The 144,179-nt window shown below is 42.0% G+C and overlaps 1 protein-coding gene across 2 annotated transcripts; it reads right to left on the reverse strand.

The window, feature by feature from the left end:
• Positions 1–44,702: 44,702 nt before the first annotated feature.
• On the reverse strand, positions 44,703–111,014 carry EIN2 (NRAMP metal ion transporter family protein). Of its 2 annotated transcripts, XM_087674065.1 has the most exons (7): positions 110,073–111,014; positions 86,649–86,735; positions 86,307–86,417; positions 73,133–73,345; positions 69,516–69,701; positions 65,303–68,362; positions 44,703–45,853 (listed from the first exon to the last, which is right to left on the reverse strand). In XM_087674065.1, the coding sequence occupies exons 1-7, from the start codon at positions 110,280–110,282 to the stop codon at positions 45,350–45,352; spliced, it is 4,371 nt and encodes a 1,456-aa protein (XP_087530191.1). In that variant the 5' UTR covers positions 110,283–111,014; the 3' UTR covers positions 44,703–45,349. The 2 variants fall into 2 exon arrangements, with proteins under 2 accessions (XP_087530191.1, XP_087530192.1); XM_087674066.1 differs by lacking the exon at positions 110,073–111,014 and having other exon boundaries at positions 73,133–73,329.
• Between the last annotated feature and the right edge of the window lie 33,165 nt (positions 111,015–144,179).

Below are 144,179 nucleotides of genomic sequence, written 5' to 3' on the forward strand. Positions count from 1 at the left end.
CGGTGTTGGGCCACGTCAATAAAAGAGGAAAAGGCACACCATTAAAATATGGACGTGGCCACAAATCTGTGTAAAAGAGTGCCAGGCTTGCTCCTGTGCAAAGTGTATGCATTAGTGGGAATAGGGTTAAATTAGAATGGTGGGAAATGGGAAAGAGGGCCTAGGCTATGGCTGGCCATATAAAAGAGGAAAAGGGGATGACCGCCCGGAAGGGATTTAGGGTTTTGTATATAAAGTTGAAAAATGAATGAGAAGCTGATTCTTTGGTGTGTGGCAAAAGGAGTCCTCTTCTTCCTCTCTTCTTCTCTCCTTCTTGCTTGTGTGTGCTCTTGAGAGAGGAGGGAGTGTGAGAGTGTGAGGGAGTGAGTGTGTGTGAGGGTGAGGGATCAAGAGGGTGAAGCTCTTCACCATCTCCTCTCCTCTTCTTCTCTTTTCTTCCCTTCTCTTCTCTTGCGCACACGGCTATGGAGGATGGAGCTTGGAGATGGAGGAGGCTTGAGGATGCTTGCGCTAGCATCTAGGATCGTGGAGCTACCGAAGTGCAAGAGAGAGGAGGGTGCTCGATCGAGCATCAAGGTAAGCTCACTACACTCGTAGGATCGACGGCGCGTCAGCTAGGTGAGAGATAGCCATTAGAGCTCACTTGAAACACTTGAAACAATAAGCAGTCCATGGGTCTTGGCGGTTGAGTGAAAGCTCCCACATTTTGGTTCCGTTGTGCCGGGACCAACGGATTCAAGCTTGAGCACTTGCGCACCTCATATCGAGCATCGAAGTAGGGTATTCATCCTCGAAACGGAGCTTGAGATAGGTAGGAAGTTGGGTGCTTTTAATCTTCGGAACAAGTAAGTATTTTGGATATTTTGGTTGTTTGATGATTGGAAAGCATGGAGAATCTATTCCAGTTTTTTGCCTTCGATTTTTGTTGCATTTAGCGTAGGTTAGAGCTAGGAGATTGAACCGGAAAAGGGTAGGGTTCACTGTTTCAAAACAGGGTAAAAATAGGGAAAAAGTCATGCAAATGCGCAAAATGCTCACTAGTGAGGACTAAGATCGACAAGAGAGGGATCAGGGGTGTCAACGCCACAGCTGGGAGGGCATATAAGAACCGGGAGGCCAAAAGAGAACTCATTTGTGCCATTTCAGAGTGAGAGAAAGAGAGAGAGAGCTAGGAAGCCCCAGGCCGTGTGATTCGATCGCAGCACCGACGCACTCACCGACCCATTCAAGTATATGAATCCCTCCCTCAAACCCCCTAGATGGTATCTGGAGGTTTGTGCTTGTAATGGTTGAGTAAATCATAAGACTCGGGCAAGATCGGCATCGCACGGTTTCCATCGTGCCGTTTTCGGCCCGTCCAAGCTATTGCTTCTGGGCCGAGGCCCAGGATCGAGCTTTGGCACCTTGCCATTCGGCCACTCAGTTGGAACCCTAGTTGGCACTTGGACTGTCCGAGTCAACCCATCTGAGAGACCCTCCTCGGACCGTCCGAGCCAGAACTTTTTGACCATGTGGCACATTCGGCCTTGTGCCATTCGGCCCCCGTCCGAGCGACCCGTCCGAATTTCAAAATCGGAACTTGGCCACACCCGGGATTCGACCCTCGGCCAACTGCGGCTCGACCTGTCCGAATTACCCTGTCTGAATCTGTCAAACCGGCCATTTGGCCCGTCCGATAAAAATTGTCTGAGCCAGATTTGGAGATTCGGCCCTTGATCCCATGCCATTCGGCCCGTCCGAGTGACCCACTCGGACCCTGCAATTTGGACCACTTGGTCCGAATGCAGCTTTTTGTCAAAGTTGTCAGAAATTTGACCCGACCGGCAAATGCGCATTAGCGCAACTTGTCGAAACCCTTCGGGCGTTCAGAACTTGATTCTGGCACCCCGGATAAGAGAAATTGTAGTACACAGCCGCTTAGTGGTGGGCAGTAGATAGTTGAGGGATCCACGGACTAGAACGCAAGCCGCTGAACCACAAAGACCTGATCGATCAGAAGTGAACAAGAAAACAAACAAGGAACCCTAAACCCTAACTAAACAGCCGAAAAATGGACCTACAAGCCTATCAGGCCAGAAACGAGCGAGAGTGAGTGGGGCGCCGAGGAATTGCTTGCTACACTCACATTGAATTTTGCACTTGAAGTACACTTAAGGAAACTGAAAGCCTGATTGGGCACAAGTGCACAAGGAACAAGACACTCACCGAGTGGCGGTAAATTAAGAATTGTATTCAGTAATGAAGGGAACTCACTCAGATAAATCGCTCAAGGAACCCACCAATAGGAGAGGACCCAGGACGTAGACAGACACGCAAAGCGTAGAACAGAACCAAGCGATGAGCGCCAACAACAAAGACCTATCACGACTAGTTAACTTGATCGACAGCGCAGCAAGGCGCAAGAATTCGACCATGACGAAGGAAGGCTCAGACCATCGGTTTACCGAGGAGCTCGATGTAAGCGCATTCCCAGATGCTATACAGCAGATGGTGAGCAGTTACGATGTGCATGCCCAGTACGAGCACCGTGGCAGGACGGCAGATGCAATCATTGCAGACCTAGAGGAGGAGAGAAGGCTAGCCCGCAGGGCATTGCAAGGCATAGTCGAGTATAATAGGGATCAACAAGCTAGGAGCCTAAGGCAAAGCATGGAGCTACACGAGGTGCAGCGAGTGCTAAACTTGGCTGGCCAGAACCGAACGGACCAGGAAAGAGCACTAGAGGGAGACCTGACACTAAGCGAGCTCCTCATGAAACGGCTGCTTGATAACACCGCAGTAGAGCAGAGTGCCACTGCACTAGCGACGTCGCTGCTTGTAGGGTTAGGGGCAAACTAGGGCTCAAAGAGCCAGGTCAAAATACCGATAGGGGTTATGAATGGCATAATCGTAAAAAGAATGACATTAAGAATTGTGCATACAAGTATTAAGTAAGTTTTGCATAGAATTGCTCTTTGATCCCAAGGGGAAGAGAGAATATGCGATGTAATTGTTATCGCGTCTATTCTTGTATTGTTTGAGAAAAATACAATTGGTTTTGTTAGTTGATTAAACAACTTCCTAAATACTTTTCATTCAATTGAAATGTTGGATTGTGGTTTGGATGATTATTGCAAGTGCTTGTAATTTATGGTAAATTCATGGTAGGGGTTTGTGATGACAAGTTGTCATGGGAATGAAGGAATGCTTTTTGAAAGATGATATTAGGACTGAATGCCTTGTTTCTCCTTGATTCTTAAAGGATTTAATTAAGGAAAGGTTCGTTGCATGGGTGGATCACCTCCATGATCGCACCGCGAATAAACCCGAGAAGGGCACTCCTCGATTCACGGGCCAAAGGTTGAGTGATGAAAAGGTCAACCATGGAAATGGTTTTTCACTCCTAGGTCACTTGTGGGTCAGGTGGAGCTTTGGACACCCCTTACTAAGTCTGGATGGAGTTGAGGATGTGCATGGCCCCAACATCTATGGTATTGGAAGATCCTATTCTAGATAAAGGATGGAAATTATGGTGCCATGTAAGGATTGGGTACTTTTGTAGGGTAGAAGGGACATATAATTTCTCTTGTATAGGTAGAAGACAAAGATTAACTCGAAGATAAGTTAAGGAACTTGTTTGTCAAAAGGACTGGTTGCTCTGTTTTCATGTCAGTGCTATAAGTTATGTGAATGAACCCTGTTCCTTAAAAGGCTTAATTAAGGAAGTTGATTTTAAATGTCACACATAAATGTGATATAGCCTAATTAGATAACTAAAGAATGCATATTAAGGAAAACGGGTGGGCGAGACCCCGACAAGTCCGTCCTACAGTAGGTTGGTCCCAGAGAACTAGGAGACTTCTCACAAGGTTTTACCGACGTCCTGACCCTTAGGTATTGTTAGGTTAGAACCCTGAGTCATGCCATTTTACAGGACCGGAATGGGACTATGCCCTATAGGTAGGGAGGTTGAGCAGTGCATCTCTCTCATTTCCCATTCTCTTTGAATCAAGTGCCACATGGGTCTACTTCGGCTTGGGTATCTCTGCATAAAGTAGAATATCTAGGACCTAATGCTAGAATGCTGTCAGGAGACCTTGACCACTAGCGACCCAAGTTTCAAGTCGATCTTAGTGGGTTCGGCTGCAAACGTTTCGTTGCGAGGTGGACTCAAGAAACCCTAGACAACAAACTCCGTAACATTCCATGGGAGTTCCAAGCAGCGTCGCTTAGATTTGTCTCTTGATGGACTGCTAAAAACATGCCTGGACAACCGATAGGCGGGCACGTTACAATATCTAAGCAACGTCGCCCGGCACTCCCATGGAATGTTACGGGGTTTGTCACCTAGGGTTTCTTGAGTCCACCTTGCAATGGAATGTTTGCAATCGAACCCACAAGGATCGACCTGAAATTTGGGTCCCTACTGGTCAAGGTCTCTTGACAGAATTCTAGCATCGGGTCTTGGGCATCCTACTTTACGTAGAGATACCCAAGCTGAAGCTCACCCATGCCGCACTTGGTTCAAAGAGAATGGGAAATGAGAGGGATGCGCCGCTCAACCTGTCTACCTGTAGGGTATAGTCCCATTCCAGTCCCCTAAAATGGCATGGATCGGGATTCTAACCTAGCAATTTCTAAAGGTCGGATGTTGGTAAAACCTTGTGAGAAGCTTCCTAGTTCTTTGGGACCACCTTGGCCTAGGACGGACCCATCGAGGGTTCCGTCCACCCACTTTCCTCGATAGGCGTTCTTTAGTTTTTTAATTAGGTCCTATCACATTTATGTGTGACATTTAAAATCAACTTCCTTAATTAAGCCTTTTAGGAAACAGGGTTCGTTTACGTAATTTATGGCACAGACACAAATATAGAGCAAGGAATCCTTTTGATAAACAAGTTCCTTAACTTATCTTCAAGTTAATCTTTGTCTCCTGCCCATACAGGAGAAATTATATATCCCTTCTGCCCTACAGAAGTAACTGGTTCAAATCACATGGCACCATAATTTCCATCCTTTATCAAGAATAGGATCTTCTAATGCCACAGACATTGGGACCAGAGAGGTTTTCAACTCCATTCTAGACTTGGCAAGGGGTGTCTAGAGCTCCACTTGACCCGCAAGTTGTCTAGGAGCGAAACATCATTCATGTGGTTGGCCTTTTCACCACTCGACCTTCGGCCCATGAATCGAGGAGTGCCATTCTCGGGTTAATTCGCGATGCAATCTTGGAGATGATCCACCCGTGCAAAATATCCTTCCTTAGTTAATCCAGTTAAGAATCAAGCATAGTCAATGCAGTCAGCCCTAATATCATCTTCCAAGAAAACATTCCTTTATCCTCATGGAAATTTGTCATCGCAGACCCTCGCCATGTATTTACCATCAATCACACGCATTTGGAATAATCATTCAAGTGACAATTCAACAATGATCTAAATGTAAAAGCATTTAGGATGTTGTTTGATCAACCAACAAAAACCAATTGTATTTTTCCAAACAATGCAAGAATAGATGCGATATCATTTCCATTGCATATTTGCTCTCCCCCTTGGGATCAAAGAGTGATACTATGCAAAATTTTACTTAACACTCCCTTCCTTTGGCTAAGGTATATGTTAAGGGTTCAAACACTGTACACAACATAAGTTCTATAGATCACTTACATTGATCAATAACCCAACCTTCTTTCTGACAAGTATAAAAGTATCGGTTTTCTCTTTGACTTAGGGTTTTCCCAATCCTTGGGCTCTCCACTTGCCTTTAAGGCTTGGAGTTGTTGTTTGCATCTAGCCTAATCCTAAATTGGACTGAATAATTAATATATGGATCTCAAGGCATCTTAGTTTTGATCCTTATGGTCATTGCTTGTACTAACTATGCACATCATCAAGATTCCAATCTATTAAATATGAGCTATCAGTTCATGCTATTAATAAGAGCTTAGGCAAAGACCTAGAGTTTTTGGGATGAATTTCCTTTAGGCTAGATTACTTGCATGCAATCCGTAAAGCGTGCAAACTACAACATACCTTCAGTGTGGTGAAAAACATATCTATTATTTACAAGAAGAGGGAGTTGACAATACATTGGAATTTTATATGCTATTTATGCTACGTACGAATTTGTTGCATAACATCTAGATGCAATTATATTTTCTTGATACCCGCCGCACTTTGCAAACTCCATCATCCAAATATGGGAGATGACATCTATCCTTTTCAATGACCTATTCTAGTGCGACATAGTACTGCTCTGATGTGTCTCATGCGAAAATTGAAGCAAGCAACTACAACTTAGAAATGTACTATTTATATTCGATATTGTAGTTGTATCGATAGTGATATTCTCACCTGAGGCTTCGTTACTAGTTGTGGGATTGCCATCCGCATGCGACATTCTTCGCTTGGGGGCTATCATCCGCAAGTGGATTCGAGAGATAAAGAAGGAGGAATGAATTTGAGATGGGAGAGCGTAAGAGAAGATGGCTTAGTCAAAGATTGAGATAGGGGGAATTGAGCTAACTCTCTCCCTTGCAGCCTCTCAGTGTAACTCATCTCTCTCTCTTTCTCTCTTGGAGCCTCTCGAGGTCTCCTTGTGCTTCCTTGTGCCTCCCTAACTGCTCTCCATGCTTCTTAGTTATAGTGAATTAGAGAAGAGGGGTTGTGGCTGAGAAGAAGAGCTCTCTCTTTGTGGAGGGGATCTTGGAAAAATCAGTGATCTGATGCTCAAATCATAAATCTAATGGTTCCATTGGTTCGGCAAGGGGGGTAAAACACCAAGACACTTGATTAGAAATCTTTTAGATCACTTCTTCTTTTTCTCCCTATTCGAAGTGCTGTTTACTGCTTGTAAACTGCGATCGCAGTGTGCACGATTTCGTCAATCCTTCTTTTTTTGTATTAAATCTCCAAACTAGCTTAAAAAATCACTTGTTTTTTTTTTCATGACATCCAATTTTAGAAATTTTCATATCTTTTTAGGATATTTACAATAAGTAATATCTAAAATATGCTAGTTTTGCCTAAAAATATAATATTTTTGGACCATCCATACTATACACATTAATAGTAGTGATTAATATGGCTCATAACTCTTGTTCACGTTGTAACTTCTGTGATGAAGGGTGGCTATGGTCCTTGTCAATCTGAGAAAAATATCAAATTATGACTCTTTTTAAAATATATATATATTATTAATTAAATAAAAATGGTTAGTTATTAATGTTAGTTAGTTTTTACTTTTGTTAGTCTTTAGTTAGTAACCTTACTAACTTATTAATTGACTAACTAACTTTCGAATTAACCAACTCATTTTTAATTGCGTGGAAATATTACATTCTGCTTATGCTGTGTCATGTAATTTCTACATGTATGTCATTGCACATGTATAGTATAAGGTGTTATACTTTGTGTGAAGACAAGAAGGTATATAATTCAAGATCATATCCATTTATGCAATAAAAAAATCAATACATGTAATATTACAAGCATATCACTTCTTTGTAATAGGAGATGAGAATGTATTACTTCATTGCTTGCAAGAAGAAATCATGCAAGGCCTTCTATCTTTTGTGATTCTCTTGCTAAATGGGGAGATCCTAGACTCCATTACTCCTTCGTTTTCTTATTAAACATACTTGGTGATGGTATTTTTTATCATGCCATCATGTAATTCTTAACCTTGACTAACTAGAAGACATTACCACTAGTGCATCTCGCCCCCAAAAAAACAACATTTAGGTTCACTTTTTAAAAGGTAAGGCTCAAATGAAAGCAAACAAGCGGAAGCAAGAGCTGTGGTGGAGGGAGCAAGAACTATGCACACCAACCTCCTAAGGAAGGCATATCATTCCACTGGGAGATTTTTAGTGAGCAGATATGCAAGATTCGTACTTGTGTGTATCTTGAGAAGCTTAATGGACTTGTCCTCTACGACCTCACGAATGAAGTGATAGCACACTTCAATGTAGTTTGTCTTCACATGGAAGACCAAATTATGAACCAATTGAATGGTGCTCATTGAATCCAAATGTAGTGTAGGAGTCATATGCATACCAAGATTTGCAACCAAATTGCTTAACCATAGGCCTCCTTACAAGCCTCAATGGTGGCTGCAATGTACTCTCCTCGATAGTGTTAGAATATTGGAGTTGCAGCATAAAATAGCATATACAAGAGGGAGAAGAGAGCTCACAAAGGATAAGAAGAAGATCTTGCTTGTTCATTTGCTCAAGATGTACAAATGGTACAATCTCTGTTTTGTACTAAGAGTGATCCTTAGAGCTCTTTATATAGCTATTGGAAGGTAGGGTTAGGGTTTTCCATGTCCTCTGATCCATTCATACCTCACCTTCCCTCATGCTCCCTTGCTTACATAATATTCACATGCTATACTTCTAGCATCCCCCCCCCCCCCCCCCCCCCCCCCCAACCCAATGCCAAGTTAGCATTGGAGTACATAGTGTGGAAATGTTTCCCTCCTCAATTGATAAGTGGGATGCCTTTATAAAGTAGGCTACAAGAATATTTATGGAAAGATGTTACAATATATACTAAAAAAGGTGGTCATTAGGTGCTTTGGAGATATAGTTGGCCTCCAATTCTTTTGGTGCTTTAGGGGAGTTAGGACATTTATAGCTGATATGTCATGCTTTCTTACATTTGCTGCACTTCATCTTGTTGGAATATTTTTTCTACTAGTTGCTTACATTATGCCCCTTTTTATTGCAAAAGGAACATTTGGTCGAAACAATATGGACTAAGAGTTGATCACGAGTTGTTGAGGTAGATGCTTGGCTAGTGTTGCCTTCCTTTTAATTTCTTTTCTCCTCATCTAGACAATACTAAATGACACTTTGAAGTGTAGAATTTGGTACATTTGTTAGAGTAGTTACAAGAGTTAGGAAGACTTTCCTTTGAACTTTTAGAAGGATTGCAATGGCCTCTTCTTCAGTAGCACTGTTGAAGCTTGGACAAAACCTAGTGGGCCATCAATCCCTTCATATGGGAAATGAACTTTCCCAAGTCTTCTCCGTACTTATATTCCAAGCTCGAAAACTCTATTTTGAGGAAGATTTTGGAGTTCTTTCCTCTTGCACCATACAATTTCTTGAGCTCATCCCACTTCTCCTTTGCAGTTGCAAGTTGATCAATGTGGTGGATTAAGGATTCATCCAAGTGCAACATTATTATGACTTGGGCTCTTTCATCATCTCCTATATCTATAGGGTTGGATGGGTCAATGACCTTCGTCCCTTAGATAAAGGGCCAATATATCCTCTCCATTATTTTATATTTCACTAATACCTGCCATGGGTGAAACTCTCTCCCATAAAACTTGCAGATTCAAAGTTTTACTTCAACATAGGCCATGATAGGAAGGTCTTACCAATTGCACAGGGCATTGCCAGTGTCTAATCCTTTACCAATGTTGCTTGTCAAGTGTAGCCATATAATGTGCCACAACTCTCACTACAAATGCTATGTCATGCCGAGTGGCTATCATGGCATACATGAAACTACCCATTGTGGGTGCATATGGAACCTTGGCCATCTCAGCCCTCTCATTATTGGACTATAGACAATTAGTTTGATTAACCTTCACATGGGAAGATAAAGGATAGCAAATAATCTTATAATCCTACACATGGAATAACTTAAGTACTCTATGGATGTACTACTTTTGGAACAAGTAGAGAAGTCTCTTAGAGCGATTACACATAACGCAATACCAAGTATGTGTGAGGCCTCTCCCATGCCCTTTATCTCAAAGATATTCTTGAATTGAGACTTTAGAGCATCTAGCACAACATGATCACTCCTAGCTATAAGCACATCATCAACATTAATCACCAAAAGTATAAGGCTACCATCACTATCCTTCTTTGTGTATAAACACACATCCATTTGTGAATACATGAAAGCATCAAATTTATGGTACCACTTCGTAGGTGCTTGCTTAAGTCCATAAAGACTTTCCTTCAATTTTCATACTAGGTTTTTGCTAACTTTCTCTACAAAGCCCTTAGGTTGCTACATATAAAACTCATCATGCAAGTCCCCATGTAAGAAGGCTATCTTAATATCCATCATATAAAAGTCCAAATCCAATTGAGCAGCAAAGGCTAAAACTAAGCGTAGAGTAGTCACCTTGTCCACAAGAGAAAAGAGTTCACCAAATTCAACACCATGCTCTAGCTAAAACTCTTTGTAGCCAATCGAGCCTTATATGTTGGCTTAAGGTGACCAAGGGTACTATTCAACTTGTACACCCACTTGCATAGCAATGCATGCTTCCCATCAAGCAAGGAAGCCAAGTCCCATGTACAATTCTTCTATAGCAAATCATACTGAGACTGGATAGCCCTCTCCCAAGAATGATAATCACCTCTGTGTATAGCGTCCTCACAGGTAAGTGGCTAAGTAGTCTCTCACAATGTTATAATCCATAGCGGGCTCGTAGCAATCAAGAGGATATGAAGCTCTAATAAAACATCTCTAAACTAGCTATGAAGCTATTCTCTCTATCTAACAGCTAGACAATGGCTGGATCATGGACCACTACATCATCAACAAATGCAATAGAATATCTCATTAGAATGGATGTATTATAACGAGAGACTCCTCTTCAAAGAGATGTTGAGAAACATGGATTTTGAACACAATTTAGCTATGGAGGCTTGAACTCATAAGCAAGAGACATGAAGACCGATGACTAGACATAGACTTTCACTTAAGTGAATTAGGTTCCAAGATAGATTAGCTTGGGCTCATAAACACAATCTTGAGTGGACAGGAACCCTTAAGCAAACACAATATTGATTGAACTCTAAGTAAAAAGTACAATAGCATTGCATTGACAGGTGAACCAAGTACATGCTTTTATAGCTTTTCAGCTTCTCCACTCTCCTCAATTTGCATATGGGATACAACTCTCCTCATCTTGCAACATACATCATTTGACCTATTTTCCAATGCCCCCCTCAAATGATGAATTCTACACTTGTTGCCTTTTGCCCCCCCTACATGATGACATGGCTCGGGAGACTAGCTCATGGGCAGTCTAGTTAAGTCAAGCTTGAAATTTTACGTTTTTGGCAAGGGTTTTTTCTCAATACAAATCCACCAAGGGAAAGAAAACATCCACTATGGGAAAAACATGATCCACTATGGGAAAGATATAATGAAAATTTCTTTAGAATAATCTCTCAGAGTTTTTGATGGTGGCGGAAGCATCTTCGTCTGATGGTGATCATCTTGCACCTGTTGTGCTCTCTTCTTGTGGAAACATTCACTGGCTACATGGCCAGTCTTGCCACAGTAATGACAAAAAATTCGGTCCTTATTGTTGTTGGTGGTGAATCCTTGACTACGCCCTTTTGCTGCATAAGTACCCTTGGTGTACAATAGGTTATCCCTTGAGCTAGTTTCTTTTACATCCTTGCTTTTAAATTTACTTTCTCCATCAAGCAGTGAGTGCGCAATGTCTTTCAGTGAGATACTGGGAACACTACTTAGGGTTGAAACAAGGTTCTCATATGGTTCATGATTAACACTAGCAAGTAGCACCGTTATTGCGTCATCCTCATCAATGTTCTTTTTAAGAGTTGCTAGTTGAGTTTTAAGGCTCTTGAACTTATTGATGTGTATAGTCATAGAAAAACTGTCTTTAACATCCAACTTGTAAAACTACATGAGTAATTTTACCTTTGAGTTCTTTGCTTGTGTACCAAAGATCCTGTCAAGTTCTTCCCATGACTTCTTTGCATCTTGGATGCCAGAGGTGTGGTGTAATACATCATCTGATAGACCCCAGGCAATAATACCTAGAGCTTTGTTGTTCATCGTCTTCCATGCCTTTGTTTTAGGTTGGTCTTCTACAACATCTTTTTTCTTGTCATTTGCATCATCTTCCTCAAAGAGATCCCAGAGGTATTTTCTATGAGATAGTACATGGTTTTCTCCTTCTAGGCATGAAAGCCTTCACCGTTAAACTTTGCTGTTTGCTCCAGTTGAGTCATCTTAAAAGGAGGTCTTACTACGAGAACACTCGAGTAGTGTCTATCCTTTTACAAAGAAGTTGAGACTTATGAATGGATTTGATCAATAGGGCTTTAAATCATTACGTGTTGAGAATGAATTTTTGAGCAGCTAAGGTAAAATAAGTGAATAGCTTGTTCATGAGTGAGCTAAATACACAAGTGCCAACAGACACTGATTGAGTATCAAGAGAGACTATTGATGTTGAATCTCTTTGTTGAGCTAGATGTTTCTCAATTATCTCCTCCCCTTACTAATTTGGAGTACTGTTGACTGAGCTAGAACTCAGATTAGAGTGGTAGCAACTTGAATTAGTTGGAGGAAGTGAGAGATTGAAGTGTAAGATGAGCTTGAACTTCACAAACTATGGCTGCCTTGTATTACAGTTTATGTACCTTGATTGTTATTTTGTATGTAGCAGCACATACACGCAATCAACTGATGAAAGATTTGATGGAGAGAAGGCTCATATAACAGACTTTAAAATCCCTAAGGTGGCAGGACTAATTTCGACAAGATCTTTGCTGATGATGCGTATGACCACGACAGGCGCAACCTGAGACAACGAGGTACAATTTTCTCAATGCCCACCATCAAAGTGACCAATGTTAGGGATTTTTATGACAGGAGGCTGCATCTTGAGGACCTTGAGATATGCCTAGAAGAGACCTTGAAGAGATAATGCTTACTTTGAGAGTTTCAAGAGCTCAAAAATGACAAGATCTAACTAGCTATGGTAAGACCAATAGGTAGGAAGTGTAGATGAAGTGAGAGATAAGCTCATACACTTGTCGTTAGTTGAAGCTAATCTGTGAGAAGTTGGAGGAGTAGGGAGAAGAGCTAAACTAAGCTCACTATGGCTCTGATACCATGTTGAGAAACATGGATCTTGAACATAGTTTAGTTTTGGAGGCTTAAACTCATAAGCAAGAGACATGAAGACTCATGACTAGCCACACACTTTCACTCAAGTGAATTAGGTTCCAAGATAGATTAGCTTGGACATAAACACAATCTTGAGTTGACAGGAACACAAACTCTAATTAAAAAGCACAATAGCATTGCGTTAAAAGGTGAACGAAGTACATGCTTTTATAGCTTTTCAGCTTCTCCACTCTCCTCACTTTGCTTATGGGATACAACTCTCCTCATCCTGCAACATACATCATTTGACCTATTTTCCAACACTCCCCCTCAAATGATGAATTCCTACACTTGTTAGCTTTTGCCCCCCTACATGATGACATGGCCCAGGAGACTAGCTCATGGGCAGCCTAGTCAAGTCAAGCTTGAAATTTTACATTTTTGGCAAGGGTTTTAAAAAAAAAATCCACTAAGGAAAAGAAAACATCCACTATGGGAAAAACATGATCCACTATGGGAAAGATACAATGGAAATTTCTTTAGAATAATCTCTCAGAGTTTTTGATGGTGGCGGAAGCATCTTCTTCTTCTTCTCCTTCATTCATAAACTAACCTTGATGGTGATCGTCTTGCACCCGTTGTGCTATCTTCTTGTGGAAACATTCACTGGCTACATGGCTAGTCTTGCCACAGTAATGACAAAAAATTCGGTCCTTGTTGTTGTTGGTGATGAATCCTCGACTACATCGTTTTGCTGCATAAGTACCCTTGGTGTACAAGAGGTTATCCCTTGATCTGGTTTCTTGTTGAATGCTTGTTGTTTTTGAGGTCTGAATGGTTGATTTTTGATGGATTTTGAGCGATCTTTAGTTGTTTTGGAAGTGTTTTGAGAGTGTTTTGGATGATATTGATTATGTTTTGGAAGCTCATGATGATTCTTAGTAGAAATGTGAGGCTCTATGATGTTTTGATAGGTTCTGTTGAGGTTTTGATTGGTTCTGATACCTTCTGTTTAGCTTCTGTTTTGTTCTGATTTTCTTTTGTATGAAGTAGGGATTGATAATTGAGCCTCTGTTCCTGCTTTGTTTTCGTTTTGTAAATCCTCTGTAGATCTTTTGTATGTGTTTTGTGATATGAGGGTGTACTTTGGAAAAGTTTTTTAACTTTTGGGAAGGATGAATCTAAGTTCAAAAGAGCTAAAACAAATGGAAGAAGCAGTTGTTGAAGACTGAAGAGAAGACTGAAGTGAAGTGACAGTAGTGAGCTATGAAGAGACATAGCAACCCAATGGGACCAGATCAACTCATGCTCGATCTACACAGATGAACGCTCAAAGGGCAACAAAAAATGCGACCACTTCCGATCACCCTAGGGACCTAACACTGTAATCCACCAAGAGTAGCCAGCCCACTGGACTAGCCGCTACTACTTCCAATCAGGGATCATAGAGGTCACAGCCCTTGGCTGTGACAATGCCCCTTGCGAAATGTGTCCTTAGTAGTTTACTTATGGAGGAGGTGTCGTAACCAACTTCATTAACAACTCCAACACTTCCAAAGCGCCTAAAGCCTAGGCTAGAGGAGTTAAACACATGGGAATTGGCGGAAGAGCTAGACTCTTCCAAAAAGAAGACAGTCGCCCCTCACAACCTGGCGAGGCTAGTCAGCAAGCCATGGCTACGACCCATGTGGAAACCCTAGAGACAGGAAATGCGAAGGTCCAACCAAGCACAACAACGGTTGACCTAGTCCAGGGCCTTGAGATGTTGAGAGATGCACCTTCACTAACCAAGAAAAAGAGGAGAAAACAACAAAAACAACAACAATTGCAGGTGGTTGTGGACCCCAAGAACATCGAGACAAAGAGCGCTGGAGAGTTGATGAATAAAGCATCGACTCCACCCACCAATGGACCCACTGACGCCTCCCCTAATAGCGGTGAAACCTCAGGCACATCTGTGTGCTCTTAAGAATCAAACCAGTCGTCACCATCAATGGCTGCTTGCAACACTCAATCCACCGACAATAGAACTTGCATTGACCAGTCGAGAGTGGATATAACACTGTCACAATAGGGTGACAAATTCATACCAGTCGCATCCAAGGAGAACCATGACGCAATAATGAAGCCTCAAGAGAAACATGGAAACCCCAAGCGCATAAGCAATCTTAGCGTTGACCAATCTTGCTCATCTAGGCCTGAGCCCCCAGCTATGCTAAAGCCTAGGCAAACTCCTAGAACCTTGCATGAGATAGCAACTGAGCAAGCCCTCATTGAACATAGAAGTGTCACAGAATGCTTAACTGAGTTGGATGCCAAGCCCCCAATGTACGCTCAAGCACCAGATGCTCAAGGGCAGAAAAGGCGGCCCAGATAGGGAAGAGTTCAATGAATTATTTAAATGCATTTTGGAAACGGTGGCGGCCCAGAACTACACCATTCATGTCCCGGCCGACATATGCCCTGCTCGACCTCAGAGAGTCTCGCTTCAGCACCACCCCAATCGCCTAACCAATCGGACTCGCCCCGCCTAGTACAAATTGACTAAACCCCTATGATGTACAAGTAGCTTGACAAGTTATCAGGACACAACTTTTTGTCTTTGGATAGGTAAAAGGGCAACTCCCCGCTTGTACAACTTCTTCTGCCTATCGCTAATGTATCCCACATCTTTGACAAGCAATCGTATGGGCATTGCAATTAACATCGTAGCATTTTGAAAAGTCATGTCTTAACATAACAACATCTGTTGAATTAGTTTACAAAATCAAGCATGTGCGCTCACGACATGACAAGTGCTCTCACGACATGACAAGTGGATGCAGGGTAACACAGGTCTTCGTGCAAACGTGTTCAATGCCTAGGTCACCGAAAAACCACGACCGTGCACGAACCGCAACAAAGCCACCCTGCTGAACGTGAACAATCACCCTTGCGAGTGCCCACATCACACGAACCAATGCATAGTCATGGGCTACACTCTCTTCTTGGGCCAAGCTCTACACTCACGACGGGTGTCACTGCAATCGTACTGATATCGCAACAACGGCTCCCCTAACAACGAGGCTAGGGCAAAATCATCACGGTCATATCCATTTCCTGAGCCTCCGAGGCTTGACATGTCCCGACCCATTGAACAGCTCATAGCCTCCACACATTGCAATGGTAGTACTACGGCAAAAAAAAAAAACCAAAAAAACTCACGATCACAGCACCACACCTAGGGGTCCTCAAATTAGGTGCATCTAGTGACCTTGGTCGATTGGCTCCCATCACCCACACTAGTTCAGGGCACATCAAGGGTAGGACAGCCCTAGGGAGCTTGTCTCGCTTGTGGTTAGACTTGTCACCCTGAACCATTCACACAATTCCCTCTCACACTCTGCCTTAAAACCATGGCAATCAATTGACGCATGCACCACACGAATGGCCATGCACAGTACATCGTCCTCATCACATCGGCCCCATGTCTACCACCTAAGGATAGTACACTATCCTTGGGTTCTATCCTTCTATGTCATGCAATCGCAATGCACAGGATGTTGCACCCACCTTCACGTGTATTTCTTTCTGTCATAAACTACTTTGCTTCATCCACATGACGTTCTGAGAAACCAGGCCGCCGTCTTCTACCTATGTAATATCTAAGTATACATGAGCACCCACATAATATCTGCACCAACGTCTATACACAGTTTGGGTCCTCAAGTGCAGGACAATACTCCACGCTTACTTAGAGTTCGACCTGTCTCCCAAACTAATCAAAATATGCCTTGTGCACGCTAAGAAGACTAGCACTACCCCTTAGGGAGAGACCACCTGAGAGGTTTTCCAATTGCAAGTATTAAAGACTCCAAAGAAAGCACCGTCAGCTCTACATCAACACTCCACTCTGACCTCTTGTCCTTTACTTCATCATGCAAACCACCAGAGAATCCTCACGAGCAAAATCCACCATGAGCATCCCACGAAAACCAACCCCCAGGCCAGCTACGAGTGGCCATTCCCAACAAAGAGTAGCCCTATCACCACCTACAACAATCATACCACCTTCCAATTGGAACATCACAGTGCCACCAACGACTTTCTGCCGCACTAGCATCCGAACTCCCCCAAGGTAAGCCACCACAGTCCCTCCCACCCACGTCTTCAGTGCAAGCTCCGCATGCTACCTTCGACGAAGAGTGCCATGGGAATGGCACTCATCTAGGAGGGGGGTAATGTTAACCCCAACACGTAGAAAGCAAAAGGAAATAAAAAAGACGCAGGGCAAAGGCGGAAAAAAGGTAGCCCGACTGAAGAAAGAAGAGGAGAAAAGGCCAATAGCGCAAGGGCAACCTTAAAAGTCCAAGGCAACTACAAAAGGGTAAAGGTGCATTTTAAAATACAAAGGCGCACCCTAAAATCTTGTAAACGAGTGCCAGGAGGTGGAAAATCCAGAAAGCTAAAATAAAAGACAAAGACAAAGGCCAAGGCAAGAGAAATGGAAGGCAAAGGCGCACAAGGAAAAGCGCAAGTGCATCGCGGTTTAATTCAAGGAGTACTGGGCTCTCACCCGTGCAATTTGTAAATATAGATGGGCGGTGGAAAGAAAGCTAGGAAGATAGAAGGACAATGGGAAAAAGGGCCTAGGCTACGGCCAGCCATGTAAAAAAGGGAAAAGGGGATGACCGCCCAAAAGGGATTTAGGGTTTTTTATATAAAGTTGAAAAGTGAATGAGAAGCTCATTCTTGTGTGTGGCAAAAAGTGGCTCTCTTCTTCTTCTTCTTCTTCTTCTTCTTCTTCTTCTTGCTTGCTTGAGATTGTGCTTGAGAGAGGGAGTGTGAGGGAGTGAGTGTGTGAGGGTGAGGGACCTTGGGGTGGAGAAGCTCTCCATCTTCTCCTCTCTTCTTCTCTTCTCTTCTCTTCTTTTCTCTTGCTCGCGGTGATGGAGCTTGGAGCGTGGAGCTTGAGGATGGAGCTTGCTTGAAACTTACACTTGGATTGTGGAGCTACCGGAGTGCGTGGGAGAGGAGGTAACTCAAACGGCATGGAGGTAAGCTCACTACACCCGTAGATATGGATGGCGCGTCGGCTATGTGAGAGGTAGCCATTAGTACTCGGCTTGGAATGCTTGAAACAATAAGCGGTCCGTGGGTCTTGGCAGTTGAGCGAAAGCTCCCACAACACCATTCCCCAATTTATAGAGTTTGTAATAACCTACTTCCTTTTATTATAGAGTTTGCACACATAGGGGGTTTCATTATCATTCAACACAACTCTTATTGGGGATAACGTGATTTCAAGCCATGTATTATGGAAAAGAAAACACCCTCTACTTGGAATCATTGCACTCATACAAAACACATTATTTGTATGGCTACTACTATGTTAAAACTCATATTTTTTGTTACCAATGAATGCCTTATGTATTCCTTCAAAATGAGCTACTAATCTCTGTCGACTCTGCCTTTGTTCACTGCTGGCTCTGGTCACACGCACTCAACCACTTATGATAGCATTGATGGCATTGTTGGGGGTGGTCTTGAACTTGATACTATTGCAACTACATGCTGGCTTTGATCATGGGCACTTAACCATTGATGATGCTCTTAATGGCATTACTAGGGTTGATCACAAACTTCATAATGATGTTGATGAGTGCTGTTGATGAAGCAGGTGACTGACAGGTGCTACTGCAAGCCCCCCCCCCCCCGTTAATCTCCAGCTGGCTGATGGGTGCTGTTGTGAGCCCCTATTGAATGCTCCAAAGTGGAACTTCAAAATGTTGTTGATGCCTTCCCTCCCTGCTTCTTCAAGGTGGCATATTTGATTGTCTTGGGGAATCAATGGAGAGGGATAGGATGTGTATCCATTGCCATTTGTCCAAGAAATAGTGTTCTATATGCCTGTTGCCATGGAAGCCAACATCAATGATTTTTGAGGCAGGCAATCTAGAGTTATCTCTAGTGCTGCTAGCACATTGATGTCATTAGTCACTCACAGTATTGGTTGGCACCAACAGCGGCATGAACAAGGCTATCGTTGGCTTGTGGGGCCGACGGTTGTATACCAGTCATCGACAATGCTAGTCAGACACGACTAAATTCATTGTGTTTGTGAGGAACAATTATTGCAGATTTAGCCACATTCGCACTGGTCGGCACCAATAGCGGCACAAGCAGCTTTGTACTAGTTAGACATTGATTGCACCAACAGTGGCACAAATAGATGTGTACCAATCAGACATCGACTACACCAACAGTGGCACGAAAAACTCTGCACCAGTCAGACATCGATTGCACCAACAACGACACGAATAGATGTGTACCAACCAGACATCGACTGCACCAATAGTGGCACGAAGAGCTGTGTACCAGACAGACATCAATCCATCGACAGTGCCAGTCAGACATCGATTACAGAGTTGATCACAGTGGCCACAGTCAGACCACAATTATTGCAGAGTCATCGGCCACAGTTAGACCTGTGAGGAACAATTATCGTAGAGTAAGCTTGTGATGATTAATTATAACATCAATTTACTGGTACTACCAACATGACAGTGCATGCTAGCACATGTGTTTGTTTGTGCACCTGAACATGTAGATGTCTGCTTTGGAGGGGGTATATAGGACAACAACAATGGCAATGTGCAACAAATACTCAAGGTCTTGATGGTCACCACTCAAGGTGGCAGAGTTGGGGCAGCCACAAAGCGAGAGAGAGAGAGAGAGAGAGAGAGAGAGGAAGGTCTCATGCTGCCTTCTTGCCTCTGATCTGACGCTTGCTTCTCCTTCCTTCTTGGGCACCCAACTGATAGAAGAATATACCATTCAAAGAGAGAGGGAGGGAGGGAGGGAGGGAGAGAGTGTGCATTTACATTTACACATGTTCTTGCAATAATGGACACATGAAGGAACAATAAAGACATTATGGAGCCACTACTCCACTAGTTCACTCCACTCTCCTCAAGGCATCTCATCCACCATGTATGATTAAATTTTGATAGTGTGCTTCATACCGACACTGGGTGGCTGGATCACATGGGTAGTTGAGCATGCATGCGGGTGGTTGGGGCATGCGTGCAAGCAATTGAGTGTGTCAAAAAATGGGTTGAGCCAGGATAGACACATGATGATTCTTTGTGATCATTAATGACTTATACTGCAAAGGTATATGACAAATGGACTAGTCCCCACCACCATGATTAAGATCAAAGTTGATGCATAATACCTTGATTTATCCATAAATAACCTCCATTAAGTCAAATCAATATATGTATGCTTATATCCAGTTATACCTTGAGTCCTATTTAGGCTCTTATGAGAAAGCCTCACAATGTGCACCATATACTACCGACAAAATCTCACACAATTATTTCATGCCACTAACAAAACATTTCTTGCAACTTTAGCCATTTTCAATGGACTATGAATCCATATTTTCATGTAAACTTCATCAATGCACATTTTACAAACTATATGGTTGCTTGAAAGTAGGGTCTAGCATATGATGGGCCTACATGCAAAGTCCCTTTTACCTATGTTGCATATGTAACTAGCCACTAGTAGGGGGCTCATATTGTAAGTCCACCCATATGTGAGTTTCATAATGTCTCATATTGTAAGTCCACCCATAGTTTGAAGAACCTTGTTAATGTTCATTTTGGTTAACTGCTTGAGGCTTAGTCCAAGATGGTGTCACAACCACCACTTACCTCCACATGGTATCATGAAAATGAGATGGTTATCACCAAATAGTTTTGGTCGTCATATTACCACTCCATGTGACTAGATCCACAATGATCTTATCATAGCAACTAGTAAACAAAGAGACAATGATGATGTATATGAAGCTAATTTCATGAGAGCTTTGTGCCATTTGAACCCCTAGTTTTAGTGTGTTATTACATTTTCTAGGATGAAAGGGCCAACGGTAGTACATCTAAGGTCTCTTGATTAATAGCACTAGATAAGAAAGTTTGGACACTGCATAAGGTCATGCATCTAAGGTCTCTTGATTAATAGCACTACGTACGAAATTTTGGTCACAAAGCTTTTGCATAATAGAAAAGCGTGTATATTGTACTTGCTTCAAAACCATTTTAGTGACTTCCACTCTACTTCCATTAGACCATGGATGATGAAATTTGGATGCAATGTGTAAAAACAATAACTTCCTATACATTAACGTAATTGGGCTAGTAAGAGCACATCAACACATCAACATTCTATATGTTTTACACTCTTTGAGGCTATCTTTACTTGTTGGAAGGTATCTTAGTATTGGCCCTCACTAGTGTAACTTATTTTTGTCAATACTAGTCCTGTGATGCTATTAACCCATTATTTAAGATATTCGGCTCTTGTTTGAACAAAGTTACAAACAAAAATAGATGCATGAGAATCATTGGTGTGTAATTGATTAGAATGAGAATTTCTTTCATGTGGCTTCCTCAAAAGAGTTTCCCCCTCGTCTTGAGATATCTCTACTTCTTTGACATGTTTGTTAATACCATGCTCATTAGAAAGTTTTGAAGGGTTACAAAACCCTTGTTTCTGATCCAATAGCTATTTTCAAACTCTTTTTTATTACATTATATGAAATAACTTCTCAATATGTGTGAGTGCGCGCATGCACGCACTAAGCAGTGGATTTTGCCCAGAAAACATGCTTAAAAACAACCAAAATTTTTGAATTTCAAGGGAAAAATAGACTTCCTCGAAGGCGACAGCCGCAGTCACTATGATTTTAAGCGGCAAGTCAAAGACAAGTTCCAAAAGTGCTTGAAAGATCCACTAAGCGATAGTTGGGAAATTTTCATAATCTCCCATGATGTCAGATGAGACTTACGGAATTGCTAGGCAGTGCAGGACCTCGAGATGGATGCCCAAAATTTTTCTGACGCTGATTTGGAGGCCAGACAAGAGACGGGAGTGATCGGAGGGGCCAAGACCCAAAAAAAAGTCAAGTGTAAATGAACTTTAGGCAAAAGGGTGTGACCCTTGGGGGCTCCTCTTGGGGCCCCTCGAAAATTTGATGATTGGGGAGGGGGGCAGCCATTTTTTGCCATGGCATGGAGGGAGAAGATAGTGTTCTCTTGCAAGCAATGGATTTTTGGAGAAGGGGGGCTATGCCACCTAAATACAACCCCATAATCTGATCATACCAGTCGGATGTTGCATTCTTTCACTCCCCATTGCCGCCTCCGACCCGTGCAATGGCTGCCTGGATATGGAGATCAGAAACTAGTCTTTCTCTCTCCTCCCTCTCTCTCCCCTCTATGAGTTGTTCAGGTGCATTACCTTTGAAGGAAGAATCAGGAAGGAGATTGAAGCAAATGATGATGAAGATTAATGGAGATGTTGAAGATTAATGTGCAACATGGAATTGAAAGCAATGGAGGCTCCATCCATTGATCACACAATCATTTAATGCGTCTTGGGTTTCGTAGAAACACGGTATGACTATTTTTAATGAAGGAAATGAAGGTTTTTTTATATTTTATGATGGAAATGGTGTTCTTATGTGATGAAAATTTGTTTGAATGAAGCGATTTGGGTGCTACTTATTGTTGATTTTTTTAATGCATATCATGATATAGGATTCGCTGTATTTTAATTAAGAGGATAGTAGCATGAGCGTTCTCTCGGTGCTATCCTTACATCATCGCAATGAGTTAGTAAATGAGCATTTGAAAGCCTGATTGTGCACAACATGTTTTTGATTGAAATTATATTTGAGCACTTAAGGATCATCCACTTTTGCATGTGCATATCAACCATGGTATTAGAATACAAAGAGCGGGATGTATAGCACCTATTTTTCGTTATGATGACCTACCCTTGAGTGTGTGAGATGGCCTAAGCTGTAGGTTAGTCAATCGTTTTCTTGGGGAATTGTTTGGTAAGGACACATGGTATCTCTTGGAATACATTCAAAATGAAAGAGTGGAGCTTGTATCGTGTGTACTTTATGTTGGAGCAACGCATCTTGGGGCCAATCCTCGAGGTGTAGGAGAGTCGCAGTGGAGCCGTGACAATTAGTCAAGAGGTGCTTCCCTATGTTTGTGCTACAAGGTATTATGCCTATATGTTATGGGATCTCCCTCTGAAGAGAAGAGATGGTAAACGTTGGATTATGACCTAATACAAATGTAGAATTGACATTAGCATTTAGTATAGAGTGAGTCTTAGACGCTACTGGCCGTGAGGCCGTGTGGTGGGGTTGTCTATTGTGTGCACGAGGTCCGGAGTTAAACATGAGTATTTGAAACTCCTTAGTATGGAGTTCTCCATTTTTTTTTGCTAACCCATGGAAGATGGGCAAAGGTGCTCCTAATGTTGGTAAATCTGGTATCCCTGTTGGAATTGCGATGGATTGTGCCATGGCTACAACTAGATTGACAATAGGAGTTTGTGTAGGTAAAAGTACACCCCCACTTGAAGTGGGTTGATTGATTGAAAGAGGGAAAGTATTAAGACTTCCTCTTGCACTCAAAGGGCTGATTATGACACTTAGGTTATTAGAACCACTACCGCTTATGCGTAACGGGCTACTCCTTTGAGAAGAATAATGTCTTAGAATCTCCAACTGCCATCTAGCCCTCTCAGCATGTTTCGCTTTTTGTATTTCGGCTTGATGGTTCTTGTCAAAGGACATAAACCAACTATTTGGTCCCTAGAAACCCTAGATTTGGAGCCACCACTTATCGGCGGCTCCCGATAGACGCACAACTGATGGGATCTAAAATGGGCCCGCACTGGCTATGGCACTAGCCGGTTCTAAGACGAAGGACATCTAATGATGTTCAATATGACATTAAAAGGAAGGGCAACAATATGATATCACAGTTTAGAGGCTCAAACCATAACTAGCATTGACCAATTCGTCACGGCCTTCCGTAAAGAGTTTGCTCCTGAGAGGGGTGGACAGTATTGCTTGCATGTCTTGAATGTAACACGCCAAGAGCCAAATGAGAATGTCCAGGCCTATGCTAAGAGACTAAAGCAAGTTCTTCACAAAATTAATACTTATATCCCCATTCCACCGGCTGCACAGTTGTAATATTTCCTACATGGATTAGATTTCAACATCTAGGTGCAGCTTAGTAGTGTTGCTTTGGCCGACATTGACACTGCAATTACCCAAGCAGAAGCCGAGTCACGATTGCAAGTGGCTTATGCAGCAAGGATCAATTGAAATGGTAATAATTTGGCACTGACCAACAAGAGACAAGGGGACCCCATGTCAAATGCGAATGGAAGAGGGCGTATCATGCCAAGTTTGTCTATGTTACTAGCTCCTTCCAGTATGACTATGCCTATGACTAATCAGATGGGCCCACTAAATGATAGTGGCCAAACAACAAACCTGAATGTTGTCCCAGTAGGTCAGCGACTAATTCCCAATCAAGTGGTTGGGCTGATGGGACGACAGATAGACGATCGTGGTTATGAGTCGAGTGCCTCTAATGTCCTTGGTGAAGTTAAGGACATGATGAAGCACTACACTGATATGATTTCTGAGAAATATAGATAAATAGCTGTGGATGTCAATTTTCTTAAGAAGCAGCAAAATTTGATAGGGAGCCGATGCCCTAAAGAGGGTGCCCCCTCAAGATTCAATTATAAGTGGTGTGGTGACCAACATTTCCCTAGGAATTGTCTGAATGTCAAATGCGATATTTGCAGAAAGTCTCGCCACTTAGCTACTACTTGTTGGAGTAAGATCACTTCCCTCCAACAAGGGAGTAAACTGCCATGTCCAGTTAACCATTGCACACAAGGGAATAATCTCGAGCAAGATGAGGGACAGTGGAGTCAGTCTTATTGAGGCCGTATGTGTCAATGATGCTGAAACTTCTAATCTATGAGCCATAACAAGAGGTCAAAAGACTAGAGAGGGTGATAAAGGAACTGTAAAATCTGTCGAGGGAAACCCTAAGCAAGATACTAGGGAAAAGCAAGTTTTGAATCCTAATATGGAAGGTGGACCTCTAAGGCCTATTGATAGAAAAGTTGATCCCGATGAGAAGGATAAAGGATTGCCAAGAAAGAAGGCAAAAGTTAAAAAAGAGGCACGAAAACCGAGCCAAAGACCAAAGGAGAGACTGGTTTGGAGAGAGAAGAGAACTTTGGCTAACTACCACGACTTTGATTTAGCAAGTTCTCTTTGCAAAGTTAAAATCTCCTACAATTGATTAAATTGTCTCTAGGAGTACGCAAGGAATTCAAGAAAATCCTGCGTATTGGGTATATTGTAGAACCTTTGGGCATAGCACGAGTGAGAGAAGATTTGTTCAATCATGCTGAAAAGCATTGCCCCATGGTTTTAGCATACATGGATGGAATATGAGTGGAGCACGCTATCGTGGACATTGGATCCTCCGTCAATATCATGAGTTCAGACTTAATGACATGCTAGGTTTAGAAATCCAAAAAGACAGCTCCACACTTCTTAGGATGGCTGATGATAGTCTAAGGCAACCAGAAGGTTGAATCACTAAAGTCCATGTTACTATTGCAAGCGTGGAATGCTACTTGGACTTTAGGGTGATAAGGTTTGCAGGACGTCCTAGCTATCGAGTTTTGCTAGGCAAGCCATGGATTTTACTACGAACAAAATGTCAAGTCGATATACCTGCTGGTCGAGTGATTCTAGGTAGAGGTGCCAATCATGTAATAGTGGATGCTTACCCTGAGTCTCCTTAGAGTGAGAGAGCTCCTTTATTTTCTACTGAACTAGAAACAGTAGATGATCCATCTGGCAATGAGACATCATTGAGCGATGGAATGGCTGTTTGAGGAGCTTCAAAAGTTGCAAAAAGTGAGTTTGATCTTTCCTATTCAACATACTAAATGGTGTTCACCAGTTGTGATCAGGAAGAAGAAAATTAATCAAATCCCACTTTGTGTAGACTTTAGAGAGCTGAATAAGAAGACAGTCAATGACTACTATCAGTTGCCCTTTATTGACCAAATTTTGGATCAATTAGTGGGTAGGGAGATATATTCATTCATAGATTGCTTTGCGGGGTATAACCAAACGGTGATTGCTAAGCAAGACAAGCTGAAAATGATTTTTATTACTGTCTTTGGTGAAGATTGATGTGCAGCATGGAATTGAGAACAATGGAGGCTCCGTCCCTTGGACACGTAGTCATTTAATGCGTCTCGGGTTTTGTAGAAATACTGTATGACTATTTTTTATGAAGTAAATGAAGGTTTTTTTATATTTTATGATGGAAATGATGTTCTTATGCGATGAAAAATTGTTTGAGTGCTAGTTGCATCATGTTTAATTGCTGTCTATCAAAAAATTCTAATTTCATAATGATTTGCATGCGCTATTTAAATCCCGCAAAGCCCAAAATGAGGTTTTTAAGGGTAAAATGATAGCTCTGTTGTTTCGGGTGGGCAAAATGTGTTTCTATGGGAGAAAATGGAAAATAAAATTGAATTTTAGTATGAGAAAATTATTAGTATAAGAAAAATAAAAAATAATATTTATTATTGTCAAATAAATTGTAAAAAATAACAAAACATAAGAAAAAAATATAAATATGCTTCATAAAAATAAAAATATATATAATGAGTGTTTGTGAATGTATGGTAGTGGCGGAGTATGAGGTTTAGCCTCAATTTGCCCTATCTTTTGTCAAAGTTCGTGATTTATCACTTTTCGTACATCAAAACATAACAAAATAAACCCCTACACCTATGCAATGGAAGCACTACCTAAAAGTAGGAGGTGGAGTGTTTGAATGATGTGATTTGGGTGTTGTTTATTGCTGATTTTGTTGATGCATATCATGATATAGGGTTCGTTGTATTTTAATTATAAGAGGATAGTAACACGAGTATTGTCTTGGTGCTATCCTTACATCGCTGCAACGAGTTAGTAAATGAGCATTGGAAAGACTAATTGTGCACTACATGTTTTTGATTGAAAATTATGTTTGAACACTTTAGGATCATCCACTTTTGCATGTGCATATCAACCATGGTATCAGAATACAAAGAATTAGATGCATAGCACCTATTTTCCATTATGATGACCTACGCTTGAGTGTGTGAGACGACCTAAGCTATAGGTTAGTCAATCCTTTTCTTGGGGAATTGTTTGGTAAGGACACATGATATCTCCTGGAATACGTTCAAAATGAAAGAGTGGAGCTTGTATCATCTGTATTTTATGTTGAAGTGACGTATCTTGGGGCCAATCCCCGAGGTGTAGGAGAGTCGCAGTAGTGGAGCCGTGGCAGTCAGCCGAGAGGTGCTTCCCTATGTTTATGCTATGAGGTATTATGCCTATATGTTATGGGATCTCCCTCTGAGGAGAAGGGATGATAAACGTTGGACTATGACCTAATACAAATGCAAAATCGACATTAGCATTTAGTATAGAGTGAGTCTTAGACGCTCTTAGCCCCGCGAGACTGTGTGGTGGGGTTGTCTCTTGTATGCATGAGGTCTGGATAGTGCCATAGCCAGTGCTGGCCCATTTTAGGTCCCATCACGCGCGCATGCGCAGGCATGTATGTATGTGTGGACGTACATATGCGTGTAGATGTATATAAATTTACATATATAAAGAAAGTGCATTTATGTATATGTATGAAGAAAGTACATGTTATGTTAAAGATAAAGACAAAACATAAGGTTTTTACAGTAGTTATTATTAGGAAGCTTAACATGTGCCTTATGATAATAGGATAATATCACTTTTGAAGGCATGTGTTACAAAATCATGTCGTTACACTGACTTACATATCTACTTGGTAATTATGTGTCCCTTGCATCTTAAATTGGAGTGTTCTCAAAATTACTCTGTTATACCTCCTAAGAAGAGAAAAGAATGCCATCAACTGTTCATGGTCATACTCCTTTGAGCCTAGTTTCACATACATACATACATGCATGCATGCATGCATATATATATATATATATATAGAGAGAGAGAGAGAGATTGGGAACATTACTTAGTGTTGAAACAAGGTTCTCAAATGGTTCATGATTAACACTGGCAAGTAGCACTGTTATTGCGTCATCCTCATCAATGTTCTTTTTAAGAGTTGCTAGCTGAGTTTTAAGGCTCTTGAACTTATTCATGTGTATAGTCATAGATGAACTGTCTTTTACATCCAACTCATAAAACTGCATGAGTAATTTTACCTTTGAGTTCTTTGCTTGTGTAACAAAGATCCTGTCAAGTTCTTCCCATGCCTTCTTTGCATCCTGAATTCCAAAGATATCGTTTAATACATCATCTGATAGACCCCAGGCAATAATACCTAGAGCTTTGTTGTTCATCTTCTTCCATGCCTTTGCTTTAGGCCAGTCTTTTGCACCATCTTCCTCTTTAGCATCTTCTTTCCTGTCATCTGCATCATCTTCCTCAAAGAGATCCCAGAGGTCTTTCCTCATGAGATGGTACATGGTTTTCTCCTTCCAGGAGTGAAAGCCTTCACCATTAAACTTTGCTATATGCTCTAGTTCAGTCATCTTAGAAGGAGGTCTTACCACGAGAACACTCGGGCAGTGTCTATCATTTTACAAAGAAATTGAGATGACTTACAAATGGATTTGATCAATAGAGATTTAAATCATTACAAGTGCTAAGAATGAGCTTTTGAGCAGCTCAGGTGAAATAAGTGAATAGCTTGCTCATGAGTGAGCTAAATACACAAGTGCCAAGAGACACTAATTAAGTATCAAGGGATACTATTAATGTTGAATCTCTTTGTTGAGCTAGATGTTGCTCAATGATCTCCTCCACTTAGTGATTTGGAGTGATGTGGCCTGATGTTGAGCTTCGATCAGAGTAGCAGCAACTTGAATTAGTTCGAGGAAGTGAGAGACTGAAGCGTAAGATGACCTTGAACTACGTAAGCTATGGTTGCCTTATATTAGGATTTCTGTACCTTGACTATTGTTTTGTCTGTAGCAGCACGTACACGTAGTCAACTGATGAAACATTTGATGGAGAGAAGGCTCATATACCAAACTTTGAAATGCCTAAGGTGGCAGGACTGATTTGGACGAGATCTGTGCTGATGACGCGTACAACCATGACAGGTGCAACCTGAGACAATGAGGTACAATTTCCTCAATGCCGACCATCAGAGTGACCAATGTTAGGGATTTTCATGACATGAGGCTGCACCTTGAGGTCCTTGAGATATGCCCAGAAGAGATCCTGAAGAGATGATGCTTGGATTGAGAGTTTCAAGAGCTCAAAGATTACAGGGTCTGGCTGGCTATTGCAGATCAACATGTAGAAAGTGTAGATGAAGTGGGAGATAAGCTCATACACTTGTCTTGTGCTAGAGCTAATATGTGAGAAGTTGGAGTAGGGAGAAGAGCTAAATTGAGCTCTCCATGGCTCTGATACCATGTTCAGAAACATGGATCTTGAATAGAGTTTAGCTTTGGAGGCTTGAACTCATAAGCAAGAGACATGAAGATTGATGACTAGCCACATACTTTCACTCAAATGAATTAGGTTCCAAGATAGATTAGCTTGGACTCAAAAACACAATCTTGAGTAGACAGGAACATAGACTCTAAGTAAAAAGTACAATGGCATTGCATTGAAAGGTGAACCAAGTACATGATTTTATAGCTTTTTAGCTTCTCCACTCTCCTCACTTTTCTTATGGGATACAACTCTCCTCATCTTGCAGCATACATCATTTGACCTATTTTCCAACACCACCCCTCAAATGATGAATTCCTACACTTGTTGGCTTTTGCCCCCCTACATGATGACATGGCCCAGGAGACTAGCTCATGGGCAGCCTAGTCAAGTCAAGCTTAAAATTTTACATTTTTGGCAAGGGTTTTTTCTCACTACAAATCCACTAAGGGAAAGAAAACATCCACTATGGGAAAAACATGATCCAATACGGGAAAGATACAATGAAAAATTCTTTCGAATAATCTCTCAAAGTTTTTTATGGTGGCGAAAGCAACTTCTTCTTCTTCTCCTTCATTCATAAACTGACCTTGATGGTGATCATCTTGCACCTATTGTGCTCTTTTCTTGTGGAAACATTTACTAGCTACATGGCCAATCTTGCTACAGTAATGACAAATAATTCAGTCCTTGTTGCTGTTGGTGGTGAATCCTCGACTACGTCCTTTTGCTACATAAGTATCCTTGGTGTACAAGAGGTTGTCCCTTGAGCTGGTTTCTTTTACATCATTGCTTTTAAATTTTCTTTATCCATCAAGCAATGAGTGCTCAATGTCTTTCAATGAGAGACTGGGAACATTACTTAGTGTGAAACAAGGTTCTCATATGGTTCATGATTAACACTGGCAAGTAGCATTGTTATTGTGTCATCCTCATCAATGTTCTTTTTAAGAGTTGCTAGCTGAGTTTTAAGACTCTTGAACTTGTTGATGTGTATAGTCATAGACAAACTGACTTTAACATCCAACTCATAAAATTGCATGAGTAATTTTACCTTTGAGTTCTTTGCTTGTGTACCAAAGATCATGTCCAGTCCTTCCCATGCCTTCTTTGCATCCCGAATGCCAGAGATGTGGTGTAATACATCATCTGATAGACCCCAAGCAATAATACCTAGATCTTTGTTGTTCATCTTCTTCCATGCCTTTGTTTTAGGCCAGTCTTTTGCACCATCTTTCTCTTTAGCATCTTCTTTCTTGGCATCTGCATCATCTTCCTCAAAGAGATCCCAGAGGTCTTTCCTCATGAGATGGTACATGGTTTTCTCCTTCCAGGCGTGAAAGCCTTCACCATTAAACTTTGTTATATGCTCCATTTCAATCATCTTAGAAGGAGGTCTTACCACGAGAACACTCAGGCAGTGTCTATCCTTTTACAAAGAAATTGTGACGACTTACAAATGGATTTTGATCAATAGGATTTTAGTGCTGAGAATGAGCTTTTGAGCAGCATAGGTGAAATAAGTGAATAGCTTGTTCATGAGTGAGCTAAATGCACAAGTTCTGAGAGACTGATTGAGTATCAAGAGATACTATTGATGTTGAATCTCTTTGTTGAGCTAGATGTTGCTCAATGATCTCCTCCCCTTACTCATTTGGAGTGTTGCAGACTGAGCTAGAACTCATATCAGAGTGGTAGCAACTTGAATAAGTTGGAGGAAGTGAGAGATTGAAGTGTAAGATGAGCTTGAACTACAGAAGCTACAGCTGCCTTGTATTAGGGTTTCTGTACCACCTCGACTGTTGTTTTGTCTGTAGTAGCACGTACATGCAATCAACTAATGAAAGTTTTGATGGAGAGAAGGTGCATATTCCACACTTTAAAAGCCCTAAGGTGGCAGGATTGATTTCGATGAGATTTGAGCTGATGACGCGTACGACCGTGACAGGCTCAACTTGAGACAACGAGGTACAATTTGCTCAATGTTGACCATCAGAGTGACCAATGTTAGGGATTTTCATGACAGGAGGCTGCACCATGAGGTCCTTGAGATATGCCTTGAGCAGACCTTGAAGAATTGATGCTTAGTTTGAGAGTTTCAAGAGCTCACAGATGACTGGGTTTCGCTTGCTATGGCAGACCAACAGAGTGACCAATGAGGTACAATTTCCTCAATGTTGACCATCAGAGTGACCAATGTTAGGGATTTTCATGACACGAGGCTGCACCCTGAGGTCCTTGAGATATGCCCAGAAGAGACCTTGAAGAGATGATGCTTGGTTTGAGAGTTTCAAGAGCTCAAAGATGATAGGGTCTGGCTGGCTATGGCAGATCAACATGTAGGAAGTGTAGATGAAGTGAGAGATAAGCTCATACACTTATCCTAAGCTAGAGCTGAGCTGTCAGAAGTTGGAGGAGCAGGGATAAGAACTAAACCGAGCTCACTATGGCTTTGATACCATGTTGAGAAACAAGGATCTTGAACTCAGTTTAGCTATGGAGACTTGAACTCATAAGCAAGATACATGAAGACTGATGACTAGGCACAGACTTTCACTCAAGTGAATTAGGTTCCAATATATATTAGCTTGGACTCATAAACACAATCTTGAGTGGATAGGGACACAAACTTTAAGTAGAAAGTACAATAGCATCGCATCGAAAGGTGAACCAAGTACATGCTTTTATAGCTTTTCAGCTTCTCCACTCTCCACACTTTGCTTATGGGATACAATTCTCCTCATCCTACAATATACATCATTTGACCTATTTTCCAACAAGAGAACCCTATGTACCTCAACCACCTGCTCAAAGGCGGCTTATTCGTCTTCCCTTCATGAAACACAACATCATGGTTGCAGATAGCTTTTGAGCCTGTAGATCCCAAAGGTGATAGGTTGTGGATTCCAAAGGTGAAAGCAATTTCTAAGGAAACTTTTGATTTAGCTGGGTCATTTTTTTATGACAGCAAACTTCTTTGATAGTCTATTCAATATTCTATATGATCTGTCCCATGTTATACATCCAGCTTGTTACCGCCGACCAGCTCACCAAGGAGAAGTCCAAAGAAAAGTTGAACTGGGTCAGCATGTTGAACAATAGCCATCTTCACTTGGGGGTGTATGGATACCCACCATTGTTTGAGACCACTCACAAATCCATGTGTCATTGCATTTAGAATGTCAATTCTATTTGTTTGTGATTTTTCAACAATTGTTTGTCCAACGTATGCATACATCATGTATATGAGGAGTTTTATTTCCTCGGGATATTTCCCATCTATGGACCAGATAGGGAATGAACCTACCTTTTTAGGGACACCAATCTTTTTGTAGAAGTTATTGTAAGAGGGTTTTGAGTAGAAAGTAAATGCAGAGGTAGCATTTATCGAAACAGTATTAATATTAGTAGGAGACATTTTTTAACATGTTTTACTTACATGATGAGCATTTAGTTGAGCTCTGAGGATGGAAGTTGGAGAAATTTGTGATCTATATGGATTTATGGGAACAAAGTCTTCATCGATCACACTGTCACCATCTTCGTCTGAAGAAGAAAGTGTATAAGCAGCATTCCTCTGGAAAAAAGCTTGCTCTCTAAAGTACCATGCAGGGAGTTCATTTGGAGGAATGTTTGGAGGGTGGTACTCAATGCTTTCACCCATCATTCTCGAGTCAATCCGTGCTTGGACATGTTGTTGTAGATCATTTTAAGTCTGGTTTTTGGATCAATGCACAAAGGCATTTGATCCAAAACTTGATTAGCTTCTCTGTCTTTTAATGCGACTAAGATCATGATCATCAATCATGTTAAAAGCACCATGATAACCTTTGTCTGACTAGTCTGGGAACATGAATTCAAGATACTCTACTAGTTCTTCAGTAGTATGGCTAGGTTGTAGTGGTTTTTGGAAGAGATTAGAACTGAAAGGGGATTTACCAATTTCATTTGACATCATAGGACAATAAATATGTTGCATTTCTTGTAATAGATCATCAGCATATTCTTCATCTGAAATATCATAGTCTTCGCAATAGAGATCCTTTTCAGGAGGTGTATGAATAGTACTTGAAGTACCTTCTCCTATAGGGATGATCATTTTCTCTTTACCTTTGTTGGTAAGGACTTGATGAACATTCAAAGTGCCTGAAGAGGGAGTGGAAAAATGAGAGCTCCAACCTTTTTGTAACCTTTTGTTGGAGAAATTTTTCCAATCAATAATAGCAGTTGTCACCAGTGAAGAGATTGTACTTGTAGACAGTGTTGAGATATCGAGCTCCACTCATGATATGCCAGGGTGACCGTTGTGTATTTATGTCACCGACTTGTCAGTTGCAGACGCGGTTGGTACACCGCCCATGAATAATAGCTACATGATAGCTATCCTTATCTACTCTAGTTCGTGGCTCAGTTAGTATGCCACCTTAGTTAGTTGAGTTTGGTTTGAGACCCATATAGAGGGTTCTTCTATTTCTTTGTACTTGAGTTCTTTTGGCTTACACAACTAAGAAGAGGAAATTTGTTTTCAACCTCCACCCTTGTGTGTCTTCCCCCATTGTGCAAGCAAGAAAGCTTCAAGCGAGACTCCTTCCTTCTCTCCCACAATCTTGACATGGTATCAGAGCCTTGTTCGTGGTAAGGAGCTCAAGAAAGCAAGCCAAGCTCGTGGTGTTCTGGTAAGAGGAGCAGTGTTGCTTTCATCTTCTGTTTTAGGAGCAGATCTCTGTAGGTAGCACAGCCGGAAAGTGCAGGAGTGCATTGTCTTAGGTTGAGACGCCCTTCGCGGTGAAGCAAGAGGGCAATATATGCTGTGGGCAAGGGCTTTAGCCCTTTGCGACCTTGTTTTTTTTATTTGTGGCCATTTCGGGGCCTGTTTTGGAGGCGGAAGTTTTCTGCACGCACTCAGGAAAAGGCTCAGTTTTATGCTGTGCAGCCACTGTTCTACAGGTCGGTGAATAGTTACTGTAAAAATTGCATTGTATGCTTGTGCGCAGAGACATTGGGAGTTACAGAATCATCCCTGTTGCCTGTTGATGCAAAATCGTCACTAGGAAGTGACTGTGTGGTCAAATACCACTTTCGCCAGTTTTGCAGATTTTCCCTTGTGAGGGTGAAGCTGTGGTTTTTGCAGTGACAGAATTTTTTGCAGTCTTCTATAATGGCATCTGATTCTCTTTCACAGATTGTCACTGAAAAGCTTGACAAGAACAACTTCCAAGCATGGAAGTTTAGAATGACGAATTTCCTTATGGGAAAAGGATATTGGGAATTTGTTGCAGGAAATGAAGAAGAACCAGTTCTTCCTTATGTTCCCAATCAACAGCAAATGCAGGCATTTAAAGCATGGCATGAGAGAGCCAGGAAAGTTATGTATTGGCTGTCTATCAGCATTTCAGACTCTATGATTGTGCATATTCAGGATGCAAGTACGCCAAAGGAGGCATGGGATACTTTGTCAAAAATGTATAGCACAAATACGCAAGCCAGGAAAATGCAGCTCAAGCAAGAGTTGCACAATGTGCAAAGAGAAAATATGAGCATCAACGACTACCACATGAAGGTGAAGAAGATTGCAGATGCACTTGCTTCCATTGGGTCACCAGTGGAAGATGATGATTTAGTTTCTGTGACCTTGAATGGTCTAGGAAAGGATTATGCACAGTTCCGAACATCCATTTCAATTCGTGAAAGATTTCCTGATTTTGAGGAGCTGATTGCTCTTCTAATTTCTGAGGAGCAAAGAAATGGTGGTGCATCTTCTTCAGGAGGAACTTCAAAAGAAGCTGTCTTCTACTCAAATGCTGGAAGAGGTAGAGGCAGAGGTAGAGGAGGCCGATATGGAGGCCGTGGTAGAAATCAGAATATGCAGCAAACTCAAGAAAACCAGTCCTATGGAGGAGGACGTGGTAACTCTAGAGGCAGGGGGAGCCAAAGAGGTCGTGGTGGATGGCAAAGAGGCCAAAATGCAAACAGTAATGTTGAATGCTACTATTGTGGTAAAATGGGTCATATGGCTAAAGACTGCTATAAAAAGCAGAATGACATCATGAATGCAAAACTGCAACAAGGAAATTATGCATCCTCTAGTAGACAGGGTGATGACAGAAATGAGCATATGTTTATGATGCAGCACATGAACAACTCTGTGACAAATGCAGAAGAAAGCAATGATGTATGGTATGTTGACTCAGGTGTATCAAACCACATGACAGGTCATGCAGAATGGATGGAGGATGCAAGGAAAATGAAAAAACCAGGATTTGTGGAGACTGGTGATGATACTGCACATCCTATTGTGCAGATTGGAAAAATTCATTTGTCTATGCAAGATGGGAAAAAGAAATACCTATCCGATGTATTTCATGTCTCGAATATCACCAAGAATCTGGTTTCTGTTGGTCAAATGGTTGAACAGGGCTTGCAGGTCAGATTTAATCCTCATGGATGCTTTGTTGAGGATATGAAAAATAAAGGTCGCTTGATAGCAAAAGGAAAGAAGAAGGGCAGAATGTTTACATTGGATGCAGACATGTCTGAATTGAGTGCAGCAATGTTTGCACATGGAACCGGTGTAGTTGCAGATATTGATATCTGGCATAAACGCATTGGTCATGTTAATGTACAGCGACTTAAATCAATGCAGGCCCAAAATATTGTTGCAGGTTTGCCTAAATTCAAGGTTGCAGAAATGCATAAGGTATGTGAAGCCTGTCAATTTGGAAAACAAGCAAGGAAACTATTTCCTAGACATGTTCAAGAGAGTAAGAAGCCATTGGAATTAATCCACTCTGATGTGTGGACAACTAAAGCTGCATCTCTTGGAGGCTGTCATTATTTTGTCAGTTTTATTGATGACTATAGCAGAAAAGTTTGGGTGTATTTTATGAAAAAGAAAAGTGAAGTTTTTGGGCATTTCAAAACTCTTAAAGCGATGGTTGAAAAAGAAACAGGCCTGCAGATAAAATGCCTAAGGTCAGATGGAGGGGGAGAGTACCTCTCAAATGAGTTTGCAAGGTTCCTGCAGGAGCATGGCATAAAGCAGCAATACTCATGCAGTCATACCCCACAACAAAATGGAATTGCAGAAAGGAAAAACAGGCATATTGGAGAGGTATCTCGTGCCATGCTCAATGAAAAAGGCTTGCCAGATTTTTATTGGGCTGAAGCAGTTGCTACAGCAGTCTACATAATGAACAGGACTCCCACTGCAGCAATACATGGAATGACTCCAGAGGAGAGGTATACTGGTAGGAAACCAGATATTTCTCATTTGAAAATTTTTGGTTGCATTGCCTATGTACATGTGCCAGATGAGTTGAGATCCAAGTTGGATCCAAAAGCTGAGAAGTGCATCTTTATTGGTTACTCTCTGCAGCAAAAAGGGTATAGATGCTATAACCCTTCTACTCGTAAGTTTACAGTGAGCAGAGATGTTGTTTTTGATGAGATGAGTAGCTGGTATAAACCAGTAAATGTGATTGATGATGTAGATGCACAAAATGGTAATGCTGCACAGAATTCACAGCAGCAGTCACAAAATATTAGTGGACCTGGAGCGTCCTCTAGCAGTGGTTCACATTCTTCGCCATGGACAGGCAGATTGAGATCAGGAGAATCTTCTCAAAGTAATGCAGATAGTGGTATGCATGTATCACGAAAAGGAAAAGAGAAGGTTGATCAGCCCATGTTTGATGTGAATGGAGGTCACTCTTATGTGGATGGTGAATCCAGTGGCTCAGAACAGAGCATTGATGATGAGTTGGGTATTCCTTCTATTGTTACACCTGGAGTAAGGAAGACCAGGGATGTTTTGAGAGCACCTGGGAGTGAACCTACTTTGCGCAGGTCTACGAGAGCTAGGTATCCTGTGGATAGGCTGAAATATGATGGATTTACAGCCATTCACTATGCATATATGGTCAAAGTGATGCAGGAACCAGAACCCACTTCTTTTGAGGAAGCCATGGGAAAAGAAAAATGGGAGAAAGCCATGGATGAAGAAATGGATGCCTTGGAAGCTAATGCTACATGGGAATTGGTACCTTTGCCTAAAGGTAAAAATGCAATTGGCTGTAAGTGGGTTTATAAGGTGAAGCACAATGCAGATGGTTCTGTGAACAGATATAAGGCAAGATTAGTAGTCAAGGGGTATGCACAAACATATGGTATTGACTATGAAGAAACTTTCAGTCCGGTTGCAAGGATGGCAACCGTAAGAGCGGTCATTGCTATGGCTGCATCAAAGGGATGGTCTTTACATTAGATGGATGTAAAGAATGCCTTCTTGCATGGTGATTTGCAAGAAGAGGTCTATATGGAGCAGCCACCAGGTTATGTGCATAATGTTCATCCTGAGTTTGTTTGCAGGTTGAAGAAAGCCTTGTATGGCTTGAAGCAAGCACCTAGAGCATGGTCTGACAAGATAGGACAGTATCTTGTCACTATTGGCTTTCAGATTTCCAAGGCAGATTTCTCACTTTATGTGAGAAAAACAGAGAAAGGTATTATGCTACTTGTCATTTATGTTGATGATTTGATTATGACAGGTGACAGTGATGAAGATATCCTTCATGTGAAAATGCTATTGAAGCAGAAGTTTGAGATGAAGGATTTGGGAGAGCTGCGTTATTTCTTGGGCATTGAGGTGATTAGATCACCAAGTGGGATACAACTCTTGCAGAGGCAGTATGGATTGGACATGCTGTCCAAATATGGGATGACAGGCTGTAAGCCTATTTCAGTTCCTTTGGAGCAGAATGTGAAGCTGAGCACAGATGCAGGTGAGCTTCTAGAAGACCCTACTATGTACAGACGCATAGTAGGAAGATTGATTTATATGACTATTACCAGGCCAGATTTGAGCTATGCTGTTGGATTGGTAAGTTAGTTTATGCAGGCTCCAAGGAAACCACATTTGGATGCGGCTAGACGCATACTCAGGTATGTGAAGTCCACATTGCAGTATGGACTATTTTATGAGACTGGGGTTCAGATACAGTTGCATGGATACACTGATGCTGATTGGGCTGGTAGTATTTCTGGTAGACGATCTACCAGTGGATATGTGTTCTCTTTTGGGAGTGCTGCAGTCACTTGGAGCAGCAAGAAACAACCTACAGTTGCCTTGTTGAGCACAGAAGCTGAGTACAGGGGTGCAGCAATGGCTGCATGTGAGGTAGCTTGGTTGCATAAGCTACTTTATGATATGCATCAGTCTACAGATGGACCAGTTGTCATTTATTGTGACAACATGAGTAGTATACACTTGGCAAATAACCCAGTCTATCATGCTAGAACAAAGCACATTGAGATGCATTATCACTATGTGCGAGAGAGGGTTTTACTAGGTCTTATTGATCTAGTTTATGTTAGCACAGAGGATCAGGTAGCTGACATATTCACGAAGGCATTGGGCGCAGAGAAGCTATGCAAGTTCAGAGACCTGCTTGGTGTGCAGGAATTGGGATTGAGCTCGAGGGGGAGTGTTGAGATATCGAGCTCCACTCGTGATACGCCAGGGTGACCGTTGTGTATTTATGTCACCGACTTGTCAGTTGCAGACGCGGTTGGTACACCGCCCATGAATAATAGCTACATGATAGCTATCCTTATCTACTCTAGTTCGTGGCTCAGTTAGTATGCCACCTTAGTTAGTTGAGTTTGGTTTGAGACCCATATAGAGGGTTCTTCTATTTCTTTGTACTTGAGTTCTTTTGGCTTACACAACTAAGAAGAGGAAAACTGTTTTCAGCCTCCACCCTTGTGTGTCTTCCCCCATTGTGCAAGCAAGAAAGCTTCAAGTGAGACTCCTTCCTTCTCTCCCACAATCTTGACAGACAGTATCTGAGGAGAATGTGGTTTAGAGGATTTCACTAGTTGTTGACATGGTGCAAGAATTTGATTAGAAATTTGTTGTAGTGAATCCATCTTTTCAATTAAACCAGTGAGTGCTAAATGTGCCCAATTTGTAGCCTGAAGCTCAACAGTCCACGAAATAGCATCATGGGACCTTAGATAAGGAGCAACTTTGCCATGTATGACCTAATGATGAGTACAAGGTTGTGTGTGGAACTTCAGTACATTGGCCTTCTGTGAAGGGGAAACCTTCAGTTGTTGTGGGTGTAATGGAAGTCACTGGATCAGCAGCAGGGGATTTTGGAGTTTGATGTTGGGGCAGAAATAGTGTCTTACCACGAATATTTTGTATTGTAATGACCTTAGGAGGCAATAGTCCTTTCTTTTTCGAGGAAGATATATCCATTTTCCATTCATGTGGAAGCTCTATCTCAGAACAATTTACACAGTCAAGAAGAAAGCGTTGAGTGCTCTCATTCGATTTCATGATAATGGTCTGACCTTTATCTTTAGAGGAGTTTACTCCTTCTACTACTCTTGGTATTGCTAGAGACATAAATCAAAATACCATCATATATTGAATAGCTAAGTGGGAAAAAGAGGCCTTCATTTGCTAGCCCATGGTTCTAACATGAAGCATTAATAATTTTGCTAAATAGGGGTCATGCATAGCTATCACATAGTTAGGGTGTAATTTGAAGAAAATAGGTCCATTTGATAAGGGAGAGGCTGCAACACCTACAATCATATCATGAAGTTGGAGGTGTTGAGTATCAAGTACAACAGCCATACATGAGGCATTTAATCCTCGAAAAAAAAGAGGGATAATTCCTATGGCTATATATCCTAAGTGAAGATAGGGATAATCCTTTTTATGTTGGTGTTTCTATATTTTGGGAAGAACAAGAGCCAAAAGATTAACATGTTGATCTTGAGAGAGTGTATCACCAACTGTCAGAATGCCTTGGTCTTCTATATACATTGTTGAAGCTTTAAATTTGAACAATTGATTCTCACCATATATATGAGATGCATCTATCTCAAGAAGCATCCATTTGGAACTTGGTTGTGACTCATCCACAATAATTGTCAAGTTGCCCAATGATTTGTAACGCTCTAAAAGTGTCTTAAGAGCAGAGGAAAATACATTTCCAGATTGATGAGAAGAAGCCATTTGGGTTTATTGGATGGTTGAGGATGAACACTCGAAACACACGGCAAACAATGGCAACACAGCCTAACTGCCTTAATATGAGCAAAACCTCACTTGTCACACTGACTACCTTTCTTCTCTCGCATAGTTTATTCGTGCGCTTTGTAATACCATTCTAGGGTGGGGTGTATAAGATGGTTGATTGATGCTTAATGCCCTGCTCATTGCAAAATTGCTCAAATTCCTCACAGATATATTCACCCCCATTGTTAATTGCTCAAATGCCTCACAGATATATTCACCCCCATTGTTAGACCTTAGTATTTCAGTCTATACCCAAGCTGGTTCTCAACAAGAGCAACAAAGCACTGAAATATAACCAAAATATCCAATTTCTTCTTAAGAGGATAAGGTTTGACTTTACGCAAATAATCATCAATAAATATCACAAAGTACTTCCCGCCACCCAATGCCCAAGAGATCATGGGACCATACACATTGAAATGCACAAGAGCCTGGGGCTCACCCATGCGTAAACAACCTAACTTTTTAGGAGTGTTATGTGTCTACGTGCTATAAAGACAATGATCACATGAATCAAAATGTGAGTAATCAAGAGGCGGAAGATATTACAAAGGAGTGAGTACTTTCATTCCTTTCAAATACATGTGTCCAAGGCAATGATGCCATAAAGAAACATATGGTAAATTGGTCACAACCAATACATCAACAAGGTCACCATGGGTAACCTTCCATGTAGAATCACCAAAAGAGACATGATAACCTGCATCATCTAGTAGTGGGCTTTTGGTCAAAGCCGGTACATTCAATATGTTATGCAAAACAAAAGAGCTACTTGAAGAAAATTGTAGTCTTAACATCCCTAATGCCAATGATATCTAATGTAATATTAGTTTTTAGTCTCACAAAACATATAATGTTGCGATAGATATGAAACCAATCCCGATGCGAAGTAACATGGAAATAAGTCCTTGAATCAATAATAAACACTGAGAGTAAGTAGATGAAATATCAATCAACTAAGTAGCATTGAGACAAAGCAGCTACACAATAGTCATCATCAAATTTAGGCTGCACTATATTTATCTATTCAATCTTCATGCTGGACTTACTAGGTACAATGTTATGGCGATGTGGCCTAATATGACCCTACTACTCACAATAAATGACATGCCAAAGAGACTTACATCTGTGAGATTGCCCACAAGATTGAGACTTTCTCCTGTTGGACTGGGAGTCTCTACTCTGGTTATTATTTCCATTACCATCATTTCTGCCTCTAACGGTCAATGCATGAGAACTCATATTCAATGAATTTGAAAGCCTCTAAAGCTTTTGTACTTCCACATGCACAATGTCATGATAATAATCATTTGCAATGATGATTTTGCATAGCAAATGTATGACATGCATGTGCAAAAGATCAAACGAATGGTTAAGAAGCTTTAAAAAATTGCAAAATACATGTGGTGTATGTTTTTACTTGAATATATAATAATTATGATGGAGGTCGGCACACTTTTCAAAATACTAATGTAGGGGTTCTACATTTCTCATTGTCTAGGAGATGATGCCTATACTAATACAAGATCTACAAATATGTGTAAACACACAATTCTAAAAAATAATATACATTCGGTTAGAGCAAATAAAGAGGCATTACTCATGGGACAACCCCAAGTCTCATGAGATATTCATGGAGACACGACTCATGGGACTATCCCAAGTCTCATGAGATATGGAGAGAACCTCAAGACGGTCTTTCAAGGTACAACAAAGAACATGATATTGACATGGGGCCAATAGATTGGGTCACGAACTGAGGATTGCTTGTGGTTATGAGGATGTTCAGGGGATTCGTTCCTATGTTGTGTCTAATCAACTCTCAAGCATCACAAAGTAGACAAACTGACACCATCACGATTTGAGGATTGCTTGTGGTTATGAGGATGTTCAGGGGATTCATTCCTATATTGTTTCTAAACAGCTCTCAAGCATCACAAAGTAGACAAACAGACACCATCACGATTTGAGGATTGCTTGTGGTTATGAGGATGTTCAGAGGATTCATTCCTATGTTGTTTCTAATCAGCTCTCAAGCATCACAAAGTAGACAAATAGACACCATCACAAATGGGAGCTGACAGACAAACATTCCTTGGTTCAATCTAACCAAAATGTAGCCACATTATAGAGTTACAAGACATATCCATTGCAAAGACTATCAAAGATCTAGATAGAGATTATCGACACTCTCAACACGAGATGAAAGTGGAATATAAGAGATGTTTTTCAATTTCGTTTTGAGTCGAAAATGTTTTGCCATAATATACCTCTCAATTAGCTATTGGCTTTGGCCTTGAACTAAAATCTATTTTCAAAGATTGGCTATCACATGCATGTCTTGCTTTCTAGAACTAGGAGTAAGAGCTCCTTGTGCAAAAGATCAGTTGCAACCAACCAATAAAGAAGTCATTTGCCCGCTTGTAGGTTATGATGACCTGACCTCTAAGCAATGCAAATGTAGGTGCAATTTGAGGCCTTGAGTTGCACCTCAATCTAGGTGCTTGCCTAGTTTGTGGATTGAGGAGGTAGACCAAGGTAAGGCACCTGATCTCTAAGAGTACATGGGTGCAACAAAGGCTATCTCAAAATAATGATAGGACTAGACTTCAAGCGCATCAAGGAGATACTAACTAGCTATGCACTAGGAGAGCGCGACATTGATTGACATGTCTATTATTACTCTATTCATGGCAACTACTTCCATATTTGATAATGATTGGAGGACTACCATGGTTACCACTATACCAACAATGCTCATAGAGAGAGAGAGAGAGAGAGCACATTTAATTCCAATATTAAGGATTATTTTCCTTTGTTTTTTCATGGCAAGACATGCCATAAAGCATACAAGAGCTTGCTCCCTACTATTCACAAGACCCATCATGATGTTTACTCAAGGGCTATCTCATGTATGAAATCCCAAAGAGAGAGAGAGAGAGAGAGAGAGAGAGAGAGAGAGAGAGAGAGTGTGTGTGTGTGTGTGTGTGTGTGTGTGTGTGTGTGTTTGCATCCTCCAAGATGCCTAGAATGCATATAGGACAAAATACCATGCATGAGAGAGAGAGAGAGAGAGAGAGAGAGAGAGAGGGTCTCTTGGTTTGCAATGCAACTAGAGCTTTTAGCTTTTCAAGACATTTGGGTCTTTTTCAATTATTAGCTTAATCAAAAAGTAAGTTGCTAACTGTGCTAACAAGAGTTTACTAGAATTTATCTTGGGCTAACCAACAATAGGTTGCCAATTGGCACAATCATAGGCCAAGCAAGCAAAAAGTAGGTTTGTTCCATATACTCATCCAAGTGTATACATTGTTCATTGTCTAGGTGCAAAAGCAAGGGTACAATTTTTAAGACCATAAGTCACTACCATTATGGCTTTTACAAGCATTTGCCTCAATAAAAGTGACAATCTTCAATAGTGGCAACACTTCGTCCCACACCAATAGTGTTTTCACATTCCCCCCCACAATGTTCTTATGAGATGTCACCCTAATGTTTAGGAAGGAACCTTCTTCACCCTCTTAGCTGACCACCTTTGGCATTGATCATATAATTTTAGTGGAGCTTGCTGTCTAGTTAAATACTGTGGGGAAAACATCAAGGCAATGGATTGAAAGACCATGTCTCCCTTATGTAAGTGTGAAATCTCTTATACATTCTAAACCTACTACCACAAAACAATTCAAATTTCAAATTTCACATCTACCTCATACAACCTTACAGTCAATACTTGCTTGTTTAATATTATTCTAATGCTCTAGTACAACAATGCCATCCCCCAAGGTTTACAAATTGCAAAACCCAAGTGTATACATTATTTCTAATGCTCTCACGTAACATCATTATCCGGCAAAGCTAAGAAACTTATTTAACCAACATGCAACACCCCCCCCCCCCCCCCCCCGGCACGTGTGCGCGTGCACACACAGAGTAAAAGCTTGTATTAAAGATGCTGACTAGATCCATAAATAAAACATGGTTAAGCATATGTTTCCTGCACCTGGATTGAAACAAAGATTTTCCCCGAGTGAACTCACATGTTCAATGGAACTGCAAACCCGAACTTCCATCAAAAGACATCATGTGTTGGTTTTACTTTGTTCTTTAACTACTTTTTTGAGAACTCCCATTCTCTAATTGTTTAGTTTACATTAACTCAAGGCAAAATGAAGGCGACCCCTTGGTAATTATGAGTTTAGATTTACCTCAATAAATAATGAAGCCCTGGCTGCAATAGCAACATATCCATGACTGTGGATCACCTCCATACAATTGACATAAAAGTGCTGCTATAAATCAGGTAACAGGTTACAAGATGCCAGAATAGGTAACACAATCGTGCACTTGTTTATTCTCATAAAGTATCTAGTCCATTTTACAAGACAGCTATCCAGCACTGCATGCACCTTTGGAGGCAGTCTGGAAATGAAAAAACTGAACAGGGATGCTTGCCTGAGGCACGTAAGACATCCCTTCAAAAACCTTACAGGCCAATAAAGATGAAACAAAAGCCCAGATGTTTTGCAAGGTTGCGAAAGTAGAAGATACAGACCCTATCCTGGGAAAAGCTGCTTGGTAAAGCAGGCTGAAGCAACCGACCTGTATCCTGACACCTGAATGCTCCATCCTAAAAGGCATTTCATTTGCATGCCAGAAGGCACAATATATTCATTCACTTTAGAAGGCCACAGGAATATGATCTCTTGTTGTTGCAATTTTACTGTACATTTTTTGTGAGAGTCATCCCAGATGCATGATAGATAGTCCCAATGATCCATTGTGTATTTGCGTAAGTGCAACATCTTCTATCCATGTTAAGGCATTTTGCTGTGCCTGCATCCTTCAGGGACAAACCCCGAATAGGCATTTAACCGCAAGCACTAGAAGTGCCAATTAAACACAACGGTTCAAATACCACAAGGGATGGCTTCTGTTCCTATGGCAAGAGCTCTTCAAATCATTACTCTCTCTTCAAAATAGAAAGAAGTAGAAGTGCTGCAAGAAAAGAGGATTTAAGGCATGGGATCTGACAGCCCCCGTGTTAGTACCACCATCCACATTTGCTGTAGCACTTCTATTGCTGAGGCGACGCTTGTAACGCTTCAAAACTGAAGCCAGGTTCTCTTTACCTTTTGGGAATGCCACATCACCAGCTGCAGTTCCAGTTCGTCCTTTACGGCATTCAATAGCTGTTTCTACTTCCTTAATAATTTCCAGAAATATAGCAGAACTGCCCCCCTTACCTTGGCCAGTGCTTGTATTACGGGCCCATGGCCAGGACTGAGGATAACCCAGATAAGAATTTCCTAAAATACTATTTGAACCACCCCTGCTTGGCTTATCTCCAATTCCAACATCTGTAAGGCTTCCCTGTCTGCTCAAAACATATGCCTGTGAATCTGATGTTTCTGATATAACACACAGGCAAGGGGCTGAGACATTCCTTGGCTTTGAAAATGCAGGGTCCAAAACACCCTGCTCAACATTCCATAAAATGGTCACTCCTGTTAGAGCACGCCCATTTACAAGACCCAAGAACAACAAGAAGCTCAATTATCTTTTAAAAAGAGAAATGAATGCCATAAATGAGTTGCTCATATAACAATCCTAATGTAATTAATTCAACCTGTTCAGATTAATAAAAAAACAGAAAGTCCCAGTTATCTTTAAAGATAGGCATGGATATCACAATCCTAATTAAATAGAAAACAAAGTATGTTGATGCTTGTTTCTCGAGGTAAGTGGTGTCACCACACTGCATGGACCTGAGGAGACTTGAGACCAAGCCTTAAGAGTTAAGACGGAACTTGCACATGAAGAAAGAGATCAACAATGAGTTTCAAGTATAATGGTCATGTTTGCTTGTCATGGGCAGCGTGTATGGAAGTATGAGAAATGCAGAAATGAAGACATGGATACTTGACGTTATGGACTGCATAGATGCAAAAACAGCAACACAATATAGCAGCCTCGATTGAGTGTCGTGTGCACATAAGTCAGGGCACTGCTAAGACAGAAGGTGCTCCAAAAAGCCCAGGACATGGTGTCTAGGACAAAAGAGAAGCAAGCCAGCCAAATGATGGCAATGGCCAAAGTGGCAAGAAAGCAATAGTACTATGGTGAACCATCTATATGTAGAAGACTGAGATGGAAAGCAAGATATCTGGCAATAAAACAAGTGGCCACCACTAACCAAACCGACCATAAACAGACTTGAAAGTGCTAGAGCTCCATAATCACAGCCACAAGGAACAGAGAGAACACTGGCTTCAGCCTTCAAATGAGGGAATGCTGTTTCCTAACAGTCAAAACAGGGAATCCTTTTCGAGACAAGGGAACATTGAACATTCCAACCCCCATTAACAAGAGCTGTTCTCTAGTTGGAACATTCCAGCTCTGTTTCTAGTTTAGTGAGAGGGCTGGCAGGGACACAAAAGGAAAAGACTTTTAAATCTTCCTTCTTTTGCTTTAAAGTGGATCATTTTTTGCCTATGCTCGTTTCTGATATTATGGCTTGATCCCCCCCCCCCCCCCTTCTCTCTCTCTCCTTTTTTCCCTCCCTCTTGACAGCTTGCCGAAGAGGGTGATACCTCATGTTGATATGCACAGATATCAACCTGGTTTGAGTTACATGGCTTTAGCATGGACAAGCTACCCCCCCCTTTTCGTACTCCTTTGATGTACCATCTCTTACCTTTAGCTGCTCAAAGATTGGTAGGTGGCCTAGGATCGTGCCACGTTTTATGCAAGCCAATATCCTACTCCTAGGGAGCTTTGAGAAGGCATGTGAGTTCACCTAAAAGTCCCAAAGGACTTCGATTCAATGACTACTGGCAAGTGCTAATTGTCTTCGAGGTATTGCAGTCCTTGCCAAATTACCAAGAAGATAAGTAGAACCCTATGAGTTGGACTTACCTTCAGAAATCCAAGTTTACCATGTGTTCCACGTGAGTCATTTGAAAGAATGATGGGACAAGGTGAGCAAATTATTCCAATTGAGAAAGTCCTATGCCTCGAGGATACTAGTTATGTTCCACTCCAACCCAAATTGGTTCTTGACCTTATGATTAAATGATCCTCTTGGACCATTTATCGCAAGTATTTGGTTAAGTGGAAAAATTGCCCAAAGGCATAGGCCACTTGGAAGTCGGTACACTCATTGAAGAGTCATGCTATGGGAGCACTAGACTGTGCTCGAGAGACTAGACTAGATGCAAGATTTGTTACAATATTTTTTATTACAAAATAATTCCACATAGGGGCACAAGGTACAATGATAACTTCACGAGATACGAAAAATCCCACAACTCGAGACCATAGGTATAGACTACAGGACTCGATAGGATATGAAGGATCCCACAACTCGAGACCGTAGGTATGGATACAAGATATCAAAATTACAAGATCTCCTTCGATTAGGATGAACAAGATACAAGACAATACTGGACAAGATCTTATACTACAAGATTACAAGGTGACAAGACAACAAGAGTGTAATCGAAGACAAGACAAGACTAGATACCATGACTAGATAAGAACTAGAACTGAAACTCGAAGTTACTTGGAGGTCTCGACTCCTTGAGCTTCCCAAGACTGGTATTGGCAATACTGAGGAGCTCTATAGCAAGCTCATCCTTTTATAGGTGTTGGAGGACGGCTAAAGATCTTCTAGAATTTTCCATGATGACATCATTGACGATCCAAGCAATGACATGGCATATCTTCTAAAAGATTCTATGATGACATGGCAAGGGTGGGTTTGCATGGTTGGCTCAAGGATGTCCTACTAAGGATGCATTCGCATGGAGTGTGGATTCGTATGACATAAGCAAGAATTAATATGTACACTTTATCATGGCATGTCTGAGACATCAACCCCTCCTCTAGCGACAAGTTCCACGAAGAGTAGCTTGGTGGTTTGGTCCAAGTTTCATTGGATTCCTCCTATGAAATTCTTTAACTTTGAGAAGTGCCCTTTGAAGATATTCTATAGGTTCCCAAGTGCGATCATTGATGTCATATCCTTTCCAATGAACAAGGTATTTGAATCGACCTCGAGAGATCCTCGAGTCTAAAACATGCTCTGTCAAAAGATGATGTACCGGCGAGACAATAGGGTTTGCAAGGAGGAGCACAAAGTAAGCTCGGCAAACATGAAGAAAATAAGAGAAGAGAGAAGAAACTCTGATGAATAGAATGATGAAGTTTTGAATCATGGAGTGAATGTGATACAAGGAAACAAGGGTGCCATAGTACAAGGAAGATGATGAAGATAACCACGAACCACGAACCATGAACCACAATATTCTCCTGAAGGGATGTAAGGGTAGTGGAGACGCTGGAGAGAAGACGTGACAAACTGAATGAATCAACCGTGAAGAATAAGTGATAGAGTGGCCTATAAATAGACAGAGTCCGTCTAGGATGGTACCCCTTTTTGGGGCTGCAAACCCTAATTGCAAACCCTAAATGCAAACCCAACCACTGTATCCGAAAATAGGTGCGAGAAGATTGTTACTGGCATTGCGACGATCTCCAAGAGGTCATAGCGCCAATCGATCCTCCATGTGCTCCCAAGGTCTTAGTGCGCATCCGATGCATCTTATTGCCTTGAGCATAGTACTCTGATAGTTGATGCAGAACGATCTCTATGGCCCAGAAAGGAGAGGTGGCACAAGAAGTGCCTGCTGGAAGACGCATATACTCCGGGGGGGTGGGAGTAAAGGTCGAAGTCCGCAAGCATCGATGGTATGTCTAGTGATGCCACAGTAAAAGCACCCAATAGTCTGGTCATCTATTGGTAAAGGAGCCATGGATACCAGTGTGCTTTGCTGAAGAAGGAAGAGGTGAAAGAGAGAGAAAGACTTAAAATGCAAGTGAGGAGAAAGAGAGACTAAAAACGCAAGATGCAAGAGAGAGAAAGACTAAAAACGTAGGAAAAACCAACAGTACCAGTCAACATGCTAAAATCAGCCTAGAACAGTGTGTGATATGCTGGAAACAAGCACCAAACTGTTGTAGACAGTAATGGCCAGCTTGGACCACAATGTCCTCCGCGTCCGAGGTGTGGGCAACAAGCTGAAATACCTGATATCTACAAAAACGAGATTGTTTTCTAAATGGAGAGTGGTCAGCAACAGTCGCTCTGCTTTAAACACCTGCAAATTGTAGGTGGAAGGCTGGAAACTGGCACCAGACTGTAGATGACAGAAAGGGACAGCTGAGACTGCGATGTCCTCCGCGAAAGGGATGTGGGCAGCAGCCTAAAAACACCTGAAACCTGCAAAAACGAGATTTTGATGCAGCGGAAGAACAAGAGAAGTGGATGCCGAACCTACCACCGGTCTTTGCCGTCACTGAAGTGGAAGATCTTTGCCACAGTTTGAGCAGATCCAGCTCTGATACCATGTCAAAAGATGACGTACCAATGAGACAGTAGCATTTGCGTGGAGGAACACACACTAAACTCGGCAAACACGGAGAAGAGAAGAGAAGAGAAGAGAGAAGAAACTCTGATGAATGGAATGATGAAGTTCTAAATCATGGAGTGAATGTGATACAAGGGAACAAGGCTGTTGTAGCACAAGAAGATGATCAAGACAACCACGAACCACAAGTTGCAATGTCCTCCTGAAGCGGTGTGAGGTAGTGGAAAGGCTGGAGAGAAGAGGTGACAGATTGAATGAATCAATCGTGAAGAATGAGGAAGAGAGTGGCCTATAAATAGGTAGAGTCTATCTAGGATAGCGGCCCTTTAGGGACTGCAAACCCTAAATGAAAAACACAAAAACGCAAACTGCGGGTAAAGGGTTTCTCAACATGCTCAACCTCAAATTCTTCATGATCTTCAATTTGGATAGTGAGCAAGGAAACATGGGAGACTCAATGGATCTTCATGGAACTAGGGAGTTGGAGTAAGTAAGCAACTTGGTTGATCTGGGCTACGATAGATAAGGGCCCAAATCTCTAGTGGTCTAGCTTGGTGGAGAGTCTTGTTGTCTTGAGTTTATGCATGAGTAACCATACTTTATCTCCGACTTTGTACAATGGATGCTAGAGACAATGCTGGTCCGCATAGTGCTTGTACAAATTCTGAGCCGTTTGGATATGTTGCTTGAGTTCTTTGTGTATATTTGCTAGGTGTTGAGCTTTATCTCGAGCGGCAAGGTTCTTACTTGATTGTACATCCATCCTTGGATGCCGGACATAGTTTCCAAAGAAAGGAGTTTACTTGGTAAATGCATGGATACTATTATTATAAGCAAACTTTGCAAAGGGCAAGAGCTCAAACCAATCATTCTCATGGTAGTTGATGGTGCAGCAGAGATATTGTTCAAAGACTTGATTTACATGTTCTGTTTGACCATTAGTTCTGTGGATCGTTGACTGTGGATAACTTAACTTGGACTCCAAGAAGGTTGGAAAGGCTCTTCCAAAAACTAGATATGATTTGGAAACCCCAATCATTGATGATGTCGTCTAGGAGTCCATGTAATCTGAAAATGTATCTGAGGGGAAGAGTCTAGTGGTAGCTACGCCTGCGATGGTCTCGGTAGTAGGGATGAAATGTGTCATTTTTGTGAACCTATCTACCACAACAAGAATAGTGTCATATTTGTTTAATTTGGAAAGATCTATTATGAAATCCATGGATAGAGAAGACCGGGGTCGCATTGGATTTGGCAAGGGTTGCAAGAGGCTATATGGTTTGTAACAAGGTACCTTGGCCCTATTGCAAGTATCACATGATTTTATATATTCCTTAACTTCTTTCCATATCTTGGGCCACCAAAAATCTCTTGAAATAAACTCTAAGGTCTTATTAACTCCAAAGTGTCTTGCTACTGGGGTGTCATGGCATTGTTGGAGTACCTGGAGTCTCGGCTTTCCTGGAGGGATGTAAAGTAGATCCTTATAGTAAAACAATCCATTAGTTTCCTGAAACTCACAAACTTCATTTTCTCTTCCCTCTTTGATGTTTCTCTTGACATTATTGGCCAAATCATCATGCGCCAAGGCTTCATGGATTAACTAGATCAAGGTAGGGTCGTCTTGGTGACAACTAAAGATGGCTCCTAGTGGGAGGTGCTCTGGCTTGAGTAGTATTGCTCATTGTTGATCAAAAGCTTCTTCTCCCGTCACGTTGGATCTTCTTGATAAAGTATTTCATTGGCATTGTTGGTATCCTGGGTGATAGGTGATAACAAAGTCAAACCTAGATAAGAAGTTACTCCAGTGGAATTGTCATAAAGTACTCTAGATTTTTGTGATCTGTATAGACCATAACTTTATGAGCTTCACCCCCTAGATAATGATGCCAAGTATCAAAGGCATCTATAATGGCAAGGAGTTCTTTGTCATAGATCTCATAGTTTATCTCTAGAGGGGAGAACTTCCTTAGAGTGGAATGCCACTAGATGCATATGACCATCTCCATGCTGGGACAAGATGGCTCCTAAGGCATAGTTAATAGCCTGATAGGATCTAGGCGGACTAGGATTGGAGTAGTGGTGAAAGGGGTCTTCAGGGTCTGAAAGGCCTTCTCGGCTTCTAGGGTCCATGAGAATTTTGAGTTTCCTGTGAGTCTGGTGAGTGGTGTGACTATCTTTGAGCAATCCTTGATAAATATCCTATAGAACTTGACAAAGCCGTATGTAGCAACATTCCCCCCCTCCCCCCGATATCACAATAGCTAGATTGGTAGTCCCCAGCAGTAACGCGCAATGAAAACCTATGTTTAGACACCGGAGCACTCTGCAAGTGTCCCCTAGTCAAACACCTTGTGCATCGTCCTCTCTAGGGAATAGCTGCTTTCCGTCCATGCTATAGAGCTGGAACTGAAAGAAACAATAATCTATGGACAGGTCGTATGACACTCTCCATCCAGGGCCCAGCTTCGAGATTGGCTTCACTCCACGCTAAACATTGGCACAGCGTAGATTACAAAGGCAGTTCTCATGGGTCAGGGAATCTTCATGGTTCGACTCACCTCCGTGGATGCAGCCCGCAAGCTAGTGAAAAGCTCACCTTATGCCTCCACAACGGGGTTCATTTACATGGTTCCCTCGTATAGTGGCTGCACAGTGGAAGAGTTCGCGCTCCACAACAAGTTTCCTAGACACCTGGTCACCCTTCTATTCCCCAGACTGGTGATAGAGCACCGTGAGTTAGTGGAGGACTTTGGACGGCTTTTTGGCACAGTTCTTCCTCCCTCCTTCACGAATGCACTGACAGCCGTAGGAGTCCTGAAGCTATGGGTGGCTGTAAAAGACACAAAGAACATACCCAAGTTTCTTGAGATTGAGACAAGCAGACACTCTTTCAAGTAGCAGGTTATTGTGACAGGGCAGCCTGGCTAGTGCTTGCGATGCCATGACTTTGGGCATCTGACAGCAGATTGCACACATTTTAGAGCCAAGGCAGCTCAGCCGACAGAACCACAGGTGGGTGTTGACGGTTTCACACGGGTCCAGCGACAACAAAGAGGGAGACAATAGGAGGGGCCTCAGCCAACCCCTCAAACATAGCCACAGTAGCTAAGAGCAAGAGGGCACGTGACGCGCCCCCATCAGAACACCCCGCAACACACCCCCCCCCCCCCCCCCGCCCCCACCCCCACTCGTCCCACCCAGTAGGATCACAGGCCTCCACCCCCAGCCCCCCCCCCCCCTGCAACCCTATCCCACAGCCTCCTCCTCCTAGGGCCACTCGCCCCCCCTCACACCCGCCTCATACGTTCGATCACCCCACCACCCCTTACTCGTCCTCTTCCCCACCTCCCCCGCTGATCCTCGCCTAGTACATGTGTCTCCCCCCCTTCCCATAGGGGGTGACAAGCCTCACACGCCCACATTCTCTCCTCACCAGCAGCCGAGTCCCCCCCCTCCCCACACAACCACTAGCTCATCTGGTCCAACCGCCCATCACACCTTCCCTTGACAACACAATTGCTCCCCCCGGAGTTTTTCCGCAGTGGCCCGTGGTCTTATTTGAGAGTTGCGGAGCGCGGAGAGTTTCCACTACCTCTGGAGGTGGAGATCTTGGTGGTCTGCAAGTCAAGGAGAGGCAAGGTCCATTTACTTGCACCACCGGATGGACCAAACTATGCTTTCTTCTTTCCAACCTCTCATTCAGGAGACTGGATGATGACACAAATAGAGGAGGAGGTGAGGGGCCAGGTTGCAAACCACGTCTCCCAGTGGATGGGAGGACTAGCACTCTTTTCCCAGCAGTAGCCAGGGTGCATGATGGATATTAACTGGTGGGCTGGAGCCGATTCCCTTATCTGAGCATTATTTTTCGAGCCCCTCCACAGTGTAGTTCACCGATGGATGTGATCAAATGGCTGCTCGCACAGGTAGCCCACTTCTACCAGTGTACAGAGTCAGGCCTCTCAGCTTGGATGATAGACCCCCTACTGGTACCGCCCGGAGCATCTATCACCCCCATGGTCAGCGCGAGAGCCACCATGGGGGAATGGAGTTCACCCTCCAAGCATGTAACTAAGCATATTCGCATGCCCCATAGCTCTCTCTTCATCAGCAGCTTCCACACCAAACAAATGCTTGTTCGGCCAGTCACGTTCCCCCATGAGTATACACCTGGCATCCTCGAACGTGAACAGTCTCCACTACAGTGGGGCACGTGGTTCTAGGAAATTGATTGTTTGATAGGAGTTGCGGCCTACTCTTCCCGAATGGATCGACATGTTACTTCTTCAGGGGCACAAGCCCACCCCCTCCCAAGCCCATCGAGTAGGGAAGGTACTTCTAGGCAGCTCACACACCTACTGGGAGTACTCCATCAGTGCCCATGATAGGAGTGGAGGAGTATGCACCTCTATTGGCCCAAGCCTCACCGCCTATATACGAGACCACGAGACGATTGTGGCAGGGAGGGTCCTATGGATCAGACTGGATATAGGGGACTCGTGCCTTGGAGTCCTCAATGTTTATGCTCCTACTGAGGTTAAAGCGCGCAGCAGGTTCTGGGTAGAGATCGCAGTAGGACTCCTAGAGGTGGACTCTTGGATTCTTAGAGGAGACTTCAACAACCTAGAGGCCTTAGAGGACCAGCAAGGCAAAGGTAGAGATTACCAGGGTATGGCAGGGAAGGAGCAGGAGGCATGGGAGGTCTTCCTTGCGCAGTAGAAGCACGTGATGCTTGGCGGGACCCAACTTTCCACAAGAGGGAGAGGTCGCTCGACTTCTCTTGGGGATACAGGCGGCTGAGCGGAGCGGTTGGACAGGTTCTATGTGGGAGAGTGGGGATGCTCTCGCGGAGGCCAGGTAGGCCACTTGGCTGGTACCACTTTGTCTGATCACTGCCCGGTTTTCCTCTCTTGATGCTCCCGCTTCAGCCCATGGCACGCAATCTTATCGGATCCTAGACTCGATCTACAAGAGGGAGGAGGTGAGGAGGCAGATTGAGCTGCTTTGGACTAGGAAGTGGGCTAGGGGAAACCAGATCGCAGATGAGGTTGCAGAGGCCTTAGCCAAGTCGAGCAGGATTTGCCAAGAGGCAGCCCTACAAGCTACGCAGCAAAGTTGGGAGGAGAGGGCACTCGAGAGACCTAGTAGCCACACAGAGACTACTCTAGGAGGCACCACGAGATCCCACCCTCCACACGCAGGAGGTGCGCACACGGGCAGCCCTCACCAGTCTTGAGGACAGGCACTCTGAGTTCTCCTTCCATACCTCAACAGCTTTTTGGGCGCGGAAGGGGGACATGATATGCACGGAATTTTTTCACGTACATCAGCCTCGCACCTCAGGAGACCAAATTCGCAACCTCCGTGATCAGCGGGAGGATTCAGTCTAGCCCAGATGAGGTGTTGGAGATTGCCATTGACTTCTACATACAGCTTTTTCAGCAGGAGGCAGTCTTAGCCAGAGTACAGTGATGTAGACAACAGGTCTGGGATTGCATTCTACCCCTGGTCACAAAGGAGATGGGATGCTCCCTTCTAGACCCCTTCCCACAGAAGGAGCTAGCTGAGGCCTTCAATGCATAGGACAGGTAGAAATGCCCATGAGAGGATGATCTTTCTAAGGCCTTCTTCACTACCTACTGGGAGGTGGTGAAGGACCCCCTACTACTAGCCTTTCAGGAGATTTTCGGCTTAGGACGGATGCCAGGGAGTTTACCGGCAGGTCTTGTTAGTCTCTTCCCCAAAGGAGGAGATCAGTTGAAGCTATCCCATTGGAGATCGATCACCTTGTTGTCAGTGCTCTACAAGGCACTGGCCAAGATGATCGGCAGTCAACTCCGCCCCTTGCTTCGAGACATCATTCATGACAACCAGACAGGTTTTGTCTAGGATAGGAGCATCCCAGACAATGTCTTCACTTTTTTCGAGGCAATCGAGTGGGCTCAGCACAGTGGTCACGGATTGGCAGTACACCTAGACTTTGAGAAGGCCTATGACATGGTTGACTGGGACTTCTTAGAGGGCACCATGGCCAGGCTGGGTTTCCCCCAAGCATGGATCTGTGGGGTTTCGGCACTTTACAGATCCGCCACTAGCAGGGTTCTCATTGGTGGTAGGAGGGGGGAGGAGTTCCAGCTAGAGAGATCTGTCCAGCCAAAGCTGCCCTCTTGCCCCATATCTATTTCTACTCTTTCCGAAGGCAATGTCTTAATTCCTTTGCTCACGAGTGAGCGGGCTACGTGGCCTACAACTTCCGGTGAGAAAGCAAACTAAGCTACTCCACTCAAAGTATGTAGATGATACCGCTCTTTATGTAGAGGATGATAAGTTGATGTTGGAGAGAGTGAGACTAGCTCTAGAGGTGTTTTGCATTGCAGCTAGACCGAAAATCAATTAGCGAAAGTCGGTTGGTCTTCTTACAGATCTAGACTCCAACACAAAGTGGGGTGTCCACCTCGGGTTCATATGGGTAAGCAAGGGATACCGTCCGATATCTAGGATTCCATGTGGGGCTCGACATCACTCCTGCCCAATAGTTTCTTCCAGTTCTCGACTCTATTAGGCAGAAGCTAACTTGTTGTCTGCCTTTCTTTAGCGGGCTGAGCCCTGGTGGTCAACCAAGTCCTCCTAGCGACGGCTTGGTACATCGCCTCTTGTTGGTGTTTCTCCTCATCTTATGGGGTTCAGCTTCGCCACCTAGTGCAGAATTTTCTCTGGGCTGGCTCAAACGATTCCAAGGACTCTTAGACCAAGGTGGCATGGCCGACCATCATCCAGCATCGGTCTGACTCCTGAGGGAGGGCTTGGGATCAATCATTGACCCAGAGTTCTAGAGCTTGGCCCTTTTGGGCAAGCTAGTGGTCCATGGTCTCACACTAGGTAGGCAGACCTGGAAGGTCCTTTTGCAGGAGGGTTTCCAGGACTGTAGACCCAAGCTTGCCAGGGATTGGAGACCATCCTCGAGATGGGTCTTCACGACTACCCAGATCACGCCACCCAGATCTTCCTTCCTCTATAATTTACTTCGAGTGTGGCAAGGCCTTCGCAAGGCCCTAGTTTAGAGGCCCCCAGGATGCCAGGAGGAGATAGACTGCCAGTCGGTGATCTGGAACCACCAAGTCAGAGATCGGGACGGGATACAAATAGGTGAGCCATTCCACATCCAATGGGTTGGCCGGAAGGCTAGCCCTACTCGTACTATCAGGACGTGGAGGGAGGTGTATAGGATGGTAGATCAGGAGGTGTTGCAGCGGGCATCTGGATATCAACGAGGTGCTGAGCTGAGGAGAAGGGAGATTGACTCAGCGATCCCCCACGAGTGGCTAGATCCCCCGATCCGTGAGCCAGTGGAGCCTAGGGAGGTGTCACCTTACAAGTGGCAGGTAGAGTGGGTGGTGCCCCCCGTGGGACTTTCTTTACCGTGCAGGATGGGGGGCGTCTGCTCTTGACAGAGGACAGCAAGATGAGGAGATTGTTGTCCTTTCCTAGAGGAGGATCCGTGTGGTCGGACTCCAGGGGAAGACATGGTGATTGGACCCTTATGTACCCTTGGAGGAGTTTCCTGAGTGGTGCCTTTGGATATGGGAAAGCAAGCCACTTGATGAATTGGATTGGGATCCTAGAGAGTGGCTATGGCCAGCCACTACGGTTGCCAAGAAGCCTTTGAGGTTCTTGGAGTACACAACCAGGATTAGTAGACATGTAATGATGCAGCAAGACATGAATTGGGCGCCTTCGTGCACCAAATACTGGGCAGAGCATAGCATCACAGATACTAGACACATGGGGTGTCTAGTTATTGGGAGTTGGTTGGCCCAGATGCAGTAGGATGGAGGTTCTAAGCACTACCCACAACAGCACTTGGAAACTCCAAAGCACTGTCTATGGTCTTGCGAGGCAACATAGCTCATGTGGAGAGGAGCCAGTTGTATTCTCATCGTGTGGCACCCAGCCTACGATGTATCTCGTGGGGGGCTATTTGTTGGCAGGCAGTCACTCAGGGCCGTTATCTCTTGTATGAGGCCAGGATGCATGACATGATTTTTCTCATTGAGACAAGGTCTTGTGCAGTGTTCGACTTCGACGCTTTACCCATCCGCCAAGTATTGGAGCCCATAAGCAAACAGCTCAGAGGTATGGGAGATCATAGGAAGTCTTACAGGCACATTTGGAAGGCATGTTGTCAAGTGGTTTTTGGCGGGGAGTGCTTTTCAATATATGCAACTTTGGTAGAGCTTTGGACCTCCATCATCCACTCCCTCCACAGCCAATGGGACCAGGTGTAGGGCGAGCCTCGAGTCCGTCAAGAACTCTGTTTTCACTTTCTATGCACTCAGGGTGGCCATGACATGTTCTTCATGATGCAGGCGGGCAGCCACAGATGGCGATACATCCCCCCCCCCCCCCCCTCCATGGCTTCTTGCCCCCATCCCCCCCACACCACCTTGAGAGCGGTGTATACAAGATGGATTTGTAATTTGCATCGGCTCTTGCTAGTCTATTGAGCATGTGCTCTTTGTTGTATTCAGCCTTTTGAGTAATATAATTAGCCACACTTGCAAAAAAATAGAAGTTGACAAAGCCAAGGAAACATTGGACATCGCGGATATATGTGGGTGTCTGGCAAACAAAAATAGCCTCAATCTTCTTGGGGTCCATGAAGATTCCTCTCTGGGAGACATTGTACCCTAAGAATCCCACTTCAATCTAATGGGAAAAACACTTCTCAAGTTTTGCATGTTGTCCTTTTTCTCTGAGCTTTTTCAAAACTAATTTTACATGGTACTCATGCTCCTTTGGATCTTTTGAGAATATCAAGATATCCTCCAAGTATATAACTACAAAATCATCTAGATGCTCTTGGAATATATCATTCATCATTTCTTGAAACACTGTAGAAGCCTTGGTGAGACCGAATGGCATAACAACATACTCGAAGTAACCATACCTTGTGTGTAAGGCTATCTTCCACTCATCTCCTTCTCTGATCCGTACAAGATTGTAAGCCCCTCGTAGATCAATCTTTGTGAAGATCTTGGCTTTTCCAAGGTGTTCCAACAGCTCTGGTATCAACGGCAAAGGGTATCGATTCTTGATTGTTATCTTGTTGAGTCCTCGATAATCCACACATATTCAAAGTGACCATCTTTCTTCTTTGCGAACAAAATTGGGGCTCCAGCAAGAGACTTCAAGTGCCTAATGAACCTCTTGGCTAAGTTCTCAACAAAGTTCTGCATAGTTCAGCTAGTTCATCAGAAGATAGCTTGTAGATGGGACCAAAAGGTGGTTGAGTCCCCCTCATGGAAATCTATAGCATAGTCATATGGTCTGTGTTTCAACAGCTCTGGTATCAACGGCAAAGGGTATCCATTCTTGATTGTTATCTTGTTGAGTCCTCGATAATCCACACATATTCAAAGTGACCATCTTTCTTCTTTGCGAACAAAATTGGGGCTCCAGCAAGAGACTTCAAGTGCCTAATGAACCTCTTGGCTAAGTTCTCAACAAAGTTCTGCATAGTTCAGCTAGTTCATCAGAAGATAGCTTGTAGATGGGACCAAAAGGTGGTTGAGTCCCCCTCATGGAAATCTATAGCATAGTCATATGGTCTGTGTTTCGGCAAGAGATATGCATTCTTTTTTCAAAGACATCTTGGAATTCTTGATATTGGCTTGGTAGCTTGACTGACTCATCCTTACTAGATTCTTAAGCTGATATATGATATATCATGTAGGTCGGTTCCTGCCTTGTTGTGTACTAATCTTTTGCTTAACCCAATCAATTTTTGGGTTGTGTTTCTTTAGCCAAGGCATCCCAAGGATGATTGGATTTGTGGGATTGGATATGACATTAAAGCATACATGAGATTTGTGATTGCCAAGAGTCACTATGAGTGGTCAGGTTTCCTTGGTAATATCTCCAGATGCTAGAGGTCTTCCATCCATGACTTCAACTATTGGAGGATTGGTCTTTTGGAGTACTAGAATCTAGTATTTATTCACAAAGCTATCATCAATGAAATATGCAGAGGCCCCAAAGTCGAGCAGGGCTTCAAAGAAAAGGGTCTTTCTCGCCAGTTGGGCTGGACTGTGACAAGGAAAGTTTCCATGGGTGTGGCTCGAATCAACAGACCCTTTCTTATATCAAGGTCATTTATAACTGAACATCCTTGTTTTCTTGTTGGAGGATGGTTGTAACAACTCTTGGGGTTCTTTCCCTCTTATTTGGGCAACTTAGGATGACGTATCTAGGGTTTCAACAATATAGGCATAGATGATTCTCTTTTCGTCTTTGCTTTTCTTAAGGGGTCAAGGGCTAGAATTTGGTATTATCTATTTGCATCGGTTCGGGCTTGGTTTCTTCTTTGATTAGGTCTTTGATTGGGATCACGTTACATTGGCAAGACCTTAATTCTTCTCGCTTTTCTTGCTTCCTCTCGAACAATCTAGTATTACACTAGATGGCTTACATGATATAATCGTTGAGTGTTTTCGCCTCAGACATAGTGAGCATGAGGTCCTTGATGTCATCTCGAAGACCCTATCTGAATTGGCTAATAGATACTCCTCATGCCAAGTGAAGTCACAAATAAATTACCTAAATTCAAATGCATAAACAAAGGCAAAGTGATTACCTTGTCATAGCTTCCAAAGTTTTGTTTTTACTACTCGATTAGTGTCTGCATCTCCAAATGTGAAAGTGAGCTCGCAAAGAAATGCCTCATAGTTATGAAGTACTGGCATATTCTTTTCTCAGATTGGGGAAAACCATAATAAATCTTGACCACAAAGCAAAGTTCCAATGAATCCCACCCTGGAAGCATCATCTGGATACCTATCCAGTTGCATGCAAATATAGAGATTTACTTGTTGCAAGAATCCCGTGAACTTTGAACGGTCACCATTGAACTTCTCTGGCATGCTGATCTTGGGTTCTCTTGTTAGGGGTTGATAAACATGCGGAATCATTTGATCACTTCCTCTATTGTTCTACAAGTCTCGGATCTGGTCTTGCATCTCTTGAAGTGCAGGGCCTAGATACACCAGGTGTTGTATTTCTAGTTGCGCTTGTCGTTCATTCAAGTCTTCAATTTGTTGTTGGAGGTTTTAAAGGAAGGCTATGATTCTTTCAAGAATCGTCTCCATGGTGCTTAGTAAGGCTAGAAAGTAGTCTTGCCAAACTATTATGGGAGCACTAGATTGTGCTCGAGAGACTAGACTAGATGCAAGATTTGTTACAAGATTTCTAATTTCAAGATAATTCAAGTAGGGGCACAAGGTACAATGATAACTTATAATGGGATTCTCCCAATCCCTTTCAGTATTTCAACTCCCCTTGCTGTCCAAAGTGACCAGCAAGTCTTCAATCTATTTTGCCCCTTGATTCGGGCAATCAATTGGCCTTCACCCACTTCATGGATGATGGAAATGCCCCAAATTCAATGGCTGGCTAATCCTCCACCTAAATTCAGCTGAAATTCACCTTCAATCTTGTTGAATCCAAGTCTTTGAGCTTCCAATTTCTGGCACGCTTCCCAAGGCTGCTGCTAAACCCTAATTTCTGCTGTAAATTAGGGTTTACAGCAAAGAAATTTGCAATTTCTCAACCTCCAAGGTCCAAATGCTGAGATCTTCGGAGCAAGGCTATGAAATGGCTGGGAGATGAGAGGGAAAGCTGTAGAGAGAGAAAATTCAGAGTTTTGTCGCAAAGAATGACTGAAAAACACTCAAGTGCAGCTGCTGCCCTGCCACAACAATATATAGATGCAAAGAACTGAAAAAAATCAGTCATTTACTACTGCTGCCCTGCCTCAATAGCATGTAGATGGTGTCTTGTACTGTTGATTGGTCTTTCTTTGCCCCTTGCTACCTCAGAAGGTCCTCCAATGATAGCAAATCAGACCAGCAGCCTCCCCTCCCTCTCTCTTGCAAGTTGAATTTATAGAAATGCCTCCCTCCAGGCTCTAAAGACGTTTTTCAGTCTTACATAGACATTTTTCACAAGTGACAGCCTTCCCAAATGGTTTTCCAACATTTTCCATAATTAAATATTAATTTTCAGTCTTAAAATACTGAAAATTAATCTAATAATTATTTTGGTACCCTGAAAAATAATCTGACTGGCCAATAATTAAATTGGCTAGGCAACTTCTATTCCCAATCGTCTCTGTGCCATGATTTATCTTTAACCATCAGATTGGTGTTAGGTACCATTAAACGCCACTTCTCTAGTGTCGCCAACGACCGAGGCCAGCAACTGGCACCGGATACCACCAAATACCTGTGCGGCATAACTTATAGCAACTTTTGCCTTTGACATCTTGTGATTTCTTCCGGTCTTGGGCTCATAAATTTACTTTAATCCTAGTTGCACCTCACATGTACATCATTTACTTAATCATGTGCTTAAAAATTAATCCACATGTTGAGTGAGGTTTCAAAAATACATGTTCTCATTACATTTCGACTCGAGCTCTCAAGACTACATTGGCAAGACTAAGGAGCTCTATGGCAAGCCTCTCCTAGGTGTTGAAGGGTGGCAAAAGATATTCTAAAATGTTCCATGATAACATCATCGATGATGTAAGCCATGACATGGCATATCTTCCAGAAGATTCTATGATAATATGGCAAGGATAGGTTCTCATGATTGGCTCGAGGATGTCCTGTTAAGGGTGGGTTCACATGAGGTGTGGATTCATATGGCATGAGCAAGAATTAATCAGTATACTTGATCATGGCATGTCCATGACAAGTCGTTTTTCTCACTTTTGTCCCTGAGGATATTGCTGAGGATAGCAATCGTCCACAAGAAAAGTATTATGTCTCTAAACATCCGGATGGGCGCCAGTAGCATTGGTCACTGTGATCATGAAGTGACTTAGTGAGAATGCACTAAGAACACTTTGGGGCTAGAGCAGCCAGGTCCTATTTATACAACTCGAGGCCCTATTGTGCACATTCATTGTGTGATCACCACTCTTAAAATAGAGCTCTTTGTTTGTCAACTAGAGTTCTCCTTACTTACAGCTTTTAGCGTTCTTATACTATTTATTACATTTTCATTTACTCTTCTTTTTCAGATAGTTGCATCGTCATACAAATGATTGTAACTCACAATGTCATAGGTCATTTTGGCCTATTGTTGACGTTAATATATCATTTTGTGTGTGTATGTGTGTGTGTGTTGAGTAGTTCCACATTGTATCTAGCTTAGATTTTTTTGTGACTTGGGAAAATTCCTTGATTTTCAAATGTAACATTTTGGTCTCATAAAGTGATTTGGCCTTTTGTAGATGTTAATATAACTTTTCTTCTTTTCTTCCCTCCCTCCCCTCTAAACCTGCCCCCCAACAAGACATGGCATACATATGCTACCTAGTTCTATCAAGTTCCTCCTCTCCCCCGAACACCAAAGAGTAGACCCACCTTCTTCAGCACAGCTATGGTTAGAATGCCATCGATAGACTCCAAAATGGTCAAGCACACGACCATGATGGATTGGTAGCAAAGCACCTCTTATATGTTAGAGACATATTGTCACCACTTCTAGTCGATCTATTTAATAGGATCCTTTGTGAAGGCTTCGTTGCTAATTGGTCAACTAATACTATAGTACCAATCCTAAAAGCTGGCAATTCTACAATTCTTGCTAGCTATAGACCCATCATGGTTAGCCACCTGCTAGCCAAGCTAAATGGGCACAGATGCACCAAAATCAAGCATGTGGACAAGTAGGATTCCAGATAGGATACTCAACACTTTACCACATCCTCACACTTCCAGCTATCACTGAGGAGAGAAGAGCACAAGGAAAACAGATCTATTGTTGCCTTGTGGACTTCCACACGGCATTTGATACAGAGCCACAAGCTACACTCATGGAGAGACAGAGAGTTGAGGGTTCTTGCTGAGGTGCAATGGGGTGTCTTGGCATTGTATGAATCAATCACTCAAGAGATCCAAACTCCGGGAGGGATGTCAAAGGAGATTATCAATTCTATTGAAGATTATAGTGAAGCAAGGTTGCCCCCTTTCACCCACTTTCTTCAAGCTATACATTGATGAGATATCAAACTTTATCGATAGATTAGGAGGGGATGGACCTCACCTTGGGGGAGGACTGACACCTCTACTACTAAATGAAAATGATATTGTGCTTCTCTCACATGTCCCAAAGGGATTGCAGCACCACCTGATCCAATACATAACTTTTTCCAAGAGAGAGATCTCACAACGAACCTTGAGAGACCAAGCTCATGGTGTTTAATACCTCCACTCAATGGATCAAATACTCGATGCCTCAGTTCACATTGGTTGGCAAATAATGTTGGGTATGGAGCTAACCCTTTGACCCTTGATGCTGAGTGGTGTAAAAGGTGTTCACACTTAAGCACGCACTCTTACACACAATAATGTATGTTCACATATGGGGATGAATAATAACTAACCAACCCCCTTTGGGTCACAGTTGACTCCACTCATGACATGAAAATTTTGGAAAAAGAAAATGGGAAGGTCTTACCTTGAAAAGGCGATGTCTAATACCATACAATGATTCATCTTCCTCCATAGCTCTGATGTGAAGTCTTCCCTTATCCAATGGCACTTTTTACCTTCCAACTAGAGAAGGGTTTTTCCCCTCAATAAGCACCCATCAGTGGGTGTGATACTTTAGTAAGTTAGGGATTGTATTCATTCTCATTCTCCCTTAGTGGATGTGACATTCCAGTAACTCCCTTCTCTCTTGCTGTTCCTCTTCACACATCTATAGAACTAAGAAATCAAAGATGTATGCACACTAGCGTCCAGAATTCTATAATATCCGAATCAGAAAAGCAGATCCTAGAGGACCTGGAGCAGGTGGTTCCAGGGAGGAAGGGGGAGGAATAAGCAGAAATCGGCCTCACATAGGCAGAAAATATATGCTCACATTGTCTACAGGTGTGTGTTAACCCCACTCCTACACTTCGTGTAAGAAAATCACAGGTCATACTTGTCATGGTATCATCACAAAGCAGGGGCATGAGATGACACAGAGCTTCATACGAGAGAAACCCTCTCAGGGTTCCATTTTGGCTTCTATCGAGCTAGAGACCGTTCATAGTCTAAGCAAACCTTGCAAACTCAGCAGTAGGCTTCTCCAATGGATCGTTGCAAGTCTTCCTGAAGTGTTAAGAGGAAGCCCATAAGGTGGCATACACAACCCCGCTATTTTGAAATTCTGAATAAACAGAATCACCAGCAGAGAAAATAGGGCCTGTCAACAACAGGAATACATGGCAAGTTTCTAGAAATTGAAGAAACTGAAAAGATGCAGTGCATCCTTGAAACATTGGAAAACTTTCTGAGAATGAATCACGAGAACCCGCTAAATTGGATTGCCCTGAAAGTGGCACTCCAAGAAACAGACTTCCTATCAAGTCATGTGATACTGCAACAAGCCAATAAGAACACAAGCACACCAAGTCTTACATATTCTGCAAAAATCATACCTGGAGACGATTGAGAACATATGTGTACTTTCCCCACAATTCTGGTCTGCTTTCCATTAGTGCTAGTTCTAAAACTCTGTGAATGCACCAAACCCCAAAGCTTATCACAAGCTCCAAGTTCCAAACACACCCCTCTCCACAGTGGGGAACACCAGAGTTACCCAAAGTTAAGAGGTGGTCGTTGTGAGTCAAAAGGTTGGCAAGAGATCTTTGGCTGTTTCCACTCCAGGCAGGTTCATTAGCATACAACTTATGTAGCTCTCTGGTATCAGCATCAAGTAAGACCCTTTCCCTTTTAGCAACCATGCCGATGAGATCTTCATCTGAGCCACTGTCAAAACGGAAAAGCCAATCTGAACCATCCAGCCTCAACAACTTGCGTAGGCAAGATCTCAACGAGCTCAGAGCCTCAATCTCTTGATCATTCCCTGGAGACAAAGATGAAACAACCCTCACAGAAGAGCCTCCACTTTGACCTGGAACCTTGTTTGTTACACTCTGCATGTTTGCCTTCTGAGTTCCCACTGGAGAATTTAGCGACCCAAAGAGCTGTTGGAATGGTTGTGTTGCCCACAGTGAATGATTTTGTGATGCATGTATAGAGAATCCATCTTTGCGAGATTGAGAAGGAGAAATTTCATCAAAGGACAATGGAGGCTTATCACTCAAAAACCCTGCACTGTGTATGTTACGGTCAACAGAGCCTCTTCCCCCAATGGGGGATTGCCCAAGAGAAAGACTTGGCGATGAGTCCTGACCCCTTTGCAGTGTTCCCCGAGTATAAGACATGTCTAACTCTCCAGTGGCTCTGTATACTAGAGGATCCCATGCTGCTGAATCATGTCCCTTGTATGAGTTCCAAGATGATCCAGCATACAGATGCTGACTGGTTACCTGTTTCACTGAGTTTTCTGCAAGCATTGAATGGCTCAGAGTTCTACCTGGAGACTCATTTCCACAATGAGCTGGAAAGTATGACTGGAAAGAATTCCTATTAACGTGTTCATTTATTTGTGAATTAGCCGGCGGGCTGTGTGTGGATCCAACTGCATAAGATTGTGCTATATCTATATCAGAAGAAGAATGTAGTAACTGCTGCTGCCTGTTAGAAAAGTATGGACTAGCTTCAACAGATGAAGCAATATTGCTGCTCCTTCCAGTATAAGATTTAGCCTTGTAACCATGAAAGGTTGCATATTGATTGGTAAAACCACCATGTTGTGAAGGATACCTCAAACTTGAATATCGCTTTGCACTCATATCAAACTGTGTGGAGTACTTCGGTGCATCGTGAATCTGGATGTCATTAAAACTTGATGAACTGCTGTTTATACCAGGATAACTGAGTATAGATGGCTCCACTTGAGCTGGCAAATCACTTCTCCCAGATTTTGGCCATGATTTCTGAGCATGCTTAGAAGAATACCAATTTGAATATGAACTACCCATCTCCTTTGAGACTAATCCTCTTTGCTGCAGTGTGTCTGCTTGTGAACCCTTAGCAGCACGTAACTTCCCATGAGACTGAGAAACTGACTGACCATGCAAATCATAAAGTTTACCCCAGAATTCATCCAGTAGAGCAGCATACTGCCGTCTGGCTGATCTGCCTAGTCCAGATAATCTTGAAAGACTCCCACTTCCACTACCACCACAACTGCCTTCACTTGTGTCACTCCTAGCACTGAAACTTCTGCCAGATCCTGGTTCTTCAAACGTCAAAGAATTTACACTGCCACCCATAGCAGAAGAAGAATCCTGAACAACATCATCTTGTTCCAAATTTTCCCAACCCTCCATATCATAGTCATCCTTATCCAGTAGCTCAAGGTCTTCCTCTGCTTCTTTTAAAGCATCAGCTTCTCCGTCTTTTTGCTCTTTAGAAACAAGAGAACTATTGGTTTCTAATGTTGAGTCAGATGCTGAAACTGACCATGACGAAAGAGCTTCTCTTGATGAGGAAGTCATAGAAGATGATGATTCCTCCAAAGGAAAATCATCATCCAACACAGCTGTTTGTACTACAACTTGCTGCTGATCATGAGATTGATCTTGCTCAGAGTCAGGTGCCTGATCCCTTTCTTGTTTTTTATTTTGCTCATAGGGATTACTTTGAAGAAGCTCTGTATCATCTGCTGGAATTAAGTTGGCTGTTCCACTCAATTTCTCAAGAGGTGAATCTAATTTTGGTACCATTCTATCCGAATCCCTTTCATTGATCTCCAACAGCTCCTTATTCACCTCAGCAGGAACTGCTTTATTTGGCAATGTGTCATCCGGAAATGTTGACTTAGTCTCCATCATGGCATGATTGCAATCCAGGCCAATTTCATCAAGAAGTAGGTCACTGGAGATTTCATAGGCTGTTGGCAAAAGCTTGGAGTCCTGCATAGCCTCATCATTATCCAAAGACATATTGTCCAAAGGTTCTGTATGGTAATGAACATTGCTTTCAGCTACATGTGACTTCATGTCATCAGATTTAGATGGTGCAGAAACAATCCAGATTAATATGGAAGTCCACAAAGTTGTCACACCTAGCAACACTATGCAAAGCAGAATACGGACTAGCTCCCCCCAGTCTGCACTTGCATCAACCAAGTCTCTTATCAAATTCCAGCTCCCTGAGCCCATGTACTCATCACTTTCACCAAAGAACATATCAAATACAACCCATACGTCCATGAGACATATTAAGCCTACACATAACCAAGAAACGGTTTCCACAACCATGGAGTTCTTATGATCACCCATGATAGCCACAGAAGAGGTGACCTTAACAAGTGGAACTATGGCAGATGGAAGTTGCAAAGCAAGAAGAACTTGGGAAAAAATTACGACTTGATATATCCCTTCACTTCCAACATACCAAAGCAAAAACATGGCCATCATAGTCGCTGCTGCTTTAACTAAGACTCGATGCAATGAGGAGGAAACACTAACACCAACAAAGCCTTCACTGGCAATCTGCCCACCGATGGTTCCCATGAATGTGGATATTTGACCAGCACAAAGCAAGGCAAAGCCAAAAGCTACAGGAGCTACTGAGTTGCTCAATATCTGCAAGAACAAAACGTGTTCATTAAGTACATTCACAAGAAAAAATGACATTAACAAAAGTGATGCCATCAAACGAGAACAGATATAGCAGAAAGAACACACACAATCCCTATTTTCCAACATTTGATCTCAAAATGTTTACTTCCACTCAGCTGTACATTATGTGGGCAGATGCCTAGTTTTGAAAAAAGATCATGATCAGAATACAGTAGATCAAAATAGTGGAGTCCTCATGCTACATATTCTTGAAACTTTCCAGACATAATGCACAAGCTAAACCAAAATCAGAAATGCAGTTAAAGCAAAAGAAATATCACTAAACCAAAGTCAGAAACGCAGTTAAAGCAAAAGAAATATCACTGATCAGAATAGCATCAATGGTGCAATGGCATCGATATCGTGAATTGTACAAGCATGTGGTGTACCATCCCCTGCTTTTCAAACAAAGCAGGCAGCAGACAAGAACTTTCTACTTAATAGGAATCATTCCAATAGTCTAATCGATTGAGGTCAGCAAACAAAAGCAATCATGCCTCAATGACAACTGTGCGAAGTAGATTAGATATAAAAGTGATGTTTCGCGCTCAAAAGTACCAATCAACCCTGCTTGACTCCCTATTATCAAGCCTGCTTGTTCCCTAGTATCATGTGATTATGTGGTAAAGCTGACTCCTACTAAGTTTTTCATCTCCTTCAGAATTTACTCAATCCTTAAACCCTTCTTTGGGCTACTTAAAGTTCAACAGCCCATTAGGGTCACCCATGCTCTGACATGCTTTTTTAAAAATTCCTTTCAAAAACCATCCTTTAAACCACTGCTGCACCTCGTATAATGCAATTGCATAAAATTCCCCTCTTTATAGCTCAACTTATAAAATCAATCCAGTGAAAACTTAACATGCACATTGATCTTACCTGTTGCAGATCTCAGATGACTGCCTGTTAACTATTCAGAGGAAATATGATTAACACCCTTTTATCTTTTTAACGGAAGAAATATTTGCTCGGCAGCATAGTTGCCAGAAAAGATGTGCAACTCAGCCATTTATTATGGAGTACATAAATAGTATTGCAGAAATACCGCTTGGCTGTTAGCTTATCGAGAATAGAGACTACAATCAACATTCAAACCACATGTATCATATACACACACCTGTTCCATTAGTGCTTGCGCATCTTGCAGGGTGATAATTATGTGGCCATGATTGTGAAAAGCTGCAGCTGCTGAGCTTAACACAGCTATATTTATAAGTAGTGCTGCACCAAATCCTGTAAAAATGTCTATGATGTTATGATGAAGCACATCCTCTGCTTTCGTAATCTTATTGTGGCATCCCTCCTGCAGAAATTGGCCATGAACAAGCAACAAGTAACAGTACTGCAATAAAGAACTAAAGCATACAACTGAATAGAAATAGGCCCAATAATAAATGAAATATCAAAAATAAGATTCATCACAAGAGACAAAAGCTGTAAAAGCTCCTCCTTTGCGGAAGTAGTGAAATTAAAAAATTACATGAAAAATCATAATTATAAGTTCAACCAAGCTCTTAACATCAACCACTTCAAGTTGACCTCAACCTGACATTAGAAATCAGGTGATTTATGAGGATTCTAAGTTGCCTCAATCATAGTCATGAGCAAAGCTGAGCAACAATGAGATGTACACTTTTCCGGTAAAGAGAAATGCATGCCCCAATGCAGACAACTGAGCGCACATTTGCTAATGGTTTCAACTGTCAAGGCACAATACTCTTAAAGATGTCATTGGCATGGTCATCATACTTGTATAGCAAAGCCATGAGCATGTTAAAGGATTCACACGTTCACATGTCATTGGAAGAAAGAACAACACTACAGAAGAACTCAGAATGAGAATGCTCAGGAAATAGAATCCATATACCCAAGACAAGACAATAGAAAACGACAGTCAGTCAGAAGCTGTATGTGCACTGGCACCAGGGTCCAGCTCTCTTTCTCCAGCCAAACTTGCAAGTATGCTGTATGCACACTGAATGAGGAGGAGGGAGCAGTAGCCTATAGATAAGCCATCAGAGCTGTCGGAGAGAAAGAAGATAATAGCCAGCAATCCAAGTGTCCTCTAGAAGCTGGAGTCCAACAAATAGGCCTGCTGAACACAAAAACACAGCAGCAGCAACAGGTGGAAATAGAGCCAAAATCAGAAAACACAAGGGCTGCTCATGTAGTCAAGTGCTAGAGAAATCTTTGATGAAGCTTGATGGCTGCAGTACCTGCAAAACGCAAAGGCTGAACAGCATCGGAGCAGGTCGCCAACAAGAGAGAGTGGTCACTTAATGAAGAAGATGGTGGCACGATGATGGGCAGCAGGGTAGCAGCTGTGGCTGCACAAAATGCAGGGCAGCACACTAGATCGAGTTGCTCTAGGCTAAAAATGCAGGTTAGGCAGCTCCTCTGTCAGGGCAGCAGGCTAGGTGGCAGCTAGCTGAGTCTAGGCAGCAGCAAATCAGTTCCAAAAGGCAGCACACAGGCCAATGAATGATGTGTGGAGTGTGTTAATGGATATATGGCCTTGCCCTATTTATAGGCACATGAGTCACTGAACCGTCTAGGGTGGTGCCCAAATTACAAATAAAGCCTTTTTGGGGCCGTAAATGGAAAACAAAAGAGGAATTAATGTAATATAATGCACTTAATGACCTTGGTTACTCAACACTCCCCATCATCATCATGCACTGGAGTGTTCTATGTGCAAAAAGCCAGCAAAACCTGGTCAAGCACATGCCATGCATAAAGGTTGAGCACAAACTTGAATGACTATGCACCTGCACAAATGCAGCCATGCACTGAAGCTACAATATACCCTTGGGACAAGATCATGGTGTGATGCACTCAGGGGCTAATCTGATACTGCAACCTGTACTAGACTGTTGTACAAAAGACTCACAAAATAATCCTACACTTAGTCTTTCAAAGTTGTGATAGAATAGCAGTCACAAAATGCACAAACACCATCCAGACAATATCAAGGTAAAAGTTAATGGAAAATTGAAATAAACATAGCACTTTACGCCGACAGAGAAAAATGTTAGAGTGCATGGTAGGGTGAGTGCCGAGAAAGGACAGAAACTAGCTGGACCTCTTTATAAAGTATTGACAAGGCACGTGCAACTCATATACACATGCCAAGGCTCACCACAAACAGCAAGAAACCATCTGGGGCATTTCTACTGGACAGTCATCTCACAGATCCAAGTGCAAGTGGATTCTGCTCAGCTTGATCAAGACACAAGCATGAAATCACCAGAATGCTTGAAGAATTATTATTCAACCAAACCATGGTGTGCATCTGTCAGTCCCTAAATTGATGAGAATATGAGTCTGCAACATGATAAGGAAGTTGGGATTGCAGCTTGCACAAGCTTCCACTTGCAGAGGTAAAATTTTATTTTGGACGAGACTTTGTAACTACCCTTTGTATTTCCATAATGGTCACATGTTAAAGCTTCAGCCTGCATCATGTACATGCATTTGAAAGGAAGTCAAAGCTTCACAACAACATCACTTATATCTGTCATGTTAGGCTACATCAAAATCTCTCGATTTTCCACAAGCACACTTCCAGCACGAGACTCGCATGCTTGGACAAACTCCCTTTTCTCATTCAATTTCTCAAACACTCCCATGCTCATTGAGATGCTATCAACTTCAAGCAATTTGAAATTCATCCAACCCAAAGAGACCCAATGCAGTATTGCTTGTAAAAGAATGTACAAAATCATTAAGTGAAGCTTCACCAATCATCAGCATAGTTCAAAATGTTAAGTTTCAATAGAACAACATCACTTTTATACTTATTCCACATCATGACTTATTCCAAGTTATGAGTAGTGGCAGGATAACAACAGCATCTTCTGGAAGGAATGAATCTCTCTGCAGAATAATGTGTGAGATTGCATTGGAGAGTGGCAGAAGTCTCCTCTCTCCAGCCTATAAGTAAATCTTGTAGGATCCACACCAGAGAGGAATCGAAATCAGATTCTCTCATGGTGATCAAAAAATTCTCACCATCTGTCTAGAGAAAATTTGGAATCCATCAAAATCTAAATACTCCCCCTAAAGATGTCTTTTATGCAGAACTATTAAAGTCACATCCAGTCCCCTGTCAATAATATAGTGCTACCAAAAGTAAAAGCTGGAGAAATGCTAACAAATAAAGCAATAAAATCTATATATCTGTCTGTCTGCCTGTGCACGTATGCTTATATATTCCCTTCTTGCCCTTTCTAGCCCCCCTCTCAATCTACAGCATTAAGAATACCTACAAGGATAAACAATCAAGGACATTTGAAACACAAAGTGATTCCATAAAATCTCTCTTTCCTAGCTGTCTGAGGGAATAAGTGACCAATATCTTAAGCATGCAATCAACATCTGTAGAAGCAGAAGCACCTTCTGTAGAGACTCTCATTGATGGCATCCATGAACCACCAGCACTAGCCAGTTTGGCACACATGACTTACAATTGCAATGAAGTAATTTGTGCTATAGCAAATAGAGTGTTCCTTGATCTCTGACACATTTACCTCAACTTTTAAACAAATGAAAATTTCACATGCAAACATGCATCTACATGCACCCCAAAAATACTCAAAACTCAATGTAGGTCCAAGACTTCGCAATAAAATGAAATGATCACTTAGTGCTAGGTCTAGCATGCCATCTAGCACAAAGATAAAGACAGAAATTTTTTAAAGAGGGAACTATACAAGGCAATTATGAAGAATGGACCTGTACAAGGCTTGATTGAAGATAGAAATTATATGGCAGGATATTGGCACCCAAAATACCAGCAGCTATATACAAGTTTTCTCCCTTCAACTTTGGGACCATTCCAACCAGGACTGCATATGTGCTGGTATTGTTGCACCAAGCTTCACCAGCAAAACATAAAAGAACAACACCCATCACACTTGCAGTAAAGAGCTCTGTTTTGTTCAGCCCCTGAAAATTAAGCAATAAGTATGCAGTGACCTGCATCCTCCCTCCCTCCCTCGCCAGAACAAGAAAACAAAAGGAAACAAAATTCCATCCTTGGTAGGATCATGACATTACCAAACAAGAGGTGCCTAGAGCAGTACCTTGTAGAGCTTCATAAAAGGACCAAGAGCCACAGAAATAAGCAGAGCCAAAGCCCTCCTTATTTCGCAGGAAGTGACACCCTCATAATTACACAAGAATCCATGTCATTATCTCCCGCCACAGTACAAACTCTATGTAAACCGTAAGCTACTTCAATTGATTACATGTTTGAGATATCATACATAATTACTACGATAGTGAACGATTGGCCCTTTGAAAAGGGCTTATAGAACTAGATATAGCTTTTGCATTTACTAGTCCACTTGATTTTTACTTTATCTATGATCGAATGTACTACAAATTCACTATAGTGATATCTATGATTAGCCTCTTACGTCCCTCACCCCCCCCCCCCCCCCAAACACACACACTCTCCCCCCCCTTCTCTCTCTCTCTCTCTCTCTCTCATATGCATAAGTACTTTAATAATAAATATATATCGATGCACATAACATCACTCACTCAAATTTTATACAAAATTCCAAGCCTTCACATCACATGAACTTGTCTTCATCTTGTCTCCATCTCTTATATCAAAAGAACTTTGATCTAAGAGATGGAGACAAAATGAAGACAAGTTCATGTGACAAGTTGAGGGTTTCAAGCTTTCGTGTCACTATTTAGTAGCAACAAGTTGCTGGCAAGAGTTGAGAGTTAGTGATACCTTCTAGGTTATGCAAATCTTTGTGTAATAGCTTCCATTATCTCACTGTAAATTGATTTAATGAAGAGAAATAGGCATGCAAATGCATGCAATAAAAGTGTTTTTTAAAAGCTAGAATTGAAAGGTGAGAACTAAAACACATTGCCTATTAGCCAAAAACCAAAACACAAGTGGGTAAAGTTCAAGGCCTCTCCCCCTAAACAAAAACCTTTTTTCAAAACCCCCCCGCCCCCTCCCAAAAAAAAAAAAAAGGATTTAAAGAAGTGTTAAAAAACAATCAATCCCAAAACATGTTTTGGAGTTTGGAAGTTTTGGAAAGGTTCCAGAAACAGTGTTAGGGATCCGAAACACCATTTCAAGTTATTATCATATGATCCCGAGTCCCCCTTCATACACCTTCCTCACACTGAGAGGAACCTATCATATGACATTATCTTTACCAATTACACATACAACATATATGAATCTCAACCCAACAGCCCCTTCCCCCAAATATGTCATACTATAGGTACCACTTTATGAGGACTCTAGCAGATAATTTCATTGAGAGACATGGATACATTAGACATATACATGCCACACAAGATGCAGGTAGCCATTGGCCAACTCATGGTCTCTTCTCATCAGCTCAAGATCGAGACCAGAGAGTAGCTCGCATCCCTAGAGTCGAGCAAATTTGTAGACCAGGGTAGCCACGTACAATCAGTCCAATTCGTCTAGTCTGTTGACTTAGTACGGTACCAAGCGTACATTAAAAAATATTGGATAAAATCCGGTGTTTCATAAAGTCTTTTAAAAATACATAGAAAATTAAGGGATACTCTAGTAAATATTAATTGTCTTAACATAAGAGTCTTAATTTTAACCTTTCAAAATCACAAATGCATATGAGAGTCAAAATGAACATAAGTGATTGAGACAAAATGTATACTTCACTTATAAGACTAAAGACATGTGCAATAGGTCAAAAAAGAGTTTTGGGCAAGTCACAAGTGACAAGTATCATATGTAAGACTCAAGTACAAAAAAGCACGAGATACAAATGCCAAGACTCAAAAAAGCATCTAGATAGTAGAGGCTACTAAGGCTACTACTCAGATGAGTCCTCAAACCCATCACTCAAATGAGACTCATGGTCATCACTAGATAAGTCTAACGTGTATGGAACAAAATCCCCATCACTAAGGAGATTGCCATGCCCATCATACTTTGGCTCTCGAACAGGAGTATCCTCCAAAACACGAACAATTGACTCAAAAGAGCTTCCAAAACCACGTCTCACATAGGTTCTGACTACTACCTATGTGCTGCTACAAACTACAACCCCTCGAGGAGTGGGCCCACCTTCCCCTACAAGTATGTGATACTTGACGATGTAGAGCTCTGTGAAGATGGTGTCCTGCTCTTCATCTCTCTCTCTATTCACACTTTTAAGTGTGGCCCCTATTAACTTAACTCATCTATATTTCCCTAAAAATTGAAGTTGAGATAAATAAAAAGATGATTTAAAATTTTATATTCTTGAATTTAGAATATGGACTCAAGTTCAAATTTACTTACCCTGTCATTGGCATGTCATGGATGTTTCTAAGCATACATAAGTTAGAACAGCAATAGATAAGTTCTTCTAATTGCCTAGTGCTAAGCTTGTTTTGCATCTTGGTGTGTATAAAAAAACAGACTGACCAATTTCGCACACATACACCAGATGAACAATCAGATTCAAGTTAACAGAATGATTTTAACTTATAAGTGCAAATTAATAAGAAAAGTACAAACCTTTACTAGAAACATAATGATAAGATTTCAATTTTGATTGTCTGAGCCAACATTCTTAAAGCCACCTTCTACAGGTTGGGTAACTGATACCCAAATGACTCCCACCAGAATAGTGGCTTGATCAAAGAGGGCTTTTGCCAATACTTGATGCTAGCAAATGCCATTCCCCTTTGGTCTCCATAGTTAATTAGCTCTCCTGCAAAGCCTGTAGGAGATAAGCATCCCTATCTGAGGCTAATTCTTGGACCATGAAGAGGAAGGGGCTCTTGTAAGCGGGATGTAAGAGAGCTACTAGGCCGTGGATAGATCTCTTTATACAATTCCACCTCTTTTCAACTAGGTAGAAGATATCATTCCATCACGAAGTATCATCCAAACCATTAAAAATGCCACTATTTATGAATAAAACTGTGATATTGATTTTGCATTTTAAGAAGATTAAATTTGTATTTTTTAAATTTAATTTCAAAGTATTACCGTGGAATCCTAACATCAAGAACGATAGAAGCCCTAATCTCCTTCACGGCCCCTATCATGAAATGAATAAGGAGACCTATAGTGATGCCCTTTATATCCGTCGTGTGAAGAACCCTATATAAGGGTATGATCACAATTACCACGGCTCGCACCTCCATCCAACATGATTCTTTTAGGCAAAGTTGTTAAATGGCTCTGTCTTCCCTCATGCTTGCTACAAGCTCCTCATCCATCCATGCTTCAAATTCATTGAACATCATACACTTTTGCAACTTACCTTGCACATCATAGAGTCGCTCAATACACAACCATGTGATGGCAAAGTAAGTTTTTTATGGCTTTTTGAATTCCACATCACTGTGCATGTAAAAAATAGCAAGTACTTTTAACAGTGATGACTTTGATATCATTGCTTGGCCCCACCTACATACACATAGAATATAGTATGGCTTAGAGATGGGTAATCGAGTAATGGAGGTGGAGATAGATATAGAGAGAGAGGTGGAGATATTCAAGAATCAAGATTCAAGAAGCATACAACTTTAAACTTTAAAATATAAATGACAAAATATAAAGCATAAAAAATACTCAAGAAACATAAACTATTAAAAATAATTTATAAAACATAAAATATTCAAGAATATAGACTCTCTTTATCATGGCTTGCTAGGTGTGTTTGTAGATGAATTTGGTTGGTCATCCTATCCACCTTCACGCTCATATCCATGCAATATAAGAAGTAGGTACCAAGAGAGCAAGAGACAAGTATATTAATAATGCCTCTCTTCTTTCGGTCACTCCATTGAAAAGGATCGAGCACCCATACTTCACCCAGCCGGCTCAAATGAGCTTAAGGGACTTGTTGATCCTCTTGCTCTCCTCATCTAGCTTCTTTATGCACATATTGTTATAGGTAACTCCATGTCACCCCTCACATCGGATCCATGTTGGCAATAGCCTTCATCATTCTTCTCTACCTATCCACTCTTAGAATGTGGAAAGGGGGATCGCACTCAATGTAAATCTTAATTTTTGCATTTCTTTGTCGCTCTGAAAGGAATGAGAGTGGGCGCAGAACACATGCCATTGCCTCAACAAGTGTGGCTTGTTTCTTAAGCCTCTTGGACTCACAAGTCGCGACAGCAGCGACAAAGGTAGCCGAAGCAGAAGGGAAATCCAAGGAATCCATGAATCCCTCTATATTAGCTGCACGTGTAGCCAAAGGGGTGGCCATGGATGTGCATGTGTCAAGGGAGACTATCTCCTCTTGAGCTTGCACCATACTAGAGGATACCTTCCTCGATGCCTTTCAAATGGAGGAATTTCTTAATGATCTCATCAGCCACTACTTGAGGGATCTTCATGGACCACATTCTCCACCTTTCTTGGATAAGTGGATGAGAAGCCATATCACACTACTTGTTTGGACCTTGCTGCAGTACTTGCAAGTCCAACAATAAGCATTGGTGCAACTTGTGGCTTCCTCAAGGTATAAGGTATGAAGAGAAAAGGCTTCATGAAGAGCTTTGGCATAGTAAAGAGATTGAGATGGGGATGGAGATGGCAAGAGAGGTCAAGGTGTAGATCGAGGAGGTGGTAAGAGAGGTAGAAGAGAATGTGGTAAGAGAAGGTGGTATGGCATAGCTTGTAAGTCTTGACTCTTAAGATTGAAAAGAGGAAAAGGAGGAAGAGAAAGAGGTGGAAAGAGAGAAAAAAGAAGGTGGTAACTTGGTAGAGAGGAAGAGGAAGAGGTAGAGATGACTTGTGAGCTTGACTCTTGAGAAAGAGGTGCATGCTTTAGGGTTGACTGGAGAAGGCTTGAAAGTTGAGGGTGAAGATTAAAGTGGAAAAGGGTTGTTTATAAAGGGCGGGGCTGCATGCATTCTCAAAAGCCCCAAAAAAAAAAGGATAAAAGAAATGAACCAAAACAACGATAAAAAACAGTCAAATTTTAAACCTACAAAACTGAAAACAACATTCACCTACGAGGATACAATCTGGATCGGACAAATTCAACTAGAGTGGATGGAATAGACAGCATGGTTCTATCCATGGACAAAATGCAACCCTATTGCACTATGTTGGGAGGAGGTGGAAAGCTAAGAGAAGGAACACCTCCCTCAAACTATTCACAGTGCCCTAAGACCAATGCCACTTGGGCCAATTTCCTAGTTGCAATTCAGAGACCATGTGTCATTACTACAAGCAAGCACTTTGCAAAGAGAGGAGATAGTCACAGCTCACTGATTTCTTCCAAATAGTGACCATACACATAGCACCTACAAAGAGAGGGGTAACGGTCCAAGGAGCTAAGGAGATCAAAGCAAAAAGTTGACCAAGGATGCAGGGGTACCAAACATAGAGACTACACTAGAGAGAGATGAGAGAGATTCACTAGCAACATGAAAAATACATGACAAAGCTAAGGGATTGATCCAAATGCTACCCCCATCCTATCTTATCAAGGATTATGACATACTCTACTCATCAGGGACCAGGTGGAGCTAGTTATCAATGTATCATATTCAGCCACACAACCAAACATGAACTGCTCCATATATCTACCACATCATCTTTTTGTTGTATCCCTACATGGGCATTTTTTTTGCACATTGCTTCAGCCTCTTTGCATAGTATATCACAGATTATTTGTTAATACATTACACTTTGATATCTAGCAACAACAATCATTCTACATGGTTTTATCTCATAGGTCGTTTTTTGCCTCCATAAACTCTCTCTCTCTCTCTCTCTCTCTCTCTCTCTCTCTCTCTCTCTCATCCCGGCGATGAAACCTTGAAAGCAGCCTTCCTTCTCAAAGAGGATGGTAAATAACCCAATTTAACACTAATCATAGCAAGCATAAAATTCACATAAACTAAAAAATGAAAAAGTTACCACATAATCTTGGGCAATGGACAACCTATCGGCCTCAAAACCGGCGCCCCTTATGGTATTTCTTTAACTTTTATTACAAATGGATGGAGTACAATCCCCTTTGCTAATCCAAGTGCCCCTTGCTCACAAAATCAACCAGCAAGCCTCCAAACCAATTTCCCCCTTGGTTTGCTTAGGAATTGACCTTCACCTTGCTCCTTGAAAGATAAATTCAGCTCCAAATCTAATATTGGTTGGCTGGCCTCTTGAATATCCCTCAATTTCAGTTGCTATAATTCAAGTCCTAGACTCTCAATTCTGAGCACGCATCCCAAGTTGGCTATCAAACCATAATTTCTACTATAAATTTGGGTTTACAGTAGAGATTTTCCAATATTTCACCTCAGATGACTCACATGGCTAAATTTTGCTGAGATAACTTAAGAGATGGCTGTTCGACGAGAGAGAATATTGTAGAGAGAGAAATTTCAGAGTTCCATCATGAGAAAGGCCAAAAAACTATTGGTGACCTGCTCTAGCAGCCATGGAATTTGTCATCTACACCTTGGGACCACCAAAAAACCTGTTGCCCCCTCCTATACGTACTGCACCATAAGGACCTTGGGCTGTTGTCACCTACACCTACATGGCTCAAAACTGTTGTCACCTATTGTAAGACTAATTCCTAGTGGCTGCAAATCACATCACCAGCATCTTCTTGCTCCCTAATATCCTCCTCCTCTATCACAATGGCTAAAATAAACTTCTACCAAGCCCCAAAAACGTTTTCTCCACTTGCATCGGCAAGTTTTATCAAGTGGCAGCCTTCTAATCCCATTCTCCAACATTATCTAGCTTATTGAATTAATTATCAAAAAATATTTTTAAAAATAATTTAATAATTATTATAGTGCCCAAAAAACATACTTTTACCAGCCAAACATTAAATTGGCTAGGCCTTGTCTTCCAAGTATCCCTAAGCAGTTATTAACCCTTAGACCTGTCAGAAGTGGAGCAGCGGTGGAAGCTAAAACACAAGACAAAAAGAGAAAAGAAAAGAACGCGATACAGATGAGAACTCAGATGTATGCACGGGAAATGGAATCCATATATCTGAACACGAGACAGTCGCATACAATAGTGAGTCACTGGCTGCGTGGGCACTGGCACCGGCTCCTCTCTCCACAAAGTCTGCAGATGGTGAAGATGATGATGATGATGATGATGACTGAGGAGCACTGAGTATAAATAGGCTGAAAAAGTAGGGAGCAATAATGCTGGTCGGACAGCATTAATCCTGGCCGACTGGTGCATAAAAATGCTCCATTGGCATAAAATGCCACACCAAAAAAATACCTAAAATACCTAATAAAAATGCCCAGCCCAGATCAAGCTCAGACTCACACATGAGCTGACAAATACTCTGCTAACACCCTCTCTCAGATTCATGAGTGATCTGATACAATACAATAGTACAATGAAAAGGGATCAGAAACTATATAACATAGAACCACCAAGTTGAACCATGGATACCCAAGCAGTGGGTGATCAAGCCACCACCAAGGTGCCTCGGAGAGAACCCGATGTCGATGTCGATCGTACCAAACACCTGAAAATAGAGAAGATCATAGCATGTCTCTGTGTCCATCATCAATGTCTCGTAGTAGCATACAAGACCATCCTGTCAAAAATGCCTCTGAACATAGGTGACCATGGATTCCCTGCCTTTGGCCAGACCGCCAAAGTGTCCCCTCATGTGAGCTCCAGACGAAAGCCTCCCGCTCTCTGTCAGATAACCAGCTCAGCATGAACCTGGATGTCAATCCCAGCTCCAGGATTTGATTCCGCCAGACTAAAGTCGATGCGTCAGGGACGTCCCTCTCTGGAACCTGTGCACCTGTATAAAAATATAGATGAGGTGCGGCTGCCCCATCTGAACACCCGCTCACACTCCCTCTCTGGCACAAGAGAGTCGTGAGGGATAACCTCATCACCACCACTAGAAAGCAGCCGAGGAAGGGGCCACCAAGCCCTTCTCGCGATCCGAAGAAGAGGATCCCTTCCGCGCCTTGGACTGCACCTTGGTCGGAGGATCGGAGTCGGAGTCTGATGAAGGAGAGGACTCATCGGTAGAGTCAGCATCCCGCGTCGTCTTCTGCTCCTTCTTCCTCGAAGCCGCTAACTTCTTGCAGTCCTTCCGCAAATGTCCCTTCTTGCCACAGTGGTAACACTGGGCCTTCGACTTCTTCTTCCCGTCACCCCTCTCTGAAGCTACATAAGCCTCACCTCCATAATGTGCTGGAAGCCGCCCCTGTAATCTCAAGGATGCCTCATGCTCAAGAAGCATCGAGGTCATATGTGTAAAACTGACAGGAGTCGATGATGTCTGCGCCCGCAAAGCATTGGCCACTCCATCAAACTCCGGGGGGAGCTTGTAGAGGACCGTTCCGACAAGATGCACCTCGGGAAGAGCAGATTGCATGTGCCGAAGCTGGTCCTGTACCTGCGTAACACGAAGAAGAAAAAACTGAATAGTATCTTTCGGCTCAAACTTCATCTGCTGGAGCTGGCCATAAAGTGTGACGGCCCGCATGGTGGAAGGTGCCTCGTACATCTGCTGCAACTTCTGCCATACTTCAGGAGATGTCCTACAGGAGGTAACCGCCGGTAAGACCGCTTTAGAAATACACCGAAGCAACGCCGAGTAAGCACAGGCATCGTCCGAGTCCCATGTGAGCACCGCTTCCTCATGGTTGTCCTCATCAAAGTCTTCAGGAAGAGGAAAAGGACGGAGAGGTCGAGCAATAGCTCCACACACGATGTACCATAGCCGCTTTTGCACAAACCAAGCTTTCATGACAGCACTCCATGTGAGATAATCAGGTCCATGTAACTTATCATCAGTGGAAGTGCACGGAGGAGCCATATGGAGAGGATAAGAAGAGAAGTAGAGAAGAGATGGAATTTAGAGAGGAAACACAGCCAAAACACAAGCACAGACTGCAGAAAATGAGAGTTCACATGCAATAGAACCCAAAATCTGATCAATAGAAGACAAAATCTGCTGCAGAAAGTCAAAAAATCAGTCAAAAACTGCCAAAAACAGAGAAAACGACCTGAAGTAACAGTCACCCAGCCACGAGAGATGCTGAATCAGCAAAACGCAGGCTGTAAACTGGAGAAAAACAGGTAGAAAACTGTAGCCAGCAGCAGCAGATGAAAAACGCAGGCAGCAGAGGGTGCGTAGGCAGCAGAGGGTGCGGAGGCAGCAGGCGATGGCAAAACTGCAAAAAACGCAAGCTGAAAACAGCCCCAAAACAGGTCGCCTGGCTGCGACAGCAGTCGTCTGATCAGCAGGGGTTCAAAACAGTCCTGAAATCAGCAAGAAAACACAGCAGAAACACAAATCCTGAAAACTGATAACCATGTCAGAAGTGGAGCAGCGGTGGAAGCATAAACATGTGCTGAAATAAACTGCTGAAACACAAGACAAAAAGAGAAAAGAAAAGAACGCGATACAGATGAGAACTCAGATGTATGCACAGGAAATGGAATCCATATATCTGAACACGAGACAGTCGCATACAATAGTGAGTCACTGGCTGCGTGGGCACTGGCACTGGCTCCTCTCTCCACAGAGTCTGCAGATGGTGAAGATGATGATGATGATGATGATGACTGAGGAGCACTGAGTATAAATAGGCTGAAAAAGTGGGGAGCAATAATGCTGGTCGGACAGCATTAATGCTGGCCGACTGGTGCATAAAAATGCTCCATTGGCATAAAATGCCACACCAAAAAAATACCTAAAATACCTAATAAAAATGCCCAGCCCAGATCAAGCTCAGACTCACACATGAGCTGACAAATACTCTGCTAACAAGACCAGCATTAATTAATTAATTAATACCTAGTCTCTAATGTCACCACAGACATTAGTGGCCAATAAATTGGTCCAGGCCAAATTCTGACACCAAGTACCATCTAGTATCTGTTAGACATAACTATTACAACTTTTGCCTTTGATACCAACTAATATTTCGAGGTCTTGGATCCCACACTCTGAAATAATTACCATGCACCTCACATGTGTAAGTCACATTTGCACATTTGATTAAATTTTAATCAAATGCTAAGCAAAGCAATAAAATTTTACATCCTCGTAACAAAATATTGATAGAATGGTAGAGAAACATGAAATAACTAACCAGGTATGGGTTATGTGTTCGCATTGTCGATTGTGTGCTCTCTCTCGATATCAACAAACAAGCTAAGGACTTTGATGCTATGGTTACCAATTGTTGGCAGCTCAAACCCATATCTACCACTAACTCCATCTGGTAGCTATGACAAAATGTAGTGTATCGTACATGAGATGGGGCAAGGAGGACCCTTGTAACTATTGTGTTCTATTGTAGGCTCCATCCTCTCTTCTCCATAGCTCTACATGATGGCATGTATGGATCTAGCAACTTGTATCTACTATAAAGTTAGTAGTCTATGTCCATATAGTTTGAGTCTCTTGGTGGCTTAGATACCCAAGGTCCTTTGTAGTTTAAGCCCCCACTTGAGGTGGACGACAAGCAAGGAGGGGGATGTGGCTCATGGATTGGTTTGAAGAACATTGGTGATCTATGGTTGAAACCCTTGGCTTTCCACTTGTAGAGGCCTCTCTTGATGCCTTCGTAGCTCCATGAGAAAAGGAAAAGGCACCTCTAATCCGGATAGTATCATCACTCAACTAAGCAAGCCAAAATCCTCTGAGAGAGAGGCAAGGAGAGAGAGAGAAAAGGGGGAGAAAAAGAAGGTAGAGGAAGAGGGGGGTTTTGGGTGTGTCTTGCTAGGGGTGGGTTGATGGGTGGGTGGATGTGTGATTATATTAACATCTCTATAGAGGTCAAAGTGTCCTTTCAGACCCAACACATGTAATGTCACAATTCCAATACATACATAACCCAGGAAAAGTTGCCTAAGCTAGAGCTAAAGTGTTGAAACTAATAAAAGCATGCTGAGACTACTTTGATTCCACAACCATGATATGCAGTAGCAAGGTATGTGTACATTTATCTCATGAGAGAGCACAATGATGGCCAGAGGGAAACAAGACTCGTGAGGAACTAGAGTTATATGGCATCTGAGAAGGCCCCTCATGAACCGCTGAAGAATGGCCAATATGTCCTCAATAAAGTGGAGAGTCATCCGCCATTGGAAGCGCATGATGATGGCCTTGCACGTTCATGGTAGCAGCCTCTATCTCCCCTCCTAAGATATGGGCAGTCAGCAATGGCCTCTGATGATCTCTATGGCTCTATCTGATCACCCTCCTACAGCAAATGTGCAGCCCCAGTTCTGAAGGACTGCAACCAAGAGCACTAAAGTATGGCTGGTATCAGAGAGCGGCTCCATGGGGGATAGAAGCTTGTGAGGGCTCTCTATGGCAGCCCTCATGATGCCCAAATGGCTGCTGTAGTGGTTCGGCGTCTCTCTGTCTGGCATCTGCCTCAAGTAAGTAGAGTGCAAGCTGCTGGCATTGGCCTGTCACCTTCATCAAAACGTGAAAAGGAAGCCCCTGCAACGAAGTGGCTGCTGTGCCAGCTGCCCTTACAGAAACCATGAGGCAGACAGTTGATGTCACCATCATCTCCATCTACTGCCATGGATTGGGCTGTGTTTCAGCCTGCAAACCTGAGTTTTTTCTGCCTAGAGACTTCACCGACATCCTGCTGCTGTGAGGACTGCATTTTGCTCCCTCCACTGCTGCCTAAATCATCGACACTGGTAGATTGCATCTCTCAGGATTGGTTCTCAAAGGACAACACTCTCCCTCAGCCTGCTCCAAGAGACAATGGCTGTTGGGCAAGCCCCCACTCGTTGAGCTCCCTCGGTTTTTTTTTGTGTTCTTTTAGAGAGTTGTTTGCAATTACTTGTTTCACAATCATAGTCATGACTAAGAAATAGTACAAATGGAAACATGGAACCTATTGTGAAAAACCAGCATGCCCTCTATTTTTTCAACAATGAGATTTTTAAAACTTATACTATGCGATATTTTTTCAACTACTAGATTTTTAAAGCTCATACTATGCGACCCAAAGATTCCAGGTTATCACAGCTGTGTTCTTTGCTAGCTCATCAATCCTCACTGTGACTGAGGATTTCTTACGTAACAACCTCCATTGCATGCCCTCTTTTTTTTAAATAGGTAGCTTTGCGAAACTCGTACTAAGTGAAACCAAAAACTCTTTGAGTTATCACAGCTATCTACTTTGCTAGCCCATCAATCCTCACCTGTGGCTGAGGATTTCTGAAGTGACAACCTCCATTGCATGCACCGTTTTTTCAATGATTACTTTTTCGACTGTGACCTGAAAGACTCTTTCAAGTTATCACAGCTGCTTACTTTGCTAGCCCATTAATCCTCACTGGGAACACTACTACAGGAAGTGTTTTGAATACAGAAACTGTTTATGAAGTACAGTATATGTCTGAGATACATTTGAAAGAGGAACAAAAGCAATATAAATTGTCTGCCATTCAAGCAGAGCTACAATTGTTTCATACCAATCACATGCATCTTACAAGTATAATTATGACTGTAAATTGAAGCATGGAACATATTCAGAAAAACCAACAACTGAAAACTGAAAATGGATCCTGTTGAGAAAAACCAGCATACCCTTAACTCGTATCTAAGGTGCCAAGCTTACTGCATTTTCAAACAATTAGTTTCTTGAAACTGGTACTGTGCAACCCAAGACTCTTTATTAATGGTTGTTAATTATGACAGCTGCATATTTGCTAGCCCATCGATCATCGCGGGTCACTGTGAATGATAGCACAGGAAGTGTTTTCAATATTGCTACAGTGTACTGTTAAAAAACAGCAGCATGTATCCGACATTCATTTGAAACAGTAAAAATTGCTTTCTGCTGTTCAAATAGCTGCAATTGTTTAGTAGCAACTACATGCAAGGAGCAGCTGTCTCAAGCCTCGCACTCATAAGGAGATAACTAACATATCGTGTACCAGATGAGGAAGAGCAACAAGGAGCATTAAGCTGCATGCTGCTGTTACAACCACACCCGCAAACATTGGAAGGCCCATAATTCCATTAAGTGCCATGGCTATGCCCAACACCTGCACACACCAATGTCTATGTTTTAGACATTGGAAATTCACTACTTATGATTTCTTTTATGATCAAAACATTCTTCTTCAATAAATTATAACTGCTGGAAATCTGCATAACATAACTTTGAGTCAGTAACTCTGCTGAGCTTCCAGCATATTACTACCATGAGATGTGAAATCAAAGCATGTATTCCAAGCATACTCAAATAACCAACACTGATTTTAAGAAAATCGTACCATTGTTAGATCAAGAATCACAATCGAAAATTCACATTGAAGCCACAATAAGGTAGACAGATGGCTGGGGAATTCTTTGTGCCAAACCTGCATTGCAAAAAGACCACACTCTCATCAATAGTATTTTACATGGTGCACAAAAATCACTCTCTCAAATATTAGACTCCTAGATACTTTCCTTTTAAAAAACTGGAAAACTGAAGTATGGATGTTGAAACTCTATCACAGCAACCAACTACCAATAATTCATAAATGTTGGTAAAGGTGGCCCCTGCAACTCAGTCAGTGGAGGCACCGACATCAATAATACACATACATGCCATATTGTTGCCTGAGAATGATCAGCCTGCATTCAAATTTATCTATCTAGTTGAAGACAAGCAAGCCTCGTTGTTAACATAATAGATTAAACATTCAAAAAGGTAGTCATGTTTTTATAGGGAAGGCATATGCTTGATGGGCAAGGCTATGCCCTAAGCTAGTAACAAGGGCTAATTTTAATCCGTTTTTCAAAAACATTTAATGACCGATGATTAGATTGATATTTTTCAAAAATTATTTGACCTTGATATGGGGAAAAAAAGCTTGGATGCATATTCACACAAGTTTAAGATGTGTTGCTGAAAACCTAGCCTTCCTTCTTGGAAAGGGCAGTAATTCCTTGATCAAGCACTTAACTACAGCAATCAACACATGAATATGACTTGATGTGCACAAATTGCCTTAAATATCTCGAATATTGGACACACTGTTGGCCCCAAAACAAGTGCCTCTTTTGGTATTTCTTTAACGTGATTGCTAATGGAATGAGTACAAGCAAAGATTCACAATCTCCTTTGTTGTAGAGATAATCAATTCGGGACAATTGCCCCTTGATTTTTCACCCAGGACTTGTACAAATGGAACCTCCGCTCGCCAAATGTTGCACCAAATTACAATGAACGGGCCGGCATTTGAATTCCCTGACAATTACACAAATTTCAGGTGCTAAATTCAGTATACAATGCCTTCACCAATTGGCACAGGTCTTGAGGTGGCTGTCAAACCCTAAATTCTGCAAAAATTTAGAATTTATAGTAGAGAGATCTCTGTTGTCCACCAAATTTGACTGAGACCTGCTCAAAATGGCTGAGAAAAGCAGAGATCTTTGAGAATGGGTTGGAGAAGGTGAGATAAAGCCGAGATAAAAGAGAAATCTGATTTTCTTCACAAGAAAACCATAATTCTGCTCGTTGCTTGCTCTAGCCTACATTTAATGCAGTCACCTACTACCGAACACCTCCAAAATGCTGTCATCTGATCAGCAATGTTATTGCCAACCTTTGGAAGGTGACTCCTTGCTAACCCCTACCTCCTAAGGCCCCCAAATGGTTGTCTTCTGTAGCAAATCGTTATTCTCTAACCAAAAAATAGACCAACAGCTCTTTCTCTCTCTAAGTTATTAACTGACTAAATGGCTGAGACCCAACCCCCAAAAACGTTTTCTTACTTTGCATGAGTATTTTTGCTAAGTGGCAGCCTTCTTAACTCATTTTTCAACATTATCCAGTCATTTAATTAATTTTTAGAATCAAATAATCCTCAAAACTAATTTCAAAAATTAATTAATGGTGTTCCCTAGTATCACCACCAACACTTATTGGGCAAATAACTATCCCAAGGTCAAAATTGACATCAACTGACCCCCAAAGCCCACCTGTATAACTTATCACAACTTCCGCCTTGGACACCCACTGCATCCTCAGGGTCCTTGGCTTATTACCATGAAATAACTACCATGTGCATTACATGTGCTAAACAACCTTGAACGTTTGATTAATAACTTAAATCAAATATTATTAGAAAAATTAAAGCATCTCAAAATTTCATGTCCTCATGACAAACCTCTCCTTGAAATCCTTGCAATCGTCCTCGATTGCACTACATTGTGCCAAAGGAAAATCATATTGCACTAGAATTTCCATAAGGCATCACAATCACAACATTGTGTACTATTGTCCAGCTACACTACATGTCCCAAGCCTGTAGAAAATTTCCAACCAGTATATACACAACAAGAAACTGAAAATCAATCCAGAATTATTGCTAGAAACTCATTGGATGCATCTATAACTCATGTTTCTCAATTGTTCTATCTATCAACCATAGAAAAGCATTAATTCAATATAAAGCATAGCTGAAACTATCAATGGCATTTACTAACATGTAGTTGTTCATGGAGCCAGTTGTAGACCATTGAAAAATGAGCATAATCTGATCATATACTAATCACTTAATGACCTGAGAACTCATCACAAACTACTACAAATGTAACCCCAAACTCATTGCAAAAATTGACCAGCAATCAATGCAAAAACAAATGCAAAACTTGTTCCAAAAGTGATCATAATCAATTCTCAAACTGATCAAAAACTGAGCTGAAATTGATTAGATTTTTTGTCTCAAAATTGAGGCAAAATTCATGCCAAACTGATCATAAGCTAATGCAAAGGTATTGTTCTGATGCCGGAGTGAAACTCATACTCATCTAGATTCTACATACATCTCATAGTGACTAGTGCATTAAGTAGTGACCTCCTGGCAAACATACTCTCAGCACAATAGCTTGGATACATGCTAAATACATCCGAGATCCACTATATACGAGAGCTATCCACAAGTGGCGGAGTGGAAGTGCTACCTCCCCCTTGAGCAACAGGCAATACTCCGGACCCCTGCTCCAGTGAACGTGCCTGAGCCCGAACTAAAGTCGGACTCTAGCTGAAAGGCATCTAGGTAAAGCTACAATAACTGAGGATGGTCTACCAAGTCATCCTCTTCCATCCATTTAGCATTCATTGGTGAATAGTTCTGAGATTCCACCAAGTATTACCTAGAGACTTTACCTTTGACATTTATTTCCTATCTGACAAAATCTTCTTAAGTATCAAAATCTCATCCAGCTACTCAACCTCGAGCTGAATTTCTACAAAAATATCCTCGGATATCAAAATCTCATCCAGCTCCTCAACCTTAGGTTGAATTTCCGCAGACATATCCTCTAGCACATCACCATGAAAAGGCATTGACAAACTAATATGAAAGGCATTTTGTATCCCCCCGTTGTGAAGGTAATTTCAATCAATACGTCACATTGTTGATCTTCTCCAACATTGGAAAGGGCCCATAGTATCTCATACTCTCAACTTCGGATGCAATCTTTCTCTTCCTTTAATTTTTTTCAACCTTGCATTTTCAAATTGCAAGAATACATAATCGCCCTCTGCAAATTGCAAAGCACGTCTATAACCATCAAGTGCCCTCTTTTGCTTTCCCTATAATCTTTGAAGTGCATACTTTATCTTTGTGTAAGCTACATCTAAGTTTTCCACATAACGGTCAGCCTCAAAGATCTTATCCTTAGTTTGCAAGATAGGCGGTCCCTTCTTGCCACCCTCAACCACTTCAAATGGAACTTTGTCAGTGAAATTATACATTGTGTTGTTGTAAGAAAACTCAACCAAGGGCAAATGCTACTCCCACTGTGTCTTGTGGTTTAAAACATAGCACCTCAAAAGATCTAACACTTTGGAATTCGCTTTCTCAAACTAACCATCTATCTGCAGATGGAAGGATGATAAGAATTTCACTATGATACCCATATTCTCAAACAATCCCTTTTAAAATAAACTGATCATCCAAGGGTCTCAATCACTAACGATCAACTCTAGCATACCATGATACTTAAAGATGTGCTGCAAAAACAACCGTACCATATGATTAGCATTTATTTCCTTCTTCAACGAAATGAAATGGGCTCATTTGCGAAACCTACAAATGATAGTCCATATCTCATCATTCTCTATAGGTGTCCTAGGAAGCTCCAAAATAAAGTCGATTACAATGCTCTGTCAAGGCCTATTTGGAATATGCAAGGGCTACAATAAACCGGGTATATTTTGCCTATCATGCTTTACTTTCTGACATATGATGTACGTCCTAACAAACTATTCTATGTCATGCCTCAAAGTTGGCCAATAAAAGAAATGCTCCACTGCCTTGACCATGACATCAATATCTCTGTGTCCTGCATACGGAAGAGCATGACTTTCAATGATAACTCTAAGCCCTAATTGCTTTGTGACACAGCCGTCCATGCATCATCAAAAATCCATCTCTTAGCACAAAGTGTTCATATCTCTAGCCATTGCAAAGCTAATCAAAAACATAAGCAAAGTCTAAATCAATAATATATTGCTCTTTCATGGCATTCAACTCAGTGTGAAACCATGATGACGACTGAAATTTCTAGCTTACGTGACAATGCGTGAGCCACAACATTAGTTTTACTTTCAATATGTACAATCTAAAAATGAAACATAGAAAGAAAATTTGCCCATCTCATATGCTTCTCAAATAATGTTCTCTGCGTAAGAAGGTATGGAAAGTCTAATGGTTTATCTACACTGTAAAATCAACCCCCAACAAATAATGTTTTCACGTAGACAATGCATGAGTTATAGCCAAGAGCTCTTTCTCATAGACTTGCAAATTCTTTTCTGCATCATAGAGAATTTGGCTCTTATAAGGCACAACTCAGCCCTCTTGCATAAGAACGGCCCTAATGTTGTTACCACATGCATCAGATTGAACTACAAATGACTTCTTTAGATTGGACAACACAAGCACAAGATCTAAAGTCATCTTTTCCTTCAACTTTTCAAATGCTGAAATTTCCAGTAGTGTCCATCTAAATGGCACATCCTTCTTCTACAAAGCATACAATGGAGATACAATTTGAGGCTTGAGCAAATCTACATACATGCTTTCTATAGTAAAAACATAAACCCAAGAAGCTGCGGATCTCATGCACATTTCTCAAAGGTAGTCATGATCGTATTGCCTTCACCTTTGCAAGGTCTATGAGAATACTATCAACAGATACAATGTCCCAAATAGTGGATTTCATGCAAATAGAATTTACTTTTCTTGTCATTGATAACCAGCCTATGCTCATGCAATTCATTGAACACAATGTCCAAGCTTCTTTCCTTTAGAATCTCCCTGATTTTTTTATTTTCCAGCTTGCTGCCTATTAGGAGAGTCCCTTGCAATATCACCCTCCTGTTCACAAATAAAACATTTGTTTACAGCCATCAATTCCCTACGTTGTGCCAATGTTTTCCAGCCCCTTCTTTGCCGTTTTGGCCTCTTTGCAAACTGATTTTCAGATCTTTCCCTTTTCTCCATGTAAACTTCTTTTTATTCGGCTTCTCCCCACTCTCTAGGAAGCCTACATCCTTCCCACGTAACAAAGCATCTATTGTAGCAGCAATCTCTATGAGCTAAGACATGCTAGACATAGTGGATTTAATGCAAAAATTCCCAATTTCTTTGGGTAACCCACAAACGTATTTTTCCACTTGCTCATGAAGGGGTATGGGGCGATAAGAAGTAATAGGCAGCAATGCATCCCAAAACTTCTTATTATATTGCTCCAAATTCTTACATTCCTTAGTATCCATCTTATTCCAAGCTGTCATGAAGTCCACCTCAAAGATACTTCTCACCCAATTCGATGTAAACATTTGCTTGAATTCTACCCAGAGTGGACCACCAACGCAATGCATTCCCTTCCAAGAAACTGGCTGCCTTTCGAATCTTCAAGGACATGGTGAAGTTCCCTCGTGAATAGGCTGCATCAAACAGCTAAATGAAAGCCAAAGCTTTTAGTCTATCTTGTGAACCACTAAAGAACTCAAACTTCTGTTTTTCCACCCTCATCATAGTCTTTTGCTTCTCCCTTGGGTGTCAAGTTGTCATACATTGGCTGCTACAAAAAGGTGTACTCCTTGAATTCACATCAAAACCAACACCAAACAAAGCATTTGCATGACCAACATTCATTTGTTGAGCCCCATAAGCATTCAAGGTGCATATGCCTTACCAAACATGCTAATTTGTGCCCTAGGCATCAAACTAATGCTGCCATACATAGATTTTTGCACATTTCCACGTATACCCGAATACATTGGACCTTGCACACCATGCATTGGCTGCTGCATACCATAGGGATTCGTGCCATGCATTCCCGTATGTGGTGCCTCTCCAACCATAGCATGAAAAATCATCCTTCCACCAAAGTATCTTGGTTGCCCCATCATAGCATGCAAACATACACAATAATTGCAAGAAGCCATTTTGAGAGAGATTCCAATGCGCAAAAAACCTTGCAATCCCAATTATGGTGGGCTACCCTTTTTCATGATACTATGAGGTTTATGAAGCATTGTGATGAGTTCTAACACACCAAAATTTCAATAAAAAAGGATAGAATGAAGCTTAACCAAAAATTATGCTTGTTAAAGCTTGTCATTGACAATTTGATCAAAATTCTCACACATTGTGCAGCAAAATCCAAAATCTACTATTATTAATAACCTACCAATTCAAGTAAAATATCACCTATACTAGTCTTAATATATAGGCATATACTAAGCAACATTTGTAATTGTAATGTCTGATAGTCATCAAATATTGATGTATCCATTGGTTTGACACTTCCATGATGGCCTTGCATTTGCATTCCTTGCCCTGTAAGTACAAATTGTTCTACTCCATTAGCATCTTTGGGAGCTTCAAATGAAGGCTTTGGCATTGTCTTCGATGTACCTTGCTGTTCCAAGTTGTAGAGGACATTTTCTTCTTATTGTCTTTGTTGTTGTCCTTCAAAGCATTCAAAAATCGGGTAACTGAGGATCCTTTGCCAATTCAACAAAGAGAGTTGTTGTTGTCCTCATCCAATTCTTAAACTGGTCATCAAATTCCTCTTCACTTTGCTTGTCATCAACCTCAGTATGCCTTGAAGGCCCTGCATCTTGCCCAACAGCAACATTTTCAGCTTGTTGTCCATGGTTTGAGCCTTGTCCAAGGTGGGCATTGCATTTCCTTCATTCCCATATGAATGTTCATATTGAGAGACATTATCACTACTTGATTGCATCTCACTATACAAAGACATACCGCTATAATTTCTCAGCTGAGGGGAAAAATCAACACTAGCACCAAGTACAATCAAGTGCCTCGGGCCCACCAAATCAAGGGATTGAGTGGTATCCCAACAATGGAACCATGATACCAGCCTTTCTTCTTGGAATGGGAGGTGATTCCTTGATTAAGCAATTAACTACAGCAATCACCACATGAATATAGCTTGAAATGCGCAAATCACCTTAATAATCTAGAACATTGGACACCGTGTTGGCCCCAAAACTAACGCCCCTTTCGGTATTTCTTTAACTTGATTGCTAGTGGAATGAGTACAAGCTAAGATTCACAATCTCATTTGTTGTTCCAAAAAGCCTCTTTGCTGTAGCAACAATCAATCAATTCGGGCCAATTGCCCCTTGATTTTTCACCCACAACTTGCACGAATGGAACCTCCAACTGGCCAGATTCTGCCCCAAATTGCAATGAATGGACTGGCATCTGAATTCCTTGAATATTACACAAATTTCAAGCACTCAATTCAATATACAATGCCTTCACCAATTGGCACGAGTTTGGAGGTGACTGTCAAACCCTAATTTCTACAAAAATTTAGGGTTTACAATAGAGATCTCTCTGCTGCCCAGCAAATTTGGCTGAGATCTACTCGAAATGACTGAGAAATGTTGAGATCTCTTGAGAATGGGTTGGAGAGATGAGAGAGAAATTTGATTTTCTTCGTAAGAAAACCCTAAATTCTCCAGCCTGCGTTTAATGTGATCACCTACTACCAAACACCTCCAAAATATTGTCACCTGATCAACAATGTTGTTGCCGGCCCCTTGGTAACGTATAACTTTGGATTGTTTGTTTATAGAATCGAATGCTATGACTATGAAAGTCAAGATTTATAATTCTTTCTTTTAAGGCATAAAATTGCAAATAACAAAGTTGTAGACTTGTAAAGCCTTATTATATTCGAGTCTCACAATGGAGCATATAATTTTCACTGTCATTTGTGTGTGTGGAACATTGATCATCCGTGCCTGTGACTTGCACACTCTGAATTACATGCAGCCCTTGTAAAAAGGCCAAATTAGGAGAAATCAATTTGTTGGATTGAGATTGGAATGATTGGATTCTTAGAGTAAGAGAAAACGCAAATCGCAAACTTTGAAACAAAACTAAAGACACACAAAAAACTCAAAATTCAAAATGCAAAATGAAAAATGTAAAAATTAGTTCTTCTTGTATAGATATGTGTATGGCATCATTGAGGATGGCTAAATGGCGGTCTTCTACAAGCAGATTGTTATTCTTTGATCAAAAATTTGACCAAGAGCTCTCTCTCTCTCTCTCTCCCCCAAGTTGTAAACTAACTAAATGGTTAAGACCCAACCCTAAAAACGTTTTTTGGATTTGTATGGCCATTTTCACCAAGTGGGAACCTTTTAAATTCATTTTTCAACATTATCCAGTCATTTAATTCATTTTCAAAATTAAATAATCCTAAAAATTATTTTCAACCCTTCAAACCCTGCCCAAAATTAAATGTGCCCATCCATAATTAAATTGGCTAGGCCATTTGCAACCTAGAGTGGTCCCCAACCTTTGTTAACCCTTACACTAACATTAATTAATTAATTAATGATAGTCCCTAGTATCACCACTAACACTTATTGGCCAAACAACTGCCCCAAGGTCAAAACTGATACCAATTGACTCCCAAAGCCTAGCTGGCATAACTTATCACAACTTTTGCCTTCGATACTCACTACATCCTCGGGGTCCTTAGCCGATTACCATGAAATAATTACCATGTGCATCACATGTGCTTAACAACCTTACACATTTGATTAATAACTTAATTAAATGTTAATAACAAGATTAAAGCATCTCAAAATTTCACGTCCTCGTGACAATTGCACAAAACGAAGGATTTGGACGATCCTCAAGTACTGCTCTACATGTGATGCCTTTTCAAATTGTCGCCAAACTACTAGAATGAGGTGCTCCACAATCCACTTCATTCCATCAAGAGCATCTATAGATATGTAAAGAATTTTGGTAATACTTTGGTTGCAAGTATGTGCAACTAGTCAACGAGGAGTTCCCATCCAATTACCTCAATCTATTAAGTCAAAGAAATAAACTATCCCAACAGCAACTCATCAACCATCTTAGAAGTTGTATAAAAAGAAGTATGGTAAGTGCAAGGTCACTCACAACAAGGATTACTTCAAGAGCCGTGGCTTCACTTGTCATCAGATGGGTCACTTTCAGTGATTGTGAGTGCTTCCAGAGCAAGAAGGCGAAGTCTGCTTCTCAAACTTCGCTAAATACTTTTAAAGCTCCACATATATATTTCGAAATTTTATTCAAAGATTATTTTATTGATGTAGATAATAGCAATAGTAGTTCAATTACTAAAATTGTTATTGGATCACATGACCTTTTAAAGATCATTGGGCGTATAAATGGCTAAGAGACGACAGTTTTGTTCAATAATGGTTCTACTCATAATTTTATTTCTTCGGACTTGATGCAAAGACTGTACCTCCACAAGGTAGCTTTTATCGTGTCCCATACACAAAGGGCCCTACTATGGATTGCTAGAATCAAGTGGTACCAAATTTGAATCTTTTGATCCAACAGTACCATCAACTTATGGATTTCCGACTCATGAGCCTTAACCATGACAATGTCATTCTTAGGATGCCATGGTTCTTTGATAAATATTATTCCTCGTATATTGATTATAAAAATCGTATATTTTTTTTAAAGCTTAGTGGTCATTTCCATATGATCTAGGATTATTTACTCTTTGAAATCACAAAAAATAATGTACATTTCAGTAGGAGTTCACTCAATGTTTTTCCGATCGAAGTGTTACTACTTATATTTGTTTTATTGAAAAAGTTCAAGCATATGATTCTCAATGTAATTCAATTTCTTTTATTAATAATCTAAATATGAATTTAAATGTAAGTATCTAGATCGTGCATTATATGAGTATGGTGACATCTTTCCGTCCTAGCTATCTAACGGACTTCCACTTTCTCATAGAATCTTAGACCATACAATTTTATAAGGTCATCCATCCTAAGTAATGGATATTTATTCTTAATGGTCACCTTGTTGAGACCTTTCTAATCGACACAAAAGGGCATCATATCATCCTTCTTTTTAGTAAAAAGAACATGCACATCCATGATTCGCTTGGCTCAATTAAACCCTTAGCTAAATAGTCTTGAAGTTGCTTAGATATCTCGTTCTTCTCTTTCTGGCTAATTCTATAAGATTGCCAAGAGACATAATGGCCACCGAGCGAGCTCATAGCAGGACTTTCAGAACCCAGTGTTGCTCAGTCTCAAAAACTGTATTTCGAACGCAATATGGGCATTCTCAATTTTTGGTCCTACCTTTTGGAATGACTAATGCCCTTGCAAGTTTCTAGCAAAGATGAATGCCTTGCTTCATCCATATCTCGAAAAGTGGATAGTTATTTTTCTCAACCACCACCTTATCTATAGTAAGTCGAAGAAGAAACATACGAAACATTTTTGCATCATCTTACGTCTCTTAAGATAAAAGCAATTATTTATCAAACTATCCAAGTGCGATTTTTTTCACACGGAGTTGTTATATCTTGGTCGTATCATCTCGATTGATCTCGAAAAGGTACAAGCTATGCTTGATTGGCCTATTCCAAGAACCATAAGGCAAGTTTTAAAATTTTAGATTTTACTAGGTTTTTTCAAAAAATCATAAAGAACTATGCTCATATCGATGAACCCGTGATAAGTTTGCTTAAGGGTATCCGAGGCGAGAGGAGGCATTGCATTGAGGGTTCCTGTCCACTAGTGGACACGAACCCTTGAGTGGACAGGAACCCTTAAGCAACTTTTTATATACTAGTAAGCTCAATCAATGTTTTCGAACATTGAAACGACTCCTTGCCACTGCATCGATATTGCAGATTATCAATCCAAATAAACCTTTTGAGGTTTATATAGATGCGAGCAATTATGGTTTAGATACTATCCTTTATCAAGATGGTTGACCTATCATATTTAAGAGTTGTAAGCTCACAAACGCCAAAACACATTACACAACCCAAGAGAAGGAATTATTGGTAGTAATCATGCACTTTAAAGTATAGCATCATTTATTTATACCTCACCTGATTTATTATTTGGACGGACCACCATTCATTGAAATACCTTTGTGATCAGCCTCATCTCCATGGCCACAAGGCAAGATGAACTGAGCTTATCCAAGAGTTTGACTTTGAAACTCGTTATAGAAAGGGCATAATTAATATGGTTGCTGATACTCTTAATTGAATTCCTGATGTTAATATCTAATTTTGTTATAAAATTTCAACTAATTATTCTCTCTCTCTTGAAGGGTGCTGCTAAACTGGTCTTCACTTTGTTATGATTTAGCCACTAGTTCAAGAGGGATCTAGTAGCTCAAGAAGCTTTAGTGTCCCAAACACCTAAAAGTAAACTACTGAGAGAAAGATGGTAGAAAAGCATTACATTTGTAACGGATTGCTTTTCAAACAATGCAAAGTGTATGTCTCATGATCACAATATCCACAATAAAATTTTATGAGTATCACATGCATCGAGCCTTATACACCTTAGCATATACCAGACTTTGGCCTTGGTTATTCGCTATTTTATTGGTCACAATTAAGACCATGGTATTTGCATGAGTGCCCATAGTGTCAATTTAATAAAGGTAAACAGCACAAACATGTGAGGATGTTGCATCCTTCACAAATTCCCAATACAAAGTGGAGTCAAAATTCTATGGATTTTGTAGTAACATTGCCCTTAAACATGGAGGTCATTATTCAATCTAGGTTGTGATCGACTGATTGATGAAAATGGCTCAATTCATTGCTACAAAGACGACTGTAAAAAGCCACAAGTTGTCAGGTCTCTTTGTCAAACACCTTTAGAGACTTTTGGTTTGCCTGATGAAATAGTCAATGACCAAAATCCTAAGTTCACAGGTCATTTCTGGCAAACGATTTTTCAAAAAATTGAAAACTCAATTGTCCATTCTGTGAGAGTGCACAGCGAAAGAAGAACACGAACACAGAGGAGAGGAGAGATGAAGCAGAGAATGAAGGAAGAAAATCTGCACTGACTGAGATGAATGCTGAATACACTGGAATGGACAGAACAGTCCCTGCACGCAGCTCGGAGCGTCAGTGAGGGAACCAGGACAGACTGGAAGCAGAGGCAGCACCAATGCCGGAGACGGAGACGGAGGGAGCAGTGCTGAACCTGCAGAGCATGAAAGAGATGAATGCTGGACTGACTGGGGGGGCAGCTATAAATAGCCCCCAGCCAGAAAACTGGCCGACCAGCTAAACTGGCCGACCTGGCCAGATCTGGTCCGACTGGCCAGTTCTGGTCCGACTGACCAGAACTGGTCCGACTGCCCAAAATAATGGGCAGTCACCCCAAAAACAGCCCAGAACTGGGCTGTAAAATGCCCAGGGCTGCATACATACTAAGGCAGCCTGAAAACACACTGACAGAGCTCCTCTGTCTCCTGTCAGACTCTGACAGGAGCTCACAACCAGGAGATGACAGACTGAGACTAAATAAGAGCAGGCTAACACCCCCTCTCAACTCCTGGGAGAGACTGAAGACCCAAGAACCGCATGTGATGAAGCAAAGAAGCCTGAGGCAAAGGCTTCGTAAAGAGATCAGCTGCATTGGCCGCCGTAGGACAATAGACCACCACCAGCTCCGAATCCACGATCCGCTCTCGAACATAGTGATACTGAACCTCAATGTGCTTCGTACGAGCATGAAACACCGGGTTCTTGGCCAGAGCAAGAGCACTCTGGTTATCCACGCGCAGCTCCGTAGGTCCGGTCTGGGAAAAGCCAATCTCCGCGAGTAAGCGACGGAGCCAAACTGCCTCCATAGCGGTCGAACATAGGGCCCGATACTCAGCCTCTGTAGAAGAAAGTGCCACAGTAGGCTGCTTCTTGCTGCTCCAAGAGACAGCACCAGATCCAAGGGTGAAAGCATAACCTGTAGTGGATCGTCGCGAATCCACATCACCTGCCCAATCAGAATCACTCCATCCAGAAAGGGTAATCCCATCTCCATACATGATCCCAAAGGATCGAGTCCCCTGCAAATAGCGAAGAACCCGCAGGGCCGCCTGCCAGTGATCCTGGGTAGGAGTCTGCATAAAGGAAGACAATAAAGCCACCACAAAGGAGATATCCGGCCGAGTGTGAAGCAGCCAGATAAGAGAGCCGACAAGGCACCTGTAACGGGTGGGATCGGTAAGAGGGACTCCAGCTGTCAAAAGCTTGGACTCAGGGTCCATAGGGCATGAGATAGGCCGACACTCAGCCATATCAAACTCCGAAAGAAGCTCGGAGATGTACCTGTGCTGCGAGATAAAAATGCCCTGTGCCATCTGATAGATCTCCAGACCTAGAAAGAAGTGAAGGATCCCTAGATCCGTCATGTCAAACTCCTGCTGTAGAATGGACCGTGTATGCTCCACCTGCTGAGTGTCGCTCCCTGTAATAATAAGATCATCCACATACAAGATGAGAAACACCGAAAGAGAATCCACAACCCGTAAGTAGAGGTTGGGATCATAAGCGGAGCGCGCAAAGCCACTCTGTAGAAAGAAGCGGTCAATCCGCTGGTACCAAGCACGAGGGGCCTGCTTTAGGCCATAAAGAGCCTTCCGCAGCCTGTAGACATGATCCTCCTTCCCCTGCACAAGAAAACCAGGAGGCTGTGAAACATAAATCTCCTCCTCAAGAACGCCATTCAGAAAAGCAGACTTGACGTCCATCTGATAGACAGGCCAACGGTGATGTGCAGCAAGAGCCAAAAGCACTCGGATGGTGGACATCCTAGCTGTAGGAGCAAAAGTCTCAAAGTAATCCAACCCTGCACGCTGGGCAAAACCCTTGGCAACAAGCCTAGCTTTATGCTTGTCCAAGGAGCCATCTGCAAGATATTTGGTCTTAAAGACCCATTTCACACCAATCACCTTCCGTTTCGCGGGACGCGGTACAAGCTCCCACGTATGGTTTCGCTCGATGGAGTCGAGCTCGGCCTGCATAGCCTGTCTCCAAATATCCTGTGCAAGAGCCTCCTCCACTGTGGAAGGCTCAGAATCCTGAAGAATCTGTGACATAAGAGCATAGTTCACACATAGTGAACTGTCCCGCTGGGCCTGTAAACGGGCTGATCGACGAGGACCTGTAGAAGAAGCAGGAAAGTGAGTAACACCTGAATCCTGCATGAGCCGGCAATACCATAAAGGAATCCTGAGAGACTCCTTCTGTGAGGGAGACCGGGGGGTCTCCGGAACCTGTAAAGCACCCGAATCGGAGAGGGACTCCCCCTCACCGAGTGAAGGTAAATCCTCCGCATCTGAAGAAGGCTGTGTATCCCGTGAAGATCCCGAAGAGGCGGTAGAAGAGCTCGTAGAAGACGAAGGCACATCCACCAAAGGGGTAAGGGAAGCCGAAGGAGGAGGAGGAATAGGGGGGGTGCTAAGGGTGATCCTGGAAGGAAGTGAAGGGAGAGAAGGTGGGGGGGGGTCCGTCGATGACGAAGTAACATCGGAAATAGAACCATCAATCGGATCCTCAGAGACCGAAGCCTCATCAAAGATCACATCCCTGCTCACCTCAACCTGCCGCGTCGTCGGGTCGTAGAGCCGATATCCCTTCGTGGTCGTACTATAACCAACGAAGATAAGCTTTCTCGACTTAGAGTCGAACTTCGTCTTCCTCTTCTTCTTGTCCACATGGACAAAAGCATCGCACCCAAAGATGCGAAAATGGGACACGGAAGGCTTCTTTCCAAAGAAAGCCTCATATGGAGTCATGTCCTGTAACGCCGAAGTCGGAGAGCGGTTGCGTATATGCACCGCTGTAGCCACCGCCTCACCCCAAAGGAAATGAGGAAGACTCCTATGCTCCAGCATAGATCGGGCCATCTCAATCATGGTCCGATTTGCACGCTCCACCACACCATTCTCTGATGGTGTGTTCGGATGGGAATACTCCACCCGAATACCATGATCCCTGCAAAACTGAGAGAAAAGGTGAGAAGTGAACTCTCCACCGTGATCAGCTCGAACACCACGGACTTTGGAAGTTGTTTGGGTCTCCACAAACACCTGCCACTCACAGAAACGGGAGTACGCCTCGCTCTTGTACTCCAAGAAATAAGGCCACACATAACGACTAAAGTCGTCCACAATCAGCATCAAATACTTGGCCTTCCCAAGGGAGGCCGTGCCCATAGGTCCGCAAAGGTCGGTATGAACCAACTCAAGCGGTGAAGTAGCCCTCCTAGAAGCAACCTGCGGGTGAGGCTGCCTGTGCTGCTTGCCCCTCAAGCAGCTAGGGCACACAGTGTGAAGAGGAGGGAAATCAGGAAGTCCCTCCACCATCTTCCTCCTAGAAGCCCGGCGAAGAGAATCAAGGTTCAAATGACCATACCGAGCATGCCAGAGTAGCCCAAGCTCATGGGAAGTCCGCGCAGCCAAGGCTGTGAGCGTATAAAGCCCACCCTCCTGTGTACCTGTCCAAAGGGCATCACCTGTAGAAGCATCCTCCACTGTGACTGCATCCTGAGTAAAAATAACGCGGGTACCTAACTGAGTAAGACCATGCACAGATAATAGGTTAAAACCCAAATCAGGCACATAGAGCACTTTGGCGGAGGAAGACCGCCTGTCGGAAAACATAGGTAAAGTCCCCACTCCATGAACAGGAACTGTAGAATTGTCACCAATGGTGACTGTACCCCCTCTGGAACGAAGATCCTGAAGCCAATCCTGACGGAAGGTCATATGTGAAGATGCGCCACTGTCGACGAGCCAAGGCTTCTCCGGAGTGGTAGAAGCTAGGGCAGTGTCTTCCTCAACAAAGAGATGCACAAACGCAGATTCTGTTGTGGCTGGGGCCGCCTTCGAGTCCTTCTCCTTAGGCTTCAAATGGGGATACTTCTGCCAACACTTCTCCTCGGGATGAGTGCCCTTCCCACAATGGGGACACTTGGGCTTCTTCTCCTTCGCATCCTTCTTATCTTCCTCCTTCTTGTCCTTGGACTTCTCCTTCTTTTGTTTCTTCTTCTTGCCACCACCTGTGGCAGCCGTAAATGCCTTGGTGGAGCCACTGGCTCCCACCTCTTTGAGTCGCTCGTCATGCTCCAAGACAAGCGGGGAAAGCTCCTCCCATAGGAGAGTCTCACGGGTTCTCGTAGTGATGAGGCTGGTGTAGAAGACATCATAGCGGGGTGATGGCAGCTGAGTCAACAGAATCATCGCCATATCCTCAGACGATATCAGACGACCAAGAGAGGCAAGCTCGCCTCGCATATCCTCCATCTTCGTGATGTGCTCCTTCATGGAAGAAGAACCATCAAGACTGAGCATCCGCAACTTCTTCTCCAGGGAAATCTTGTGGGCAAAGGTCTTGTGCTGATACAAAGACGCAAGCTTTGTCCAGACTTCCGCCGCGGTCTTTAACCTGTGAACATGTACAAGAACAGAATCATGGAGACTCATAAAAAGAAAGGAACGGGCTCGAGAGTTGAGCCGATCCCATAAGGCTGCACGGTCCATAGAGGTGCCATCGGACGAATCCACGGGGGGTCGGTCGATGGGCGAAGAAACAAGATCCCACAGATCAAAGGTATCAAGGATGCAAGCCACCTTGCATGACCATAGGGAATAGTTGGAACCATCCAACTTGTCTTCCTTCGGAAAGGAAGGGAGAATCGGCACCTGGATAGAGGGAATCAAGGAAGGCATCTGCACAGTAGATGCAGTCTTCACTGAAGAAACCTTCGCAGTAGATGGAACCCTCTGAGATGCATGGACTGAAGAAGGACGAGTGTGAGGAGGGTCATCCCGTTGTCGAACTTCACGATAGTCCCGCCTCCGCTCAGAGGAATGATGAGAAAGAAGCTCATCCTCTGAGTCTTCAAAGCCTGAAAACTGGTAAGACATCTTCCAATCTGCAAAATACCAAAGAAAATTGTGCCGCTGACGAAATAGGACCAACAGTGTGGTCACCAACCACCAAGATGCAGGCAGAAAATGCCTACAGCCACCTGGATCTGCAAAACGCAAATAGATCTGATGGCGAACACCAGAATCGAGACCACCAGCACCGGGAACTTGCCCAGACAGAGGTCGCCTGCAGGATAGGAGCAGCCAGGGTAGAAGCGACCTGCAAAACAGCAAAACGCAGGCTGTAGGAGGGTCGCCCTGCAGCAGAGGAGGTCGCCTGGCAGCAAACGCAAGGTTGCTGCGTCACTGGATGACGTGGCAGCCCCTGTGTACAGCAAACGCAGGCTGTACAGCCTTCTGATGCAGTCGCCTGGCTGGTGTAGACCTGTTGGCAGCCTCCTGAAGGAATCGCCTGGCTGTTGTGGGACTGTGAACAGCAGCAGTAAGGTATTTCTCGCGTCCTCCGTGCTCTCAATCAGGCGATGATACCATGTGAGAGTGCGCAGCGAAAGAAGAACACGAACACAGAGGAGAGGAGAGATGAAGCAGAGAATGAAGGAAGAAAATCTGCACTGACTGAGATGAATGCTGAATACACTGGAATGGACAGAACAGTCCCTGCACGCAGCTCGGAGCGTCAGTGAGGGAACCAGGACAGACTGGAAGCAGAGGCAGCACCAATGCCGGAGACGGAGACGGAGGGAGCAGTGCTGAACCTGCAGAGCATGAAAGAGATGAATGCTGGACTGACTGGGGGGGCAGCTATAAATAGCCCCCAGCCAGAAAACTGGCCGACCAGCTAAACTGGCCGACCTGGCCAGATCTGGTCCGACTGGCCAGATCTGGTCCGACTGGCCAGTTCTGGTCCGACTGACCAGAACTGGTCCGACTGCCCAAAATAATGGGCAGTCACCCCAAAAACAGCCCAGAACTGGGCTGTAAAATGCCCAGGGCTGCATACATACTAAGGCAGCCTGAAAACACACTGACAGAGCTCCTCTGTCTCCTGTCAGACTCTGACAGGAGCTCACAACCAGGAGATGACAGACTGAGACTAAATAAGAGCAGGCTAACACATTCCATCCTTGGAGCATCCTAAAACCGATAGAACAAACCGAAAGAACAAATCAAACCATGGAGAATATGTTACATGCATATGTCTCCTACAAACAATCTAATTGGGAGCGTTGTCTTCCTCAAATTGAGACTTATAACAATGCTAAGCATTCGGCTATTGCTTATAGCCCATTTATGCTTCTATGTAGTTATAAGGCAAAACCAATGATTGCTACAGAGCTTGAGGAGATGAAAATGCAATCTATAGTCGACCTTCTACACAATATGCAGGAGATATTGACAATTGCTAGAAAAATAATTAAAATGGCTTGAGATCGTGCCACATTTTGCATTAACTGACATGGTATCATACTCGAGAGAAAGTCTTACATCCTTGGATATCCGAATGGGCGCTAGTAGCATTGATCACAATGTCATGAAGTGGCTTGTTGTAAATACACCAAGGGCATTTCAAGGTTAGGGCAGCTGAGTCCTATTTATAGGACTCAAGGCCCTATTGTGCACATTTTTGTGTGACCACACTCTTGGACTCTTGGCCCATTGGTCGATGCATCCATACATCGAGATGCTATGAGCTAGTGATATGGGACACCAAACCTTGGATATAGTCATGACCTGAAGTGTTGCTAGCTCCTAAGCTTGGAGATAAGTCCATTTGGCTTTATGACTAAGAGGTGAGTCTAATGTCTAGTCCCTTTATTTTGTGAGTTAGGCTTGCATCATACGTTGTGTGCAAGTTGGATCATAGGGACACATTTCGAGGAAGAAAGAGATAGAGAAAGGGAGAAGGGCTTGTTGGGAGTAAAGGGCCATCAAGCCTTTTATATGTGCACGGGTGAGAACACACTCTTAGCACATTTAGCACATTTGTACTTTCATAATAATCTATCAAAAACCTAAAGAGGTACACTAGTCTTTGTACCAAACATCAAAGGTGCCGTGCTCTCTCCTTTCTACTGCTCTCTACTCTCTATGTGTGTTATCCGTCGTGTACACTCTCAACTCCGTCAAGCTCCATCAAACTGGTATTAGTCATAGATTCTACACGTTTCCCGAAACCAAGGGCTATTGACAGCTCAAGTAGTTCGTGAATAGACTGCCGTGAGCTACAAGTCGTGTTGACAAAACGGCAAGCGAGAGTGGGTGCCATCAACAGCTAGCTGCTGACCAGGCGAATAGTTCAAGCAACAGGTGGGGTGTTGGTCTGAGGCAAAAGACCATGCATGCAGGGAGCAACCAGACGTGGTCCAGAATTTATGCGAGCAAGACACAACAATGATATTTGTCTCAGAAATTGCAAATATTTGTGACAATTTACCTCCGACATTTGGGGCTTTTCATGTACATGCAAGAATTGGGCTGAAATTTACCCAATTTCTCGACATTGATGCACATTGGACCCCATGCAATTTGAAGCTTTTGCTGTTTGGGCGAAACTTGTGCACCATTTGGTCATTTTATGTACATGCGGATTTAATTCCATCCAATTTGGATACCTAGCACTTGGAAAATTTTGGTGGTTTGTTGAAATTGCTCTATTTTGGCAAAATTAGCCTATTCTATGCATGTCAGAGACAGTGCAAATGTATAGTTGATGCTTTGAACACAAAAATTTTGGGGCTTTTGACCGTGCGTGTCAAATTTTGTGCCCATGGGTGCATGTACAACAAAAATTGCAGCTAAAATTTGGAGCTTCTCATGTAAAGTGATGTATTTGTCCTTGGAACAGCTGTGATTATTTGTGGAGTGCTATAGCACAAAGTTTAGTGCTTTTGAAATTTTATTTGTAAATCTGAAATTTCTTCTTTTACGTGGTTATTTATTGTTGGTTGGTCACTTGTGTGACAGTTTGAGCTTGCATTTGCTGAATTTGTTGGTCACATTTGGGCTAAAAATCATGGCTCACAGCAGTGACAACAGTCATCTCATGCACATTAAGAAGCTTGAAGGAGCACATAACTTTGAAATCTGGAAAAAACAATGCTATAATATCCTGTTGCAAAAGAAGTAGGCAAGGCCGATTAAGACCGAAGGGGCAAAGCCCGCAGATATGAAATAGGAAGACTGAGATCAGTTAAATGAGCTTGCACGCTCCACCATCGAGCTATCGATTTCTGATGCCTTGCTATTTAACATTGAAGCTTTGGATTCTACCTATGCTATTTGGTCTCAACTAGAAGAACTGTATGCCCAGAAGAGTGCCGCAAGCAAAGTTTACTGGCTGAAAAAGCTTATGGATTTGCGTATGAAAGAAGGTACACCAATGTCTACTCACTTGAGTGAGTTTAACTCCATTTTCAGCCAGCTGGTTGCCTTGGAGTTCAAGATTGATGAACAATTTAAGGCTACATTCTTGCTTTGCACTCTGCCAAAGAGTCGGGATACATTCAGGATTGCTATGAGCAATTGATGTGGTAATTCTCCCCATCAAGTTTCTCATTGAAAGCAAGAGCCGATAACATGGAGTCCTTATGGTCCATAGTAGCTTGAAACTCCATGCCAATCTTGGAAGACATTGCCACCTAAATAAATGAATTCCCTCAATGGTTTCCATGGGGATGCTAAACTATAAGTATGAATTGAATTTTGTGTTATTGATCTATTCAATTAAGTAAACATCAAATAATCTTGCACAAAAACAGGGGCACCCTCCTCTAACTTTGAAAATGCAGCCTGCTAGAGCTTTCTCTACTCATCCCGAACCTATTTCAAGCGCCAAAGGCGATGAAAACTCAAAATCTGCTCCAAAAGGCCAAAAACATAGCCTTTTCTCCTTCACAAACAGCAAAAACCTGCAAAAAACAGCAACTTTGCTCCTTTCTCCTGCTTCACACATCCGCCTCAACCCTGTGTCAACAAGCAGCTCTCCCACCCGCCCTCAAACACTAAAAATACAACTGCAGCAATAAAATAATCACAATAAATGCTACGCAGAAAACCTGACTGCGACATGGCATCCTATGCAGCCTATCTCGCTGGCCCAACTGCCCGAAAATGCTGGAAATGTCCTAGTGACCATATAGAATTGTCCAACCTATGAACAAGAAATGAGTAACTACGCCCAAGAGTACTAACTATACAACAATAAACTGCCAATGCCTGATGAATAAATCTCTAGTATGGTGGACCTTGCGAGTCGCTTTTCACAATATTGACTAAGTCTGGCCGATTCAAATTCTACAGCTAGTTTGCCTTTCAATTCATGATGGGATTTTTTACAAAAAGCAGTCTCTACTCGTAGTCTATTTCACATGAGGGGACACTTTGGGAATCTGGCCAAAGGCAAGGAATCCGTGGTCATGATCCTTTGAAGGCACCTTGGAGGTGGCTTGCTCACCCACTGCTTGGGTATCCATGGTCCTATCTAATTATGATTGTTGTATGCATAGGAACAAGGGATGGCCATTTTCTAGCAATTCTTGCCCTCTTCCCTATTCGCCTCCCTATCCCATCCCCAAAACCCGTCCATGTTACTATGGTTGTATGTACTATGCTGAGTCTTTAATCACGGTATATTTTATTGTACTAATAACCAGTGATCTGAGAGAGCGTATTAGCAGTGCACATAGCTTGGGTGTGAGGGCTCATTACTTGAGTACATTTTTGTTTCATGGTGGTGCATTTGATGCTGGCCGACTATATTTTTGGGCCGCATTCAATGCAGCCAACCTAATCAATCATCCTTACTGTTGTATTATTTTTCCCATCTAAAGGCCACTCAACTCCTCCACTGTTGTACACGGTCGTATTCGGCCATTCAGCACACTCTTCTTCTAGGTGATGAGAGGGAGATTGCAGCACTCTGCTAGTTGTCCACAATCTGTACCACTATACACATTCTTGAGCCTTGATGTATGGATTCCATTTCTCCGGTCTATTGTCTTTGAGTTCATCATGTTCTTGTTGTTCTGTTCTATCTTTTGTGCTTACAGCTATTCTATTAGCACTCTCTTTGCTTCCATGGCTACACACTTTGCTGACAACATTTTCATCCACAGCAGGTTGTTTTTGCATTTTCAACACTTTTCTTCATCAACAGACTCAAGCTGGTGGTTACTGCACTCATGATCCATCTCCAATGGACGACACACTCCTACAACCCTCTCAGCTTGCTCCCACGAGAGTGTTCGGATGTTGGACTGCTCTGACTTTAAGCATTGTAAACATACATTCATTTACATTCAGCATTCATTCATACATCATATTCTACTCTTCTCCCCATTTTTGTGTTTTGCATTTTCATCTTCAGTTATTGTGCTTTAGTCGTATTTGTACACTCTGTGTTTCCTTAGTGCAAAACCTAGCATATCTTCACACAAGATACCCGATACCCTGATTCAAACAGCCAATCATGTCAATCTGATTAGGCAACATGCAGGCCATGAGGAAGGAGGTTTCAAATTGCAGATCTAAGGTTATACAAGGAGTCTCTCAGTCTAGGAACTAAGGAATCAGGATATCCCCAAATTGCCCGGGGCCAGTGCAAAACAGAAGCGTGAGTTTCGACGACAACTGCCAGAGCATTGTACTCTGACGTCCATTGCTATAACTCCAAGCTTGAAAATAGCCCTCAGGCTGTGAATGTTCACAATAGATCTCTTTGGTGGGTGCCAAACTTTGGTTTTCTCAAACAAACTAAATTCTGTTTGTTCCAATCATAATCTGATAACTTCTGGTATAGATATTGTATTTCCACACACACACACACGAAAAAAAAACTATTAATAACAATAAAGTAGGAGCACAACTAATAATGATAAAGGGAGACTAACATCCCAGTAAAAAAGATGGATGATAAAAAGGCTGCAACTGGGAACAGAGAGACTCAGGGAGGATGGGATTCTAGACAACCATAGTATAAAACAGGAGGGCTGCACAGCTACTCACATTCAGATGACAAAATAAGTTGGTAAATGTTGGCAGCTCCTGTCGACAGTTTTTTGCCAAATGCCCTATATTGCTAAGCCATGTCATTGTGATATAAACGCTGACAGAGATAAGACTCGAGACTAATTAGAATCCATTGACCCTCTTGCTAAGGGTAAAAAAATGCCTTTACCCTGTACAGCTAGAGAACATTATTGCCTTATAAACTCTGATAGAAAACTCAGAGTTAAGACATATGAGGTTCCACCAACCCACTTATTGAGGGTGACTCTAATTGATTAAATCCACCCCCGAGCTTTAAACTGATTATGAGCACTCCCAGGTTATGCTAACTCAGGAGACTATGTTGTCCCTGTCAGATTCTGGATAAGCAAGAATGAGGATTCATTCCATCTGGTTGAATTGAGTCCAAATGGGAAAACAGCAATATAACACTTAGTTAAAAGAAAGGAAAGATACCTGTGCAAGATTTTGCCCCGTCACCAATCCAAGGCGATACGACATTGAATGCAAAAGTGCAGCAAAAACACTGGACGCCATCAAAAGCCACACAAGCTCTAACCCGAATCTGGAGCCCCCTTCAAGAGCGGTCGCCCATTTTCCTGGGTCCATGAATCCCACGCATACAAGGAATACAGACCCTAGGGAGGTGATAGAGCTGCTACCCATCTGAACTCGAAGGGGTACCCAAACCCTGACGCAGCAAATGCAGATCTAGACGACTCTCAATGTTGCATTTTGAGCAGGTAGTGTCCCAGGCTCCTGTCAACGAGCTCTGTTGGTGAAGGCGTGCCCGGTCCGGAGGCTGTGCAAATGTCCGGGCGCTGTGCCAATGTCCGAGGCTCCTGCCAACGAGCTTTTGATAGTGAATGTACGCTCGGTTCGGAGGCGGTTACATGATTCCCTGCACTGACAAAACCCCAGTATTCGTGCTGTCCAGGGCTGATACAGGGGGTGTTGTCCTGCCAACACCAATGGGCGCCAAAAGGTATGTAGACTGGACAATTGGGCTTGAGGGGCGAGGTCACCACGTCTGAATTGCGAGGCTTCTGGATGAGTCTGTGGTCGAGGCAGACCGAGACCGAGAGCCAAATGGTTGTGGGCAGCTGAAGTTGCAGCAGCACGCAGCGACGACGTCCCTCAGGAAATGTGCGAGAATTGGGACTAGAAGATGACAAAGAGCTGGAAGAGAAACGGGGAGGGACGGAGGGAGGGGAGAAAGAAGGTTGGAGGTGGCAGCAACAACAATCGTCGGTGAGAGAAAAGATCTAGAAGGGGAAAGCATGGCATTCGTGTAGGCCGAAAGAGAGGGAGAGAGAGAGAGAAGGGGGCAGGAGTGGAAAAGGAAAGCGAGAGTCACGAGATGAGTGCGAGGAAAAAGGGGGAATATCAAGTTGAAAGAGAGAGGGTGTGTGTGAGAGAGAGAGTGTGATGAGAGTATCTTGAGAGCTCTTGAGTATCCGAGCTTTGAGAGATTATCTATAACTCCGAGGTTCTTCTTCACCCACCCCTCCACGATCTCTCTCTCTCTCTCTCTCTCATAGGTCTAGACCCTCCCTGCCTGGCCTAGGTAAGTACCATCATCCTCTTGACTTAGCTTTTGCAAGGGGACAAGAATGGTGTCCTTTTGAGAACACTCTCATCAGCCTTGCTTCTTCGGATTGTATCCTCTTTAGCTTGCAACTTGCACTTCTTGCCCCCATTCCTCCCACTCCCCCATTGTAAGATATCGCTTAGGTCTCCTTTTTCACTAATTCCATGTGGAGAACACAGATCCTCATCTCTCAACCAACCGGTAGGAGTTAACTTGTATTATCTTACTCAATTCCTCCTTAAGCTTATCACATTGGCATAAAAGTCTTTGTTTCCATAACTTGGGAAAGACAATTCAAGGAAGCAACCGCTTTGTGTGTTTCTCCTCATGGAAGCACTGCATTTGATCTAACTTTGCTTATCATCCTTAAGATAACAAGGGTGCACTATTGCACGCAAGAGTATTGCCCTTTTTTCTATACAAGAGAGAGAGAGAGAGAGAGAGAAATGCCTTTTTTTATTTTCTAAAGAAACTCTTCTTTCTTGAAAAGGAAGATATCCACACATTTCAAGGCTAAGTGGACCACTGAGCTGAAATTAACAGTGAGTAATTTTTTTGGGACCTACACCATCTTATCACCGCACCATTGTATAAGCATATACCCTAAAGGGCAACACTAATTAAAGGCTTCTTAAACTGGAGCAAACAAACAACGTTACGAAACTAACGTATAGGATTTGACTTGGCCTTGCTTTATGATCTTTAAGGGCCTCATAAAAAGAGGTGTTTAAAGAGAAATATTCTTTTGTAAGAAATTTGTGAATATGTGTATCTTTGTGTCAACAGAAAGGAAAGGGATCATTTACTTTTGATGCAACTTGTGCACTCACCTTTGTGGTTGGCTTCTCCTTGTGAAACTCTTATTTGAGGTGGTCTTACAATGCACAATCCAATCTTTCTTCCAAAATTGCTGATGCCTTTGCTTGCGACTATTTTGGGGCACGTATGGTTTCTCTCTCTCTCTCTCTCTCTCTCTCTCTCTCTCTCTCTCTCCATATTGCACATGCGAATATTCATTCTAGCTCTACCATTACTTATTGGTTTATCTCATTTTACCATTTTGTTTGCCATACTTCAAGATTGAGCTACACACAAGACTTGTTAAGATCATTTTCACAACTGGGGAGGAAGGCACGAGTGTAGGGGTAGGGAAAGAAAAATATATTTTAGTTTCTCTCTTTTGGTGATCTTATTGTGAAGTTAAAAGCTTGTATAAATGCTATGCCTTCGTCATCCCTTTAAATTCATGCAAATGCCTTGTACTTGGATATGTAATATTAAAGCATCTATCTAGTCATAAAGAGGTATTTAAAATGAAGACTATGGATTAGAAAACAAGTATTCATTTTGTGATCAAATATGTGAACTTGCAAAAGCAACGTTATCAAGCCTTGCTCTTTAACCTTTATTTTCATAATTGTAAGGAATAGTAGTCATATAAATAGGCTTCTCATTATGGTGACCACAATATTTGCATAAGAACAAGTCAATATATAATATGGTATTACAAGGCACAATGGAGTGAAGTTGAGATGCAAAGGCACTTGGTGAGAAGTCATGGTTAAAGACTCTTGTTGCCATGTTGATTCCAAAGTGTGGTCAAGAGAGTCTATCAAAACAAGTTCCCAAATGAGGTCAATTAAGTATAACCATAATTGTTTACATGTTTCCAATTCAATGTGATAAAGCTTTTTTACTCCCTAGACATGTATAAGGGATTACAAAGTTCAAAAATAGACATGGTAGTGTTTATGTTCAATATTCCAAGCTACCAAAAGTGATATGTGCATGAGAGAATCTAGAGTACATCAATGGTGTTTGACTACATTGTTTTATTAGCTAGAAGTGGTTTTATTCTTGTTCATAAGATTCAAGTGAGTGGTGGTTACTGCTGTAAACCTAATTAGTTACATGGACAAAATCTTGTCATTCAATGGATTATCGAGATGGTAAAAAGTTGGTAACCTGTGTGGATGCCTTCTTCAAGCATTACAATAGAGATATATATTGTGATATCTTTTAGAAGATGTCCCACCTATGCACATGCCTTAATTTTGTAATTATGCCCCTAGTTAACTTTATATTGCAATAGGTTCTATATTATGTTTTGCCTTGAACTTTATTGTTAACTTTGAGGACTCTTTTTAATCTTTGTGCTTATTGGCGTGTATGGAATTCAAAAATCATGACTTTATTGTGGTTATTCAATTAAGGTCTTATCACACTAAAGTCCATTGACTAACACACTACTAGTAGCATTTTATGATGTGAGCTAGGCACAACTAGGTTTTGGTCCAATCTTTATTGGCGATACCAAAAAAGCAACTCATGATTCATGAATGAACACTTCTCCTATGATAACACATTACATGTCTATAGGACATTATTAGATGACACTTGCTATGGCATACCCTTGTACACCAATAGTTTCTATTAAGTACGTGAGTACAACTCATATCACACTTGAAGTTTCCTTTTCACTATCATGTGTAAATGTCAAAATTTGACCATTATTTGGGTGTACATTCCACACTTTAGTATTGACTATCTATAGGGTTTTGTTTTTAAAAATGGAAAAAGTGTTACAAATATACATGTATTTAAAATTATTATTTTACACTAACTGGTATGTATTTGCAAGAAAACATCCTAAATTTTGGGACAACATAAATCAATTGAAGTAATAAATCATAAAATAGACTAGTTAACCTAGTCGGTGTTGCCAATGAGACCTACTAACCACATGGCGTCATCTCAAAGCTTGTAAGACTATACCTCATAATTAAAATAATATTGCCCCTTTAGGCAAAGATCTTTTTAATTCACAAGTAAATCGTTAGCCCATTATCTTTATCATCAAAACAATTAGCAAACCTACAACCAATTAACATGCAAGCATGTACGAATTTTCCATAAGCATTATCAAGATTGGAAGAAGTAGAGATAATGAAGCAATAAAACAAATTGTAATATTAGATTGGGTGCAATCCAACTAAGGTACATGGCGTTGGCTCCATATTTCCCATTTAAATGTGTCTTATAAAGAAAAAACCGAATTCAATACTATGAAAAGCATTATTTCTCATTGTGTAGAAGAAAATTGAGCATATATACTATTATATTTGTGATGGAGAAGAATCAACAAGCAATCCTCTCTACAAGCACCAACACATTAGATATTGATATAGTTTCTAAGTATTTTGAATGGACCACAATAGCTTAGAGATGGTCTAAACACTCAAAATGTTTTAGAACTTCTAAGCATACTTTGTTGTCATATTGAAATTCAAGCTAGCTTCATTTAATACTCTCAAACCTTGAAAACCCAAAAAGAACATCTTAATTTCAAATCTAAGAAAACACTTACTACTTATACTCTCTCTCTCTCTCTCTCTCTCTCTCTCTCTCTCTCTCTCTCTCTCTCTCTCTCTCTCTCTCTCTCTCTCTCTCTCTCTCTCTCTCTCTCTCTCTCTCTCTCTCTCTCTCTCTCTCTCTCTCTCTCACATATTAGATGTTGAATGGTATGAATAGATGGTCTATGGTTGCAAAATCTTGAATAGTCATGTATCGATGGTCGTATCTCTTTGGATTTGCCAATCGGCAATGCAGCTTTAACCGTGAGGTATTATGATGTATTCATTCATTCATTCATTTTAATGATGATAGTAATAATGGTATTCTTGTCTCATTATTTCTCTAAAAGTTTTTTGTTTATTCAATAATGTGATATGATGGATTGTTCCCTATGTTCCAACACTCTTTAGTGTGGTGATATTTGTACCTAATTATATTTGATGGCCCCAAAACGATCCTTTATTCAACTGTGGTTATGCATGTGTATGCAATCTGAAGGTCCGTTGTCCCCACCACTTACTCCAATCTATGGGTAGCAATCCAAGCATGAGCAGCAACGTGCAATGTCTTCAAAGGCTGCAACACATGTAGCTTTTCTTTATAGTGATGACTACACTCTAGATTTTGATGGATCTTTTGGGTACTCATGGCCTCTTTGCTCGTGCTCATATCCCCCTATTTTTGGGGTAGGCTTGGAACTACCTATTGGCCCTTCTACACAATTATTTCTTCCCTGTTAGCTATTTATATCCTCTATTCTAACAATTCTTTTGCCTATCCCACATTATAGTGCACCTATTCCCCCTCTTCAAATCCCTCCAATGGTTTCCACATAGGTTTCTTTTCCTAAATTTTATGGTACTGTGAAGCAACATTTGGATGCCCACATCCGACAATTTGAGGTGGCTTATGGGCTCAATTACCCAAGTCAACATTTGGATGCCCACATCTGACAGTTTGAGGTGGCTCAATTACCCAAGTCAAATAGATGATACCCAACAAGTCACTATGTTTGAAACCATGATGTAGAAGGATATTGCTGCATGGTTACCAAAGGAAGAAGGCTATCTAGATGCTAAGAAGGCTTTTCTAAGTCAATTTCAACAAGATTGTATTGACCCTCAGGTATTGGAGTGTGGAGCTTGAAACAAGCCAATCATGGCATTCAAATCTATACAACTTGGTTTTGTATTTTGCTCTAGTGGGCCACCAATAATAAGCCTATTGCTGAAATGCTTCATTCTATTAATGTTTGGTGTTTGTTTTGTACTTTGCAAGCAACTCTAGTATTGAAGATTTAGTTGGTGAAATGCTTCTTTTTTAAAAGGTAGCAACACACTCTCATGGGTGGTCTAGCAAAAGTCCAAGAATCTCCCAAATCCCTTGAAAAATGTCAATGATGACGAGGATGATGGGAAGAAGCCCTCAATATCCAAAAAGAAAGATAAGGGAAAGAAATCCTTAGATGGCACTCACAAATCTACTACAAAGTCCCTCTATATTGCTTAAAGTGTAATAATTTAGGTCACTTGATAGTAGCTTGTAGCCTCAATCAATGATGGTGTGGTACCTACAAAACTTTTAACCATAATACGAATGTGTGCCATTACAAATGTATGCAATCCAATGGCCTATACTAGGGGTTGGTAGGGCATGGGGATGAATGCATTTGCCGACAAGAATTCATTAGATCCATCAAAGTGTATCCACACCATTAGTCTCTTATGCTTAAGAAGGATTTCCCTACCCCTAACATGGGCCGAGGTGGTCAAGGATGGGGCTAGGGTGGCTAGTGAACCCCTCAATTATTAAGGAAACAAGGCTTCTTTTGCATGCAAGGAGACCATTGATGGGCAGAATGTCCGGATATGCAAGCATATGATGCTAAGAGGTAGAAAGAGCAAGAAAAGACACCCATGCATTTATTTAGCATAGTTGTGTTAGAAGAACTTTCTGATCACTCACTTTACGAAAATAGTGAAGTCAGCCTTGAAAATTTGACATTCCTAGGTGGATCAAGAAGTGGCTTAGCATCAAGTGACAAATTGGTCCACAACATCTCTATTCGTCATGTTTGATCCGTAGGATATTCTAGTGGAGGATCAAGTGTATCAACCTAAAGGCTTGTGGCATCTGGTGGAAGCCCAAGTCCCCCCAACAGAATCAAATATTTTGTCTTATTCTATCAATATTCCCTTGGGTCCACTCATGGATTTGGTTGGAGCCGCTTGGGATCATCTTATCAAGGTTTTGTAGCATAATCGATCTACTCTTTTAATGCCAAAGCTGGCAGCCATGATAGTGGTGAATCTATCAAAGGAGGTGAAGAAAGCTTAGGGTGAACCAATGCATCCTAAACCTCTATGTAATCATACTATTCTAGTGATTTCAATGCCGTATAAGATTTGAGTGCTTGATGATGTGTTGTTCAACACCAAATTTGGAGTTATCATAACAGTGGCCGTTTGTTTAGATGGAAAATTAGCACAACAGGTTTGATATCTAGGAGTGCTTCATTTTGTACTAATTGAAGTGGCAAAGATTTCTATTTTTGTGTCCTTAGTGATTTTAAATATGGAGTAATGCTTATCACCTCTTGTTCAGATGCCCATGGCTTTGTTAGTCACAATAGGGGTCAAGATTGCTTAATATTGAGGCGGGGCCAAACCACTACAAAGTGTGGTTTTTCCTCAATAGTATACCCTACTCACAATTTGCAAGTCTTGTTACAAGAGCATGGAGTTATTTCATTTAAGAGTCACAAGCTTATAGAGAAGGAAATGGCAATGAATGTTTATGCTTAAGAATTGTTGGCTATCGCTATCCTCCATGAAATAAAGAAATGGCACCATTATTTGTATGGTAGTTGATTCAAAGTGAAGAGTGGTTGTAGGGTACTTAAGTATTTCCTCTCTAATCAAATCTTACTCCCAAGTAGCATAGTTGGGTGGCTACACTACAAAATTGTGACTTTGAAATTAAATCGATATGTATTCATAGAATCTGAAATTCCTTGTTTGGAACTACTCGGAAGCAATCTCCAAGCATTAGATCTCCTGGAGCTCCCTTGTAGACCAAAAACATGCATCAAAACAACAGCTTCTTCTTTGCTACTCGGAACCCAAATCAGATGGCTTTGTTGGCTCTGAAAGGGGGATAAAACGATAGGACACCTGATCAAGAATCTCCCAAATCACTCCTTCTTCTTCTCACAGTTGAGAGTGTTGTTTTCTGCCTGTCAACTGCGATCGCGACGCGCGCAACCTCGGCCCTCTTTCTTTTTCATAAAAAATCTCAAAACTGGTTGAAAAAGCAACTTGCTTTTTGTATGTCACCCTATTCTAGAAGTTTTCCTAGTTTTTTAGGATATTTACAATAAATAATATCCAAAAAATCAAAAAAGACTAAAATTGTCAAAAAATATAGTATTTTTGGACCATCCATGCCATGTACACTACCACTAATAATGTCGGAGGGGTTTTGGTCGAAAGGTCATATCCATCGGGGATCAGAGATAGAAGGAAGTAGCGAATAGGAGATGGAAGAGAATAAAAAGAAAAGACAAGAGGTAAACACAATAAAGACAAAGCACAATGAATCGAATCAATATATATTGATAGAACCTGAAATCCCTTATCTGGCACTACTCAGAAGCAATCTCCAAGCATTAGAGATCCTGGAGCTCCCTAATAGACAAAAAATGTGCATCAAAACAACATCTTCTTCTCTACTGCTTGGAACCCAAATCTGATGGCTCTATTGGCTCCGAAAGGGGGGTAAAACCACAGGACACCCAATCAAGAATCTCCCAGATCACTCCTTCTTCTTCTCCCAGTTTAGAGTGTTGTTTTCTGCCTGTCAACTGCGATCGCGACCCACATGATTTCACCCATCTTTCTTTTTCATGAAAAATCCTAAAACTGACTGAACAAGCAATTTGCTTTTTGCATGCCATCCTAATCTAGAAGTTTTCCTAGCTTTTTAGGATATTTACAATAAATAATATCAAAAATATAAAAAATAGACTAAAATTATCCAAAAATCTAGTATTTTTTAACCATCCATGCCACTGACACTAGCATTAATAACTCAGATGACATTGACTCTCTAGATCAATAAGAAAGTCGAATGATGATGCTCTCCAAAAATTTTCACAATGTGTCCACGTAGTGGCACAACATCCACCCCCTTTGAACTTGCACATCTTCCCGTATGTGCCACCGATGCACCATCCGGAATAAACACCCATAACATCAATTTGCTACTTATCATGCATATAAGAAGGCATCCCCCTAGATCATAGATCAAAATACTCAGCATCTGCATAACTCTTGAGCCATACCTAGTACCCCCTCTAGGGTCATAAGGCCTTGGATGCGTATCATACACTAGAGGCTATTGAATCTCCATATACATGCTATCAATGAACCCATCAACAAATACATAGCAACATATCTACTCTTTCAAATTCCAGCGCATAGAAATCTGCTTATACTGACAAGTGTGCACCACAGCAAATATAAACTGAGCCTCGCTTGTATCCAACACATGTTGATCATTACAAAAAACAATGAAGCAATCCATATCTTGAGCATATTTGAATTGCCTACCAAGGCCTTTAGCAAAGTATCCAAAACATTTTCCAGTTGTTGTGAAGCATTACATCTAACATCTTGTAAAGGCATATCCTCGAGCTCATGAACAGTCTCATAAACGATAACTTTATCATCGTGCAAATCATGTGCATCCAACAAGTGACCAATCTCTGTTTGAGTCCTTGCATCAAGTAAAACATGATTTTCATAAACCTCTTTAAAGACATTATGAAAATATGTAAATGCAATGACTGACTCTTCCACTACATGATCTTCCAAGGTATCCATGGTTGTCTCAATATCACACTATAGCTTCTATGCTAGTTGTTTGCCCTCTTGCTTGCTATCTTGTTTTTGATTTTGCCCAATCTCTTCCATAACATGCTCAGGAGGTGGCTGATTTACAACTTTAGACAAATCCACGCTTCTTCTTGTCACTTCCTTAGATATCCCTACATTATCTTCATCTCTATTCTATTTCTCTTCCATAAGTACATCCATGTTATGCCCTTTTGCTGAATATGCATCTAGTGAATATGAATCTATCGAAGATTCCCAACCAGTTATGTCACGAATGTCTTGCCATGCATGAGACATTTCACTATTAGTAACTTTTCTCTTTTCAAATGCATGCAAAGCATGTGTCCATATTGCAGCCTTTGGACCATCACTTGGCCATGCATTCTATCCAATTGTAGGCCAAAGGTAGAAGCATGTATAACCACATAAGCATTTCGAACAGCCAAGTCTTTCAACAACTTCTGCATACCTCCCTTTCCAAAATTCAAAGCAAGAGGCAATCCCATTTCTTTTACATGGATCTTGCCATCTTTCCAAACGATGAGTTGTCATGCCAAGGCCTCTTGATAGGCAGCACAATCCTTTCTCTTATACTGTAAACTATCAGATCATATACATCTTTTTCCTGGCTTAAGGGCTGCTACCCGTCCCCTTTCCTCTTGTCCTTTTTCATCCAATTTTGCAACCTTCAATTGAAGATCCCGCATGCCTTTGACCAATTTATCTAATACATCTTTCTCCCTAACACTGGGAACAACAGGTGCAACCATAGGGTTAACCACAAAAGTGGGTGGTTTACTGGATACATCAACTATTTTGCTCGTAATAGTGTGCAAGTTAGAGACATGCAATCTTTCTCTTCTTCTATGCTTTTTCACAAGTGCAATAACAGCTTTCTTGACATGTCTCCACTCTATTTTAAGACCTGTCTTTGTAGTCTAATCCTCTAGTAAATCATCAAGCTTCTCTTGAAGCTTAGGATCTGCTACTTGTAGAAACAATTTAATTTTTTGACTTGCAAGAGCTTGCTATTCTGCAAGATCTAACTGCTCAAATTGACTTTCAAATTCTCTTAACAATTATGTAGCTACAAGACCCTTATTGGGTTGTAGAACCCACTCCTGGAAATTCTTGCGCGTAATCAAACTGGTGTCTTCAATGTAAAATTCTTCCTTGAGTATATTCTTGAAAGCTACTTAGTTAGCATTCTACATGTACAATTCAATAATTCACGCTTTCAGTTCATGTACAATGATTTGAACAAAACATTGGCTCCATGCAAGTTGAGCCACTCCAAAGAATTCCATCTTTTGAGCATAGGTATGTATATATGCAGATACATTCCTGACATTGAACAACTTCATCTCATGCTCAACTGCTTGCAGAGCATTCATCTCACAACAACATCTATTTGAGCAAAAGCCTACATCACCTATTGTTGTTGTACTACCTACATAAGCATATTCATATTCCATGTTGGCTGCTGCGAAACATCACTAGAAATTGTGCTTGAAGGTTCTCCCATCTTGTCTTTCCTTTTGTGATGACCTTTCACGTCAGGCTCACTAATGTCGGAGGGGTTTTGTTGAAAGGTCGTATCCACCAGGGATCAGAGATAGAAGAAAGTAGAGGATAGGAGAAGGAAGAGAAGAAAATGAATAGACAAGAGGTAAACATGATAAAGACAAAGCACAATGAATCAAATCAATATGTATTGATAGAACATGAAATCCCTTGTCTAGCACTACTCAGAAGCAATCTCCAAGCATTAGATCTCTTGGAGCTCCCTCATACAAAACAATAACTTCTTCTCTACTACACGAAACTCAAATCTAATGGCTCCATTGACTCCGAAAGGGGGATAAAACCCTTGGACAGCTAATCAAGAATCTCCCAGATGGATCACCCCTTCTTCTCCTAGTTTAGAGTGTTGTTTTCTACCTATCAATTGCGATCGTGACGCACCCAATTTTGCCCCTCTTTCTTTTTCATGAAAAATCCCAAAACTGACTAAAAAAGTAACTTGCTTTTTGCATGTCACCCTATTCTAGAAGTTTTCCTAGCTTTTTATGATATTTACAATAAATAATATCCAAAATATCAAAAATAGGTTGAAATTGTCCAAAAATCTAGTATTTTTGAACCATCCATGCCACTGACACTGCAGTAATTGTAAAATATTACATGGCGCAGCGAATAGAATTTAAGAAAGAGATAGAGAGTACACAACAGATAAGAGGAGAATCGGTAAATTCTTTAACTCCAAACAACTGATACAAAGATGGCTCTGTCCACCCATGCGCTTCCACTGTGTGAAGCTTAGATGGCGATCTAGACAGAAGATAGGTGAAGAGCTTAAGGCTAGCTAGAATAACAACTCTGACTGGGTGAAAGATGGCTACGAAGGGGTTTAGCTTTTATAGCCCGCGAAGGTCGTTAGGTTGGCCTGCTGACTGACCTACCATATGAGCCTCCACTAGTCGGCCAGGGAATATTCCCTTTACCATTGCGCCGAGAATCCTTCTCAGCCATACAGCCTCACATGCAGCAAAACAAGCTGCCTTGTACTCTGCTTCAGTAGAAGACAATGCCACTGTTGGTTGCTTCTTACTAATCCAAGAGAAAATTCCTGAACCCAAAGAGAAACAATAACCAGAAACTGACTTCCTTGAATCAATGTCTCCTGCCCAATCTGAGTCACAGTTCCCCACAAGAGAGGTTTCGAAACTGTATGTGATACGATAGTCAAGAGTTTTCTTCAAGTATCTGAGCACCCGCATCCCAGCCTTCCAATGACTCTCATGAGGTTTGTTTGAGAACCTGCTCAAAACACCAACAACAAAACTGATATCTGGTCTGGTGTTACACAAGTAGATCAGACTGCCGACCAATCTCCTATACCTCCCAATGTCTGCTAGTGCTGATGTATCCTCGACGAATAACTTTGCATTCACCTCCATAGGTGTAGCTATCTCCTTACACTCGGTCATGCCAAATGCCTTCAAAATCTCCCATGCATACTTCTTCTGAGAGATGAAGATCTTTCCTGGCTCTTGCCAGACTTCAATCCCCAAACAATAGTGCAGCAAGCCCAAGTTTGTCATTTCAAACTCAGAACTCAAAGCCTTTCGAGTTTGGTTGATCATATCTTCATAGTCACCTATAATAAGAAGGTCATCCACATATAGGACAATCACTACAGACTTTTACCATCCCTGTAAACATACAAGTTAGCATCTGAGGCACATCTTTTGAAGTTTAGGTTTAAAAAGAACCTATCTATCCGCTGGTACCATGCTCTGGGGGCTTGTTTCAGCCCATACAATGCCTTCTTCAGTTTACACACTTTGTTCTCAGAATGGGGGGCCTCAAACCCTGGTGGCTGAGCCATGTACACCTCCTCCTTGAGGTCACCATTTAAGAACGCTAACTTAACATCCATTTGGTACACTGGCCACTTCTTGTGGGCAGCCACTGCAAGTACTGTGCGAATAGTGGTCATTCTGGCAGTTGGGGCAAATGACTCTTGAAAATCAAACCCTTCAACTTGTGAAAATCCTTGGGCAACCAGTCTAGCTTTGTACTTTTCTAAGGTACCATCAGCCTTGTACTTTACCTTCCAGATCCACTTGGTGCCAATAACCTTCCGCTTTGCTAGTCAATCCACTAGCTCCCAAGTGTCATTCTTCATTATGCTGTCATACTCCGCGTGCATAGCAGCCTTCCATGATGGATCTGCAAGTGCTTCTTCTAAGTCAATTGGCTCCTTTACTTCTCTCATAATCTCAACCATCAAGGCCATATTGACTATGTGAGCAGAAGCCCTCCTTTGCTCCTCTATTCTCTGAGACCTCCTTGGTCCGTCTGCCTTCTCCTCAACAGATGCAAGCATAGGATTATTGTGGTCATAGAGCTGCTTCACCAAGCGCGGCAATGGCTTTTCCGGTGGGGTGATGTCAGGTTGGTGAACTTTTTCCTCATCATCTGAAGATGATGCTTCCTCCTCCTTAAGGATAGGGATAGCTCTCGGGACAGGTTCATAGTGGACTACTTCTTCGCTTGATGATAAAGTGGAAGAACTTGCCTTCTCCTCCTCCACTGTATGCGGCTCCTCCTTGAACACCACATCACGGCTCGCGATGATCTTCTTTGCCTCTTGGTCATATAATTTGTAAGCCTTCTGCTCATCACTATAACCCAAGAAGATACATTTTCTGCTTTTTGGTTGTAACTTGTTTCTCTTCTCATCTGGAACATGTGCATAACATTCACATCCAAAAATTCTGAAATGTGAGACAGATGGTTTCTTACCAGTGTAAGCCTCATGAGGTGTTTTTCCCTTGAGAGCCTTTGTATAGCTCCGATTTAGAATGCAGACTGCAGTATTAACAACTTCAGCCCAAAAATGGTTAGGCAATCCCTTGCCCTTTAGCATGCATCTTGCCATCTCCACAATGGTGCGATTCCTGCGTTCCACTACACCGTTCTGCTGAGGTGTGTGAGGCGTCGTCAATTGACGCTTGATCCCTTTGCTCTTGCAAAAGCCTTCAAACTCCTTTGAGTTGAACTCACCACCACCATCTGTTCTAAATTTCTTCACACTTTTACCTGTTTCATTCTCAACAAGTATTAGCCATTCTTTAAACTTACCAAAAGCTTGAGCCTTATCACGAAGGAAGTACACCCACATCTTCCTACTGTAGTCGTCGATAATCAACATAAAATAAGAAGATCCCCCTAAGGCCTGTGTAAGCATCTTACCACACAAGTCAGCATGCACCAACTCTAGAGGAGCCTGTGCTCTATTCTTGCTTTCTTGTGGAAATGCCTTTCTCTGTTGCTTGCCCATCATACAAGCTTCACATGGTTCCTTCAATTCAGTTATTGTAGGTAGGTGAGCAACCATACCTTGCTTTTGCATCTCCTTCAATACTGCAAATCCGATGTGTCCAAACCTTTCATGCCAAAGCTTACTTGTGCCCACTCCAGCGGTGGCTGTAAGAGCACTTAGCTCATACAGGTTGTTCCTTCTTTCTCCTTTGCCAACAATTGTGCCAGCACTATCAATAATTTCTGCACTTGTCTTCTTGAACCTCACTTCATGACCAAGATTAGTTATGGCAGCAACTGATAAGAGATTTCTTCTGATTTCGGGAACATACAACACATTTGAAAGCTTTTTGACTTCACCATTTGCAGCAACAAAAGAAATAGTACCTGTGCCCGCAGCAGGGCATTTAGCATCATTTCCAACCGTCACAGTGATGGATTCTTATAGAGGCTGCATAGAACTGTATAGACCTTTCTTGTTGGTCATGTGACGGGAGGCCCCACTATCCAACACCCATGAGTCAGTGGTAGATTCTTCTTGCGCTGAGGAGCACACTTCCTCAATGGTTGCCATGAATAATTCCAACTCTACTTCAGCCGTATTGGCTGTCTCTTTCCCTTTACTTTTAAGGGTACCATTCTTTTCATCTGCCTTCTTGACACGACAATCTGCAATTGCATGTCCTTTCTTCTTACAGTAGAAGCACTCTCCTTGAAACTTCTTCTTGCCGCCCTTCTTCTTTTTGTCACCATCATTTTTGGTGGAGGAAACACCTTTGCCTTTTGCATTGGCAGAGAATGCAGCATCTCCATTGTTGCTTCCTTCTCGGGCTTTCAGCCTCAACTCCTCCTCCATTAATAATGCACAAAACTCCTCAAAAGTCAAAGCTTGAGGTCTCACCTGAGTATTAAGGGCAGTTACTAGTCCATCAAACTTTTGTGGACAAATTCGAAGACACCTCTGAGCTAGCTCTTCGCTAGTCTTTTGTATCCCAGCACCAGCCATGTGGTCGCGCAGATTCTTAATCCGAGTGATGAATGCTTCAACCGTCTCTCCTTCAGCAAACTTCTCCGCTGCTAGTTGATTCTCCAAGTTTTGAATCCTTGTTTGGTTTCGTGTTTCATACTGACTCCTTGGTACATTCCAAGCATCTGACGCTTTGGTTGTATGCTGAATCAGAGTCAAAACACTGTCAGAACAGCTTGTAACTAAGGCACACAATGCACCTGCATTCCTTCGTTTCCAAGCTCGTAGAAGATTTGCATTCGGAGGAATCATCACACTAGGATTTGATGGGTCGGGGGTAGGTTGTGGTTCTGCGTCAGTCCCCAGCACAGTCTCTAGAAGCTCATAAGAATCAAGGATAGTTGTAATTTTGAACTTCCACAAGGTGTAGTTTGTACCATCTAACTTGCCTTCGCTGAAGGTTGGTGGATGAATCCTCAGTGTTTGAATAGCCGGTACAGCAGCACCACCTCCTGCACCGCTTCCTGATGCGCGAAAACCACTTCCCGGAGTCGACATAGTTTCTCTTTGCTGTTGAAGCCTTTGCCTCTTGCACGCTCTCCAATCTCTAGAGCCCCCTGGGCTCTGATACCATGTAAAATATTACACGGCGCAGCGAATAGAATCTAAGAAAGAGATAGAGAGTACACAACAGATAAGAGGAGAATCAGTAAATTCTTTAACTCCAAACAACTGATCCAAAGATGGCTCTGTCCACCCGTGCACTTCCACTGTGTGAAGCTTAGATGGTGATCTAGACAGAAGATAGGTGAAGAGCTTAAGGCTAGCTGGAATAACAACTCTGACTGGGTGAAAGATGAGTGAAAGATGGCTGCGAAGGGGTTTAGCTTTTATAGCCTGCGAAGGTCGTTAGGTCCTGCTGATCGACCTACCATATGAGCCTCCACTAGTTGGCCAAGGAATATTCCCTTTACCATCGGGCCGGGGGCGCTGCCCCCAAACCCCCGCCAGCGGGGCCGCTGGCCCCCCTAGGACCCCCCGGACCCCACAATAGGGGCCCCTTTTAACTCCCTTACACCGCATCTCGATGCAATGCGCCTCGAGTTGCTACCAACTTAACCACTCCATCTAACCCAAAGATTAGACCCATAACAGTCACCTTTTTGCCATCCGGTCACATAGACCTCATCTGATATACAAGTCAGGACTCAACCAATGTCCGGGCTCACATTTGGCTTCTCCTCATAATGGGGGCCTTACAACTTTGAGCACCATGGATCATTGGTAGCACCTAATGAGGGTGGGGCATTGATCATATCTAATACTAATGACTCAGATGACATTGACTCTCTAGATTAATAAGAAAGTCGAATGATGATGCTCTCCAAAGTTTTTCACACTGTGTTCGTGTAGTGGCACGACAATGTGGGATGGACCGATGGTGGTGGAGATAGTAAACATGGCCAAGGGATTGAATGATGAAGAAGAAGCTAAATTTTTGGCAACTAATGCCGACTTGGTATCCCTTTGCTTAAGTTATATCTTTTAGATTTTCTAGCAATACTTGGATAAGGATGTGGATTTTAGACCTATGAAGCCCACCATTGAAGTTTCACCGTAAGATTTAGAGGTAGATGCATATGTAGTGACCAGAATGACATCAAATGTCGCAAAAGTTCTTCGTTCACAAATGATGAACATGTTGCATTGTATCTTTGTTCTGAGGGAAACCAAGCTTGTCAAAATTAATGTTGATTTAGAGATAAATTTTGTGAGCAGTTGATTGCTCTCCTAATAGATTTTAAAGATGTTTTGCATAGGATTATGGAGACATGAAGGACTAGCCTCCAGATTCTACCAACACTGCATTTTCCTCAAGTATAATGCTATCTTGGGTAGGATGCAATGCTATCATATGAATATGCACATGACAAAATTGCGAAAAGAGAAATTTGATCATCTACTTTGGGTTGGACTTATTATCCCTATGGATCAAGCAGAGTGGATTTTCCTAATAGTTACGATCCCTAAAAAGAATAAAAAGCTTCAAATCCATGTAGTGTTGGGGGTTAAAGGCCGTGTGTGCTTAGCTACTTGTATTTATTATATACAGAATCACGCATGTACGCTACAGGTGGTGGGTGCCCATTATTGTCACTTTATTCTTTATTTTTTTAGTGACAAATAGAACAAGGGAAGGTAAGTCACACATTGTGATTGTTGGAGTTCCCACACACCTATCTCTCTTCTTCTTGCTTGAACCTCCATAGCTCTTGCACTCTTCTTGCTTTAGCTCATACTTCCACCTTCTGCTCACCTTTCAATCAGTATCAAAGTGGGCATTTGAGGAGCTTCATCTTCATTTACTATAGCTTGGATTCAAAGCTTCAGCTCAAGGTTTCATGGCAGCCATTGCTTCTTCATCCTAAGGTATGCATTGATCATTTTCCTTCTCTCAACTTATCTCCACTAGTCAAGGCTTGTTCCAAGGGTTTCATGGGCTTCATTGACCCTTGCTTGAGATTTAGCAATACCAAGCAACTGTAGTAGAGTGATCAACAACACCAACATGATTTGCACCAATTTTTAACTCCATGTCCCTAACAATCTACATCATCTAAAATGCTTGCTTTGGTCTTCCAACAAAAACATTGGCTTCCCCTTGGCATTGGTGTTTACTCTTGTCCATCATTTGAGAGCTCCCCAACCTCTATGATTGCTATTATATATAGCAAACTTGCTATATGCAGGCTTGGAACAGTTTTACTTCATGGTTTGGAGCTCATGTATGCTTCTACTGATGCTCATATGCACATGTATTGATGTTGGATCATTTGTGGATGAATTGAGGTGCTTTTGGGATATATTTGAGTTTGCATTAGCTTAGTTTTGACAAGGTATTCACTACTATAACAGTGTCGAAAATAAGCTTTTACTGAGAAGGTTTTATACCTATTGTGCCTACGTAGTATTTCAAGTATGCTACATGCCTATAGAGATGTCTAACATTGATGTATAAGCCTAGATATGGTTATGATGTGCTTTGACACTTGGTTTTGAGCTACATTTGATGTACTTGGGCTTTGTTTAGTTGCTTTGGGCTTATGTTCTTACTTACTTACCAATATTGAAGCTTCATTCGACAGTTATGCTCCTGGATGTATTTGTGATGTGCTTGGGCTTTCAAGATGCTTTAATGTATATGCCTTGAGCTTTACTCATTTTGGATTTGCTTCCTGTGGAAGATGCTTGTGCTTACGTGGTAGAGCTTTGTTCTTTGAGACAATGAAACTCTTGGTTCATGTATAAGCTCTCTTGTATGCTACTGGATGTAGTTACCTTCGCTTGTGGGTTGATTTGATTTTGTATGCTTTAAACACCAACACACATCTCTATCAACACTTTGTAAGTTATGTATATATGCATATTGGTTATGTACTAAGTGTTATTACTCTTTGCTCAATTAGTTGTAAATTTGGCAGATCTCTATAGTTGTTCTTGAGATCTTCTGCATGGATGATGTTTATGCTTTTGGGATGTATGGTCTATTGACGCTTTGAGTTTGTGATAGTCTTTACTACAGGTGTTCTATGCTCATCCACTACTAGTTGCATTCTTTTTATCCTTGTTGCTACTCATATATCCTTGGCAATGGGAGCTTGCTTTCTTGGCTATATACCCATAATTGGATTGATATATACCATTATCGTTATTTGACCATTGCTATAATTATAGTTCTCAACATTCTTTTGGAAAGTAGACACTTTGCTTTGTCATTGTATTAATTGCAGTTTGTGGACAACTATACCCCCTTTGTTTCCACCCTTTTTGGATTAGTTTTGGGGTTATTTTGGGGTAATTATAGTAGTTCATACTCTTTCATTTGCATCCATTTGTAGTCAGTGTGGGAGGCTCATCAGCCAGTGTTATTTTCAATATTGCAAAGCTTGATGATAATAACTTCCAATACTGGAAGATGCAGATATGACAAGTATTGGTGCATAAGAGGTAGGTTAAGCCATTGAAGTTGGAGGGCGTAAAGCTCGTTCTTTATGATGCAGAGGATTGGGTAGAACTTGATAAGCTATGCAAGTCCACTATTATATTGTCATTATCAAATCATGTGTGTTTCAATGTCATTGATATTGAGGGCGGTGCTTATACATTATGGAAAAAGATTTGTGATCTTTATGATAAGCAAAGTCATGCTTCTCAATTATACCAATTGAAGAAGTATGTGGATCTTTGCATGAATGGGGACATGACCCATGTCTACTCATTTGAATGAGTTTCATTCCATTTTTAGCCAACTTATCTTGTGGGGAATTCGGTTTGAGGATAATATCAAGTCTTTGTTTTTACGTGTCACATTATTTGAGTCATGGGACACTTTTCGTACTGCTATGAGTGCTCATCCCCTTGATAGTGGTTTTAAATGTAGTGATGCAAACAATGCTCTACTTACAAAAGAGATAAATAGGAAAAACATTGATGCAATCCACACTTCTTGTGCATTGACAATTAGAGGAAGAAATGGTGAAAATGGTAATAATAATCGTGATAGAGACTCACAACCCAACATTGGGAGTCTCAGTCTCATGGGCAATCTCATAGTAAGTCCCACCATTGCAAGTCCTCATTGACATGTCATTATTGTGGGTAGTGTAACAAATGCTCAAGAAATGTAACGGACACTCAAGCAAGGCCATTGCTTTATTTATATGCAAGTTGGTATAACCGTTGGTCGCATGAAGTTTTAACAAGATTCCAAAATATTCTAGAACATTTTAGAAGATTCAAGAAAGTACTAGACAATTCTATTAAGGTTCTAGAAAATTCTTTCGAATGTTTTAGAAGAGGCTTGCATCAATGCTAAGATTAACATTCTTTATATCATGACTTATGTCAATGATGCTTATGCTATGAATGATGTCATCATCTGGAAGCTTCACCTTAACCTCCTCAATTCTAGTATAAATAGGGGTCTTAGGTTACAAGCCCTTTAGTTTTGTCAACATCAGTGTGAGGCTCCCACAAGGTAAGTCCTCTTCAAGTTCTTGTCTTGTTCTAGTCTTGTCTTGTAATCGAGCCATGTTCTTTTGAGCATTCTCTTGTAATCAAGTTCTATTATAATAGAGTTATCTCACAATCAAGTTTTAGCTCAATTTCTCTTTCAAGTGCTTCTTTTGTAAGTTATGAGAGCAATCTCCTCACTCTTGAAGAGCACTTGCCGTACTCATAATAGTTTGGCAAGACCGTCCTACCACGACTAGTCATGATGATGAAGTTCGTGTTCAAAGGTATTGTTGCTTCTTTACAGAGCATCCAATAGAAAATCCAAGAGCTTCGAGAAAGTAATGCAAAGCTATAAGTAGAGCAACCATAAGCTTTAGGCTTAGATGTGCAAGAACTATAATGACAAGTTCAAGAAATCCAAGAGACAAGCCATTATCAAGCCAGAGGTCCATCAACTACTGCTAACCTTCATGGTCAACATAAGAAAGAACCAAAGGTCAGTCTTCGAAATAAATTTGATAGCACAAGGTCAAAATTAGAGGTTTTCTTTAGTAGGTATGATTGTTTTTACATATGCAACTACATCATTACCCAAATGATGCTTCTCAAGTTGGCCTTGTAGGAATTCTCCTCTCAGGTACAAATCTCTCTTTGTTTACCCCCTTGCTTGAGAAGGAATTCCGATCGCAATATAATTTCAAGGTCTTTAGACAAGAGTTCTCTACCACATTTGGAGAAGTAGATAGGTCAAGGGTAGGTGAAATAAAGATTATAAATCTATGCCAAGGGTCAAGACCTGCTTTGGTTTATGCATTAGAAATTTGGCAACACAATGCCATTCAACATGGCATCAGAATTATTTTATTAGTCAATTTCAGTGGGGATTGAAAGATGTAGTGGGAGCTCGCGCTCAACCGCCAAGACCCACGGACCGCTTATTGCTTCAAGCGTTTCAAGCCGAATGCTAATGGCTACCTCTCATGTAGCCTACGCGCTCTCATGCCTACTGGGTGTAGTGAGCTTACCTTCATGCCGATCGAGTTGCCTCCTCTCCTGCACACTTTGGTAGCTCCCCGATCCAAGTGCAAGCTTCAAGCAAGCTCGATCCTCCCGCTCCAAGCTCCAAGCTCCATTGCCGCGAGCAATATAAGAGAAGAGAAGAGAAGAGAAGAAGAGAGGAGAAGATGGAGAGCTTCTCCACCCCACGGTCCCTCACCCTCACACACTCACTCCCTCACACTCTCACACTCCCTCTCTCAAGCACAAGCTCAAGCAAGCAAGAAAAAGAAGAAGAAGAAGAAGAGGAGAGCTACTTTTGGCCACACACAAGAATGAGCTTCTCATTCACTTTTCAACTTTATATACAAAACCCTAAATCCCTTTTGGGCAGTCATCCCCTTTTTCCCTTTTTTACATGGCCGGCTGTAGCCTAGGCCATTTTTCCCATTGTCCTTCTATCTTCCTAGCTTTCTTTCCACCGCCCGTCTACATTTACAAATTACACGGGTGAGAGCCCGGCGCTCCTTGAATTAAACCATGATGCGCTTGCGCTCTTTTACAAAATTTTTGACTTGCGCTTTTCCTTGTGCGCCTTTCTCCCTTATTTAGGACTCTTCTCCTTGTGCGTCTTTGTCTTCCGTTTCTCTTTGCCTTGGCCTTTGTCTTTGTCTTTTGCTTTAGCTTTTCCGGAGGTAGCATGCATTAGCATGCACTGAAGATGTGGGTGGCAAGGACGTCTGTGGTTGCCATGGCGGAGTTTTGGTAGTGGTGGGGAGGAAGGTCGTTGGGGGCATGTTGGTGGGTTAAGTGGTAGGTGGTAGGGCAATGGGAGTTGGTGGTAGGGTTGTTCTTTGGGGGGGTTGCACTGATAGAGTACAAGTGGCGGTTTGTTGGGGATTCTGTACATGATGATTCTTGGCAGGCTTACAGGGTAACAAGGATAGGAATTCAGAGTTGAGTGTTGATGAAGAGCGAACGACACCTTCGTTGGAGTCTTCAATACCTGCAATGGAACACCTCTCATAGGTGGTTTCTCCCTAGAGGTAGTGCTAGTCTTCTTATCGTGCACAATACATATTTTGATTAGTTTGGGAGATAGGCCGAACTCTAAGCAAGCCTGGAGTATTGCCCTACACTTGAGGACCCAAACCGTGTATAGGTTATAGTGTGAATATTAAGTGAGTACACGTGCGTATTTAGGTATTACTTAGTTAAAAGGCTGTCGGCTTGTTTCCTTGTATAGCAACGAGTCAGTGAAGCAAGGGGCTAAGTTGATGGAAAAATTTGTTGATGAAAACGGGGAGTAAACTTGAAGATTGCTTGAGACATCATTATGGTCTTGTCAAGGCAATGTAGCATAATTGGGCTCCTTGATGTCTTAGCTTTTGGTAGCTAGTGGCTACTTGTAGTGTTTGAAAACTATGGTGTACTTTTCCATTGTCTTTCATGCCTTGCTTACCACTGTTGAGTGTAATGGCATTGAGATGGAGTGCAAAAGAATTGTGCAAGTGGTTCAGGGTGACAGGTCTAACCATAGGCGAGGCAAGATCCCTAGGTATGTCTTGCCCTTGATGTGCCCTGAACAATTGTGGGGGATGTACAAAGGGCTAGGGGATTAGGGACGAAGCCAGCTGACCAAGGTCACTGGACGTACCTAATTTGAAGACCCCTAGGTGCGGTGATGTGATCGTGTGTGCTTTTTTTTTTCTTTTTTCTTCCCCCATTTTTTTTCTTTCTTTCTTTATTTATTTTTCTTTTTTTTTTTTGGAAAAAATGAATACAATCAATGCCATACATTGAGGCTGTTAGCCTTTCATTTGGATTGAGAAATGTTGGGATCCAAAGGCTATGAAGAATGGATATTACAGAGATGATTATGTCACTAGCCTTGATGCTAGAGAAACTGTTGTTGAGATGAAGAGATACACTTGAGATCTTACAAACCTCTTTGTAACATGTGAGACATCGAACAATTGAGGTAGCACTTGGAGTGAGCTGTGCATGGACAAGGGCAGAGCATCTTGCGAATTGAATCCTGGATGATGAAGAGACGTTCGCCCTTGTTGAGAGCGTGGCTCTTGCCTGAACATAGAGTTCGGCCAAGAAGGAGGAGGTAATCGATGATTATGCTTTGGCCATGCTCAGTTGCAATATCTGCTTTCTGCAGAGGTGTCATTGGGTTCTCATCCAGTGGCACTTCCGTCATGGATTTTGTTTCTTGGTATTCTTGTCACTTCCTTCATAATGGTTCTTTGTGGGGTTGGTGGTCTTGTGGTGACTTGGATATTAAACCCTTCTAGACATTGACCTGTGTCATTCTGCATTCACTTTGAAAGGCGTGAGAGTACATGCAAGTCACATGCTTCAACCATAATGAAAATATCTAGCTAAACAAGACATCACCAACCTAAATCCCTTAGTTTTGACTTGATGCATATCACCTACACTTGGTCATCACTGCTCATGGAGTGTGTTGGCCTTTGCTTTTTTTGGTATTATTTACACAATCACAAAACACGTTGTTTATTTATGTACATGTTCATGAAACTATGTCACTCCGTGAGGATATAAACCAATTGTAGAACTCAAGATTGTACTCGAGTGTGGCACACATATCTAGCTTCTGTGGTAGCCTACTTAGCAATTATAAATATTTGGCAACATCGAGTAGCATGGTGCCTTGTTTGAGTCTACTGGAAACATGTAGCTCCTCCTCAGTGAGAACTTTATCAATCAAAGGGCTCTCTAGGCTAGTTCCAGCTAGGTCCATACCTCGAACTATAGCTAGAACTCAAAATGAAGTTGGTGCCACATAGGTCAGGTCTCTTTGGGACCACCATTTGACCACTTGCTCCTCTGAGACTGTTGGGCTCCAACTTCGGCCATTGTAGCGCGGTTTTCAAACCAACATTTATCAAATTGACTTCTACCTTTTGATTGTCGCTTTAGTTGCTCTATCTCTAAGAGATTTGACTGGTAGAGCATTTCATTAAATGTCACGGTTAAGCATAGTTCGTCAGCCTCCTCGTGAGAGATGAGTCACATGCGTTCATGTAAGAGCTTGTCATAATGTCCGTCAAGATATTCTTGCTCTTCCCACGATAGGGAATAAGGCAAATATTCCTCAAGCTGCTCCCTAGGGAATGTGTCCATGTCTACATGAACATAGACACATGCGGATAATTTCAGTTTAGTGTCCCACTCGGTCAAGCCCTCTGCCACATCTCTATGTTCTATGAGGGCTTGCTTGATTGCTATCTCATGCAAAGTTCTAAGGGTTTTCTTAGGCTTTAGCATAGCTGGGGGCTCATGCCTAGATGAGCAAGATTGATCATTGCCAAGATTGCTTATGCCTTCGAGGTTTTCATGTTTCTCCGGAGGCTTTATGGTAGTTGTGTCATGGTTCTCCTCGGATGTGACCGGCGTTGTCTTAGCATCCTGTTGTGATAGTGTTGTATCCACTCTTGATTGATAAATGCGAGTTTCTCTATCCGTGAATTGAGTGTCACAAGCAATAGTTGACGGTAATTGTTGCTTCGATTTATTAGAACACATGGATGTGTCTGAGATTTCACTGATGTTAGGAGAGGTGGCAATGGGTTTATCTATGGATGAACCAGACACTTTGTTCATAATCTCTTCAGTACTCTTGGTCCCAATATTCTTGTCGTCTGTAGTAGCTTGCAACTTTCATTGTTTTCTTCTCTTTCTCTTGGGCACTAGAGGTGTATCCTTTAAGGACTCAGGATCCTGAACTAGGTCAGTAGTTGATGTGCTTGGTTGGGCCTTAGCATTCTCTTTCTGTGGCATGTTGTCATGGGATTTTGCTATGGCCTCACTACGTTGAACAGCCTTGCTAGGTTGCGAGGGTTCAACTACCTCTCTTTTTGGAGAGTCTAGCTGTCTAGCTAATTCTCCTCTATTCAGCCCCGCACTCGATTGCATTGACAGTTGCTCCTGGTTAGGTATTTGCTCTAGATTTTTGTCCTTATCTATTAGAACCTGTCTCCATTGCTTCTTGTCAAGGCGAGTGTTGTGTTTAGAGCTGTTGTTCTCTTGCTCTGGAGGTTTGGGTGACTCTAGTGTAGAACCATGAGACGCTTTAGGGTTTTTGTCATGTAGGCTTGGAAGAAACCAATTGAAGAAGTCAGGGTTGTATTGATGGGAAACATAGAGATCTAGGATTTCAGGGTCTTAAGTGAGGCAAAAGACATATGCGCTGACATCAAGTACCATGCTCCCTACTCCTAACCCGCTAGCCACGTGTAGATCTTCTTCTAGAAGCACTTTATCATACAAGGGATGTTTTTGGATAGTGGTAGAAAGCTGGACATCATGGCGGTTGCCAACACTCTCAATGAGGTCGGGGCAACGTACGTGGAATCATGTATTGATGTCCAAAGGGCTTTCCTTTGCTCAGCAAGTGTCATTAGTCGGTGGCCAATTTTGGTCGCCAAACTTTGGTTGGAGTACCAATTTTGTGAAAAGGTACCTTGTCCTTTCCCTTTTCGTTTGATTGCTTCAAGCTTTTCCTTGTTTGTCTCACATAGAGCTGTATCAAATGAGGGTATCAAGCGTAATTCTCTAGCTGTGGCTTTTGGGATGTCCTTCATGACTTCTTCAACAATAGCTGCATAGCAGAAACAAACATGTTCCTGCTCATACCAAGTCCGTGGTTCAGCTATGAGCTTTGTGTGCTCTGGTGTTGGCCTTCCGATGTCCACATGGATGTATGCATGTGTGATGGCTGTTAGCTTGTGATCAAGCTTCACCATGCACTTCATCTTTGGTTCATTGGTCATATGCGCCATTTCTTTGGCCAAGTCTTCAAGAGATTTATCCTCAAGCCTAGGCTTTAGGTGCTTTGGAAGGATTGGAGGTGTCAAGGATGTTTGCTGTGACATCTCTTCCAAAGGTGAATTGCTAAGGACATGTTTCGCAATGGGTGTTGTTACGGCCAAAGGTTGTGACTGTTGTGGTCCCTGATTGGAAGTAGTGGTGGCTAGTTTAGTGGACTGGCTACCATTGGTAGACTGCGGTGTCAAGTCCTTAGGCAGATCAGAAGTGGTCGTGTCTTTTGTTTCCCTTTGTACATTCACTTGTGCAGGTTGAGCAGCAGCACAAGGCTACTGTTGCCGTGCTTCCCGTGTCCATTTAGGTGAAGAGGATGTAGGAGATTTGGGACTCCTACGTGGGCTTGGCACTGACTGGAGAATTTGCCCGTGATTGTTAGACGATTTTGTCATTAGCTTTGTTGAGCAATCAGCCTTATCATGAGCAATGTTGTGCCTGTGGTGCTCATTATCCTCTTGGGAAGTCAAAGGCTCCTTGGGCACTCGTAGACCTTGTGCACGCTCAACAGTTACCTTTGATATCTGCTTGCTAAGCATGCTAGGTTGAGGATCTAATTTTTGATAGGTCATGTTTGTTTTCTTGATTTCAATCGTGAGGGGCTCAATCACTCCAATATTTTTGGTTCAAGACTTGGATTTTCATTTAGGTTTCCTCCTACGCCTCTTTGCTTTTGACATAATTTGGGCTTCTGACAGAGGTGGTTTAGCAAGGGGTTTTGGTACCCAAACCCATTGGTTGCCTGCATAATACCCTTGAGCACGAAGCAACGTCTTGGATATCCATCGTGGCGTTGTGCTAGCTCTCCATCGATGCCTTTGTCTATAAGGCTTGGGCTTCTTTCGTGGTCTTCTACGATATTTGTAAGTCCAAACCCTATCCTTGGCCTTGTCTCCTAACCTTTTTGTTTCAAGTATGGCCTCACTCACTCGTTTTCTCCGTTCAACCTACGCTTGTATCAACTCTTTCAACAACTCCTTGCTCTCATTACTAGGCTTGCTTGGTATGTCAAAATGCTCCTTGCCCTTCCCTCGAGGTTTGGTGAGGTCACCCTTGCTAAAAGTCATGATTATCCTCACACCCGATAGTGTTAGGTGTATCCTCTGTGCTATATAGTCAGCTTCACACTTCGTTGCCTTTTTGAAGGGCCTTCCTAGGAGGATTTCCTTTCCACAATTCTCGCTATTTGGAGGAACATAGAACAGGACTGGCAAGCTTTCTATTTCAATAGTTACAAGGATTCTGCACTTTCCTAGAAGTGCTTGTGGGTGTTCCCTGTAAGGATTAAGAGTTGCATCAGTCGGTTTGAGCTCTGGTTGACCTAGTAGAGTCCATGCTTCGTAAGTCAAGATATTGAAATCTGCTCCTTCATCAATGAGAGCATCAACACTATGCTCTCTTTTTGCAGTGAGTTTGACCCTAAGATAAGCAGATGGCACTATGTCTTCATCTTTCGAGTCTTGGTTTACAGCTTCAAGCCTTCTGATACATGCCTTTGAGTCCCTAACTGCACAGTCAGACGTGGATTCTCTACTAAGGTCTTGGGTCGTCTGTGCAGCGCTGCTCAAGGTACATCTATCGTCAGGACTGTCATGTCTAGCCATCCTCACATTGATAGCTTGATGATGTTGCATTCTGCTTTGACTAGACGTAGTTTGAACACAATGTACATGTGTTCTTGTGGTGTGGCCTTTTTGCCCTTGATGGCTAGATTGGCCCGTTGAGGTTCTAGGATCTTTGTTTGTCTTTGTTTGGGTATGAGCTTCTGTTTGCTACTTTGCAAGTGAAGATCTATGCTTGTATAGTGCCATTACTACACTAGGGCCTAATCCGGAGGACCTGTTCTGGTGCGTGTTTTCTCTCCAGCCTATCGGTGGAGGTGCGGAGGGGGCAGAGCCCCCTCTGGGGGGTCCAGGGGGGGCAGTCCCCCTCGGCTCGAAGGGCCGTTATGGTAAATACCATGCATGATTGGGAGGATCTCTGGTAGCTAATTTTTGAACTATTTGCTATGGATTTTAGCGTAGTGATAGATCTATGATGTGCCTTTGGCTCTATACGATTTCTGGAGTCTATTTTGGTGGTGGCAACTCAATTTCTGGACAAAATGGAATTCTAGAAAAATTGCAATTTTTGGGCCAAGTCCCAAATTTGGCTGGCTGAGGGCCGAGGGCAGAGGGCCGAGTGGGCCAAATGGGCCGAATGGGCCAAGTGGGCCGAATGGGCCAAGTGGTCTGGGCCGAGTGGGCTGAGGGCGAATGGGTGTGGGCCGAGGGCCAAGTGGGCTGAGTGGATAGCTCGGACGTGTCGAGTTGTCCGGGCTGAGGGCCGAATGGGAGAGGACCGAGGGCCGATTCTGGGGTTTGGTCCAGAATGGCCGTCACTTGGATGGGCCGAACGTGACGCAGTTTTGGCAGATTTGACGAATAATGCTTCGTTTTTTATGATTTTTGTCTTGAGGGGTCACACAAACTTCCAAAATGCAAGAATAGACATGAATGAAGGATTCTATCCCCGTAGAATGGCAAATAACCTCCAAAGTACAAATTGGCAAGCAAATCAAACCCTCTTTCCTTGTTTTGACAGCAGAAACCCTAATGCTTATTTTCTTTGTTTTTCTTTGTTTTCTCCTACTCTAATGCATCCAAATCGCAAAGTAAATACCTACACTACTCCATCTCACAACATAAATCTCAAAAAAGCAAAAAACCTATTTGCCAAGGAGATCAAATACCATCTTCAACCCCCTCACTTCCTATCTATCTCAAGCACCGGTTCGGGGAAAACCCTACTTCAATGCTCGATGTGGAGCGGGCAAGCACTCAAGGCTTGAATCCATGGTCCCGGCAACGGAACCAAAATGTAGTGGGAGCTCACGCTCAACCGCCAAGACCCACGGACTGCTTATTGCTTCAAGCGTTTCAAGCCGAATGCTAATGGCTACCTCTCACGTAGCCTACGCGCTCTCATGCCTACCGCGTGTAGTGAGCTTACCTTCATGCCGATCGAGTTGCCTCCTCTCCCGCACACTCCGGTACCTCCACGATCCAAGTGCAAGCTTCAAGCAAGCTCGATCCTCTCGCTCCAAGCTCCAAGCTCCATCGCCGCGAGTAAGATAAGAGAAGAGAAGAGAAGAGAAGAGAAGAAGAGAGGAGAAGATGGAGAGCTTCTCCATCCCACGGTCCCTCACTCTCACACACTCACTCCCTCACACTTTCACACTCCCTCTCTCAAGCACAAACTCAAGCAAGCAAGAAAAAGAAGAAGAAGAAGAAGAGGAGAGCTACTTTTGGCCACACACAAGAATGAGCTTCTCATTCACTTTTCAACTTTATATACAAAACCCTAAATCCCTTTTGAGCGGTCATCCCCTTTTCCCCTTTTTTACATGGCCGATTGTAGCCTAGGCCATTTTCCCATTGTCCTTCTATCTTCCTAGCTTTCTTTCCACCGCCCGTCTACATTTACAAATTGCACGGGTGAGAGCCCGGCACTCCTTGAATTAAACCATACACTTGCGCTCTTTTGCAAAAGTTTTGACTTGCGCTTTTCCTTGTGTGCCTTTCTCCCTTATTTAGGACTCTTCTCCTTGTGCGTCTTTGTCTTCCATTTCTCTTTGCCTTGGCCTTTGTCTTTGTCTTTGCTTTAGCTTTTTCGGATTTTCCACCTTTGTTTGTTTGAGGGTTAACAAAAGATGATATTAAAGATCTTTTGCTCACCATGCCAAAGGTATATATACTTAGTGAATTTATATCTCTAGCAATTAAATGTGATAACCACCTGTTTGAGAGAAGACAAGAAAGATATTGAGGAGCCTCATTGAATTCAAGCATGATGAAGACTTTTGAAGACCCAATTGCCGAAGAAGACCAAGTATTTGAGGCAGAGCCTATGCAAATTGATATGATAAAGACCAAGGCATTGATATCTCAAGAAAACAAAGGTGGCGCATTAATTGATTATGTGTGTATTGCATCTAGTTGGGACACATAGCTAAATATTGTCCTAACAAAGGAAAGATGATAATTCATGGTGCCACTACTCCATCACTACCAGGAAACATCAATATCTTGCCTCAATAGATACCATGCGGTTGGAGCAACCCAAAATAATACCTCCTTCTACCTGCAGATCCAATGTCTAGATTTATGTTACCAATAAATATTCACTTGGAGGGAAGATGGATAGATGGGAAAGCTTTGTTAGACTCTGGAGCCACAACATGCTTCATGGGCAGAGCAACATAGTATACAACTTCTAAGGAAAGCAAAGCTAGTATGTGCAAAAGTAATGGTCGGGACCTCTTGCCTCAAGGGATGCCAGGTATAAGACTCAACCCATAAAAGTTATCCTAAGGAGTCTTGTATCAAATATAGCCTTCAATATCATCTGTTTCCTAAATAGTTTCATTGTTATTGGGCTACCTTGGTTAGAATTACATAATCCTGAGGTCTAGAAACCAATGCCAGTGCAAAATAATAAAAGGATGAAATCTCGACTAATATACATTGGGACAAAGGTATTTATGCATCAAGCAAAGAAGAATCCATCTTTTTTTATTTATGCAATTACAATGGAGAAGACAAAGGACGAAAGCTTTCATACACTCCAAGCTCAATATGTAGATTTCAAGGATGTGTTTGACATGAAGAATGTGGATATCCTATTAGAAAATTAACCTTATGATTGTGCAATAGATTTACAAGAAGGAGCTCAACCTTGTTTTGGCCCCATTTATAAGCTATTCCAAGATGAATTAGTAGAGCTCAGGAAGTATATTGATGAGAATCTTGCCAAGGGATTCATACATCATTCAAGATTTTTAGTGGGTGCTTCAATTCTATCCATCAAGAAAAAAGATGGATCTCTCCATACGTGTATGGATTATAGAGGGCTTGATAAGATTACTATAAAAAATCTCTAGCCTCTGTCCTCCTCGATTCCATAAACTCCTTGAATGACTTGGGTAATCCAAAGCCTTCACCAAGATAGATCTTCGTGTCACTTACAATCTTGTTAGGATAAAGGGAGGTGATGAATGGAAGATGGCTTTTTGTAGAAGGTATGGACATTTTGAATATGTTTTCATGCCATTTGGCCGCACAAATGCTCTAGCAATTTTCCAACATATGATGAATGATATCTTTTGAGAATAGTTGGATGACTTTATTGTGATCTATTTGGATAATATCTTGATATTTTCTAAGAACCAAGAGGAGCATGAGTATCATGTTAAAATAGTCTTAAATAATTTGTGGGAAGTAGGCTTGTATGCAAAGGTAGAAAAGTGGTCTTTCCATCAAATTGAAGTTGAGTTTTTGGGATACATCATTTCTAAGAAGGGAATTTCTATGAACTTTTAGAAGGTACAAACTATTCTACAATGGGAGAATCCTTCATTTATGCAATATGTTCAATGCTTTTTGGTATTTGCAAAATGTTTAAAATCTTTATTAAGGATTACTCTAATATTTTTGCCCCTCTAATCAATCTAATTAGAAATGACAACTTTATATGGGATCAAAAAGCCGAACAAGCTTTTCAAAGATTAAAGCAACCCTTCACCTCAGCATGTGTTGTCATCCATGAAGATCCATTGAAACCCTTTATCATGGAGATAAATGCCTCAGATTTTGCACTTGAAATCCTACTATCCCAAATCAGTGATGACAATCAAGTAAATCCAGTAGATTTCCACTTGAGAAAATTCTTTGTTGCAAAAATCAACTATAAAATCCATGATAAATAACTTTTAGCTATTGTGGACTCCTTGAAGACTTGGTGATACCTACTTGAAGCACCCCTCATAAGATCACTACTTATATGGATCACAAGAATCTGGAATATCTTGTGGATTCATGTGTCTTGAATTGTTACCAAGCAAGATGAAGTGGTTTCCTATCTAGATTTGACTTTGTTATTATCTATAGGCTTGGCCACCAACAAGGAAAGCCATATGCTTTACCTTGAAGATCTTACGTAGCACTAAAAGAAGGTGATGAAGCTCATGACCAACATAATTCACTAATCTTGAAACATATGCAACTAAAGTTAAGGACAATTATCAACAAAGCCCCCAAGAGACTTTGGATTCTTATCAAAGGTCAAGAAGGAAATTACAAAATACTCATTTGCCAAGGACACAATGAGGAGGCAATTACATCAATACCAATAACAAACTCAAAGAGATTTCCATTTCCAGGGCTACTCTATTATAAAAGACTCCTCTATATTCCTCTCAATCCTTTACAAGTGGATATACTAAAAAAGAGACATGATCTCCCCTGACTAGAGCATTTTGGGGTTAACAGGACAATCAAGCTAGTTTAAAGGGATTTTTGGTGGCCACAAATTTGGAAACTAGTCAAGGACTTTGTGTGTTCTTGTGACACATGCAATTGAGCTAAAGTTCCTCGCCATCGACCTCATGGTCTTCTTCAACCATTACCTATTCCAAGTTGTCATGGTCATCTTTATCCATGGACTTCATTATCGAAGTACCTTATTCTAGAGGGTATGATTTCATATTGGTGTTAGTTGATCAATTCACAACAATGGCACGCTTTATCTCAGCAATCAAGAGTATCAGTGGGAAAGGGACATTAAGGCTTTTCCTAGGATAGGTATATCAACACCATGGGTAACCTAATGATAGTATTTGTGATCATGGTCCCCTACTTAATATCTAGGTTTTGGAGAAGCCTCTTTAAACTTCTGGGAGTACAAGTGAATCTTTCTCCATCTAATAACGTAGAGAGTGATGGACAAACAAAAAGAGTGAATCAAGTCTTGGAGCAATGCCTTAGATGCACAATCAAATATCATCAAGACAATTGGAGGGATCTATTAACCCTTGTTGAGTTTGCTTACAATAATTCCTCCCATGCTTCCACTCAATTCACACCATTCTTTGCTAATTATGGTCAATACCCAAGGATAGACAATCATGTAAGATCATAGGAGAAGAATCCAACTACTACAAACTTAGGTCAACATCTCTTTGATATTTATAAAAACGGTTACAAGCACATATCAAACAAGCTAAGAGAAACATAAGAGAGATGCAGATAAGCGATGTAGATAAGCTTTGCATGAACACCCATCATACAAAAGTGGAGATCAAGTTTGGCTTCTTCGATGTATTCTATGTTCTTCTTGCCCCTCTCCCAGAAAGTAGATTATGAACAACTTGGGACCTTCAAGATTCTTGGCCAAGTAAATTGGGTCACCTATCATCTCCACCTTTCCAAGTCCATGAAATTTGTCATGTGTTCTATGTTTTAGTCTTGGAGACATGTTATACATCCAATATCCCTTAAAGAATACCAAAGCCATTGCCTCCAATCATAACTAAAGAATACCAAGAATATGAAGTAGACAAAATCCTGGATTTGAGAATTTCAAGAGGTAAATTATAGTATCTTGTCCATTGAAAGGGCTATGATGCAAGTAAATGAACATGGGAACCAAGTTCACATCTTCAAAGAGCTCTTATTAAGGTTCATGAATTTCATCTTAAACACCCAACCAAGCCAAGTCCTATTCCAAACTCAAGCAAGGACAACCCTTGGTTCGTATGCAAGTTGGCACAGCCCCTAGTTCCATGAAGTTTCTAAAAGATTCCAGAACATTCAAAAAAGTACTATACGATCTTTAGAAAGCTCTAGAAGAGACTTGCATCAATGCTTACATCAACATTACTTCTATCATTGCTTATGTCAATGATGCATATGTCATCATCTAGAAGCTTTCCCTTAACCTCCTTAATTCTAGTATAAATGGGTGTCTTGGGCTACAAGTCCTTTAATCTTGCCAACACCAATTGTGAGGCTTCTGTAAGGTAAGTCCTCTTCCAGTTCTTATTCTTGTCTTGTCTTGTATAGAGCCTTGTCTTGCAATCAATCCATGCCCTTGTGAGCATTCTCTTGTAATCAAGTTCTCTTATAATTGAGTTAATTTACAATCAAGTTCTAGTTTGATTTCTCTTTCAAGTTCTTGTCTTGTACATTATGAGAGCAATCTCCTTGCTCTCAAAGAGCACTTATCGTGCTCATAAGAGAAAA

Source organism: Lygodium microphyllum, unplaced genomic scaffold, assembly GCF_053477565.2.
Source record: "Lygodium microphyllum isolate KBCC unplaced genomic scaffold, Lygodium_microphyllum_v1.1.10 scaffold_79, whole genome shotgun sequence".
NCBI classification, from domain to species: domain Eukaryota; kingdom Viridiplantae; phylum Streptophyta; class Polypodiopsida; order Schizaeales; family Lygodiaceae; genus Lygodium; species Lygodium microphyllum.

Bases quoted from the DNA above. Each gene is read 5' to 3' on its own strand.
- EIN2 (XM_087674065.1), bottom strand. From the start codon at position 110,282: ATGGGTAGCAGCTCTATCACCTCCCTAGGGTCTGTATTCCTTGTATGC. The intron at 69,702-73,132 runs GTCCATTCTTCA...CAATTTCTGCAG, and splicing joins TTCAATCAAGCCTTGTACAG to GAGGGATGCCACAATAAGAT. The intron at 68,363-69,515 runs GTGTGTGTATAT...TTGTTCTTGCAG, and splicing joins CGCAAGCACTAATGGAACAG to ATATTGAGCAACTCAGTAGC.